The following is a 137,582-nucleotide window of genomic DNA, read 5'->3' on the forward strand; positions in this document are numbered from 1 at the left end:
TTATGAGAGGACTCTGTGAATTAATTTATGTCTTTTTAGATATTAATTATGTGACATTATGTGTCAGAATTCAGAGGAATGTGAATTATGAAGATAAAGTTGGATTTTTTTAGAGAACAAAGTGGTTTTCTGGGAAGAAAGTGAGAAATTTTGGATGAAATTTTTCAAAATTCTGAGAATAATTTCATAATTTTGAGGTAAACTTTCAGAAAAGAGTCTCACTTATCAGGTCAAAGTCAGACTCCTGAGGATAAAGTCATAGTTTTGAGAGTAAAGTTTGCGGCATTGGAAAATCAGAGAATAAATCCACAAGAAAAGATCCAAAATTTAGTTATCAAAGTCAGAATTTGACATTAAAGATGTTGAAATTACATTTCTGAGAGCAGAGTCAGAGTGTAGGGTTAAACAGCTCGCTCCCTCCCTCTCCATACATCCAGTAATAACAGCTTTTACTCTGAAAGTCAGAATGAAATTTCCCTCGGTGCCAGACATTTTTAAGCAACCAAATCCTCCCCCCACCCCCACTGCACTGACATGGCATTTGATTTATGAATCTAAAGTAAACCAGCACGGGCATGTTTTCACATTTCCCTGAACACACACACACACACGCATCGTGCACACTGCAACACAGGACGTGATTGGTGACTTGTGAGTGGATGCAGCTTGTGTGCGCACTGATGCGTGAATGTACACCAACAGCAGCGCCTCGCCTCTTCCAGACAACTTCTAATACACTGTTATCTCTCTCTGTGTGTTTTTTTATTCCACCTCCGCAAGTTATCGAGTGAAGCCCGGAGCCATACGACCAAAGAAGAGGAGGAGGAGGAGGAGGAGGAGGAGGAGGGAGATGCCGATTGATAATTAACTGAGGTACCTGAATCGGTGACGTGGGTGGAGGATGGAGGGGTGAGGGTAGGGGGGTGACCAGAGAGAGAGAGAGAGAGGTGGAGGGAGGCGGGCCGGAGAGGAGAGAGAGAGAGAGAGAGGGAGAGGTCTTGCCTCTTGTGTTGCTGAGACTCTTTGATTCAGTAGCAGTGGCTGAGACAGCCCCCGTTACCGGCCACCGTTAACCCGGTAAGTCTTCATCACCTTCTCTTTCTTTTTCATCTCCATCTTCTTTTTTTAAAAATCTCTCACTATAAATAACAGAAGTTAATTCTTTGGTTCCACTCAGGAAAGTTTATGCGTAAAATGAGGCGACAAACAGCTGCGTTTTTTAATCCGTGTTTAATTCATGAACGCGGATAGAGTCTGTTTTGTGGTTTAATAACCTTTATTTGATGTTTTAAGTGTGAATATGTCAGAATAACACGGAGCTTATTCACTTTTCTGACGCTGAAACGCTCCTCGAGCCAAATGGAAACTTGGGCGCTGTCCGTGGTGCTGAAACTGTTCGCTGCTTCAATTATGACCAATTATAGACCCAGGTTCCTCTTTCTATCAAGTCTGCCTGTGTAGAAAGTTTCTCATGAACACTTAAGTCAGATTTACCCTCTAAAACCCGCTCTGTACACGCCTCTCTTCTCACAGTGCAACTACGAGACTCGATCATAGTCGAGGATCAACTGCTCATGGTAAAGAAAAGGCAGATTTCCCCGGAGGACATCGGCTCTTTATCGCGACTCTGCAGCCGAAATCAAAAGAAGACGTCCGAGAATCAGAGAAGAGGTTTTATACTGGCTGAGAACAAAGTCTGAAGATGCACCGCGCGTCCGATGAGCGCAGAAGCTGCCAGTCAGAGTCCGTCAGTCAGAGCTTGACACCTAAAGGAGTACCTACGATGAAGAAACCCGCAAGAAGCTCCACTCGGTAAAGAAGTGGCAGAGTGATACTCAGAGAGAGAGAGAGAGCAGACAGAAGAGAGTGGAGGCCAAAGAACAAACACCAGCGCGTCCTCAAATGATGGGGATAAAGCACCTTCTGCTGCTTTTGATTTACTTAGACCCGCTGAATGTGCTGTGCGCCGCCACCACCAACAAAAAGAGCAAAATCCCGCAGAGGAGGATCCCAAAGGTGAAGGAGGTCAACACCACTGCGGTCCCGGTGGCCGTGGCCGTCCCGGGGAGGATCACCCAGGTCCAGGCTCCCTCGGTCGGCGTCGTCCAGCACGACACCTGCCTGGGCTACTACGACGTGAGCGGGCAGTACGACAAAGAGTTCTCGTGCAACAACACCGACCACCGCTTCTGCTGCGGCAGCTGCTTCCTGCGCTTCTGCTGCGCGGACCGGGGGAAGCGGCTGGAGCAGAAGAGCTGCACCAACTACAACACGCCGGACTGGATCAAAACCCAGCCCCCCTCACCGGCGCCAACAGGTGACACGTATGACCCGGAGCTGGACCAGACCAACACCACGGTGTACATCACCTGCGGGGTCATAGCGCTCATCATTGCCATTGGGATTTCTGCTAAAGTTGCCTATGATAAAGCCACCAAGCCTCCTCAGGAAATGAACGTGCACAGGTAAGATTTTACACCTGATCATTCTGGGTGATTATCAGTGAAAAAGCGGGAAAATAATATTTTCTTTGTTTGAATTTAAACTATAAAGGCTGATCTCAGTCTTAACTCAGGGTTTTGGGAGTATATCCATCCACATGCCCCTAAAGCTGCTTCTCAAGTGTGTTCATTGCAATACTGGCTTATTATAATAAGAAAATGGCATCTATAGTTTGCCTGTATTAAACTGGAGGGAAAAGACTTTAACATAACACTGCACCTATCCACAGTCTGGCACAATCTTCAGCCCATAATGAGACTTTTTCTAGCTGTCAATTCAATCTTTCAAGCTTTCAAGTGGAAATCTATGTACATCCAGCTGCTGTCCCGGCGACTCAGCTGATTTATAGACGTCTACATAACTTACAGCGTCAATATCACATGTTCAGTCCAGCTCATGACCTTTAACACATGCCATTACTCTCCTCCCCAGAGCTTCCCTGTCAAAAAATGTCAAGATTGTATACCTTTCCATGGTACATGTCCCTTTCTGTGTCAGGGGAGGGGGTGGGGTGGTGGTATTTTATGTCCGTTAAACCCCGGGGGAATAAAGCAAATGCCACTGAAAACCATTATGAGCGATCACGTTCATCCCGATGGAAGTGGTCTCTGCTACAACGACAATATTTTAAAATCCTCAAGGCTCCAGTGGTGGTCACTGAATTGCTCAATGAGCATTAAAGTAACATAAAAACACATCCTGTGGCCAATTCAGCCACCAGCTGAACAAACTGCTGCATGGTGATGTCGGGAACAGACCTGAGGTGATGTTTTCCACACCATCATCAGAACACCAAATGACTTCTTAATGTTGCCAGTTACATTTATGTTGTTTTATTCCATCTAAAGAGCTGCTGTTTTCTGCCCCTGTGTCCCGAAACAAACACATTTAGATTCTGATCTGACTGTGTCTCGATAGATTTACACTCCCGTCGCCTTTGTTGCCCAAAACCCATCACAAATGACCAAATTATGGGAGCATTTGAAAGGCTGTCGTCTCTTGAGAAGCTCATTAGTATAGAGTTTGTTATATGCTTTAAATAGTGCAGGACTGACGTGAGCTGAGTGGTTTTATTCAAGTGAATACAGACAGCTCTCGAACACTACAGTCAAAGATTGAGTTTTTCAGTGTTGGACTATTAATAAATGATAACTGATTCTTTATGACTATGCAAACAGACCCAAAAGATGGGAATTAAAATGTTGCTAAATTCTGATTGGTGTACAAAAATGCATGATGTCACCTTTTTCCAACAGAGCCCCGCCCACTTCAAACCAGTGAGAAAAACGCAAATAAAGTGCAGAGATCTCTCCTTAAATCATCTGTAACTGTTTGAACTTTGGAAAATGATTTCGTGTTCACATTGTTCACCTTTGGCTCACAGAAAGACGCTGATTGAGAAAAGATGTTATCAGAGACTTAAAGGGAGATGAATCCTGTAGCTAGAGCTGGAATTATTGTGGACTTATTGGCAGATGAATCAGTGATGACGCAAACTGAATCCACAACTATCTTGATAATCGATTTTTTTTTTTTTTTTGTCATTTTTCAACCAAAAAAAACAATAATTTGATGGTTCCACTCCTCAAATATGAGATTTTTGTGCTCTTCTTTGTCTTTCATTATATATATATTCAGGATTCATTGTTTTCTGTCATTTTCCAGACAAAAAATAATCAGCCAGTTAATCTGTAATAAAAACTGCGTATGTGTAACAGTAGCTAAAAGCTACAAACCATATTTTTAAAGGATGACATGAGTATTGTGGAGCTTTATAGCGACTTTCAGCTTGTTGTTTTGGTTTTCAGGCCCTTGCAGTTTTACTGTTTCAGATAATTCTCACGTTTTCAGCCACACCAGGCGGCCCAACACCAATCAGCAGACAGATGCAGGTACAACCGAGCTAAAGATGTAGTAGCTAAAGAGACAGATATTTCCCTAAGGAGTCAGTCGAGACCAAAAGCAAAAATATGTTAGTGTTGTGTTCACAACTTGTTTCTGCTGCCCCCAAGTGGCCAAAAATCAGTTATCGCAGGTTAGAGTATTGTATGAAAATGACTAATTTTGTATTTAATGGTTATGACATTTGGGTGTTTTTTTTTTTTTTTTTTTTTGTGGGGAATCATTTGATTTTTGATGAAGCCTTTAAAATCACCTGTCCAGGCTGCCTTTTGTCCGATGCATGCTGGGATATTCTCAGTACCTGCTTCAATGGGGATGGAAAGTGTAGAACGGGATAAATGGATGCGTAATTGGGGTTAGGTCTGACTAAAATGACATGTTTTCCACCCACTGTTAAAGAAAAAATCACAGCCACTTAGTCACTGCTCTTATACAAGAGTCACTTGAGTCACCTGCTATTATCCAGAGTTCATTTTGGACAGAGCAGAGTAGGACGTCTTGCTTCTCAGCCAGAGCCTGGACAGTTGATTTAATGATATGAAGATAATTGAGCATTGTTATGCCTCAGCCATGAAACTTCGGTGCCTGCTGCTTTGAAAATGTCAGGGGAGATTACTCAGCTTTCTTGCTCAGAGAAACACAGCGACAAGTTCCTGATAAAAAACGTCCAAATTCAAATCCTGACAACAACACAAAGGAGCTCTTTCAGTCGATCAGTTATATATTAGATTTAAGCTCCAGTGATCACTGTAAGTGTCTTTTGAAAAGTTGGCATAGTCAGCTTTTAATATCCATATGGACTCGTGAGACTTTATAATAAAGCATTATATTTGAAACAACAGACACAAAAAGAACAACAAATCTCATGATGCAGCACTTTTATTTTCCATCTATGCTCTGAAAAATGAAGAGACAGTGAAGTTTATGTCTTCTTACTGCTCCTCTATCCTAGCCATGGGGCGTACTTTCAAGTGGATCTGCTTAATGCTATCACTTCAATATGAGCTGTGGCCATGAGAGTTTAGAGAGAGAGGACGATTAAATGAAGGAGGCATGGCTTCCTGGGTGCTCAGTAGTGTCATTTTGTCTTTTTATGATTTGTTTATTCTCACCAACCATTTGGCGCATTGAGCAGTCATAATGATGTCTGCCAGAATAGACCTCAGAGGCTGGCAGCAGACATTCATGCTGACAGCCGTGACCAAAAAGAAGTAGTGGAACATGGGATTAGCTTTATATTTGGCAAGGGTCTGCTCCTTAAAAGTGGGAGCTGCTTTGTTAATTTCCGGTGCTTCTCTAAAGTGATTTAGACTCCTACCTCTGCGACTGAGGGGGAGCACTGTGAACAGAATACTGAGCTGTTGGCAGACCTTTGCTGTTTGGTCTGTGACCTTCACCGAAACACAAGAAATGCCGAGCGAGAGCTAAAGCCAATGGTTTGAACAGGCTTTATTGATCACCTTCTGCAGAGCAAACCGAGATGCAATTTATGCCAGCTAGGTGGTGAGAATAATGCTCTGGTCTCTGATTGTGAGACTTTGAGTTAAAAGGCAAAATGAGTCTGAATAGCTGAAAATTCAATGTGAAGGGGACAAAAGGGACAAAAGTTTGTGTAAGAAGTTTGCTTTTACAATTTAGAGTCAATAATATTAGCTGATTTTAGCTTATCACAAATATATAACAAAACATGAGACTTCCGTTCAGAAATGTTTTTGAAGATACCATCGTCATTACATAGCTTGTCCACTAGAGAGCGATGACAGTCATCAGTGTTCAGGAGTCAGTTGTGCATTTTCAACCAAAAAATCCAAAATAAATTTGGTCCAGAAGTAAGTTTTTCCAGCACCAGGACAGTGTTTGAGGGGTTGAGTAAAATGAGTGAATTTAATAGTGGCGTTCCCCATGGATCTACTCTTGGCCCACTGTTGTTTTCCATTGTCACACGTCCTCTCTCTCAGTTTTTAGAGAACCCGGTCAGGTTATATATTGATTTTCTTTTTGAATTCTTGTTTCTGACACTCAAGGCATTAGATGGCCTTTCTGCAAGACGACATTAATGATGCATGTTTTGACTACTTGTGTCTTTACACTGGGGGATGGGGCTCGACTGATTATTCCTAGGAATCAGCTGGTGAAAGAGGTTGAGTAGGCATTTGCAGTTTAAAACACCAGACTGTAGAAACAGTCTGCATTTTGAGATCAGACAGGTTACATCTTTTCTACAGCTACTTAAAACATTCTTTTATTAAAAAGCCTTTATGAATATTAAATATTCTTGTTTTCCTCTGGTTTTACCACTCCAGTTTAGCCGTAAGTTAAGTACTTCTGTGGTTTAATTTTCTTTCCCACTGTTATTAAAACATCTATCAAAAAATCTATAAAAGTCGGTTGTGCAAACTATAGCTCCTGCTGCACACGACGTAGCAGCCAACTAGGACAATGCAAAATCAGGTCGCCTCTGTCTGTGAAAAAGAAACGGCTAAAGTGTGCTCATCCTGGAAGGGAAATGCTATTAATATACTGTATATCTCCCAAAGTCACAGAGTTATAGGAAAGTGGACTGTGTGGTTGCTTTAGGTTGACATTGACACAGTTAAATTGCCCTTTCATTTCCTTTAAGAAAATGCAGCGCCTGGACTCCATCCCACAGACTGACACTGTGCCTCCAAAAGTTGGAAGTGGTGTTGGTGAAATATCGCTTTTATTTTGTGGCTTCAAAGAGGAGACACTAAGTTAACTCTTAATAAATGGGCCTTGAGCTTCTGTCCGGCACGAATAATAGAATGTGTCTGTACCTTGTGTACCTCGCTATTGAAAATCTAACTCCCTGGTGACTGTGGGTGTAATTAGGATTTCCTCTCTGCCTTGCTCCAAACCTCTATGATTCAAATTGGAACTGTAGCTAAATAAATTAGGAAGACCTTTAGGGGGATGGCGAGGAAGAGAAAAAAAGAGAATGCTGGTAATTGGAAAAGAGAAACAGTTCAGTTTAAACATTTTTTTTCATTGGTGTGATTTTCTTTCAGAGCCCTGGCAGACATTCTGAGGCAACAAGGACCAGTTCCAATATCTCAGTATGAACATGAAAACATTGCAGCCATTGATGGGTCACCCAAAGACGAGACGCCGGTCAGAACCTCGAAGAATCATTACACGCCTGTTCACAGCAAGGCATCAAACCACGGTAGGTGACAATGCTCTGCAATAGCTCAGACTGTGAAATAGAGTATGTATGAAGGCCAAATAACTTGCCTTATCACAGCATGTCCATTTATAAAATCCAACTTTATATTATTCCGATGGTGTAAGGAGAGGCCCCCTTTGCTCTCTTTAATCTGCCACAACATTCTTTGATTGACGTCCTCTGAAATAGATGGACGGGCTGTGAATCTTAAGCTTTCCCCTCAATCTTTCTTAAGAGGAAACATATAAGAAAAATATATAGCGAATTAAATGTAAGGCCCTGGATGAGTTCTCCTCTCCCTCACACTGTGGTCCCATAAGCCTACTCAGCACTGGCTCAAAATTGAGATGTAAATTATCATCTTCTGCAGGAGACGCAAGCTTTTTGTCCAGAGATAATTCTGTCGTGCAACGCTGTTACTCCTACTTTTATCCGGTTGGTCCCCAGATCCCTGCTCCAGGGATCAGCTCGTTTGCTAAGCGCCCTAGTATGGTGTCCCAGATTCAACAGTGTTACGTTTCACTCTCGTGTCACCCTGCCTCCATCCTGCTCTCCACCACCACCCAACGTGGAGGGAATGTGTCAGAGGAGAGTTGTTTAGACTGAACTGCAGGATGTGAGCTGCTTTTCTCAGTTTTCTGCAGCAGAATGACTTCATTTTACTGATTGAAATTGAACTGTCCAGCCACTAGGAGAAGCCACTTATGCCTAAATTCTACCAAAGAAAAGGAGATTACTACACGCTTATTGATCACCAGTCCTGATAGTTTATCTTCTCTGCATATCACCATTTACAAATAAATTATCTGTCCTTTTCTAGTCTTTATTAAGTCCACTCTCAAATTTTGAGCGTTTGGGGCACAGTTGGATAATATAACCAAATCACAGAGTGTATCTTAAAAGTCACAATTCACAATAGATCCATACAAGTTAAGGTCAATAGTAATTTGGCCTACAGATACACAGTGTTTATGGTATTCAAGACGGTTCAGAAAGTCCATGAATGCAGAAAATCTATTATAAACAAAGGTTTGTTTGCAATAAGCAAAAGCAGAAGCTGGAGAATTAAAAGCCACCAAGGCTGAACAAACAGAGACAAAAGTGCCACTAAGACTGAATTATCAACCAGGCAAAATGGAGGCGACTGCCCCAGGGCTCCAAACCCTGTGGCTATAAGTTGGTGGTAATTAAATTTACTGCAAATTTGTTTGATAATCCTGCATGTGCCACTAAAGCACATTATCAACTAAAATGATAATGAGGGACTTTATGATCAGCACCATCTGCATTATTACTTGTTGTTAAGGCCCTATCTTGCAGACTAGACGGGCCATGAATAAAAAGACTTTATTTTGCATATATTGTGCTTAATTTGTGTGTTTTACTGAATACATTGTGTTATCAAGTTGACACAAACTAATTAGTAATTTTTAAGTGGAGAAATGTGTGCTCGATGTCCAAAAATCTACTAGTGTGTTAATCTGGCCCTGAGCCCCACCTAAAGGAACTTAAACTTCATCCAGTGTCACCACACTAGCCAAACTGATCAACACATCATCTCGTGGAAAACCTGCACAGGAGCATCAAAGCAGTGAATGAATAAAATGCAGAGAGTTTTAAATTCCACCCCTTCAAACCATCCACATAAAACCTTTATTGGCACCAATTTACCTCGACCAAGAAGTTATGTGCATAAAAACATTATGGAAGATTCCCATCTGACAAATACTTTATTTTATTTCTGTAAGAGCAGGAATGTGTCAGCATGACTTGTGCTGTCTTTTTTATTGTACTAGCTCATCTTTGTGCAGCATTGGTATCAGCAGCAGAGTCTGAATCTTGAACATATGTCTGGGAAGGTATGAGATGCAAAAAATACAAAGAAGGTGTGTTATTAAAATGTATTACATCACCTTTAAGATATTCAAAACTTGATGTAGTGCATGTTGTAGGCTACAGTACCGTTGTTTGTAAGTGCAAACATGGAATAAGAATTAATCCTTTGTGTGATTCACAAAGCCACATAGACAGTGCTGTTTTGCTCATAATGTGCAAACACCCACAGAAAAGATGTCTTAATTGTCCAACCTGTGTTTGCTGCATGAACAGCCGCAGGACGTCACATTGCAAGGGTGAATGCTTTTGAATGGAGAAGTCATCCAGAGAGGAGGGTGTAGAGTGTCCAAGGGGGGATGGAGGCGCTCCAGGGAAGATGTGATTCAGAGTTGATGTGAATTTTAAAAAAGAGGACGTTTTGGTTCATTTTAAGCATAGAATGGACAAAGGTTATTACATTTATAATGCAAATTCTGAATGTTGTTGGGCTTCTCTCACTAGCTAACTCTTTGCATTGGACCATACTATTATTACTATGACCAGTACCATGTGTGAATATGTGATTGCATGTGTGTCCTTATGGTTCTGCTTCCACATGCATCTGTAATCAAGTACATGTCAGTGGAGTGTTTTTATGAAGACAAATTTGAGTTTTACCCCAAAAAAGTGAGGATATTTTTGGACAGTTTGTCTGGTCTTTGCTGTTTAAGGGTTAAAACTAGGTTTATAGGGTTAAACTTCTAGTTGGATTTTGATTAAGGTAAGAGTTTGTAATAAAGAAAAAGAAAAAACACTAAGATTCTTTAGCAACATTTTACATACTCAGACCTAAAGTTTTATAGATTTATTTGAGAAAGTTACAATATGCCGACGACCTCTCTGTTTTTCTGAAAGTTCAGTTGGCTAGATAAACAGGTCAAAAGGTCAAAGTTGTACGCTGTTTATATTTGTGCAGGGTCATATTTATATATTTAAAGGCCTTCTCTTTGTACTTTATTGGAGTGTAACTTATTTTTATAATAGAAATGACTTTTTCTATTCAAGAGGTTAATTCAAAGTTTGCCCTTGAAGTCTTCAGTGCTTCCAACTGATACCGCATGTTTTGCGTACATGACAACAATTGTTGTCTTTTTCCCTACAAACTCTTCTTTCCACCTTTGTTTGACCTCTTTATGTTTCCCATCAAGGTCAACGATGAGTGAATGGGAAAAGAAAATCGATTTTTAAAATGCCTTGACTATATAGATCCACTTGAGGTTTATAAGGTGGCTCTTATAAGGGCAGTTGACAGCTACAGCACTCCTGCTTTGAAACCATCTCCTAAGTCACAGCAACCGATCAGAGTTAATGAGTGAATAAGACAGAGATAGATTTGAATAGATTTTTGTCAGGCACTGAGCATAAAACAATATAAAATATAGTGGTGCTATAAATAGTGGTGGTGCTAAAAATGCCCTTCAAATAATAATTACAATCAAGAGAGCAGTTTTGTAGCTTTTCTAGCAAAAGCAAAGTATTAGCACAAGGGAAAAAACAATAAAAAGAGGCTGATGATGTGCTGCAATGGTTGATTTCTGGATTTGAACTCAGAACATCAGCAGTGTGTGATGTGCTCTCATCCCATTTTCTGTTTCAGAGGAGATATTATACCTGGGTGTAACGCTGATAGTGATAGTGTGTCCTCTGGTGTGGATAGTACTCCCCTAGAGCTGTCCTGACCGAGCATTATCACTTCAATTTCCCAGGGTTCCGTTCTGTTCTCTCATTTTGTGCTCTAAAGTTTCTATGATGCTGTGAAAATAGGCGACAAATGCTTTCCACACTTTGCAGACAGAGAATGGAATCATCTCTGTGGGACACTCACGGCAACCGGGTTCATTTTGAGTTTTAAAACTGTTCAGAAGTTGACTCTGACATGATAAGAGACCAAGTTTGGGATGAAATTTTCAAAGGATGAAAATGTTAGAGGGATGATGAATCTGAAAGTCTCTGTGTGCCTGTAGAGTAACAATTAGAGACCATTTGTGTCTGCACTGAAAGCAATTATAATGTGTTAACAACAAGTTTTTCGAGACAATAAAACCCTTAGCATTATCTCTGCTTAACCGAGCTAAGTTAATTGATAACTGGCTGTAGTTTAATATTTACCATACAGACATTCAGAGAGTGAATTAGCATTTGGTTTCCCAAAATGCCAAACTATTCGTTTAGAACTTCCTCTTATTGGATCTAATGAGCCCCAGCCATATGAAAACAGCCCCAGATAAATGTAAATGTATGTGTATACTTTTATACAACCATTAAGACCATGTGATGTGGTTGAAAAGCTCTTGAAAAAGTGTAGTTGGTAGACCTTGAGTTACAGCAACAGCAGCAACAGCCACTTAAAATAAACCATGTGTGTTTAATACATGGCCCCTTTTGACATTAACTCCCACCATATGTGACTGGAGTGCAGAAATGTGTAGATTTGAGTCACTAATTTGATGACTGTTTACTTTTCCCTAAGGGCCAATTCAAACATTACTTTGCAAATTTCACTTCTATCAGGATATTTGAACATTTACCTCTGAAATAAAACACCTCGCCCTTCATTCATGAACGTGAGTTGAAAAGTGTGGCTGTTCTCTAAAAGGAAGGTTAGATTTTTTTCATTATGCAGTGTAGATAAGGCAATTTTGAGGAACATTTCCAGAGATAATAAGGGGCTATAGGTTTGTACAGGCACATGGGAGCAATTTATATCACAGTCAGCATCTCCGGCTACCTGATTTCAGCTCCACGGTGCTGTCCTTGGAGCTTGCGGAGGTTATGAATCATCAGCATTTCACCCTGGGACACATCACACAGATACTCTACTGTATCATCTACATAGATACAGCGGATACGGGAGAATATATTTAATCTTTTCTTTGGATATTTACCAATTTCTTCAAAGGTCCCAAATTAACAGCGATGGTCTGGGTGTGTGAGTAATCAGTTTATAGTCATCCTCTGGGTTTGATGAAAAGAAACAAACAAGCTGTGGTGCTGAGGCTTCACTGCCAAACCTTGGTGTGATGAAGACCAGGCCTAATGGTCCCAGGTGTTTCTCCTCATTATGATAATTTGAAATGCTGTTCGATCTTGGCTTCCTGAGGCCCAAAGGTCTGAGTGATGTTATTGACTTTGAAGTGGTTCCTTGGAGGAAGAGGCATTTAACTGTTTGCCAGTTAATGTAGAGAGGGACTGAGAGAGAAAAGGGAGAGGAAGGAGGAGAGCCAATTTGATAAACCAACTCTACAGATTTGGGATTTTTTTTGCACTTTCCTTCTCAATTTGTCGACACTACGTTCTCTTTTTTCCTTTTAAGACTTGTCTGTGATTGGCAGGACAATTGAGTGTTGTCAGGGTACTAGCGGACACCTTGTCTTGCTCCTTGTGTTCATGCTGCACTCTCAATTACAGCAGTGGTTCGGAGGAGAGTTAACAATGATCTGGTACAAATTGCATTACAGACCGATCTTTTAACACCAGGGAAATTCAAAAGGGTGTATACCTGAGGTGTACTGTCTTGCATCCTTACATGTAACCCTCCCAAATCTTCAACAGGGGTTAAATCGATTCTTAAATCAAGTGTGTCAAACCCCAATCATCTTTCCCCTCAGGAGTCAAAAGCACTGTAATTTCACTGTCCAATTAAATTTAATATTTCGCTTACTGTGAAGAAAGAGAAGGAATGTTTGATAAATGGGCCCTGAAACCTGCAGACTGCATCTCTGGCATCCTTAAGCAATACATATTGACGAGCTGATGATCCCACCTGAGAGCCAGTTTCGTCAGTTATGCCATTTTAGCCCTGTTTAGTATTCTTCTCATCTGTGGCTGCTCTTTTATAAAATGGCAGAAATGACTGGGGAATTGAGTACAGATACTTCTCAGTGTTAAAGCCCAGTCACACCAGCATTTAAAATGGATGAATTCTGCAGCAAAATCTGTTCATTTCAATGGAATTTCGACTATCAATTAATTGGCTAATTGGGGGCAAGTCAATCATCTTCATACTGTTCAGCTTTTGTGAATCCTTACTAGCAAATTTGTGTCATTGACCACTAACAAACAGTGCACACCTTGGAGTGAGCATATAGCTAGAAATGGCAAGTGTTTGTCCCCGTTCTATGTTGTCATTTCAGTTTTTTTTTCTAAAGAATATCCTCAATGTTACCTCACAAATAATAACTGGACTCTCCCAACAACCCTATATGTTTATGTTATGTTAAACCTCGGACACTGTTGCTATGGAGAAGAGGCTAGTCAGAGGCTAATCTTTAGCTTTCAACTGCTGTTAGCGGTGCATGCTAATTGGATGTTTCTTACTCAAACACACCTTAGTAGACATAGCTAACTTCTCCTTAAGTTTTTATGTACACAGTGATCCACCATCTAGCTCTATGTGTAGTCTATGGCACTAAGTCCCTAGCCTCTTTTTGAAGGCACAAAAAGGTGAGGAAAAAATAACACCAAGCCATTTTAGTTCTGCAATATTTTCCTGAAATTTTCCACCACTTTTTTGTCTTACTAGGGCACTATGGGAAAGAAAACCTGCGCAGTGGAGGCCAAGACATGCACAACTTCATCTCCTCTGGGTTTGTGACACTTGGACGTGGCCACTTGAAAGGTAAAGTCCATCCTCATTATCTGTTCTTTACCTCACCGTGCCATGAAAACCAAGTTCAGAATAATAATAAAGGTTTCTCACAAAGCCACTGTGTCAGGCTGTCATCCTGTTTCTGCCAAATGAGTGTGTGCAGGACTGTGCAGGAAAAAAAAATCAAATAATGTGACTTTTGTTTCAGCTCAGTGGAAGTTGGACATTACAATACATAATGGCTTGAAGTGACATCTTGCAAAGTCCACACACACATTTATTATCTGTGGTTAAATCCACACTTCCAATGACAAAGTAACACTTCCGCACTTGATGGGCAGCCGGTGTGAATACAGCATGACACAGTAGAAGATTTCCATGCTATTGTCTTCCTTTGGAGATCTAATCAGAAGCAGTGTTGGAGTGAGAATGAGCTGTAAACAAGAAACTTGTTGTTGTGTTTTTACAGCGCAGCACTCCATAGACGAATCAGGGCAGATGTCCTGGCAGGGCGATCTGGACATCCCCATCTCCTACGGTACGTTCTCCAAATGCTCTGCTGCCGTAGAGAGAAAGCCACACAACCTGCTTTCTGCTCGCACCTGATAAGAAAAGTCGCTCACACTTCACAGACACACACACAGACCAGTTGAGTGCCCTTGGCCGATAATCACAGCGCAGTCATTGGGTGCTGAGTGCCAGAGTCGTAATATTTTATTTATTTCCTACAGTAGGTGGCTTTGTGAGCCAAAATATTCCCACTGGTGGGTGTGTGACAGCAGGTTTGAATGAATGTAATAGTCTGCAGTTAAGGTTTATTCAGATGACTTCTAAGGATGTGAGGGTGTCAGATATCAACTGGGCTGTGGTCATGATTAACAGTATGAGTATAGCCAGCTGATAAACACTCCTTAGGTGTCTGCAAGGTAAGTAAAAGTTTGATTCAGATGCTCAACTTTAGAGCATTTGCTCTGATTGAGAGCTGCAATCTGTTAGAATCTTATTTATTTATTCATTTATGCTGGTTTTGCTCTGAAGTTTGCAGAGATGATGGTTGAGTTCAGCGACTGGCGGGCTTCTCATGCTGACTACCCAGTTAACGTGATTGCGTTGAGGACATTTCAGGTGTCACGGTTATGCATTTTCAGCTTTTTGGCTGACCCAGTTCTTCTGTTTGTTGTAGAGGTCTACAGCACGGCTGAGGTTTAAAAGTACTTTATCACATCTGAATCCAGTTTTTAATCCACTCATTGAATCCAAATTATTTTAAATCCTTTATCATATCCGTAGATACAACCTGAAAATGAGCTGAGCAGCAGGAGATATCAGATGTTAATTTAATATGTATCTGCATTTCACAAGCTACTCAATCCAAATACTGGAGGTCCTGATCCAGAACTGTTATTGACACAATATGGATGAATGTGTAATCAGAAGATTATAACAACTGAAGCAGACGCAATGCAATAATCTGATTACTTAGAGAATATTAATTTCGCTGTAGGCGTTGCTGAACTACAAAAACACACCATCTACTTGAGAGTCAAGAGAAAAAGTCACACAATATTTCAGTTCTGAATGCCCCCAGGTCCCTTTTGACAGTGTATTTATACGTATCAGTCTCTGTGGGGTTTCCTTGGGTCTGTTTTGGATAAAGTCCATGACAACCACAAGCTAAAGAAAGTGTACAGAGTTTCAAACTGCTGTGCCAAAAGGTATTTCTCTTTGTTATGGCAGGAGTTGGATTTTATTGAGCCGATGATTGTAACCTGACAGTTTTATTTTAGAGTCTTAGTGATTTAGAGCTTGGATTGTTGTGAGCAGAAGCTTTGCAGTGGGAATGGGTTTTCTATATCACAAAATATGTGGTGTTACTGGAGAGGAAAAGCCTCCATGTTCTTGTAGTCTCCTCATGGTATCTCCGAAGTCTTATTGTTTGAAGGTGAAAACACATTTAGGCCTCTCAAAATCTGGTTAAACTTGTTCAATATTACAGATACTTTTAATGGATGCACTTGCATACAAGGAGGGTATAAGTGAATTTATATATTCTATATTTTTTCATATCATCTCAAGAATTAAATCTGAGGAAACTCTGAGGACACTTGAATCACCTTGAGACACCCGCTAGTAAAGAAGTGACAGACATTTATTGTTTGTGACAAGTGAAAAAAAAACACACACACAACCTTTAAGCTAAGTTAGTAGTATACACTGAAGGAAGTAATGATATGAAATTGTGTTAATACTCTTCCCCCTGCACACCTGTACACCACATTTTGACACAACACCTGGAGGCAAATACTGAACAGCAGGTTTGAAAACAGCGAATGTCATCCTTCATGAACTGGCTGAACTGCAGGATAAATCCCTTCAAACAAAGACTAATATTTTAAATGTTGTGCGAGGCAGCGACTCTCTCCTGACTGTACCTGTCACCCTCTTACCGCACCTATTAGGGTGACACGCTTTAGCGGCCTGATGGCGGTAGCTGTCACTTCAAAGTGGAGGTCCTGTCAGCCTCCATCGTACATGTCTTAGTTTAACAGCTGGCTGTCTGCAGCCCCCCCCCCCCTCCTGTCAGGAGGTAGCAGACTGACAGATGTGCACTGTGTCACTGCTGACTGCATCCTGCCCCCGCTCCAACACTGCTGTACAAACATGGCTAACGTTATTTCTGTGGATAGGAGATAATATCTACAGCTCACGTATCTGCACAGGTCATCTGATTTCACCCCACCGGGTTCATACGTCTGGTTTTATGTGGTTTTGTGTGGTTTTATTAGCTCAGATGCTGCACTGGAGTAAAACACAGGTTTGAGGTACTTGTACTTTATTAGTACTTTGATTTTTAAGGAACTACTGTAATTTTTACTTCATTACAATCCCCAAACTCATATAATATAATCTTATTTCCCTCACATTTTTTTCTCTTCTGTCCTCACTCTTTATTTCTTCCCTTTGTCCTTTCTGATTCCCTTGTTCCCTAATAACTCTCAGTTTATGCCTTTCCTTCTTTCTTGCCTCCTTTCTTCTGTCCTTCCTGGTTTCCTTACTCTCTTTCTTCTTTCCTTTCATTTTTAATCCCCAAATCTGAAGATACAAGGTTTTGACACCAGGTTTTCACTGTATTCTCCTTCAGAATGGGCATGTTTGGTTATTGTCAAATACATCAGTATTTTTCTCTTATTGTACGTTAAAGGCTTTGAGTATTTCTCACCGCTGCAGCCTGCTGCCTTACAACTGAGGGCACTTTAGACAAACGCCATTTTCCTTTTAAATCCACTGCTTTCAAAGACAAACCACGTCTGAGTATGAGCAGCTATGACCTCAAACTCAACTGTGTGTGTGTAACATTTCATTGTGTGTATGAGTGGGAGCATTGTAGTGAAAGGAACAGTACAAACAGTACAGATTCGAACGCACGTCAGGGCTAACAAGCTGCTAAACAAAGCTCAGAGTAATGTTGTCATTAATATTCATGTATCTGTGATATAACACGACACTCTGAGCTTCGTGTGAATCCACAGAGACAATCACTACTGTTCTACCTGCTCGAGTGTTCGGCTCCTGTGGTGAAGTGACTAGTGCGAGGCTGCCGCCAAGGCTACGAGGGATGGATTTATGTCTGATATCAGTGAGTGCTGGGGGAGAATGGTGTGTTCACTGGCCCTGTCTGTCCATCTCTATTCCCTGTGATGGATTGTCTGTGGTGAAGCAGCCATTTAACAGCTCTGGACCTCAGCAGGTTTATTTTGATGGAAGGCAAGCAGCTGTCATGGTAGATGTTTGAACAGAATGAGATTCCTAAACCTGAATGAGAAACTGTGCACTGATCAATAGTGGCTGAAATACTTTGTGTTGCTGTGAGCTTCATATCTGCCTCCTGATTTGGTAAGAAAGAAATGATTTTTTCTCCACAAACACCTGCATGTTGGACAGAGTTTTGTCTTCTAGAGGAGGTGTTACCAACTCCTTCTGAGGGCTTAAATATTTTAAAACAGCTCATAAATATCTATAATTTAAAAAAAGGTTCAGCAATTTCCTACAACAAGTGGGAGCTATAGTTTTTATTTCAAACTTTAGCTTTTACGACTCTAAAATCATACATGTGGGATTGACCCAAAATAAACAAGTGTCCATGTTCATTTATTATTGACTATCAGGCAAATATTACTCTCAGTACTCAGTCTTAACTTTAATTTCTGAATCTACATCCAAACCGCCTTGGAAAAACTTTTTCTCATCAGACCTATCAGTCACCAGCAGTTTTTTCTGTCTATAAAATAGAAAAAATGTGTCACTTACTGGAAATTTTCCACTAAGCTGATTTTGTGCCAAGACTTTAATGAGACTGTCGTCTGCCAGAAACAAACTGTGACGTGATCACAGTCTGATAGCCCACAGGTGACTAACATTTCCATCTACGCATCAGACCAACAGTCCAAAAGCCACAGGTTTTCAACAGCAAACCATCACTCAGTCTTTGCTTAAAAATGACTCAGCTAGTGAATCAATTGCGTAAACAGTTGTTGATTCACTATAACCAACAGAATATAGGCTAACTGTTTCAGCATTCCTGATTTCAAAAACAAACATATCTCCAAAAATGTCCGAGGTTAAACAATCCCTTTGAGTGCAGTTAGTGATCAAGCATCTCCCAGATATCTTGTGTACAAACATTCCCCCTCGTCCTCGGGGCTTATTCATCTCTCTCCTTGCCTTCTCCGCCTGTGGCATCCACTGATGTGCATCCTGCTTAATTACTTTTTCATGAGTTGCTCCCTCTTTTCGTCCTAAGGGAATTGCTCCCCCCCCTTCATCCCAATCCACTTAAGGTGACCTTGTCTTATTGGGACGCACTGCTGCAGTAGCCCCACCTCCCTGCGCTGTAATCCCTCCAGACCTACAGTGTGTCTGCGCATGGGCATGTGTATGGCTGTGTAGCTGAGTGTGAGTGCAAATGGAGGGGAGTTCAAGTGTGCCAAGTAGGTATCACTTGCCCAGTTTGCCTCCATTACCGAGTCCTTATATGTCTCTGACTTTAAAGCTGTTAGCTGTTAGTGGCTCTGAACTTGAGCAGACGGTAACAGAAAACTTTGAACTTGAGAGTCATCGATCAATAAATCATGTAACGTGACATCATCAGCACACTGCACACTCATGTTTACCAACCTGACTATGATGCTTTATATTGATTCAAAGAGATCGAACAGCGGTGAGTCAAGCTCTTCCTGGATCAAGTGCTTGGTGCTTGAAATCCACTCTCGAGTTTGTCACTCTGTGTGGAAAGACAAGCCTCTGCATCAGCGACCAATATTTCATTTGCCACAAACTGAGTGTCAGTTTGTAATTCAAGCTGATGAAGTGCCATCATCTTAATATCTGAGTTCACACAGCTTCTTACTGATTTGAATGCCTTCATAGTTCAAACTTTAATGGGTTGGTGCTGTGGTCCTTGTGCTACTTGTGTAATGTCTCCTGAAAGAATTCATAAAAAAGATGAATATTTTAGATGGACTTTTTAAAAAGGAATTACTGGAAATTGTAGGCAAACTAGACAGAAATTTTGACTTGTGAAGCAAAATGAGTTAAATGGTTGTGAAATCGTGGAGGCAATGGATGAAACTGATGTGCACAGTTACCTGTAGTTGGGTGGATATGCATATGTATTGATATGTACTTTATAATCGCACCTCTTCTGTCTTGTCTGAGTGAAATTCTGAACTGGGCTTTAACTGTATAGTAAATAGACTAGCTAATGAGGTTGTGGTCCGTTTGATAGCCTAGCATCCCCAGGAAGCATGTCCATATCGGATGATTTTGCTCCTTATAATTTAAGTTCAGGAGGTGGTGTGCAAGGGCATTGAGTTCAGGGTGGTGTATAGATGTGTAGCGTCACTGGCCTGTAAGTAACGTTCACTTTTTAATCAAACATAACCATTATCTTTCCCTAACCCTTGACATGTCTTACCCACAGCTTATGGACTTTAATTACAGTCTTTTCATAATGTTAACCATACCGTAGATGCCGTGAGCATGACTAGTGCAGTGTTATGTAGTATGTGTGGTCTGTTGGTCTTGTTTGTTCCTGCTGGAGTTGGTTGCTCCGCTCCGATAGTATCTGAGTGACTGCATAGAAAGCACTGTCGCTGTTGAGTTCCACCTCTCTTAAAACTCTGGCATGTGCATGCTGTAAATTGTCAGGGTGCTGCACTGCTCTCATGTAGTTCCGCCTTTTTGTTCATGTCGAGTAACGGGTAGAAAAGTGATGAGAACCGCTCATCCAAAGAACATCACATTCGTCATTGCACTTCCCTTGGTCCTCAGTAATACACCAGCCAAGTTTGAAGTCGATCGGATGAGTGGTTGTTGAAAAAAACGAAGGACAGACAGATTCTTCCATTTATGGTTAGAAAGCTGACAGTAGAGAGATGACAGGAAATGAGAGGAGATAGAAATGGGGAATGAGACATTATAAGTTTCCCACTTGGTCAAGAACTGTGGTCATTGTGATTCATAGTCAAAACCTTAACCTCTAGGTCACGAAGCTGCTCTTATATCAAGGTTCTCATCTGGCGATAGAGCTACTTTCAGTTGGAGCCACTTCTTTCCCATCCTTGTTCCAGCCTCCCATGGCTCACTGGTGGGCAATCACTTTAGGTTATTGAGGACCACGGTTAAATCACTCTTGTCGCCTGTATTTGGAGATCTTTCAACCTGTTAGGATGTGTTCAGTCTTGAAATGCAGAATTAAGCCCTGAAATGTTCCACAGACCAGGAATAGTCTAAGTTAATGAACTTACAGAACTACAGGATTCCTATTAGAAATGCAACAAAGTCTTTAGTCGTCCTGCTGTGTCCTGCCCACTTGGACCAGTTCCCATCCCAACACTTATCTAAATGAACAGCACTGGACAATCCCGCTGTCTCCACAGGTGGTGAAAAACAGAGGACAGCAAACACAGACGATCTGCTGTAGAAAAAAAAAAGAAATAAAATGAGTCAGATGTTATTTTGTTTTTGATCAGGTCTCGTCTTTTACATATTGCTGCACTCAGGAGCCAGAGTTCATCTCCCAGCTGGCTTCAATACCAAATACCAAATAAAATGGCAGATGGGGAGCGAGGGATCGAGACACGGAGTCAAACCCGCCGCTTTAAGTCTTGAGACGATCAAAGTGTTCGGAGGGCTGAGACTCAAAGACAAGGCATCAGATAGAGTGAAACAGCTCTGAAAGCTTTACCCCTGCAGCTTCCTGTCACAGAGCTGTGAACTTTTCATCCTGGTGATTCATGCGACGGTGGATACTGCTGGGTCAGATATGAACCCAGACACACACAAATCTTGTAACATCGAGCATTTTGACCAAACGACACAACTCTGTAACTAGATGTAACTAGAAGGTCTCTCCCTCTGAAACAGGGAGAAGAGACTGATATATTCATCAAGTCGTCAGGGTCGTACAGGACAGGAGGCATTTGTGCAGCTATTTGAGATTAGAGAAGCAGGTGATAACAAGGTTAAATGAGCCACTTTCTGCATTTTGTGCTTCTACAGAAAAATGAATGTATATTTATTCCAAACGGTAATTGGTGTATTTGCATAAAGTTTTTAAAGAAGACCCCATTAAAAACATTTGTCTCTAAGCAACATCTGCTCCCGACTTAGTAACATTACCCTCACACCGCCAATATTTTGCCAGAAACAGCTTTACATCATGAATTATGTTTAAAAACAAAACACAGCACTTAATGAATAAATGCATTTATTTGCTGCATTTATGTGTTGGAAGTAGAGGAATGGAATAAGGGCCAGTAATCGAATCTGGAACATGAATAATGGAAAATCAGAAGGTCATGTTGATGTAGGGTTTAGTGATACTGCTAAAAGCAAAATCACAATATTTATAAGAATATTTTTACAATGCTAATATCACAGTATGGCAGAGGTATGCAAAATTACATTAGAAAGTTTAATTGATCGACTGTGTACCACTGTAACTGGCCATGCACACCTGCACAGGTGTTTTCAGTCACTGAGGCTGATTCGTCCTCTGCATGTGGAGCGATGCTGGATTTACATGCAGTCACCCAAGGCTATAAACAAATAAGAATGATGAATGTGCATGCTGTGCAGCCCTGACAGCTGCAAGAAAACAAGAGAGTGAGAAGTCAAATGGTTTGTACTCGGCCATATAGTCATGAGGATACAGTCATACTAGGCTTCTGTTCGACGACGTTGGTCCCAGCAAGGGACGTGAGATCGTGGTTATGATCCTGGGGAATAAACAATGTTGTGCAGGTGGATTTTTAACTGTAAATGGTGTATAATAACAATGCTGCAGCTTGTAGAGTAGCAGTGTATTATTGTAGTTAACAGGGTGATACCACCTCACTGAATTTCCACCCACAATGCAGCAGTGTTACTGTTGGCTGATCATGCATATCTGCACAGTCAAAGCTACACGAACGTGAACTCTGGCATCGCAGTCTGCTGAAGCTGGCTAAAAGAAACAGGCTTGAATATGTGGGATTCTTGTGTGAACGTTTTAAGTGATTGGAAGATGGACGGAAATATCTGCAGGACAGAAGTGTGATGTGATCGTACCTTGAGAGGAGAACATTACCCTGTGGCATCTTTGTTAATTTTTAAATACTACTAACTGCAAATCACCGATTTGGACGACATCATTTTGTACAATGAGACTGAGATATGAGCATTTCACCCTACACTTCTGTCGAAAGTTGATATTTTCCTCTATCTTGTGTCTCCATCTTCCCCTCTGTGGTTTCTACACTAAGAGAGAAAGGAAATGTTTGGAGAGGAGGGACATGAGATCTAGAAATCTGTAATAGATATGGACAAAGTCTTTGTCCCTGAACCTTGTGCAGAATCATTTTGATATTAAAAAGCTTCAGATATGACTTGAGATTCATCCTCCAAACACCAGTTTCATGATATGTGACCTTTTTGATTGGCAAAAATCTGCTTAAAAAAACCTTCATTCTGTCGCTGGGCAGTTTTTAGGCAGCATCAAGACCGTGATTGGTCTTTATCAGGTCATTTTAAGTCAGCGCAGTGTTCACTGAAAGTGGTAATTTCCGCTTCTTTCTCAATGAGGGTGATTCAGAGCAGCAGGGAGACCCGTCCTCTCACAGTGCACAGATCTGCGACAGCCAAATGCACAATATGAATTGATTCCTCTCCTTATCTCGCCTGTCCGTTAAATAGGAGGCTAATGAACCTGATTAGGTTGGTTAGATGAAACTCACACTCTGAGAATCCCACAAGCCTTCGCACCACATGGCCGAGAGTGAATACTGCGATTCATACTTACATACACACACACACACACACACAGAGATAGCCTCTTAACACCTCCTCTGATCCAGCCTCTCCTCATGCATTATGTAGTGCATGTTTGTACACTGAAATCACATCTGAAGAGCTGACTGGAACTGGAAGGTCAACCAGCGCTCCCAAGTATTCTTTATCTCAAATTGGAAATATATAAACGTCCCTTTTTCCATTTTCATATCAGGACACACATCATATTCACTCTGTATATATTCATGTCAGTCGTTTTAGAATATCTCCAAATATAAAGTTTAGTGGTCAAATCTGACTGTTGGAAATTTGTAGGTTAAAAAATATCCTGGTGATATGGAAATATGTTTGCTGAGTACAGGCATCAATCTACACGATGTTCGCTGAGAAAACACACAGCTATAGCATCCTAATGTGGAAATTTGGGGGCTGTAATTTTGTTGATGTTGCATTAAGTCGTATTAAATCACATTTTATCAATTAAAACCTAGTGTAGAGTAGGGGTGTAATGATCCATCGACACATTGATTCAGTGATAAATGATGCCATAGCATCGATCCAAAATGAAAACATCAATCAGACCTCATACATATTGAAACCAAGCAAGTGCAAAATCCCCAAACAGTCTGTCACAATAGAATCATTTGTAAGACGTGCTTTTATTTTGAAAGTCCCCTAGCTCGTCTTTCTCCACCTGAGCGCGCACACCTCCAAACTAAATGTGAGAGGTGATCTGATGAGGAAAAATGTTGCCTTTACCCGAAGGTGTAGTGTGTAACTATGATACAGGAAGACTGTACTACTATTATTATCACAAAAATATTTAGTTTGAGACTTGAAATAGGATTAAGGTTCACACAATATCCTACTTTAGTGTTACAAATAGGAATTTAATGTTCTTTCAGTTTTCTTTTTATAGATTGTGACAAATTTGAAGCTCAATATATCAGAACGTGACTCTTTATACAGAACAGGAGGTTGATTTTTATTAAAAGAGAAGATTGTTTTTCATTTAAATGTCTGGTTGAGCTCAGGAATAAAAACGTCAAATGATATTTTAGTTGCTTTTTGTGATTTGATATGAATGGAAGTGTTTGGGTTAAATCAGCAGATGATATCGTCTCATAGCGATCATCTGGCTCCTGAATCGAATTGAATCGAAATTGTATCGTAGCAGAGTTTGTGAAATCGGCAAACGCTGAATCGTTGTTAACTGAATCGATATAATATTGTATCATGATTTACAGCCCTGCTATAGAGTTGAATCAAAATCATTCTGACAGAGATAAAACACTAAAACAAAACAGACTGAGCAAGGCACATTTAAAGTGCTTTACCGACATTTAAAGTTTAAAATTCAATAGTAGGAATTGGATCAGTAAAACCAGCTATCAGTCTCATATACAGTTAGAAAAGGCAACCAAGGCCAAACAGGAAACAGGAGAGTAGAAAGCTAAAGGAACAGGGAGCAGGTGTGCAGGTGGTGGTGAAAGTCAGGTGAGTTCCACTGGAGAGGGAGGGAACGTCAGGTTTTGAAATGGCAGGAGATATTAGTAGCTGGCAGACGGAGCAAAAGAGGTGTCTGAGCTCTGAAATCCATAAATTCAGGGTACTCACCAGAGACTGACAGTCAGAATTGATGCATCAGAGGCCAGATATATCCCAATAGAGTCTTTTTGCTGCCTGGTGTCTTTGACTGTCTGTGCCTCCAGTTTGATCTGATTATCTTAGATCTTTAAAAGCTCCTGTGTTTTCCTTATGACTGGTAAATGGCTCTTTATGTGTAAAATCTGTGGAGTGCCTGTTTAAGACCAAATAACATTTTCAGCTTCCATTTTCAATGAATAAATCTATTACAGCTGCATTTTAATGATATTTATTTCTCAGATTTCATGTGAATAGGACAATGGGCTGTACGCTGGATCCAATATGCATTAGTTCACCTGCTCAGACAGTAAACCTGTGAACGAGTCAGGCTCCACTTTCACATCCTTCCCCCTGAAGGCCGTGGGCTGTGCCACCGTGAAATGCTATTAGCGGCATAACAAAGTTGTGAATTGAAAGCGCCAGCGATGAGAAAGCGCTATATGACATGTGAAATCCTGTTAGGATGCAGATTAGCGTTATCTGCACTGCACCTGTCAATATCCATTATGAGTGGAGGGCAAGGACAGGGCAGAGCTGGACATGGAAATGCTTCTGTCAGCACAGTGGCCACAACCCAGTGCCAACACTTTAAAGAGGATAGCTTGTATTGGTATGCAAAGAATTAGTTGTGATACAGTAGGCAGGCCCAGCCTGAGGCGGCGTTGTTTTTGTCATGTGAGATGTATTCTTCCTTTACAGTGAGGAGAAAGCTGCCAGTATAGAATGATCACTAAAGAAATGTAATAATTAAATAAAAACAGCTGACGACCAAGGACAGAAAGAAGGAGATTTAGTGGTGAAAAACTGCCGTGTTGTGAAGGACGACATCCTCATTTGGAAAATAAATAAGACTCATTTTCAGATACTTGCACTCCCTTGAATGCACAACCAGAAGCCTCTTTCACACACACACTGACATTTTACTGATAGATTTTAGTCTAAAAATCAAAACCAAGCAAAGGTCACAACCCAAGGAACCAACATGTTCGAGCTGTTTTCAGACACATTAATGTTTATAGCCGCTGGTAAAGGCTCACGTCTTTCTTACACCGGCTAAAACAGTAACACTGACTTCAGCCTCTGGGCTGGAAAATTGGAAAAAAAAGGAAAATTCTGCTGCATGAAGTGATGGTATTTGTAGCCTGAGCTGTGGCTCAGGAGGTAGAGCAGGTTGTCCACTAATCGGAGGGTTGGTGGTTTGATTCCTGACTCCTCCAGGCTGCATGTTGAAGTGTCCTTGTACTCACTGATGTACTGTTGCTGTGTGATGGAGGTTTCAGTGTTGTGGCTGAATGTGTGTGTGAATGTGACTTGTAGTGTAAAGCACTTTGAGTGGACCATTTCTACTTGCTCATAAAAGTGGAATTAGCATTGAGTTGTAAATTATCGTTGCCCAATAAGAACCACGTATCTCCAAATTTGGTAAATTAGCATTTTTCAGATAAACTGATTTTATGGGTAAAAGACTAAATAAACTATTTTAAATCCCACTGGTTTAAATAATGCATCGTCTCAAAGCTGAAAGCTGCTGTTTTTCTTTTTGTGTGAAAAACTGACGGAGTGTTTTTTACAGGACAGCAACCAAATGTCACTTTTGTTGACTGTAGCGTGTATACACAGGCACAATGATCTAATCTGGAGTGCTCACTCATCTACAATCAGAATACACTCGCACACATATCACACAATGAGCTCATCAGAGAGACAGAAAACTGCCGTACAAACAAATCAGCGCCCAGTTGGGTGATTTTTGTTCCACATCAAACCTCCCACTCTTCTCCACACCACTGCTACTGCTGCTGCTGCTCGACTGCCAAATTACAAGCGGCGGCGAGCTCTCACTCCGGGCACAAATGGCTGGTAATTGTATGTAAAATGGCATCAGAAATTACAATTGCAACTCATCTGCAGGTTTACGACACCGTCGGAGTCTTCTCCTCTAAATGCTTCATTAGTCAGAGCCTCGGAGCATTTTGTGGGAATGGGAGAAGCCGAGCCGCCCACCGGTTTCCTGTGACCCTTCAGGGCAGACCTGCAATCGCTCAAGCAACCTACACACACCAGGCTTCATTCATAAATCTAGCTGTTTCAAAACACAGACGTGACGCAGCCTAAAACATTTTAAATGTAGCTTCCATGCAGCACCATGCTGTGACCGTACGATCAGGGACTGTGGAGTAAATCATCGGCGTTAAGAGCTGAGAGAGGGTAGGAGCGACCGGCCTGTGATTAGCACCGTCCCTGGTGTGTTGTCCTAGGAAAAGCAGGAGGCACGCACTGCCCTGCATGACAGAGTAGCAAGGGGTGAAAACCGAGGTGGTGCAGTTTTAATTCTGAGGTTTAGATGTTGTAACGAGTGCCTTTTCACACCTAATGTGAAACATCTATCAGGGATGTTTCAACAAGCTGTGTGGCCCCTTTTCTTCAGCGCTCATTAAGAGTCGACACCAGTCGGGTGCCTGCAGGAATGCATGATGGTTCATTATAATATTTACCCATTTCGCCTTCATTCATCACTGAATGTAATGTGTTTTTCAGAGCACCATCAGTATTATTATAAGTGCAGACCTGTTAGCCTGGTGTGCAGCCCACAGCAGCTCTGTCCTGGTCCAGGCCAGCTGGGTCCCTTCTGGGTTTCCTCCTCCAGGTGATCCAGTTCCTCCCTCGCACATTGAGGTTAGCATTTATAGACTCAGGTTCATCTAAGATAGGCTACAGCCCCACTTCAGTGACACCGGATAGTATAGAAAATAGGTGGATGAATAACAGAGCAGAAGTTCCGAGGCCAGATCCAGAAAGTGTGTGGTTTTTTTTCTTTTTTTTTTACGATTAGAGAAGTGGAACCAGGTCACCCTTGAAACAAAGTCATTCTCAAGTTGAAGGCTTCCAGCAAGAAGGTCACAAGACTGAACATTTAGAATATGCAAATGTCTTGTCATGAATTATTCCTACAGTATCTGTACGACTATCAAACTCAATCAAAGACAATCTGGAGACGGCCAGAAGAAGCCAGAGGTGTGTGGATGCGTGTAGGTCAATGACAGTGATTGTTGATTGTGGAGCTTCGATTGTGTTTAAGTGCCTATATAGTTGAATTTTGCACAGATAAATCAAGACAAGATGTTGTGTTATAGCAGTGTTTGCTCTGTTGTGTGGTTGTTGTAAGTCAGTATCTCCATTACACACCAGGGGATGATTGCTTAATCAGGAGGGTGATGCCACCGTCTGATGGAGTCTGTTTTTTGCAGAAATATGTCAGCCTATAAAAATAAAACCGGAAACTGAAGCCAGAGTATTGAGCTGCTGTATTAAGGAAATTATATCACTAGTCAGTGTTGGACTCCATCTCAGGGTTTTGTCGAGCCAGTGTCCATTTTACAAATTCTGCTCATTCATGACATGAGTTCAGGTCGTGTCTTAGAGGCTCACTGTTTTATTTATTTGGATTTGAGGCAACATTCAGCTGCTAAAATCGATCCAAAGTCTGTCAATTAGCTGAAATTCTTTAATGAGGTGCATTTTTCTGATAAATGTGAAATATCTGCTGTTGAATGAGATGGAAAAGAGATGTCTTTATGGAGCAGTAATGATGCATGCGGCCGTCTCATCTCCGCTTATCGTCGTGATGTGAGCTTTAATATGCTGCAGAGCCGTGGCCCTATCAGATCAGATGTGGCTCCGGGCGAGTGGAGCCTTCATGGGTGGAAGGGATGGAGGCGAGGAGGAGGAGGAGGAGGAGGGGCTGAGCTGAGCGGCTGTGGCTCGGGATGCATCATATTCTTCCCATTTCTCTCCAGTTCCAGACAACAGGCCCTGGTGAAATGACTGTGGGTGCCGCCAACTGTGAAATTAATTGAACTTGTGATCCGAGGGGTAGAGACCAGCATCCGGCCCGAGGAGGCGAGTGTGCATCCGCGCTTACATTAGCCCATGACAAAGGAACAGCCAAGCCCAGAGGCGGTGACTGGATCCGCGGTCAGTTTCCTCGACAAGATGTCTCCGGACGTGGCTGAGATTCACTTGACTTGTGTGACATTGCAGCAGAGTGTGTGAGACGTGTTGTCATGCTGTTGGCTCTTGTTAGAGGCGTTATTTTGGAGAGGAAGCGGATTTGTTCAGAGATCCATCATGTCAAGCTGGTGATTAGTCTGTAGGTCATGATTCGGTGCTCAGGACACGTTTCCTGGCCACAGATTTAAGTCTAGTTAGCCAAAATCCAAAGTGGGTTTTAAAGGATAAAAGAGTTATCTATCTGTAATGATACAATTGTACTTAAGAAATCAATGAACCTCAAGGCTGGCTGAACTTCTCTGAAGATTAATGGTAAAATTATGACCCACACGTCTTACAGACAGAGTTCTTACTTAAATTACCAGCATTTTCCAATCAATAATCTTTCCAGCCAACATTTCTGAAGTGCTTGCTTTAATTTTTACCTCCAAAATGGTGTTTCAGATCATCTAGATAAACTGTCAGCTTTTTTAAAAACAACAAAAATAAGAGGTGATTTATCCCTAAACTTTCAAATCGGCTTACTCATACTTGGTTCGGTGTAGTCTGTAGACCATAGTACACCCCAAAACAAAGTGCTTGTTGGGGAAAAAAAAAAACATTTTCGACCGGCTTTGGGGCGACTCCAGAGTTAAAAACTTTGTAACTTTCCAAAACAGACAATCTGTCACTCACGACCATTGCGAGCGGCCAGGTGTGCTGAGGTGTGAAAGTAGGTAGTGTTTGAACCTCTCTCTCAAGCTCTCTCTTGTAATTCTTCACACAGCTACTTCTGTCACTCTTTATGGGTACAATCAAGTGCAACACCATGAATGTCTTTGGGGAGAGACTTGTCTGAAAGCGTGAACCATTACCCCCACTTGTACGATTCAATGCGTGTCGCCCTCCCATCAATGCCAGAACAGTCAGTGTACCTTATCTGAAGCACTGAAAAGCTGATATTTGTCCTTAGTCTTAACTTAAACTTTTCCTAAATCAACATCATTACTCCAGGGTCAAACCAGAGCTTAAATTAAATCCTCCAAGGACGCAGGTTTAACTTCAGATTGGTGGAGTCAACATGGATTATTTAGACTATTTTAATGAAGACCACAAAAAAAAACAAAAACAAAACACTACCAGTGAGGTGTGTTTACTGACTGAAGCATTGTGCCAGATAAAGTCAAACAGATCATTTTTTGCTGGAGCTGAGACTTGCATTGTTGTTTACTCCTTCCTCCTTGTGTTAATTATATTAAGCTTCTTGAAAGTGTTTTTTTTCTGTTATTCCTCTTCTAGTTCCACCAAATGGCAAACTCTTTGTGATTAGTTTCAGCCTGAGGCCACTGCTGTTAGAGTAATCTCTCAGTAATGAGGACCAACGCAGGTGCTGGGAATTAATCTTGTTTAACTTAGTTCAGGACTCCCGAGTCAAAAAGAAACAAATGCAAATTCATGACGTTTCTCTGAGAGCCAAGTTTGCTTTTTTTACTTTAAGATTAACAGTAAGAGACACTTTTAAGTCTGGATTAACTATTAAAGCTTGATTTAATTTGCTCCCAATAGTGATTGTCGCTGGAGGGGGAAAATAAATCAACGGGAACATGAAAGACATGCAGACTAAGGGTAACATCTGCTTTCGTGTTCCAAACTGTTGTCGTCTATGGGTCTGATGAAATTTAATCAGTAGGGAGTAAATGAATCAATTATATTTCTCTAATTTTCATTCTGGCCTCCGACCAGAGGCAGAGCTGAACAGACTGGAGGCTCTAGGAGTGAGGAGAGTAGGCCATCTCTATCAGCGTTCTGCTTTAAGCAGTTTGTGTCCCTGAAGTTTCCCGGCTCTGCGGTCCCCAGCCCCGTGGATACAATGCAATCTGCGCTGCCCCACATTAGCTAAGTATCCTCCCGCTCTCATCCAGGTCACACTGCACCGCAGAGTGCAGCAAGGCTTCCAAGACTCTGCTGCTGCTGCTGCTCAGGTGGACGAAACACTGCGTACGTGACAAAGAGCCTGTTGGTCAAAACGTTTCAGGTCAGCTCTAAATAGACCTGAATCCTTTTGTTTATCCAAAAGTCGTCTTATTTGCAATAAAATGTTGCTTTTTCTTGTCTTAAGCAAAGCTGAAAACCATCTTTTCCATCCTGTCGATCATAAGAATTGGGGACATGCTGAGGCTGTAATATTCCAGAATCAATATCTTGTGAATGAAATTAATCATATTTCACCATGATGGATAACAGCACACTATATAAGTATTAGTGCATCACATCCAGTGAAATCTTATATCACATCCAGCCACATTTAAGTGTAGTCTCAAGTTCTTAAAAGTGAGTCTTATCAAGTCTTAAGTCCTTAAGGGTAAATCCAGATGGAGTCATGTCCAATTGAGATTAAGCCAGGTCTGAGTCAGGTCTTAACGTTTGTCCAGGTCAAGACTTAAGACCTACTCAATCAAGTCCAAGCCAAGTCCCATCCAACTAGGTCGTAGATCAAGCACAACCACGTCTAAATATAGCCTCAAGTTCTATAAACCAAGTCAAGGTTCAAATTCTTGAGTCTAAGTCCAAGACAAGCCACATCCAAAATGAGAGTCCTTAAAAGGAAAATCTCAAGTCCTAGTTAACCAAATCCAGTTCAAGTCTAGGTGTCCTTGATGGCAGGTCTCAAGTTGCTGAGGGTCAGTCTAAAGTCATGTCCAAGTTAAATGTAAAGTACCTGAGGGAAAGGAAAGTCACAAGGCTCCATAGCAAAAGTCATTTGCAAGTCTTACAGGCCTTGCAACCAAGTCCTTTCAATGCATAGATTTAACATATAAATATACAAGCTGTGAGGCTCTGATTACCTATTTGTTTTTGTCTTTTTTTAAAACTTGATTTCATGAATCTGATTGATTTTTGAATCATGATTTAACCAGGTCAATATTTGGACACTTGCTTGGTTTTTGTTTTCAACTCTCAAGATTTTGGAAAGTCAAGACTTGATTAACCAAACGAAGGATAACATTTTTAGTTTTCACAGCTCTGAAACAAAATACTTCTGGCATAAAGAATAAGGAACTTAATGCTTCTTACAAATGTTTGGCGATTATGTGAAAACCCACAGTGTCGTCCACAGAATATTTATGAAAAGCTGACTGGAAATCCAAATATAGCTGCTGTGCTGATCAAACGCTAACTGTCCAGAAAGTATCTTGACTATTTTACAGAAAGTTGTGAAGAATTGATCCTGTCATTTTTTCCCCCCAGCTGTGATAGAATGACGTGTAGCTGTTTGCTTTTCAAGACCAAACCTCAGCATGACATTCATTTATTTATAGAAGTCAAAGTATAGTGATATTTAATTAGAAGTCTTTGAATATGTTGTTCAAATATCACGACCTTCAAGAAAACAGTCGTCTTTGTTACGAAGCGCCACGGCTGCCTGCTTGCCTTAATCAATTAAACGTGTAAGCTTTTAAGCTCATTCCTCTTGATATCTGTGATATGCATAATAATGACCTCATTACTGGAGGCGTCGGCATTGTGTTTGGGAGATTGGATGCAAAACACACTTTTATCATTTGTAATTCATCCTTTAGAGGGCCAGAGGAGAAAAAGATACAAATGGTGAGAGGAGACTGTGAGGCTGGGATGGAGAAACCAGACACTGTGCGAAATTGAAACCAGTCTGAGTCATTCCAGGCATGAACACACATCCAACCATATGTGGCATCTGTACTATCGGCTCATGGTCGACTGCAGGGTGTTTAAAAAAAGTCACTTTTTCAAAGACTTGTCCTCCCTCCACATATAAAACATGTCAGTCACTACCTTTTGACAAAGCCAGCTGCCAAAGGGAAAAAGATAAAATGACCTTTTTTCAAGAGAGAGCAAGCCTTGGACAGTTTCCGTAGATTCAGTTTTCAGGGTCTGTGTCTGCTGTCAAGGTTTCAGTGTGAGGCTTATCTGTTAAAGGACAATCTTTCTGTTTTTATTTGATAATTGGATGGCTCTCTGGCCTGAGCAGAGCCTTGAACACAGTGCGGCTCTGAGTCCTTCACTTTTCAAATGTATTTTTTTCCCAGAAGCATCTATTCAGATTTCAGCACAACAAATAAGTCGAAAATATAAATAATTTATTTTGTGATGACGTTGAAGTAATTCTAGATTATGGAATTCATTGAAGATGCAGTGCATTTTGCAGAAAAGTAATTAATGGTTTTGGTAAGTGTTCTCATGCCAACAGACTGTCCTAATGTCAAGGGTGTGAAAAGCTCTGAGAACATAGTGGATAAAGAAACGCTCAGCTCCTTATTCAATCCAGTCTTATGTCCTAAGAATGTTAAATTCTCTGATTCCCTGAGGGAAGATCAGAGTTACTCCGAGACTAAGGAGCAGGTTTGAATTCAGATGAACACTGCCTGTCCCTCCCAGTCTTACAGCAGTTCATGAAATAGGCACAAAATTGAATCTAGAAATTAGTGTACATGGACTTTTTCGTACAACTTTTAATGATCTTTCACAAACCTCAACCAAAGTGCTTCTGTTACCAAAATCTAACCAGGACATGGTTGTACGCTCTGTACCTGCCATCCACCCTAACCACCTCCTCTCTGCCATTAATGAAAGTAGTGCTTCATTTATTCAAACAATTTGCTTCCAATGGAAATACAGTGGCTTGAAAGCCGTGTTGAGTGTCCCTAAAAAAAAAAAAAAAGAAAACTTGGATCCATGCACACGAATTTCGTGACTATTCCACAAACTGCTGTGAGACTGCTGTGGGCTGGTCTATCAGTGAGGACATTTGGCTTCTTTAGAGAGTTTAATTTAAGAGTAACATCCATTAGAAATGTGACGGTGCAGACTGCTTTCACATGTGTATTTTACCAGAATTGCAAAATGTTTATACTGAATAGATTTGAAAAGAATTCATAGCATTCAAACAGTTTTCACTCACTGAAGGAAGTGATGGCAGCTGATTAGGTTTGGGGGAGAATTGTGGTCCTGTTTAAAATGTATAAATGTCAGCAACACTTTTTCCTTGATTACACATCTTTTCAACATTACAGTCTTGACTTTAGTGGCAGTGCTGCTGGCAGTGAATGTAATGTGCTATTGCAAATTAGCTGCACATGATTTGTAGGAGAGGGGTTTGCTGTTCACTTGATTCTTTTTTGTTGACTTGTCCTTTTTCTGTTTTATTAAACCAACTGGTAGACCTAATGTGATCCCTTACAGTTTTTCCGAGCAGCAGCAGCAGGACAGAGCAGTGTGCAGCCACTCTCACTAACGAGGACCAACACAGGTGTTTGAGATTAATCTCGTCTAAGTTAGCTCAGAGCTCCTCTGTCAGGGCAAGTTTATTTATACAACCCAAAGCCACGCTTCAGTCCCAGAGGGGTGAACCATCTGCGTGACGCACGACACCCTGCTGTCCTTTGACTCTTGAGTCAAACTTCTCACAATTGTTATCAAGGGGAAAAAAGAAAAAAAAAGAGAGAGAAATCAGAGTTAAGGCAACAAAAGAGAGCTCCCTCCCCCAACACATGTAGAGTAAAAAGAAGCAGATGCAGCAAAACAAATACGCAACAAGAATTTCTGGGTGCTAAGAAAATGTAACTTTATGGATCCAAACACAGCTGAAGCAGGTGACCTGCCGCATGACACGGAGTGTGTTGTAATCATACTCAGTGGTCTCTGGTCACAGAGGAGCAGCAGCACAGCACTGACAATGTTAAGTTGCTTTTAAAGCTCATCAGGTTTTCCCACTGAGATCATTAGTGAGCTGCCACTCCACACAGCAGCAGTAACTCTGAGGTTCTTCACCTCCGCACAGCCCTTTAGTCAACCAGAGATTGAGTTCGTTCCAAATTCTGATGGGACGTTTAGCACCAGAATCATCTTTGTACACTGAGTCGACAACTCTATTAAACGGTCGTACTTGGACTTGAGCAGGGTTCATGAGGGTGTTTTGGTGGTTTTTAAAGGCATGCTCTTTAGCCCTTTAATTCCAGCTTCAATCAACCTTTTCAGTTGAACCAAATTTGATCTTTGTGCTTCAAGAAGCAGCATTGAACTGTTCAGATTTTTTTCTTAACTTTTTTTTTTTGTATTTTCCAACAATCAAAAGTTGACTGAATTTTGATCAAATTTTGGCCAGTGATGCCTCTCATTGCTCCTTTCTGACATTTCACGCCTAAAGGAGTCTTTAGATTTTATTCCAGAACATAAACTGCATGTGTCAATATGCAAACTGTGAATTTGAACCTATTTGATGCTTTCATAGTTGGAAGAGGAAAAAGTTTTTTTTTTTTTTTTTTTTTTTAAATAGAATGAAAATAATGTCAAAGCTCCAGTAGAAAGCTGCTGTGAGAACCTTTGGAGACTCTAACCTCCTGTTTAACAACGAGAGAGCATCAGATTCAAAACAAGAGCAAAATATTGTAGACATACCACTTTAAGTAAAACTGCTAAGTCATCTGAAAACTGTAGAAAAGTTCTGAAACTTTACTCCACTAGAGTGTTTTCCACAGTCTCAGATTCTTCCTCCATCGTTCCATCAGTTGTTGCTGTGATTAAAGAGTCTAAATGTAATCCTGATCTGACGATGTCTCCGAACGCTGCAGCAGTTCTGACTGGCTCGACTGCTGTGCACAGATGGTGTTTCCTCTCTGTGACACCATCAGCGATCCTTGTTGGCTTGAAAAACGGGTTTGTTTGTGTGATGGTAGAGAATATAAGTTCCATCTGCTCTTTCTGCTACAGCCTGACTGGCTGAATGCAGATGAACACTGTGGCTCCTTTTTAACCTCGACTGTTAAATTCTCTTCCGTCATGAAGGGGAGAATACTGGACTGATGAGGGGCAGCACTTTGGTTAATGAGAAGCTTTTAGACATTTATGACTTTTACCAACTTCTGTTGGTGACTAGTCAGAACTGTGGTGGAAAGATAGAATTCAAATCACTTGTTTTCTTGGTTGTTGCATGTTTGCAACACAAAAGTCACCGTTGTTAAACAATGAAGCTGAAAACAAAAGTTTTATACTGCAAATACAAGTAGTCTCAGCTTTTATTAAATCTCACTCTGTCCTTTTGAGAAAAATAATGATCAGGTTGGACGACTCGTTGATTGAAAGACAAAAATCAACCAATGTGGTTTGATAATTCTACATAATCTTTGTGCAATTTCCCCTTTTGTCAGGTTTTCTCTGAAAGTCAGCGTCACTATTTTGAGTCTTGATGTGGCAGTTTTGTGCTAGAATCATGAAAATTACACTTGATTATGGAAAACTGCAGAACTATTTGATTTTAAACGTAAATGTAATTGTGTTTAAAAACCATCATTTGTTTAGGTAGAGTTTGTTTTTTGCAGTTTTGTCTGGAACAAGCTGAAAGTTTGGGTCAGGACATTTTAAAATGTCGGTGGTTTTCAGCATTGTAATGCATTAAGGCTTTGATCCTCACAGTGTCAGTGTAATTATTTTCTGCCAAGTATATTACAGAGAGCTCCCTGCAGGGTGTGATGGAGGTTTTGTGTACTCAGCAGCCATGTGTGCACACATTACTTATTACTACACTCAATCATCAGACGTGTTATTTGTGAATTTATGCATTTGTGATTATTACAGTGGGAATGGAGCAACCCTGTTTTCTCTCTCAGTAGCTGAATCGTCCAACTAAAGTACCTCAATACTGTTCTTAAGTGCAGTACTGGAGTAAATGTGCTTGTCATCCGATGTTTTTCTCACTACCCCTAATTTTATTCACATTTCTACAAACTTTGAGCCACTAACAAAGTGAAATTAATGCTTTGAACAAAGAAACTGAGCAGCGTGTCCTCCATCATATTGTAAACCCATCCACAGAGACAGCTCCATAAATAGACTCTAACAAAGATCATTAATTCTTTACCAAGATGGAGCATTAGTGATGAGCAAAGTGTTCATGAACATTTAATTAAATTGTATGGTGCTCACTTCATTTACAGTGAGAGCAGTTTTATCATCCTAGATGTCTTAGAATGAGTCTAACCAAGTTATAATGAAATGTAAAGAAAAAAAAATCAGGATTAGTCAGATTTATTTCACCTCTATACATGTCACTCCAGAAGATTTACAGAAATCTTTTTGTAAGAGATGTTTATTTTTTTCATGGAGGGAAATGCAATTAGCCGAGCAGCAGTCAACAGGGATCTCAAATGAAAAGTCACATTTTTGATGAGTTCATTAGATTTCAGGGGAATGTGGTGCGACGGCAGAGGAACCCTTGGGCAAACAAGTGGTGTACATGTAGCTTAACAAAACAAAACTGGCACAGAGTGATTAAAATGTATTTGAAGAGGGATTACAGAAGGTTAACAGATGCTCTGCGGGGTTTTACAGGATCAGTCAAACACTTCATTTTGCATTCAAGACTCATGTGTGCGGTTGTCAGAAAGAAAATGTGTAGCTTTTAATTTGCTTCTTTATTTCCCGTCTTTGCCATTTGAGGATCAAACCTTGCTGCTGTAGTAATGTCACCATTCATTCATATTTTGTTTACACATGATTTTGCTCTTGTGTCATGATTAAAATGAATTGCACAGGTCTGCTGATGTTGCACTGGCAGTATTTTTACTCAGCAGCTATTGTGGCAATTAAAATGTCACAGGGAGAGAAAAAGGGTTTAAGAACAGAGACGGGCAGTGCGACGCAGATCAGAGAGAGAAAGCAAGAGGAAATGAAATTCACTCTGAGAGGTGGCATATTTAACACTTGACCCCATTATGGAGAGTGTGCAGAGAGGTGTGTCTGCTTTATTGGCCTTTGCGCTGACGATGTTCATTTCAGAAAATTACATGATCGTTGGTTGGTATTCATGGCCTACTTTCTGCTGTGATATCCACACTGTCAAGATCTGACACTGAATTAATAACTTCCATACTTATTATTATATCGCCACTCTCCGACTCGCTGCATTCCCTGATATTAAATCTTTATTTTTCCAGTATTATATTATTTTCTAAGATTATTTCCAAATGGAGCCACTACTCCAGGAAATTATTCTTTTAAAAAATTGATTAGATGAAAACCACAATTAGAATCAATTTTTGAAACTTTGAGCTGAAAAGATAAGTTAATTGCTTCATATTTGCAGTGTGAAGTTATAAAATCTTTGCTTCAAAGTTTCTGAATACGCCTTTTTGATGTCTGAGGGGGTCTTGGGTCTTGTGTTGAACGCCCATCATAACACCCCATCAACCACTAGCTACCAACCAGTATTCCTGGAGTAATTCTATCTGTTCCCATGATCCTCCATGTCGATTAACTTGACTAAACACAACACAAACTATAAAAATGGCCACAGCATTAGCTCATAATGCTGGAACTGTGTTTCCTCAACAGACTCTCAGGTGATAAAACTGAAAACCCAGTGGTGACTGAGGCCTGGAGGTGGTTACCTGCTTTGCCCAGTTGGTTATTGAGCCTCTGGCTTATTAGGTTCAGCACTTAACTTAATTATCTGCTCTTGCAGTTTTGCATGTTGGGAGTGGGTTAATCAAAGTTAAGGCATCTTGCATATGTGTGTGTGTGTGTGTGTGTGTATAATATATATATATATATAAAATGTGTGCATTTGTGTGCACCCCTGATATTGAGATATCTGCACATCTAGCCAAAAAATAAATCTGTATATTAACTTGAAGTTGAACTTTTAAGTTTTTATTTCATCTTAGGAGCAGAACAAACTGTAAACACATCTGACATTTAAAGTTGACAAAGGTCAAACGTGTTAGCAAACATTTACACAACCAACAGGCACATAGCAGTATTCACAATTTATTTTAAGCCTCTTATTTTAGTTCTGTTTTTGTCCTCACTAAAGGCTCCATTATGTTCAATAGCTAGTCACCAACTTTCTGTATGCTCCCTTTTTATTGCTTGGCAGGTGCACAGTTGGTTATTCAGAACTTTTTCACAGAAAATGGCTGCCTACAACTGGAAAAAGAATTATTGAGTGGCGAAAGTGAACCAAAACAGCAAAACAAAAACAAAATATGCTCCATGGACCTGAGGGAAACTGCAGTCGGGTGGTAGCTCTCAGTGGAGTAGCTACTACGAGCGATCCATTACACATTACACACAGGCATTTGAACTGTTGTTGAAGAACAGATCGTACTCGTTAGTAGAACTTCAAAATATCAACCAAATGTGTGCACACGTGCATGACAACATGCAGCATCACAATTTACAATTCATGTGAGATGTTGGCATGCCGGTCTGTATGTAGTAACCATGGCAACACGCATTTCTGCCCGTAGTGTGTAGGACTGGAGGGGAGGTTAGATATGATGCACCCACATGGTGTGATGTGGACATAAGCCTCGTACTCGGTGTGCATGCTAATGTCTGGCCTCGGCTGCAGACGCTGAGCAGCCCTGCGGCGCTCTCCCTCAGTCCACTGACAGGCTTTCTGTCAGGAGTGCCTCTGGTTCTTATGAAGCTGAAGGATTCAAGAGTTTAAAAAAAAAAGAGGTGGAGAGGTGAGGACACTTTCATTAACACTGCTGGGGAAAATAAAAACTTTACGGTCTGATAGTTGTAGGTTGTTTGTGGCTGGATTTACCTGGTTAGATGGGAAAAAAACATCAAAGTGTACAGTGTGAGTTGCTGAGCAAGCTGTCCTCTGAGGAGAGTCTGGCTGCCTGAAAGGGTTTAGTTTGTGAAAAACATTCTCATTACCTCTGGGTTAAGGGGACATAAAATGATCTTGACTTTTAAGACCTCAAATACATTTGATCCAATACAACCTTAAATCTGGCGCTTGCTTGTCAGACTTATGATAAATGACCAAAATGTCAAGCTGCTGCTAATTGGAGCTGCTTTTCAGCCTAAGTCGGGACCTCCACTTGGCTAAATGTGGGATATTTAACACAAAGCCAGCTCAGATGTGGTCCTGCCAACTGCTGGAACCTTAGGCAATCTTGAATTTTGAAGAAGAGTGCGTAACCGCAAAGATGACAGTTGTGCGCTCTGATGGGTTGAGCGGACAGTGTCGTATCACGGTGCTCTTGTGTAGTAGGAGTATGTGGAAATAAAAGTGTTTTAAAAAGCATTGGTGATTCTGTACATTGAGTTTTTATCTCCTTGCGACCATTGAAAGTGAAAGTCATTTAGATCGGAGCCTGGTCTTAACCTGAAATAACTGCCCAAGGGTGTTCCCAAGATGGCACCACTGTAATTGGGCCAACTTGACTGACTACCTGAAATTTTTTGACCCATCTCATTTGACATGTCCATTATCTGGGAGTGGTGCATTGTCAACAAAACAAATTACAGACAGTAGGGACCATTTCGAAGAGCAGGAATTCCAATACTGGCCAAGATAATAAACAACTGCCAGAAAGTTGAACTTACTGAACTTTTAGAACTCTACTGGACCCTTTGGTCGTTTTTCAAACTCACAGAACTTTCTATAAAATTCAACTGGAGATCCCAGTGTTTCCAAAGATACCAAATATGTCAGACTGAGTATCGGGGAAATGGCTTTCAAAGTGATGCACAAGACATCTGGAATACTTCCATCTGATGGAATGGTACAGGCTTAAAGAACATGGTGTGTTGGGTTTGAAAATTTCCCTGAGTGTAAATGTCATCGTCCAGCTTTAGTGAATGAGCTGATACTGTGATACTGTCAGACAGTGTGGAGAAATGTTCTTTATCACAGAGGTTTTTCAAAGTCAGTAACTGAAGGTGCATTCTAAGACAAACCAAGCCAACTGTGCTTTCTTAACACCCATCAAATTATCACCATTTTAGAGTACACCGAATTACCTATTAGCAGTTCCTGTTTGTGTTGTATCCATGGGTATACAGACAACTATTACTGAATTACTCGAATATTGAAGAAAACTTTAAGTCTTTAGGATTCTTACTCAAGTTCTGAATGTATGAGGTGTGCCTGTTTTCTTCTTCGACAAGCAACTTTCTGGACATTTATTCACATGATATCCTCAGAAAGTGTAGGTCACAGTGGACATAAAAGTGTTTCATGTCAGCAAATTGCAGCAATCAGGCGCTAAGGGTTTTAAAATACGTCCAATCACCTCCATGAACCATGCATCATCAGACCAAATTAGTCGGCAGAAGTACAACAACTTAACTTCCTGTTGTTTTTAGAACACAGGCATTCACCTGAACCTGAACCACACCAAAGTTTTACCAAGACAGGAAACACATGCTTGAGTTCCTTTATGCAGAAGCCAATACTTGTACCAGTTCCTATAGAGTCAGACTTCATCTTTAAGGCATATCAGTTTTCCTGGCCTCGCCCTTGGATTGGACTATGTGTGAGTGGTCTAAAAGCTGGAGGGATGGTCTTCACTCAGAGAACTGAGGTCACAGTGTAACTGGACGTTTCCCCCTCAGATTTAAAGACAATTAACAAGAAAATTTAAAGTAGAAAATCTAGAGTTGAGGAAGCTAATTGAAGACGGAGCTAATAGACAGAACACTATCATTTGTTTTCCACTGGCTGAACAAGGCTGCAGTTTTGGCAACTGTTCAGTTACTGGGTGAGAACAATTCCATTTAAAGTCTCCCAATTAGTTGAATTGATTCCACGTTAAGCTCGGTCACCAGAGACAACCAGCACAAATAGAAAAGGAGGTGATTTGTCTCTGATATTTGGGTCAGTCCTGCCTCAACTCCAAAATAAAACCTGTTCCATTTCAGCATTAGTTCATTCAAACTCACTTTGAACATAAAAGCATCTTATTGCCTTTATCCTCATACTTTCATTCTTCTCAAACTAATATTGTTTTTTCAGGGTGATACATACATTGGAATATCAAGCTGAAGTGATAGGGAATAGCTGGTGTTGCATTGTATAATGCAGACCATTACCTGGGCTACAGGAGCCACAGAGACTATCATGACTCACATTAGATTAGACCAGGCTTCTTTCATTGTTCCCCAGGGCCACATTCATCTTGTGGCAGTCACCAAATATTGACTGTAATGGTGACAAATGTGGCCTGCATTGTACAACACTTTGCAGCTTATATTGTGCTCTCCTGTATAAGGCCAGTTCATTACTGGAATTCATTATATGTGCAGGACAGACTGGGTAATGCTGGGAGAATTGAAAGGCACCAATTTACTTTTAACAATATGCAAGGCTCCCCTAATCCCTCGCTATAGACCTCATCAGTGAAACGGATGGCTGTGAATATAGAGCCCATGAATCTTTTACCACCGCCGCTCCATTCGGTTGTTTTAAAACACCCCAGTTGTAGAAGTTGCTTTGCTGGCGCTTCAAAAATTCAAAGTAGGAGCTCCTGAGTTAATCCTTGGCTCTGTTCTGTACCTGCTCAGTCATCTGGGTCGCCGTGCAGCAGGTGAGATGATGACGTTTCAGTCCTGATAACGTGTCGCGCCTTTTTATTTTTTATTTTTTTAATCCGAACCTGCGGCTAGCTGGATCCTGCAGTGTCTCGTGTTGGTTTATGTAAGTTGTGTCCTGCCTGCGTGGACAGGTTTGCCGTGCAGCGTGCTACACCCCGAGCCGCGTGTGCTGCCCTAGTTAAAGGGGTATTTTAAGACTTCCCACACGGGTTCATCTGCCCTCGTCTCCTTCTCAAGTTCAGCTTTTTTCCTTCTGAAGCATCCTTTAGTGTCAGACCAGAGGAAGGAGCCCAAGACAATTGTTACACCATTGTCTTGTTACAGTTATTAAAGCTCTGGATGTGTACTCTGACCCAACAAGTCGTCAAAATGACAAATGGGTCTTTTTATGGGTCATTGTAAGAGATCCAGTATTTTATTTCTTTTTTTTTTATCAGTAGGATGAGTTCGGGCAACTGAAACTACGTTAAGGTTTGAAAAATAAAAAACTTGGTTAAGGTTGGTGAATACAAAGTTCAAAAGATTTGAACTTAGATGCATGAAACAGAGGAGTGACTGTAAGGACTGGAGGACTAAGAAATAAATATTTAAACCCTTTTGCCTCCTCTGACTGCTGCACCGTTCTGTTATTGCCAAGAGCAACAAAGTGTAATTTCACCAAATCACATTGGTGAGGTTCTCCAATAGCACCACTGTAGCCAAGTGTATGCACTGCTGTTATGTATGGCTATTTACAGTATAGGACAATAACTCTGATTCATTCACATTTACCTGAAAACTATCAGCTTTATCTCAGTTATTGTCATCAAACGTCTAGAAAATCAGTTTCATTTATGGCACTCGTAGTAAAAAAAAGACTCCTCAAGGTGCTTCACAATAAAAGAAAATCTAAAGGACATAAACGCTGGGAACTTATGAAACAAAGGAAAAGGCCAGAAGATAAAAGTATAATAAAATTGAGCACATAATAACCAAGGCCTATGTGATGGACTGGTGATCTGTACAGGAAGTAGCCTGCCTCTCGCCCAATGTCAGCTGGGACTAGGACTCCAACCCCCCCCATGACCCTTACGGACCCTTATGGACAGCTAACACTGGCTCTGGCTGGAAGTTCACCTGGTGCAACCCAGGGCAGGAAAGCAGTGTACCTTTTACACATCATACGTCCTGTCCTGGTCAATGTAGGTTTGACCTTTAACATCAAATATGTCATGGATCGTGGTTCACCTTTTAAACCATGCACAGTGTAAGAATTGATAGATTCAGTCAAACATTGATTTAATGATGTGACCCAGCAGCAGCTCAGTTAAATTTTTTTTTTACTTATCACCATTTTAATCTTTTGATGTGCTTCAGATGAATTCAATTTCAATAATGCTCCACTCAAACAGCACTGAAGTCATTTTAATGGCCTTTGGGGAAATTTAATTAGCAGGATATTATTTGAAATCATCTTTCCTGCTGCGGTGTGTTATTTGTGCGTCTCTCTACGACCTGATGTAACGACTCGTGCTCCCTCCTCACACCGGCTTCTTTTCAAAACGACGCTCTCCGGTCTGCTTCCACTCATCAAACACTGCAGCTGGAAATGAATTATGAATCTGAAATGTTTGTGCTCTATTGTTTTAATCTGCCAAGGTGATAATAGGTTTCTGGCCGTGTCAGCAGTAAAGGAGGTGCCTGCCACTTCATAATGGAGGCTCATTACTTCACATAGTCCTGATCAGCATTCCTGGAAGTTGATGACGACCTTTTGTGATTAAATTTAAATCTCCTGCTCCTTCAAATGTTTGAAGAGCTTCGATCTTGATGATTTGTCGTCTGCATCGCTGTAAAGTTAATCTCTGACCTTTATTGACCTCAAAGGCGGAAGATGCAGACCAGTGTAGAATTGATTAACTCTTTCTTCTAATGAAGGAAAGTGAAGAAAACAATCATTCAAAATACTTCAGCCTGTATTTTTTAGACTGACACTGAATAAAGTTCTTCCATGTTAAAAAATCAGTTTCTGGCGCTCTTCAGTGGACACACGACGTCAGTAAGCTGAGCTGCTGCTAATGTTAGCATAGCTTGTGTTTGTTGTTGGATTCCTTCAGTGTTTATTGTTCAGAAGGATGAATCATCCACAACGGTCTCCTCTCCAACAGACAGATCAAGTAATTAAAATCTGTTTAAAAAACACTGAATAGAGCGACACTGTTGGGTGGACAGGATGTTAAGAGCTGCTTTTTGCTCAGCTTGTTCCTCTGATTACTTAAGAACCAGATGTCTGATGACAAAAATCCTTCATCCAGTCTCAGATTAGAAGAAGAATATTGTAACAGTAAGAAAGTAGCAGGTCATCTGGCCTACAGTCTACAGGAAACCCTGGCTGTGTCTGAGTTTTACACAAAAACATGCCGACGATTTCAACTGAAACTGAAACTGACTTCCAAAAAACGACTTACTGTTTCAGTGGAAGTCAAACTTCTAAATGAGAATTCATCACTGTGTGTCTAATGGCTGTTCCAGTGTCCTTTGGTCATATACCGGTTTCTGCAGTAACCTGGTTTTCATAAGGGGGATAGGGTGAGTGTGTGAGTGTGTAACAAAGACTTCAGTTGGCGAAAAGAAAAGCAAATTACATCCATGAGTGATTGTTGGGTGTGTAATTCAAAAACCACGGGCATTAATCCGCTGCTGTTTGGAACCATTCTGCAGAGATTTGCTCCCATTCAGCCACAGGAGCATTAGTGAGGACCAGCACTGATGTTTGGTGATGTGTCAGGGTTCCAGTTCATCCCAGAGGATTGATATCAGGACTCTGAATGCCAGTCAAGCTCCACACTGAAGTGGAAAAAGAGTTATGGACTTTGCTTTGTCATGTTGAAACAGGGCCTCAGACCAAAAGAAAACACAAGTATGTTGACAGTTTACGTGTTTATATACTCGTTGCTCTGTAGCTGCTCTTGAAAATTAGCAGGGATTCATTAGTACCAACCAATTAACCCCATCAAGCCCCAGCAGATGCTCTGATGATCTCTATATTTTGTGGTGCAGTCTGTTGGTACCTCTTGTCCAATTTGAAAACACCACCCTAGCTACTCTCTGCTATCCTTGAGAGCTCCTGTTTTGACATCATGTTTCTTTGTCAGGAGCAACAGCCTGACACAGACAGGAGTCTGAATCACTACATGGATTCCAGTCATGCAATGCCCACTAGGATTTCATCTCCAAGCAGTCACAACCCCTGCGAACCTGCAGACAGATGTGTCTGGCACCCGAAATGAACAGAAACAGCGAGAGGTGGAAAAACGAGCCACTCCGAGGGCTTGTTAGTGCATCGCTCTGTCTTGTGCGAAGTGCCTGGATGTTGTTTGTTCCTGTAGTCGCAGAGGTGTGTTTTTTAACTCCCTTGCACCCTTATTCCTCCAGCCTTTTCATCTCTCACTTTTAGCTAGGTTCAGTTTTTATTTAGTTTTCATCTATCAGGTCCTCGAAGTGCAATTTCCTGTTTTTCTTTTTTTTCCATATAAAGTGCTGTCTGTGTGATAGTCGCAGTGTATTAGCCGTAGGCCCATATTTGCAGTAAACAGAGAATTCTTGCCTCAGTTAATACAATCTCCATTCACATTGAACAATGTATTTTAGGTTCAAGTTTAAAAAAAAAAAAAAAGACGCCATGCACATGAAAAGTGAAGCAGCCAGCTTCCTGGATCTAATTAAAAAAGCCAGATATGTTTGGTTAGATTGGGAGAAAGGAGCAAGAGACTTGAAAGCAAAGATCAAAATGTGAGTGGTGGAGGCTCACTCACAGTAGGAGTCTTCAGATGGAAGACGAGAGGTGGCAGGAGCTTCATTTACTCCACCATGTGAGACACTTGAAGGCACAATGCAGCTCCAAACAAATCAATCTCACAAATTGTTGTTTGTTTTCTCCTCTTCATCGCTAACTGTAAATGAACGCCCTGAGGTCTCCCAGTGTACATCCTCTACATACAGAGGAATGAAAATTTCACTGAGCTGGGGTTTTTTTCTTCTCTTTTTTTTGTGCAGCCTTCATTAAAATTTAAGGATTTAGTAGGACTACATGATACCTGCAGGATGTCTGATCCTGTGCAGCAGTAGCAGGGGATATTGAGTGTTCTTAGGACTGTGTAAGTTTACCATCGATTCTACACTTCATGTATTTAAATTGAAGAAAGGAAGTAGTTGTAGAGGGGAGTGGAGGGAGCATGACTTGTTACAAATGTCATTACAGCAGGAGGTGTTAATGTTTTCTATTCACCACTGCTCAGGGAAACAAGTCCTCACAGAGGGATTTGGTGTTTTGATCGATTGCACAATGATACAGCAACTAAAAATGGAAATGGTATTGAGAGGGGTCAAAAGGAGCCAGAGTTTTATTTTCATTTTTTGTGTTTGTTGATTAGGAAAGCAAATACAAAGAAGTCAGCATGAAGTAAAGCCTCCATCCGAGGTTAAGATTTGAGATAAATAGTTGGACTTTCCAGGCAGTCATGTAAAAAAACCAAAAAGTATTTCGTCATTTATATAGCAAAAATGCAAATACACAACAAATACACACTGCTTCTCAAATGTGAGAATTTTCTGCTTTTTATTTTAATTTGCTATGTCTTGCAGTAACTTAAGGCCTAACTATGCAGGCATTTTCTTCCATTCACCAGCTCCTGCTGAGTTTTGTTTGTGGGCTGCTCAAGACAAATAGACCAGAGACATTACACCTGCACTAAAATATGCAGAATAAATGAGTTATAAGTGTGGGTAGCCAGCAGGAAAATATTGGATATACATAATATAACACACCACCTAATGGTTTTAAAGCCACCATATGTAGGAATTTAAAGTTTCTTTGGTGTTTCCTCGGTAGTGCTGTCTGAAGACACAGTTACAGACACATGGAAAGCTGTCACAGCTCCCAGAAAACAGAAACAAGAGCAGAACTCAGGAGGCAGATGTAAAAGAGTCTTTACTTGGGGAAACAAGAACAAGGATGCAAATATGCAAGAAGGCAAACAGAGTACAAAGGGTCAGGCTGAGGCGAAAAACTCCAAACACTAATCAGGATCAACACTGGAAAGCAAAGAACACAGCACTGGGAGGTGAAAGCACATGGAAGAAAGACAACAAGTGGACTAAGAGCAGTGTACAGTATAGGGAGGAGTGTAACAACTGCACTGCATGAATGATAGGACGACAGAGAGCACCAAAAGTCCACTGGGATTGTCTTGGAAAAATACTAAAATGTCATAAAAATCCTACATGCAGCTGCTTGCAGAGTTCCTGCTGTGCCAGTGTCAACATGTAGCTTCATTCAGGAAATGAGACATGGCTTTAAAGAACATCTTAAAGTCAGTGGATCCACCAAGACCTAATCTCACAGGAGAGGCTGGTTTCACTCTTTGATGTTGCCTAGGTCAGAAAATGTCTCCTGTCCCTCGGAGAGTTGCATCAATCCTCCACTCTTACCTGTGTTTCTCATTCTCTTTGTTTGGCGGAGTTGGATTTCTTCACCTGTGCGTGCGACAGACCACCCATTCTGCCCTTATCTGTTCACCGACCTCTCCTTTTGTACGAACCAGACGGTTCTTCAAAAGCTCCGATACAAAGCCCCCGACAATCACTTCACTGTTTCATACACATTCATTCTCTTTCATCTGCAGCCTCTCACCTGCTCCTTATCTCCCACCCCCTCTTGTTTCCTTTACCTCCTATCTGATCTCCACCTTTCGGATTCAGATTTTGGAAGGAAAAGTGTTCTTGATTTCTTCATGCAGTCCCCCCAAAAACATTTTCTCACCTTTTTATCCATTAAAATAAATCCCTTTTCCTGTTGTGCTTATCTGATCTCACCTTGCGTCTTTCCTCGCAGGCTACATGAAATAACGCTGCATCAGATCAGGCTTTATTTCTCTCATACCTCCAACACCAACCTGCCTTAAAGTCAATATCATGTTTCAAGATGAGGATCATCCACGAAAAAAAAAGCAACAGAAAGAAATGTTTTTTTGTTTTATTTGTTGTTTTTTTTACAAGTAAATTCTCCAAGTTGTACAGCAAGTAAGTTACCTTTTCACAGCATGCTTCCCTGCTGTTGTATAATTAGTAGTCACTCCTGCAGTCAGGACCGTGGGGGGCGCTTTGAGCAGCGGGTCGACAACCAACAACTGTGGACACACAGCGAGTACAAAAAGACCTCCCTGAGAAGCAAGTCAATTAACTTGCTTCCTAAAAGGACTGCAGTGGAGTTTCCTGTCACTGTGACTGTGTGGTTGTTATTACTTTTATACGCGTGTTTGCTTTTAGTTGTGGGGAAATTACAGCGCGGTGCTGCTTTTTCTGCAAACACTGAGCACAATGAGAAAAGGACCAGGTTTAATCTGTTTACCTGCTTTTCTTTTCCACCCTACTGAGGCATTACATTTTAATTATTTGAACTTTTTAGGTTTGGCTGCATGATTAGAGTAGTTAAGAGGAGAAGATCATTTTCAAAACAATAATTATAAAGGTGCTGCAGGAAATTGGTCCTTGCATCATCAGGCATGACACGCAGACCAAAGAGATGGTGAAGTTATGTATCTGGATCTTCTAATCAAGGAAGCAAATACCATAAATTGGTCTTATTATAGATGTCTATGTATGATAGTGGTATATTCTGAGGAGCTGAGCTGTGTATGACAAACAGTAGAAAACTGGCTGCTGTTTTCTGAAGGGTGGAGTAAATGACATGTATTCAAGTAAAAGTACTGTTACTTTATAATATAATAACTCAAGTAGAAGTAAAAGCACTGAAAAATAATGACTTGAGTATTTTGCAAAAAAACTAGTAGTGAGTAACTTCAGATGCAATATATTACATCAATGTATATTCACAAGGCACAGTAACTGTCTATGTCTTTACATTTAGTTTATATTAAGTGTGTGTATGTAATGGGGCAAATTATATTTTTGAGAGTTTAAATATTCATGATTTTGTAGTGTTGGCTGAGGCACAGTTTCCTAACTTGCTGCCGCTAATGCTAATGTTAGCTACCATGTAGCAGTTAGCAGTGCGAACACTGTTGGACCGGATTCTCAGCTCTGTTGGACCAGATTCTCAGGTCCAGTAGTAGACATTACATCCTTTATTTCAGGGAGCACTGGAAGTCCCAGGAGCCCATTCATTCAAATTACCTTTTTTCCCCTTGGTAAACACGTAACATGTTACTACCCACCACTGGCTTAACTCACAACAGTTTGGACTTGAGATGTGACTTGAGAGTTGAGACTTGGCCTTAACTGAAAAGCAAATGTTAAAGTCACTGAAGCATAAAATCTTAATAACACAGTGTCAGAGCCTTTGCATATTTAATAGTTAATTATTTGGTCTTTGAAGGGACATGGTCTCCACAATGTAAAAACACTACACACAGTCAAGAGCTTTGAAGAAAAAACTGACTTTACCCTAAAAGACAGAAGCTGCTTTCAAAAATCAAAAGAAATCAAAAGAACCTAAGGATATCCTCTAGATTGGCTGACCACCTGGAGGCACCAGTGAATCTTATTTATCATTTTCAAACATTTTAGCCTGACAGGCACTTTTCTATTTCATCACAACTGACACAGATACGACAGATGGACACAGTGTGGCTGAAATCTAAGGAGCTGGATTGAGCGACTGTTTATTTTGAGTGTCACCTAGCGCAGCACTGAAACCAAACCCTGTTGTGGAAAATAATAAAGTGACTGCAGGAAGGAATAAACAAAAGAAAACAGCATGGGGGTGAAGGACTGACCCCTCGGGGGACAGCAGGTGTCCACGTCCTGTTAGAGCAGTGCTACAGGAACCGCGGCGGGGTGACGTCCAACCCAGATCATCAGCAGTGGGGGAGAAGGTCATTACTAACTTTAACGAGGACAGATTCTGTGTGGTGCTCCTGTTTTCAGATGTTTAGTCCCGATAAACATTGTGCTGACTGCAGTACAGCAAATTATTGCGGTCCTGTCTCGGTAGCAAAGGCAGAAGTAGTGAGATGGGGTGAACAAGCATATGGGGGTGTGCTTCACAGCTCCTGTTCTTAATAATCTAATGCACAGTTGTACCCAGCAAGGCCTCCTCTGCTGCCTGAACACTCACAATCCGTGAATTATATTTTTATATATGTTTTTTTATTGTACTAAATTGTTCCCAATCGTCTATTCTCTTCATCTCATCTCAATTCCTCTTGGTTACGCTGCTTCTAATATAGTCTGTTTATGTTAGAGCTTTTTATCCAATCAGATTTCAGCCCTGTGTTGCCATGGTAACAGAAATCTGCCACGGGGCCTTCGCAATCAACCTGTAATTTAAAACTGTTGCCTCGTGGATCCTTTAACCAATCAGATTTAGCAAGTTAGCCACGTAGCAGACCTATGATAACGTCTGACATTTTCATGCCATTTGATCGGATGCTCAGAGATTGTACTGGTCAGTGATGGGAAACTGCGGCTATGGCTACTAGCACAAGCTAAAACATGCTAATATAGATTTAACTAGCTGTTTTAACAACCCACAATGGCTGAAGAGGAAGACTTCAGTGGCTCTGTTGTAGAGGTTATCTGTCTCAGTTCCAACAATAAGTCCTTTTCTATCGCTATTGAGGCTGATTCGCTTTAGTGCTGAGAATGTCCGCTTGACAGAAGCAGTTTTTTTTATTTGTCTACCAATAATCAGTAGTTTCAGTGAGTAAAATGCATTTCTGTATTTTACTGTTTACGTTTTTGTCACTTTATCAGTTAATATTGATGCTTCTGTTTGTGGAGCAGCTGTGGATGCAGTGTTTGGAGACCTGTTGAATTTGGTGTTTATAGCATTGCTTCAGTAATGGTATTTATTCTGGCTACATGACATGCCTGTCTGTGATGCAAAGTTCTGTTAGATTGTGTTTGTGTATATTGTTGGTGGTTGGACAGCAGTAAAGGTATAACTACTAAATATATAATGTCGCTGATATGACATCTGGTAAATCTTCAAAGGTTGTGGTGTAGCATGAGTGAAAGGTCCCAAGTGTGTCAGGATTATTACAGTATGCCAAAGGAAATGGAGGATTATTCTGAACCCGGGGGTCAAACCTCCAACTGGACACCTTCGGCTAACACCTTGCACCTGCAGCCCGTTGGCAAGCTGCAGGCACGTTACCAGCTCAGAAAAACCCGCAGGTTCTTTGGGCTCGAAGCCAAAGTTTTTAATAAGCAAGTCTGACTGTGTACCTGTTGAGGCGCAACCTGACTAGAGGGCATGTTTGACATGTTAAAGGTGAGAAAATGTTCTGAACACCTTCATCCAGAGGCTTCAGGCAGAGCTGATTTAAAAACAAAAAAGAAAAGGCACAGCAGGGGAGAAGGAACACAAACTTGATTAGATCGTAAATTTATGAACACACAATCAAGACCCTGTATCTAGTTGTTATGGAAATGGGATTTGTGGCATCTATTTAAAAGGTCCTCCTGTTTCAAAACCGTTTGGGTTAAACTTGACATTTCCAAAAGTCCCACTGAGCTCAAATTTTAACGAGCACTGGCATTATCACTCAAGTGTTCATTTGAGATTCTTATGAGGGTGGTCGATATTGTGGATGACAGCACCTAATCAATTAGACCCGCGGCCTCTCTGGCAGTGTGCAGAGCCACAGTCGCTCCATCTCTGCTGCTTGGAAAAACAGATCTTACTCCGTCTCTTTATGAAGCCGCATTAATCACAAGCCTCCTAATAAACACCGTCAGACGAACGCGATGGTGGCGTCTTCTCAACACGTACCACCTCGCAGTGCTCAGCCATCGTTAATTAGCATCATCATCCCCAATTGTTTACTTGTCGCGAATGATCATTTAATTAGGTAACTTCAGATGGAGGATCCAAATATTATGGATAGATTATAACAAGATCATTGGCAAACGGCTCCTGCAGCGGCTTAAGGAAGCTTAACTCCGTAGGACAAGTATCAATCACATTTATATGTAAATAGATGTAATTATCTGTTCTAATCATCACACATTACTCTTGAGGCAGGGAAGAGAAAGGGGCGCTTGTTGCTTTAATTCTGTGAAAGTGACAGAGGTGTGAAGGAGACAAAGCCACTCAAAGACATTCAGCACAGAGCCAAGAAATGCTCCACTGACGGAAATGGCTGTAAAATAACACCGGCTTACTGAGCCCCCTGATAAAAGGTTGATGCTGTTTCTTTTTTTTTGTTTTCCTCCAGGAAAACGCCAGGCTTAGGTTAGCCTGTTTTGGAAAGAAATGAGAGCTAACACATCTGCAGAGGGAAAAAAAAAAAAAAGTCTCCTGCTAGGCGTTCATGTTCGTCACAGACCCAGTTAGCAGCTTCTCGTACTGCTTTACTTCACAGTTACTGACTCTGGTCTCCAGTATTTTCTCTCTCTCTTTCTCTTTTTCTGTAATTCTTTTTCTTAAATCAAGTGAACAGCAGCATCAGCACTTGTTTTTAAATTAACTCCCACGTTGAAATAAAAGGTATTTCTCTGCCTGATACAGCATTTACTGTGGAGCATCACATACAGGAGGGAGATACAAATCTACTGAAATTAAAACAGGACAGTTAAAGCTGCGCTAATCAGTTAAATCGCTATGTGTAATTTGAAAGGTGTTGCTTGGAGAGATGAACCCATAGCTTTACTGTTTTTTAGTTCACTCTCACTGCTCTCATCAACCTTGTTTCCAGCAGCAGCCAATAAACCCACTGTTCAAAAACAAAGCTACAAAGACAGTGAACGTTGCGTATACTGTACATGGACACAAACACAACTCGACATGACTATTCATGTTTTTCCATTCTCAGCGTGTAAATGGGAAACTCTTTTCTCGGATAAAAGGGATTTAGCATTTCTCTATGTGAAAAACCATTTTGATTTTCATAAAGAGAGGAAACTAAAAGGTGGCTGAAGATTCTCAGTCATCCAGGTTATCCAAGAAAAGATGAATCGAGGGGCCACTGGACCTGGTTGTGGATAGTTGACGTTTCACTTCTCATCCAAGAGGATTCTTCAGTCAAATAACGTCTTAGTGTTGTGGGCTTTGGATATTTTGTTATCTAAAATCCTGGCTGAAGCTAAGAATATTTGAACTCTTGGTTTAAGATACTTGTGCTTCTTTAATGAGAAATCTTGGAATAAGCCGATTTTGGACAGAGACTAAAAAAATTTTTTTTTTTTTCTATGGACTCCGAGTTTTCTTTTTTTTTCTTAATAAACTTAAGTAAATAAAATCATGTGAATGTGTTTCAAAGCTTTCTCCGAGCTGCCAGGAATACAAAGCTGGGGGAGAGATGCTGAAACCTTTTATTTGCTTATTATTTTGTCGTCCTAAAACAAGTCACATTTAATTATTGAGCCAAAAAACAACAGTGGAATCAGCTCAGAAAATTTTTAATTAGAGAGCCGAAACTCCCCCAGGTTACTAAAACCCACAAATTAGAAAAGTAGAGGACGTGACCTCAGTGTCCTCAGTGGTGACTACAGCTCTGGATAAGATGGAGATTTTACACAGTGTGCATTTCAAAAGCACATCTTTGTTTTCTGTCCTCGCCCCTCCAGGATCATTTATCACTGTTTCTTTGGCCTGCAGGCTCTGGAGAGCTCAAGAGTTTGTCTGTGGGTATTTCTTATTTCTATTCAGAAGTCACAAGGTCAGGCCGAGGAGGGAGAGCTGGCTGTGCCTTCTCTTGACTGGAAAAAGCATGTCGGGAGTGCATGATGCGCCCGGGAGCTGTGACACACAATCCCTAATCGATACAGGAGAAACAAAGATCCTCGGCTTCAGGGGCCCCCAGTGGGAAGTCGTCATGTGTAATGCCGAGCCGGTCGCCTCAGTTCTCCCATCTCTGTTCTTTTTGGAGTGGAGGGAGGAGAGGGTCTGAGCCACACAGACACACACAGATCTGTCAGAAATATACAAATACACAATTAAAAACACTATGGGATCAGCTGGACTGGACACAACCTCCTCTCTCCTCCATTTCCGAGGTGTTGAAGTGCACAACAGACGCCAGAAAAAACAGCGCTCCTGAGTCGTCTGTTCAGGGTGAATTTCTAGCTCACTATGAATTTTACATGACTGCACAGTCGTGTCTGATCAAAGTGTGAACTCGCGTGAACTCAAATTAGCCGAGGTCTCAACTGAGACTCTCCCCAAATTGAAATGAAAGATGTACACATTTAGATTTAGCATTCTGTACGCTCTCCGTTAAATGCCAACAAGCAGCCAGGCTCGGCTCATAATTGCGAAGTCATTAAAAGATCTCGGTTGTAATTTTCCAGTTTGTGGTGTCTTCACAAAGCCTGCCTTTTCTCCTTCATTTAATCGTTTCATCAGCCTGCTTATCAACAGTTGCTTTGTGCCAAACTACCAACGTAATTACAGGAAAACATGGAGGGTAATTATGGAAAATAACTTACTGGATAATTCATTTTTGGAATACTCTGCTGCCTTCCCTTTACACCAAACATGATAAGAGAGTCTTAAAATGCTTTAGTGTTTTCACTTAATTACTTCTGCCACATATTGTCTTCTGTTTGTGCCATGAATCTTATTAAATTCTACTTTTTGGCTTCAAACCATCAAAGTTTGATCATTAAACTATTTCCAGCAGGAGCTCTATTCTATAGATGCTCTCTGAGAATAACAAAGGGAAATAGAGGCTCCAAAAAATTCTGTCTGTGGCTGCCATATAAGTTCAGCAGAAGGAAAAGTTTTCTTTAATTAGTGCAAGAGGCAATGACATAATAAAACACAATATTGGTACAATATATGTCCAACAGTATGTGGGCACCCATATGAGATTGTTGGAGAGCGTTCGTGAAGTCCAACGCTGATGTTTGCTGCATTCACACAACAACAGGCCTGACTTAGTAGTGTTCATTCTTTATTAGTCATTGTTGTCATTTAGTCTCCATCTGCTTGTTATTGCCTTTTTACTGCCTGACTTATTACTTTGATTGCTTGCTCTGTTTGTGTTGCCTTCACTGAACAAGCTACTGAATTCCTAAATTTCCTCTGGGATTAATAAACTATCCATTTAGTCATCCATCCCAGAGTAGTTAGTCCTGGTGCTAGCATGATAAACAGCCTAGATTTGGTACTTACTGTACATCATTTCCAAGTGAAACGAATCAAACTGCCTGTATTAGTGTTACCATTGGATGTTACTGCCAGCAGCGTTTTTTGACACGTCAGAAATCCACAATATTTCTGAGTGAAATTACAAGTCGAAGGATTACGTGGATGTGTTTTCACGCTTGGCTGCTCGTTATGACGTGATTGCAGCATTAGACAGACGTTGCATTTCAATAAGAACACTGCACTGATGAAGCAGGTGTGTCGGTGCAAAAGCTCTGGCAGGAAAAGCTCGGATCATCCAGTGAAGAAGTTGAATCAAGTCAAAGTGAGTCCACCGCTACGCTCGGATGATGACGAACGTAAACAGTCAGTGATCTGTTCTGTTTTTTGTCCATATCTGCTGCTACACATGAAATCCCTACCTTCACACGATGCTGCTGGTGGTATAGCATTTCACAAGCCCCACCTTTTTCCCAGCATCCACCTGTAGGCTCCCCTGGGGGGGATGTTATTATCGCCGCTCCCTGCTGTCACAAGTCGGTGTTTACTCTTGATGAGTGACAAGGTCAGAATCACTGTTCCTTGCCTCATTCAGCTGTTTACATTGAGATCTGAGAGAGGCAGAATGAAACTGTTTCTAGGGTTTTGGCATCTGACACATCTTCACTGGTACCTGAAAAAGCACACCAGTGTTTTTCTAATGCTGTGCTATTTCAGACTTGGCATTCCAGTTCATCCCAAAGGTTTTGTTCGGGGTTGAGGTCAGGACTCTTACTGGGAAAACCATTTTTATAAACCTGGCTTTGTGCATTGGGACATTGTTGAAATGGGAAAAGGGACCAACACGAATGCAAACTGTTGCCACAAAGGTGGAGGCCCTGTACATTGTAGAATTAGGTTGAAGGCAACTGGATGGGGTTAAATCACCTGGGTAAGCATCTCAGGACTGTGTTATAGGCGGCGGATAGTTCCAAATGGACGTAGACTGTTTCTTTTACGTCTTTCTATCCAAAATGTGGACATTATTGTCCTTGAAGCAGCGTCCCCTCTCCCCTTAGGCTTCATATAACAACAGGGTGGGTTAACCACTCTCAGGAATGAAGGTGAAACGTCTTCAAGGAACCTAAAAGAGTCCAGTTGCCTACAACCTTAGCACACAAGACTACCATGACCTGGATGACTGAGAACCTACACAGATGCACTGTGATTTCCCTTCATGTAGGGTGATATATTCTGGCTGAGCAGTATATAAGCTGAGCTTTTAGTCAGTCTGTGTTATGTTCTCAAACCAGATTCTTGTCATAGAGGTGGTTTTCCTCTCAGGACCCAGACCTCATTCCAGCCTCAGCTGTTAACTCGGATCCTTCATCAGTGCCAGAACGTCAGTGTCAGTGTTAGACTTGTGGCTGAATGGGAGAAAATCCCTGCAGCCTGGTTCAACATCTGGTGGAGCGCCTGAAACCAGACGAGCTGAGGCTGTTAAAGCAGCAGATTAATGCCCGTGAATGACGTGTTGAAATTTCACATATGGGAGAAGCGTTCGTAGGGGGTCCTTATACGTTTATGCATTTAGTATTTTATGTTCCTGCGTTTTCTTCATCTCAACAGCAGGTGAAATAGCAGGTGCAAATGGAGAGACACTCAATCCATCTGACAACAGTTTGGTTTTAGCAGGTTCTTGTCACAGTGCAGGTTTTTCTCTCAAGACCCAGACATCGCTCCAACCTCAGGCTGTTAACCCCTCTCTGTTCTCGGCCTCCTGGTTCACGGAGTCCCTATATTCCACGGCAAGGATAACGGCAGCTTTGTGTGATGTTACTTCTGACATATCGAAGAAGACATCAGATAAATCTGTGCTTATCCTTGTTAGTAATTCACAGACTCCGAGAAGCCGTGCTCCCCTGAGACGCCGTCGGTCAAGCTCATGACTCTGCATGGGTAAGGCTGAGAGACTCTGTGTTTGTGTGGACCGCAACGCTCCCTGAAAATGTGCTAATGCAAGAAAATTCTTCCTCCAGCGCTGAAATAAGCAGGATAGAGTGAGACTGTTTGTTTTACAGCTGCAGTTTGTGAAATAGAAAATTAGCTGGTTTGTTGTCAGCGAAGAATACGACTGGGATACTGTTTTTTTTGTTGTTGTTGTTTTGTTTTTTTTAAAGATCCAGTCTTTACAAGATGTGATGATTTCAGGCGGACGTGATTCACTTGTAAACAGAATTAAGATTCATTCATGTGCAGAGAGAAATACCATAATTGAGTTGAGTGCACAAAGTGGAAAATGCTACTGGGAAAGTGCTTCTTCTTCTTTTTTAATTGCCAGTGTACCTGAGATGTGCCATTAAGAGGCTCTGGGGTGTTTCATTGAAGAAAAGATGGCAGAGAATGCAGATCTGGTGTCAACAAGATGCCAAGAAGCCATTAAAATGAACACCAGCCAATATTCATTAAAGCACTGGCTGCATGTTTCATTTCTCTTTATTTCGCTGCAGCAGTGTTGCTCTTTGCCTCTTCACTTCCAAAACAAAACCAAAGCCAGAAAAAGACACCAAGATTTTGTGATTCACTGTGACTTGTATGAAATAAATGGACTGGGTTTTGTTTCATGCAAGCTGTGGTAGCCGTTAGCAAAACGTTTGTCACGTCCGTCAAAGAAATATGTAAATGTAACAACAACTTTTACAGTAACGTCCATCTCAGTCATGCATCTTTTTCTGGCTCTGGTGGAAGAACATGATGTCCCCAGTCTTCATCCCATCTACTAACGGTGGAGTAATAGTTGATAACCGTTTCTTTTCTTCCTGGCAATCTTCGATTTAAAGGATTCTTACAGTGCCAGAAAATTCCTGGATTTGACAGATGTGTACTTCACTGCAGAGGCCAAAAACAGACGTTCTGGTTTGATAATTTTATCTATAAACAGGTTATCAACTGAATTATTAGAAAATATAATCCAAAAAAAGAGAGAAAATAAATAATATATAATTCATCATCTTTTCAACATCCAAGTACAAAACAATGAGTGTTTTTACCTCGTGCGATAAACTTCTTAAACCAAACTGTGCTCTTTAATCATCAGTTCAGATCAGTCTAATTTGTCTGTGCAGTGAGTTCAAACACAGATGCATCAAAGAATCTTCAATTTCCTGAGTAGATGATTTTTTAAGTCCCTGTGTTTAAACATCTCAGGGACTATTTGTTCAAAAAGCTTTATTAGATACTAAAAAGATTTTGGGTGAAGCGTCACTTTAAAGTAATGATGATAAATTGTAGCTGTTGCCAGCTGCACTGAATTTGTACAGATAATGATGTAATTTCTACAGATAATCAGTTTGGAAATTGCTCTGACTCGACTGTAACAACTTCAGATTTTAGTTGTAAGTTTTAAAATCCTGAGTGGTTCGAAGGTGACAGCACGCTGCCGTCTTTCCTTCTCCTCCTCTTCTCCTCTGTGTCGCTCTCCATCACACATTCATATGGACAAGGGCAAAATGAGGTGATCTGTCCCACCAGGTCCACATGGTACTTCACACTCTGCCAGCATAATGACATAGCACGGGCTCTCTCCGAAGCCAGCGTCTGTCCATCAGCTTCCCCAGAGCGAGGCGTTTAAAATGGATCTGGGTCACAGTGGGATCCCCTCTGTCCACCCGCTGGAACCTGGAAGCATTCGATTCATTTGTGACAGAGCCGCCTGTGTTACTGCGGCCAATCCATGTGACATTACGCTTCACTGTCGGTGAGAGCTGCTGCATTATGTATTAACGCTTAGCAGGTATGTTCTCCTCCACATACTTCACATAGTGCTCGCTCTGTGTTGGACGGATTCAGGATGTCAACGCCTCGAATGATAAAACTGATATCTGTTAGAAGAGGAGGAAGAAATCCCCTGATATTTGCTCCACTTTCTCGGTCAGCTCTGATCCGACTGCAGCAGCAAGCAGTTTAAACATTTAGCATCAGCCACTGTAAAGCATGTGTCCTGTATACGTTCAATGTCCATATTTAGTTTAGTGTGGCAATCACAGGTCATTTAGGAAGAACAAAAACCTGCCTCCACCTTTTTCTGTTTTACACACATCATCTAAAACTCATTCATGGCTTGGTCACTGTAAATCTGACTGCAGAGGAGTCACAGCATTCATTTGTAGGTTTTTCATTTGAACATCATGAGTTTTTAGTTGTATTATTTGATAATGAATTTATGTACACAGTGTTTTACTGCTAGTGTCAGGGTGGATGTTCAAGTCAATTCAATTCATATAACTTTTAGATAAGATAATCCTTTGTTAGTGTTGCAGCAGCAAGAATAGAGACTTGGAGAATCAATGCTAAGGCGGATTGAAGCTGCTCTGGTGACTCTGGGCCGTCCAGCACCTTGCTAAGTCACTTTCTTTCATTTGTCACCCGTCTGTGTGTCTGTGTACTTTGAGAAACTCTAATGCTTCAACACACAACAGTGTTTTAGACGATTGTTTTTCCTCCATGCCTTGTGGCAGCAGTGTTCCATCCCTTCCTCCCTCATCGTGTCAGTCTCCCATAAAGGTCCATAAAGAAGTTCCTGGTTTGTTGTGGCGAATCTTGACCTCAAACCCTCCAAACCTTTGGGATGAACTGGATCATCAGACCTCACTGCAGCCTGGTTCAACATCTGCTGGAAAGCCTGAAAGCTGAAGAATGGAGGCTGTTAGTGTTCAGGTGTCCTCATGCATTTATGTATGTGCTACACGATCTTTCTACATTTTCTTCATGTTATGGATTTTTAAGTATCTGAACAGCAGGTGCAAAAAGAGAGAGACAAAGACTCTGTATCCATCCAGGGTTGTTGCAAAAGATTGTGGTGTATTGCAACAGCAGTGAACCAAATTGCATTTACGACAGGAGGTTTGGTGACCTGTCTTCCTGCTCTGGTGGTAAAGATGTCAAAAAATCTGATTCTGTGCCTCTGTCCTTCGGTGTAGTTTTCCTCTCTTGGCATATAAGAGCAGAGCAGATGACGACAGAGCCGAGTGTGTGCGTCAGATTGTTTTTTCTGATTGCCTGTTGCTCTGACCGTGTCATGGGGCCCTTCAGTTGTTCAGATCGCTGCAGTTTACTCGAGGACAGAGTCACATTTTCAGGCGTCTCTCTGCAGCTCTCGGGTTCCTCTCGAGCTCAGGTGACATCGTTATCCACTGACCAAACAAAACTAAAGGATTAAACACTCCAGCCTCAGAAATAACTGTGTTTGGTGAGAACGTGTTCCCTCTGACTGCTCTGTGTTTGTGTGATTGCTCACTGTTCCGGGGCTGAATCATGCCTGACTACATCTATGACTTTGCTTTGAAATGCACTCTCCTCTGTAATAAGTTTTTCTTTTTTTTATAGTCAGTGTGCTCAGTTTAGAGTCTGGATTGCTGCACAATACTAGCAGTAACATTCAGATATCTCACATAAAGAGGATAATTGGATCACACACATATAAGCCCTGAACTGCAGATTACCTCGAAGGAAAACCGTCCTCGCAGGATGATAAACTTTTGAACCTTGTGCTGTATTTTAATGTGTGAAATTTATGTGGCAGCCTGTGGGGAGGGGGGAAACACAGCAAAAACAGCAATTACACAGTAAAAGGTTGTTATTTATTTGGTGCAAAACCACTTTCATTTCAAGTTCTTAGCAGAGTAATTTAGCAAAAGTCAAATAACATTTATCAGAAATGTCACATCCACCCGCTGAGAAAACAGCAGTGCTGAAACACAGACGCTGATCTTTTAACAAAAGCAGAACACAACCCCACCTGCTGTCACTTCAGAGCTAGCTAAAGAGCTCATATATGTTGTTTTAAGCTATCAGAGCTCTGTTTTTATTGTCTGTAGCACTCTTATAGCATGATAGATGAACATATTTAAATGCAAATAAGGCTCCACCATCATATATCCATGTTTGTGTGCTCTGCTGTTCAAAAAAACAGGTGTAATTGAGTAAAGGCAATATTTCCACTCTGATATTATTTGAACTCCCGTTGCAGCTCAGTGATGGAGGTCTCAGATGATGTTTCTTTGTTCTTTAACCGCTCAAACAACACGTAACGACGTTAGTGCAACATCAAGTGAATCACTTACAGCCAAGATGGATCGCCACGAGCTGCAGCCATGTTCCATGTTCCTCTCATAAAGAGGCCTGTAATCAATCATTTTGGCTGAAGCAGTGTTACGCTGTGGATTCTGTCAAATGGAAGAAACACTCCACAGTCCCATAACTGAGCTCTGACAGTTTACTGCTCACTGGAGACACACTGAACAAATCAAAGCTCTCGTATCTGGTGATGTAGCAAACACAGACTGGAGTGGATGGAAAAGCCACGGGATAATCTGTTGAACACGATGATGATGTTTGTCGCAGTGTTACAGCAGAGCAAAAGGACGGACTGTGGTCACAGAATCTACACAATCCACAAGGAGAGAGGGCTATTAAGGAAGACATATTTATATAACACATTACCTGCAAATGGACATTGGAAATGCATGACACAAGACGAACAGTGTTTTCATATTAGGTGCGATTACTTCGTATCCACCCCCTCTGGACTCCCACACCAGTCAGCTTACACTTGTGTATCCACACACTCCGAAAGTGGGTGGTGGGAGGCACCTGTTTGGTTTTCAGTCAGCCAATAAAGACAAAGAAGAAGAGGAGTACACAACATTACTCTGTGTAACAATACCAAAATCTAACAATACGATAATACCTTTGTAACAAGTCCACAATACGATATTTATTGCGATATTTAAAGAAAAAGGCAAATGAAGAATCTGCTTCTGGAACAATGAAGGGATTAAGTTGAAGTGCAGAAAAAAGTCATATTCTTTGACGTGTCTGCATATAGTTTTTTGTTTATCGGTCTCCTTCTCCTCTCTCTCATTTCCTGACACGGGGAAACTGAAACGCTTCCACACGTCAGATATAAAAGACGCTGCAGCATCCACAGTTTCAGAGGCTTCGTCTCTCTCCCGACTCCAACATCGACATCCACCATCTTGGCGTAAAGGATGATGGTCTCATTTCCCTTCGTGTCTGCTCCACCGTGGCTGTAACAAAACTACAGTTTTACCCAGAGAACCTGTTGTTTGTTACTGTCCAGGTCCACGACGGCATCCAGACACATTTGTTCTCGCAATATTGTGAAATTGTCAATACCATTACATCCCTACTGCACTGGTGCAGTTGTTTTTACACCTGATGCAAAACATTTACCTCCACCTACCTGCAGAAGAAATCTCTTGGAAAATACATCTAAAACTCAAGAGGAAAAGTCTGTTAAATCTTATGATTTGAGTGAACTGATCCTTTAAGAGACCGTGCAAAAGTACATGTACAGTTATGCCTGAAATTCAGTGTTAACTCTTTCTGTTCTTCTCACAATAGGAAACCACCACCATGACTATCAGCACAGCCACCTGGATCTGACTGCGCTCACACCTAAACTGGGTAAGAAAACACTGTAACGTAGCTCTTATCCTTTAACTGGGGATGTGACGTTACATAAATACACTGTGTAAACCTGTAATGAAAGTATAAATGTGTAATGCATCAAGCTGTATCTTTTCAGTGTTAGAATAAAGTTCTGTGAAGTTTAGAGAGGATTTGATGGTGGTGATTGACCTGACTTCACTCTCCACAGTGATACGCATTATCCTCTTTCTCTAAATGAAAGGAAGCCAAACAATTTGTGTGGTGGACTATTTCCAATTTCAAGGACAAAAGTATATCTTTCACAGGGAAATTAAAATCTGAGAAACTGATAAAGAAGTCTTGAGAGAAAATGAAAAGCAAAAAGTGTATGATAATCAAAGGATCATCTGTGCAGTTTGCAGAAGTTATTGAAAACCCAATTACTGTTATTGCATCCCATCTATTTCTCTAAATGTGATTTTCTGTGAAGGGGGAGCAGCTTTCAGTGTGGAATTACTGAATGGTCCTGCGACTAGACGGCAATGAAATGAAACACCGTGTAATTAAAGAGGGAATCAGGCCTTATTTGTCACAAAAATTCCCTCTATGATATTCTAAAAACTGCAGAGGCAGATGTTTTGTGTCGGCGTTTTCAGGTTAAAGCTAAGAGATCGTCACTGAGTCATTACACAAAGTTTTCCACCATTAACGCAGCGCTGTCGGTCCACATCCTGCCCGTGCTCGTCTGCCTCTTAAACAGGACGGCCTTCTCGCTGGGAAAATGGGTTTCAAAAGTACTTTCAGCACCAAATAAAACTCTTCAAACAGTTCTTCTGGAGTCTATTTAGCTTCGTAGCTGCAGTGCATAATTCAAGAGCTGCTGGTTTGGACTTTGTGTTAACCCTTGGCAGCTGTCTTGTAATACTGGCTCTGAACAGGGGCTGCCTCTCGTATGGGAGGTTTGGTTGAAACATACTGTGCACATTGACTGTCATTGATCCTTTTTTTCTCACTTGGATTTGTTAGCCCACAGACAAATGAGATACGGTAAGTAATACACATACACATGGTGTCTATGTGTATTTTTTCTTCACCTCTTCTTCCACATAAATCATGTAGAGATTTAAATTCTGTTACCTGCACACTGGGGGTCATTTTTATTCTCCTTTTTCTTTTGATTTGTTTTCTTTTTTTAAAGTGCTTGTGTATCTTTTGCAGTCACAAAACTTCACGCCGCTGCATTATAATCCATGACCTTTAGTCCAATCTCAAAATCTTTTCTTTGCACATTATTTCTCCCTCCTCCTCTCCTCTCTAACCGGCTCTATCTTCCCCACAAACACACAGACACTTCTTCCAACTCCGTGAACATCTCCCCTCTACACCATATGTTCCTTGGTGTTGTGTGTCCCTGTCCTCCTTGCTGCAGTAGTCACCCAGTCCTATTTTTAAATCCAGAGTCCCTGCCCGTATCCCGGCCGTCCCCACCCGCTGTGCCTCCTGACCCATGACTGGGCGTCCCAAATACTGAAGCCACAGGAGCTCCACACGTTGCAGGGAGCCTTAACGGTGCCACATATCACTGATATCTCAAAACGAACTGTTCAAAGCAGTTTACCAAAAAAAAAAAAAAAAAAGTCACTTGAGCTGCTTAGACACAGTTAACAGATGCAGTTTCCAGCTGGCTCAGAGGCAAAGAAGCACAGATTAGCAGATTTTATTGGTGTTACAACTCATCAACATTCAGTAAATAATAACATCAGAAAGCTTGTTCCCTTATTCAGAAAAATACTACACAGTTTTTAATGCTGTCTATAACCAATCAGTATGTTTTAGTCGATGGTCAAATGTGGCAGTCGCATCCCCTCAAACTGTCCCATAAACATCCTAAAAAGTATGTCCGCAACCGGCCACGGTCGAGCTTCAGCTTTTGTATATTCACTGCCAAGTGTCTCGCATTTTTGCGTTCTATATTCGTGTTGCGCTTCATGTGAAAAGGCCTGAAGACTGGGATCCCAGTTCTGTTAATATTGCTACGTGTTCTTCGCAGAAGCCTCACTGATGCCTCCTGTTGGCTGTTGCACACAACTGCAGTCCAATAAAAAAACGTGTTCAGACCAATGCCATATTTTACTTCTGCGTACATAAACATGCTGTATTTGTAGATCTGTGATGAAAAAGGTTTGGCATCAAACAAGTTGGCTGGTTTCTCCAACTTCCTTTTGGCAGGTCTGAAGTAGAGCTGTCTGTCTGGACATGGACATTTTTAACTAGAGCAAAATTATTTAGGAGGATAGGAATTAATGGTCATACAGACTGAGATGGTAAAATATTGTCTGGAAGAAAATTTTAGTTTTAAATCAGTCCAAACAGTACAAAGTCTCTGAGCTTGTAACCCAATGAATGCTGCTAGCGAGCTACAGCTTATGTCTGCTGACAAAAAAACTCTTCAGATTTAGTCTGAACGCTCCTGTAGAAGTTAACAGATGATATAAAGTGGCTCCCTGCATGCAGTTTTAATACCCCAACACGTATTATTTATGTGGGAACAAATGGTCCAAAGAACACCTGTAGCTGCACCACCATGCCATACATCCAGAAATGCAACCAGACCTTCTCCTTCAGATTCCCAAAAAGCTGACCCTCCAGTTTATCCATCAGAGTGTAAGGTCACCTAAAAGCTGCCATTCAGCCCCACTCCTCTGCCTGACTGTTTACTGACTGCACTGCACCACTTCCTCCTCTGTCCCCTATAGAAAGACCCCAGCGGATGAACAACATCCTGACCTCAGCCACAGAGCCCTACGACCTGTCCCTGTCCAGATCCTTCCAGAACCTCAGCCATCTGCCGCCCTCCTACGAGCTGGCCCTCAAGTCTGACTTAAGTAAATACTCCTCCTCTCTCCACAGATTAAGTAGGTGGTCCTTTATTTGTCCTCCATCGCCGTGTTTTTTGCCTGATGCACTCAAAAAAAAAAAAAAGACAGGGAATGACGTCACCCTCGTGCCCTGTGCATTAAAGGGTTGCCACATTCACCGCGTCTGGCCTGATGAAACGTCTGAATGTCCATTACAGACACATGCATCATGATAAGTATCTCCAGATGTTTGGTGCCTCATCATGCAGATCGTTCTCTCATTTCGTCACCTTTTTAGGGAAATAAACTTCTTAAAATGCATGACAACGCGCTAAAGCCTCCATACTCATTCCCATCGACTCATCTATCGGCTCATCCACTGACGTCTAATTGGCGTGTAATTTGGCTCCATCTGCGGCCCATGTCATGTTGCTAATGTCTCTTAATGACATATTAAGAGCCGTTTCTTTCAGCTGAATGGCTTCTATACGGCAACAGGATGGCGCTTTAATGTCTCGGCAATGCTACAATTCATTCTCTTCACTGTGACATTTTCAGCTCGATGATGACGTGGGTGCTGCCGCTTCGACCTCATGACCAGGCATGCCCAGTATTCTTTAGATTAGATGCACGTTTTGTTTTGTCTTAGTCCAGAGTTATTTTCTTCATGAAACATGTTTTTAATGTAGTATTTTAAAGCCTGATATGATGTTTTAAAAGTTTATCATGGAAATTATTCCAGGCCCAGTTTGTACCAAGTTCAAAACAGACTCTGGGAAGATTTTCCATTTAAATAATTAGAATTTAGCATGAATTTTAGCTTGAATTCGAAAGATAAATATTACTATTAGAAATATTTTCTGATTGTTTATGAAGAATTATAGAAGGTTATACATTTTTATTGATTCAAGATTAGCCATAATTGGAAAAATGATAACTGTCTCTTGTTTGGAGATGGTTAATAGAAGCAGAGGCTTGATGCAGCTTATTGGAAAGAAAACATGTGGAGGACAGTGTAGGTAGATACATGACACTGTGATTTCTTAGATCTGAATATTGTTTAGATAATATCACGGTATATAAAAAGTAGAATTGTTCATCTCTAGAGGATTTTGCAAGGTGGCTCAACAGAACTTTAACATTATTCTGTAAAATCTCACATTTTTAGTTGACTACTCACACTTCAGATCCTCCACTTGAGACTGTCTATCTATTTCTCAGTTTTCAGATGAGCTGAAAACTTTTGAATTACTGCCAAGCGATGAAATCACCAGAGGGACGTTCTGACTCCTCTCACCTGAGCATGAAAATTCCTTTAAATCAGCACATTTTTCTCCCACAGCTTTTATCTTCAGACTTTCTGCTTTCAGATTTTCCTTTAATACACTGAAGTAAACAGACTCTGAAGGTGCTGCTACATGTGCCATCATGTTGTGATTTAAGCACTACAGTGGAAGCATGACTGTATTATGTTGCGAGTTATCACGTTTAACAGATTTGTTGACAGTAAATCTTCTCTAAAAACATTTCCTTCAGCCTCAGGAAGCTGTTCTGGGTTTAACACTGCAGAGCTCTTCATCATCAGTATTTGTGCTTTTTCGACAAAGCAGAACACCAAATTAGCAGGAATGAATTCAATGCGTAACAGATTTTCAAACACATGTGAATGCACCGTTCGCTGTCCTTGAATCTTAAGAGAAGTTTCACACTGGGAGAAGACAGTTTAAAAGTGCCATTGGTCCCTTTTCCGTGGCACAGTTGTGTGATAGGAAAACATGCATCGGTGCAATCTCCTTTCAGCGCATTCAACATTCTTACATTCTTCTTTTTATACGTTTGCCTTTTCTCTCCCTTATCAACTCGAGGCTTTGCTCTTATCTCGCCGGAGCCTTGTAGACACACAGAGAAAATCACAGAGATGAATCACACTGAAACTACAAAGAGGCTTTTCGAATTTGAGACAGGAGCCCTGCAGAATTTGTCAAACGAACAAGCAAAGTCATCCCTTCGAGAAAGCCCTTGCACTTGAAAAAAATAAAATTAGATAGTAGGTTCAAGCATGAGTGAGGTCTTTGGAAACAAGCCTAAAAGTAATATAATTACTTGCTGTTTTAATTAAACCATCTGGAGCTGGAGATGATGACTAAATTGAATTAGTATGGTTTACTTGCAGTTTTAAATGACGGTGTATCTGTGTGTGACTCCTCACCCGTCCTTCAGCGATGTCAAAGCTCCTCCAAGGAGGCAGCAAAAAGGACGGAGAAACAAATCTTACTTCACTCTGTTGTCTTTCACCTTAATCACCCTAAAAGGGATTAAAACACCTTTCAGAACAGACGAGCCACTTTTTAATCCTCCCCAAAAAAAACAAAAGAAAACATAATGATATTGCAGCTTTCCTGCTTTAAATTTCACCACTCTTGCTTCGAACCTCTCTAAAGATCACTTTATAATTGATGTTCCACCACTTTCACGAACGTTAGTGCATTATATGATTACAGTGTTCTGCGATCAATAGCTGACACATAAATATACTGGCTATATTGAATCTAATCTAGCAGAGTGGGAGCTGGGGTTTAATTAGCCGCTGTTAGCAATTTCCTGTGTTTGTAGCTCCACTCCACGCTTGGGACCCTTTAGCCTCTCGCAATTATGTTAATTGTAAAGTGCTACATTTTATCAGCACAGCAGAGATGAGATCGAGCAATACGCGTCGGCCCTCTTAAATCATTTCAGTCAGTTAAAGTGTAAACAGTGTAACATGTGTACACTCGTAAAAAGCAGGACTTAAATCAAGAGGCAGTTGTAGAGGAAGACAAAGTGCTTTTGTGGTTGTTGGCCATTTTGAGGAAGCTGAGAAACTCTGAATTCATATTAATATTACTCTGAATTCTCAGATAGTGGCTGGAGTCTTTATATTCCTCAATGAAAGAGAGGACCAGGCATAATTTCCTCTGCACCATGTTTACATGTTGTCATGATAAATCCAGGATATTATATCTCCACAGCACTAACTCTATCAGTCCAGCAACAGAGTCATGTCACACTCAGAGCTTCTCTTTGTAACAGAAATATCATTTTCATTCAGTAATTATTGCTTCTACTTTATGGCCCTGTTCATGTCTGGCATTAAGGTATACAGGCATGAATATACCCAAGATCCATTGAGATCTAGTCGGTCAGATCACGTTCAGGAGGTGGTCTGGGTCACATATGACCTCATTCTTTTAGCAGTGTGTACGCAAATGTGTCCTTGCCACCTACTCCACTGGTGTCCTCTGAGTAAGCAGAAGTACGTACTCATTCATACTCAGTTCTCAAAGTAAGCCGGCTTCATCCACATCTGAAAGTTTTGAAGAGCCCATAGAGATATGTTATGAGTGCGTAAAACATTGTGGGCAATTTGGTTTGCCTGGAATACGCCAAGGACTAGACCCAGTCTGCATTGATTTGATTTCTTCTTCTCCCTTTAATCCCTGTAGTCTAGGAGGGGGAAGTGCATTGCTGCCCCCTGCTGGTCAAAAACAACCACGCGTAAAAAACAACACCTTTGGTCTTTACAAACTGGAGTAATGTATGGGTTTCTTTGCATTAAGAGCAGGGAAATTAGAGTTTCATTGATGGTAACTTCAACACATTTTGGAAAACTGGAGAAAAAAGAGCAAAAAGCAGCAGAGTGAGTATGACGTGGTTCCCCACATAATTCCAACCACCCTATTGTTTTCTACTAGGTCTTTGTTTGTCTGTGTCAGCCACACATCTGGTTATTATCTTGCCTTTTATTTAAGAATTCGTGGCGTGTTTTTTCTTGTCATAGCAGGACATAATGAATTCCTGCCACATTAACATTTGAGTGAACAATCACTACAGATCTCTCTCAGTGACTGAATACTTGAGTTTGACCTATTAATGGAGCTATGGGCCATGGCTTGTCGATTGTCTGTATACTTGTAGCCTCTGGTTGAGTTTGGTTGACATTTTCTGCCATAATGTCATATCTAAACCAATCCTTCAGGGAAAAATACTGGAGCACATTGCCACAGGCCAGAGTCGGCCCTCCTTCATTAGGAATGCACAGAGCAGTGGACATAAAACCCCTCATGGAGGGACAATAAGGTGACCTTCTGTATCTAAGCGTGACATCTCTCCCTGAGCATCCACACAAACAATTCTCATCGTCACTTTTCTCCACGACTCGGTGAAGCATGGTATGGTCCTAAAACACCCATTCGACCTCTGTGTTCTGCCATAATTAACTACCGCAGAGGTAACGACCCCTCAGTCTCAACAGTTAATCAGAGAGCTTCAGTGGTAGCGTCCCCCTGTGTGCTAGAGCTGCCAGAAAAACAGGTAGATAGGACTCTGCTGAGAGGTGATTCTTGCCTTTGGTAAGTGCAGAAGTAATGACTTTACCATTAGAAGTGTGTTCGCACAGCGGAGAGACCGACCTGCTTTCTGGCAGAAGTAGTAAACAACTGATTGCCAGTTCAGGCACCACCAGCGCATGAACCGTTGAGTATTGTGGCATCGTGATGGGGCCTGTCCATGCAGAAGGTCAATGACGCTGATGAGAGTCTGAGCTGTCCTGTTTTTCATGAAGAAAAAGGACAAAACTATTCAAAACAATTTGAAAAGGACTTGCCAACTTGCTCCCAGTAAGTCACCAATTGACCATCTAGTGAAATGAACTATGTAATGAGAATTTCCACTGAGTGAGTCCACACAGCCACACTTAAAACCAGGAGAAACGTGTGATTGTCCCAAGTAAGGAGCTCCTTATTGGGGCCAATCACAAGGATGGGCATCAGTCATGGCCAGAGATCTCTCCTGGAGGCTTTTGGGAATATACGGACAAAAGTTGGAAGGAAGTTTCATCGTCTTTACTGTCCTCTGTGGTTGAAAATAACTGCGCAAAACGTTTTTTTTAAAATGGACCTCTGGGACCTGAAACTCTGGGCCTGTTTCACCAGAGTGATTTATGAGCACCACCTACATTCAGATTCCAAATAGAGGCAGCATCATTTTTCACATATGATTGGTGCTTGAATATTGCAGATAAACTTGCAATATTAAAGTCCTTGCATGCTTGTGCATGGGTTGCAAGATTTAAGTTTGTTTTGATCGGTGAAATGTGTCAAGAAGAAATTTTCTCATGCTGCAAAGTGCAACTTGCATGTTGCAAATCTATTGAAATGGGCCCCTGGAATCCCTACCAGTTAGAGTTACTGAATGACATTCTAAAAAACACAGGAATCACTAACTAGAGTAAGCAAGTATTTAATATTGTACAAGCATCCAAGGCTGCATTCATTCAAATCAAACCCACTAGTCTGGATACTGTCTCTCATCACAGTTGTTTTCTTCTTTCTCAGGTGATAAGGATGTAGATGAGTACTATACAAGGAAGCATCATCATCCCGACTTTGGCGGCCGGGGACCGACCCACATGGTGAAGCTGAACGCAGACCCCCAGCAGCACCAGCAGCACCAGCAGCGGCAGCGTCCCCGCCGAGTCCAGAGGGCCATGTCCCAGGACCACGTCCTGTCTCCTCCCAGGACGCCGCGTCGCGGAGACTACGGTTTATCTTCATATGGCGTCATGGCAGCCGCCGCGTACGGGAGCAGCCGCCACCTCTCAGAGGAGCAGCTACTGTCAGCGGACCGCCTCCACTCCCAGGATCCCTTGCTGTCCCCGGCGATGAGGCGTGACAAGTTCCGGGAGAAGGCGATGGCGCGGGCAATGTCTCACGCTGACATGCTCATGCCAACCACACCTGTCATGGACCGCCACAAGATGACCAAGATGCACTCTCAACCCAGTGCCTCTAACGACTCCTACAACACGCTGACGGTCAACCACCAAGCGACCACATCTAAGAGGCAGGCGTTTGCCTCCCGACGAACACACACGGTGGACCACCTACAGTACATTCCCGGCCACCACCACACATACCGCACTGCCAGTAAGAACGAAGTAACTGTTTAACCGCAGAGTAGAAGGATTCCTAACACACACCACGGACAGTCTTCTTGTTAAAACAACCTCCTGCATTAAAAAACTCTTCCTGCTTTTTAGCACAAGCTTCCTGTGTCATCCAGATTTTGGGTAACTAGAATCAACCCCGGCAAAGACATTTCTCTCTTAGAGCATCATAAGGGCTTTGCGCGTTGACACAAAGAGGGATCCTTCATGTCAGACACTTGACAGCATGAAGAAAATATTTTTTAAACTGGACATGGGACTGGAAGGGAATTGTATCAACTTTATAAATATATAAATATACTATATTTACTATTTGTATTTTCAGTCCTTGTTATAGCTTTAGAGATTCTCATTGACTGATGTAAGCACTTCAAGTGGTGCCTCTTAAAATTGTCCCATTTCAGTGATGAAGTGGATTTGTGGGTTAAAAAGCACAATTAATGAATTCCCTTTTTCTTTTTTTGGTTAATTTCACTTTTCTTCTTTGGTAAACGGCCAGAACATATCAGCTTATTAGTGAAAACAGAGGCTATTTCTGTTGCATACAATAGATGATTGTAAATAGGCTATATTAGCAGCATTAAAACAAGAGAAGCTGGCCCTTTGGCTTTATTGTTTTATGTTTTTCTTCTCCCACCTGGAATCTATCATGGATTCGCAATTAATAATTTCAATTTTAGATAAGGCAAAGATCCCAAATTAATATTATTTCCACAGATGTCTGCGAAATATGTGGATCTAATATGTATGAGGGGAATTTTTTTTTCTTTTTTAACTGTGCTTGTAGCATAGAATGATTGTGTATGAAACAACCTTTTACCACTGTCGATTGGCAGCTTGAGTCTGCAGACGTAAATCCACAGGTGAAAATGGAGCCTGATGGTCGTTTGCATTCGCTTAATTTCCTTTCACACATTTCCTTGCTTTGTCGTCCATGTGATGACCCTTCCCCCGCCCTGCTTGGTTTGTGATTGGCCAGCTGCTTCCATCTCTACATATCAGGTACTCTGTGACGGAGCTAAGGAGCGTGTAGGTCCAGTTGTAGTGTTGTGTCAATATTATGACTCAAACAATCAGTACTAAAGAGGACGTCATAATCACTAGTCAATCAAGCATTAATTAAAACTGTGAACTGTTTGTCCAGATGTTTTCATTAAAGCAATGCCTTATTGTATGGAATCCCATATGCTCTTAATTGCAACAATCACGCTTTTGTCTCCTTGTCTTAGCTTTTTGTGCAATATTGTTGATTATAATTTACCAGCAGAACCAGCAGTAAAAAACTTGTACAGTGATAGATGATACAGTACATATACCTCAAAAGACTAAATTCAATTGAAGAAGTCTCAAACTTTAAAAGGAAAACCATCAATGGGTACATTATATTCTTATTGGAAATTTGTTCAACTATTCGTGTTACCTGAATTAGCTTTGTTTAAGGTCGACGGGCTCATACTTTAAGTATGTATACAGTGATTTTGTTTTCAGCTGGTCAGATGAACTGGAGAGTAGAAGTCTTCACAGGTTCACTTGGTTCCTTGTAATCAAGACCCAATCCCCAGGTCAAACCGTAACAACTAACAAATCCCTAATCAAGACTATAAAGCCTCAATTATGAAAGTTAAGTCCAAAGCCAGTTAAGACAAAGAGGACATGAATTTGTCTGTTTTGGGTAGATTTTCCATGGGTCCGTTTCCAATCGTGTCCAAAACTTTGGACCCATGAAGACCTCTACTCAAGAGTCCAGAGGCCTTGACAAAATGTGTTTATTGTCAAATTGTTTGAGGGCGAAAAAAAACTGTCTTTGGTATGAAAACCTTGTATTTCTGTAGACCTCCAAAATGCCAAGAAATATGAACATTTTATGGTTATCGTTTAGCGAAAACACTCATCAGATTCAGGTCATTGTACAAGTACAAACATCAGGAACATTGCTGTTTCTTCAGACATTCGAGTTGTAGGCTACTGTATATAAAAACTTGAATACAGTGTTATTTGTGAAAGCAATGCCTCATTACACATAAATCTATGATTTTTGTTGAAATATGCTCATGTATGTTGCATGGTTTACTTCAGCTGACTCTTATTTATTTATTTGTTTTTTCAGTTATGATTTATTGACAGTGTAGGGATGTAGAAAGTTGACCAAATGTATCATGAGTTCAACAAATTTATTTCTTAAACTTGATGTGCTACTTTCTTTTTTATGCTACATTAAATGATGTCAATTAATTTTCTTTTCCTTTAAACTATTGTCTTTGTACATATTATATGATTTCGTTTTCATTTTCTTGGAGAGTGCTTGCTGGTAATGAAGTACATTTGATAGCTATGGGTGAAGGAGGGGTGTTAATTGTTCAGTAGACTGCTTCAGACAAGTATCTGTACCCATCCACCCCGCTCAACTAATCACAAACTTCTGCTCCCTCTTTTCACTTAATTAATAATGATGTCATCCCAAGAGCCTTTTTCTCTATGTGCAATATTTCCTATTCATGCAGTATAACTCTATAGCCACTTACTCTTCTTAAAATGTTGTGAGGTTCATTTGCTGCCATAAAGGCTTTGTTGTCCTTTTCATTTAGGACTGTATTGTCCTTCATAGTCAAAGAGGAGTTTTTTTTAAATACAGCTAAATGTGGTATGAATGAAAAAGGTGTCTGTGTAATTGCACAAATAACTGGAGACTAATTTAAAGGCTTCAAAACAACAAAATATGACTGTTCTTGTGCATTTTCTGTTTGTTTACAAACTATTAAAGCACATCATGTGTGTTGTATACATCAATTTAATCACTTATGCTTTTTCGTATCTATGAAATAAGTAGTGATCAGTATGAATTTTAAACATGTTATGAAGGTGCTGATGAAAGCTAAGCTAAGCTAAGGGTTTGAGCTACCTTTACAAGTCGCTATTAGCTTGGGTAAGATATGCTATGGTGCTACTTGTTTGTAAGCAAGCTTAAGAGGGATAAACACATTCAAGAGCTGTCAAAAAATAATGTTGCTAGCAACATTGTTCTGAAAACACAGAGACAGTGTAGTGACCCAGAAGAGGTCCTGGATATTTTCTGAAAAACGAGCTGACTAGACCTAGTTTCATGAGGTATGACCTAATTTTCTCAGTCGCTATGTGCTGATTATCTTTGTTCCATTTAATTATAATGTGTTGAAATGACAATATGCTGCACAGTAGGAAAAATATAAAGGTTAAGTGGCTTGGCAATGCTTGCTCCAAAAATATTTTTCCTGGCGCCAGGGCTCGTTAGCATTAGCACTAGCTCGCTAGCTATAAGCATGACTCCTCAGGTCAGACAGAGGAACACATTACTCAGTGACTTTCCCTTGTAATTTGCCACATAATGCAGCAGTAAAAATGATATGGTCCAGTTTTGAGTCATAAATCCTAAGTTACACTGTGGGCTCTCCACTGAAATGATTTACATTTCAAATAGGGAGTTTGGCTAAAAGCTTAAAGTTGGATCTGTGGCAAATGTTTGACATTTTATCAGTTGGATGAAACAGGATAAAAGCATTAGCGCTCAGTGTTCAAGTACTTATAAAATGATACTCGACTATGGACTTGCCGGTTTAAAATGTGTTAGAGGTGGTTTTGAATTCCTCTAGCTTGTGGAGGCTAATCCAACAAGGGAACACTTGAGTTCCCTCTGGTCTCAGTCTTTTCAGGTTTCTTTTTGAGTTCCCTTGAAGAGCGTGTAGCTGTTTGCTGTACGATTTTTCAACAGTTCCACCCATCTGCCTTTTTAAGTAGCTTTCAATTAACTTTGTGCCACAAGTCAATTCTTTACAATTTAGAGAGAAAATCACACCCAGGGGAATAGAACAAACAGAAAGCAACAGACAGAAAGTTGTTTTTTCTTAAGCGTTAGTTTTATGAAAGCAGTAAACAGTGTAATCGAATGTGGTCCTTGGGAAGAGGCGCCTTTCAGTTCTCATACTATCAAAAGACCGACAGAGTTAAAGCAATCCCAGAGTGTGATTGAACAAACACTTACTTAAAAGCAGTCTTTGAAGGATTTTCCCTTTAATCCTGTTTATCTTCTCGTGGGTTAAAAGATGCCGGTCAGAAGGCGACTTCTATTTTCATTCACTATTTGTTGTGTACTTCCCTACACGCGGCTCGATCTGTGATTATTATGTCCAGTAATGTAAGTCAATACCTGTGACCTTGTGGATGAAGTTCTTTTCCAAGTTTCCTTGGAGAGAAAGCTGTTTGGAGAGAACAGTTTTCTTACTCTTTGAGACAGGCTGTGAGCTCAGCATTGTGCAGAATCAATAAAGACGCAGCTCTCAGATGGTCAGTCTACCATGGCACTGCTCGAACAGGACCTGTTATATGTAAACTGATTCATCTGTCAGTTTTCTTTGCATTCTTTTGTCTGGAAATTGGATTTTTTTTTTTTTTTTTTTTTAATGCAACACAATTTGCATTAAAAACTTTTTTGACACAGGGGAGCAGAGGATCAGAGAGGATTTGGCAGGTCCCAAATGTTAACTGTAAACTTAAAGGAAAAAACCACAAGAATTGTAAATCCGTCTACAGGGTGAGGGGAGGCATTTTCTTTAAAACATTAAATTAAATCCCAAAATAGAGTTAACTTATGTTTGTTTTATTTGTTTCTTTTTCCATTACAGTTACAGTTTTCACTGATTTTATCATCAGGTCCTGAACTTAAACTGGATTTAGAGTTGTGTGTGGACACATGTAGCCAACACTGCTAAACAATACATTAGCTAGTTCATTAAGCTTTATAAAATAAGGAAGTATTAATCAGGTTCGTGTTATCTTGCATGCACCTCCTAGCTAGCTAATTAGCTAATGTTCGCTACTGCAATCAAATGTTAGCTAGCTAGTTAGCTACAGGGTGCTATTCCGGTGGGTCAGCGGTAGCTAGCTAGCTAACGGTGCTAAAGTTGTCGCGACAGGGTGTTTGCAGTTTCTGTGGTGAATGAATCCCGATGATTTGTGATGCAACCAGTATTTTGTTTTCCTTTGGGTTTGTGTGTGATGAAAATAATCATATTGATGTAGATGAATAATCACAGGGAGGCAGACTATGTTGTAGTTATTTTATTTACTTTTTTTTTTTTTAGAAAATTATGAAGATAAGCTTTTAAAACTGGAAAATTTTCAACTATTTGTCCTAAAAGTCGGTTTGTAGTTTGTAGGTTACACTGTGATTCACATGCATCAAACATTCATCAGAATGCAGGAAATTACATGTATGAGACTTACATATTCCTGGGAAAAATAGTCACTCTCTATAAATTGAAAATTATAAACACAGTTAATTTGGAGAACATAATCAAAGCATTATCACCTGATCACATACACTTGTTTGCAATCTGACGCTAAACATTAAGTAAGCTATAAATCCAGCTTTAGAAAAAAGCTCTTGTGTTGTCTCACAAGGAGGAAAAGACATTTTATCCATTCAGGAGAGACAACATAAACTATTTGATCCATGGAAAAGTAAAAATGATATTTGACTTCATTCCTGTGTTCGGTGCCAGCTCTGGAAAAATCCCAGTTTTCTACCAACTCATGCATTAGAAATACAAATCAATACATTTTTCTGGGGTTTTAAGACCCCAGCCTGCTTTTGCCACGCAAGCTAAAACTTTGTGTTTCTGGTCACTGACACCATCAACAAAAAGCATAGAGACTCCTATTACTTTTATGACACATATATTAATACCCACTGTTGCCATCACGTCCCGGGCCATCGGAAACCCTCTTGAAATTCATAGAAGAGTGAGCAGGCAATGCATTTCTCACAATACCTGAACAAAACCTTATGGTTACAACAGTGCACACACAAATGGGAAGATAGCAAATGGCAGTGGTTTCCACTTCCTTCAACACCCATCCATTTGCATTTAGATGGAAAAAAGGAACAAGGTTATTTGGACAACTGTGGCCCAAATGGAGGAGCAATGGTCAAATGTTTGGCCATTAAGCAATTTAATTCTGTGCTCCCAGCGTCCTTATCAGGTGAATTAATTCAGTGCGCTGCTTGAATGATCTTGATCATCAGAAATAGGCATCAATTTACCATCCATAAAGGTGATGTTGTGTATATTGTAGCCATCACTCTTATTATCAGTGATCAGAGGGTCTTCAGGGGAAAAAACGTGCCTGTATTCAAACCAAATGCCATTGCCAACAATGTAAAATATTCACCATAAATCTTCCCATTCAGTCTGGGAAGGTCTGTTTTTGACGAGGTGACCTTTCTATTGTGTATGGGGGAAAAAACCATGCAGACCTCTGGGAAGAAGCCTGAACTTTCTGCCTTTATTTCACTTTATTTTATTATTCTTGAGATTTTCAGCGGAGTTGACTGACAGAGTGAAGGTTTTTCAAAAGGCTGCAGTTGACCTTATGTATCACTGCCAAACTGATCCAATCAGAAGCCGCAGCACGGCACAGTGAGGGACAAGTTCTATTCTGATTTACTGATGTCTCAAACAAAGAGCAGGAGGACGAGAGGAAGCCAGGCGGAAAAAAAGCTGAAAACACAAACACGGTCTGACCAACAGCGGTGGCAGAGGTATGAAACTGTTAAAAGCTGTACTAATCAATATATCTGTGTTGTGTTGAATGTGTAATGTGAAATATGGAATTATTTCAGTTCATGGTTTTGGTTTTACAGACAATACCTTTGTAGTTTTGGTTTCTATCCCACTTCCCTAATAGCTAACAGAAAAAAACTTTACAAACCTCTCTGTCCGGTACCAAAACGGTAGAGAGACGAAGTTAGCATTTAGCTACAGAGCACAGTGGTTTTTTTCAGCTAAAGAGAGAATTGGTGGAGGCCAAAAACAGACACACTTGCTAAGATGCATATTCTGAAGCTTTACTGAATATTCATCTTTTAATGTGTTAGTTACTATTCTCAGATTTCTTTCAGTATTTTCACATTTTCATTCAGTATTCTCAAACATTCATTCAATATTAAGTTTTGTTTAGTACTTTCAGACTTTTCCCTCATAGATCTTCCAAGTGGTTTATTTCCTTAACACCATGCCTGCTTGGAAGTTATTTCAATAATAGCTTTAAGAATGCATCATATTTTCCAAGCTAGTCAACCATGTGTTGTATGTAAAATCAGATAAAAGAAGCAGACTGAGAAGTAGAAGACTTCCCTCTGAAATTTAGTATGAAAAGGAAATACTCAGTTATTCTACACTGCTGACCAACCACCCCGGCAGAAATAGGAGCCATTATCTGAACTGCAATTATACCAACAACATCCAACCTGAGCAGAAATTGGACAATTCTTGTTATTTATGGTTCACAGCTACAGCTCCTCACCTCGAGGGAAAAACGAATGGATGTGGGCATCATGTAAATGCAGGGAGTTAATAGAGCAGGGTGCTTAAGGAGCCGGAGTGTGTAAACACCATGGCATTCACCAGTGACCATACCACCATGGGATTCTGATGATGAATGTGACTAATAGGCTGAGGCATTTCTCATCGCACTGCACACACACACTCGCCCACCCATACACACATTCGTAGCTCTCATAGGCGACTGGTATCGATTCCTCCGACATACTGCTTCACCACTGCTTAAATGAGAGCAGTCAATAGCAGAGCCACCTCTGAGACGGCCCTGAGTGTTTCTGCAGGGCAACGGATAGTTGCAGAATGAGAAAGGAAGAGAAAATGAGGAAGATGGAAAATGGTGTAACTACAGCCTAAAGAGGAAAATCCACAAAAATTGACTGCTGTGTCTATTCTGCAAACACAGACGATCTGAATGTCTGTTAGCCTTTTTTTTCCCTCCTGGTTTTACGAGCTGCTCAAGCTTTTATGAGTTTTATGAGAATTCTAGAGAGAAATAAAAGACAGTGACCTTCAAACATTATTCATCTGAATATTTTCCTACGATAGAGATTGAGTGAGGTAGCAGATTCCTTAATCACAGTAGAAGAAACAGTTTCCTCTGCATAAATCGGATGTTTCAGTTGGAGTGATATTGTTCACTTGACCTGGGATAGGCCGAGCTTTCTTGCTTTTATCCATCATGTTCAGACTTAACCTGTGTAACAAACCCCATCTATTAATATTTGTACGTTTTTTCTGTGTTTAAATGTGGTTTCTTGGTGGGAGCAGGTCATTACGTTTATAGTTCAAGAGGTTTAATAAACCCTCTGAGCAGCGCTATTTCTTCAGGGTAGTCTAAGAAGCTAAAGTGACTCACTATCGGAAAGTGATGAGACAGGCTGGCCAGGCCGAGGCTAGCTGGTTAGCATGCTAACTTCAGTAGAAAACATTGCTGTTGCTCTCCACCCCCCGGAGACAGCTCTCGGCGAGTCAAGGAACAAAGTCTGATGCTGAACTTGCAACATTTCTTCTAGACTAAGTAAGCAGCTGTTAATGCTAACGTCGGTGTTGTAGCAATAGCAAAAACTCACAAATAGCTCCTTTAATAACACATCTTTAATAAAATATTTGACAGGGATACAGGTGGAAGCTGCCAAAGCTTGTATTGACAAGTAGAAGTAGCTCAGCAGCAAGTTATTTGTAATAGTTATTAGATTAGAATGTTTCTGTGGTTTTCACAGTCTTTTAATGATTATAATGTTCTGGATATTAAGGCTAAGATGACAGCGATGGTCTCAGTCATCAGTCTGAGGAGCGTCACTGTGAAAAGCTGCTGATTAGATCAGTGATGTTGATTCAGACGATGATGCTTTATTGATTTTACCTGGTTGGTGGTGATTTGGTTTGGAAAAATATAAACTTGGTGACCACGGCTACAGGAAAATTGCCCATTTTAGCAAAATGTCCTCAAGGCCAACCAAGTATTGTTGAACAAAGTTAAATTTAATGACATTTTGATGACTCCCCTTTTCCCCCTCAAATATCATTGGTGATAAGAGACTATTGCAGTCTGTCTTTATTTGTTTTCTTGTCGTCTGTCTCGCTGTTCTTTATTTTTTCCAAAGGGAAATATTGAACTCATTACTTCTTTTGTGCCAGAGGCATTTTTACCAGAAGTTCCTCCATAAGTGTCCGGGTGTTTAGGACAGCAATCTGTGATAGGGAGAAGAAAACTTCTTTTATTTACTCATGGTGTAGTCTTTTAAAATGGCTCATTGCTTAGGCCAGGTCCTCTCATTAGCAGCCAGCTTTACCCCGTTTTTATCAGCCAGCACCTTTACAAATTCAAAAATGAATGATTATGAAGTGGCTACCTGTAGCTAATTATCCATAACTTGGATACAATTAGAGTAATTTCTTAATGAGGCTTAGCAAATCACCGCCGGACCACAGACAATCGGTAATACACCCAATGTGCTCAGGCTTCATCACCTCGGTCAGGTCCATACGCAGAGTGAGTTACGGGCCAGCTGAAGTCTCAGGGACGAGGACTTTGTCCAGGAAATGATGATGAGGACTATCATAACTGTAATTACAACAATTATGGGAGTTATTATAAAATCCCTCCTCAGATATCGTGGAAGTCTCCTCAGCAGGGAGCTGATGTAGTAACTTCTTCTGGTAGAACAAAAGGAAATAGCAGAGTTCAGTCGAGAGCAGAAAGAAAGAACATTCAGTCTAAGAAACGTCAGCGTCGAGAATAAGATGAATTATGAAAAAAAGAGGTAGTTGTGTTGGAAAAAAATCAATATATACAAGTTATTATGCTACAGAGTGAAGTGTATTTACATGTCAGTGACAGCTGATGTACTCCATGAAGAGATGAAGATGATGTGAAGTGACAGACGCTGTAATTTGGACAGTGAGCGGAGGCTTCTCCATCAGATGTAGCTCACCATGTCACTGTGTGACATTGAACATAACTCCCAGCGATATTCCCAGCTCCAGAAAGAGTCCTATTTCTATGTGCTCCACATTCAGAGAGAACATCCTTCAATTATAGTCAGAGCCTCCTGCCAGACTGACGAATTAAAATCCCACCTGCATTGTCTTATTGACAAGCACCTTCATTAATCACAAAACATTCACATGATTCAGTCTCCATCTGCCACCAGGATAACAATGGTCTGTTAAAGTCTCCACACACACATACACTCACTCCTCTTCCTTCCTCTCTTCACCTTGGGTTTATTTTTCATCTTCTGGTCAAAGTCACTTTGAGCTGTTCCCTCCCTCTCTCTCTCTCTCTCTCTCTCTCTCTCTCCTGGTCTGGACTTTAGTGATGAAGCCGAGCACAGACCTGAGATTCAGACGGTTCAGGTCACAGAGCCGGATCACCAGAGATCAGGCTTTCTCCAGAGTCTGAGACTGGCTCATGTGTCCATGTGATCAAATGCCAACAGATAAATATATATAAAAATCTGAGAGAACACCTGAAAAAAATGAAAGAGCTCAGGCGGGTCATCAAACTGCTCCAGTTTATTTGTTGTCAAAACATGAGGTGTGTGGTGGTTAAAGGTTGAACCTGCCTCTCAGGTTGGTTCACTTCAGAGCAGTATTAAAATAACACATCACAAACATTTCTGGTTAAAGGTTTTGTTTTAATGCAGTGTAGGCAAGAACACACCTTTAGTAGAACAGAGTAATCAGTTTTTTTAATTATCAAGTTAACCATCGAACCAAAATCCAGTTTAAACACTACTAACGTGCAACAGTAAATACAGACTGAAAGAAAAGTTGCGATACTAATATTATGAGGAAATGTTTTTAAACAGATCTAAATGTACCTGCACTCAGATTAAAGTATTTTCACTCAGTAAAGTTGAAAATAAAAACACCACTGAGCGCAGTCCTGCAGCTGCTTTGCTCCGAGTCTCAATTTGCTGATCAAAAAGACCTTAACAGAGCATGATGGGAAGTCTGGTTTCTGGTGGCGACACAGGAACCTGATTTGGGACCCTCCTGTTTCCTCTGTGTGAGGAGGGGGGAGGGAGGGGAGGGGCTGAGGTGAGGTGTGAGGCTTCCTACTGTTTGAACATGATGAAACGAGGATGTTCACAAGCTGTCAACAAGAAGCTGCTGATCTGACTGTGTCCTGCTGAGAACTATCTGACAGCGTGCACCACCAGCAGAGACGAGGCGCTCGCACGTGTGTTCGCCTCTCCGCTCATTTGTCTGTAAAAGTGTGTCAGGGATATTTCAACCGCTATTTCCTGTTTTCAAATCCTGGATGTGAGACTGTTGGAGTCAGAGGTTTGAAAACATAGAAACTGAAATGTGCAGCGAGGGAAACTCACTCCTCCTGCCAGCTCAAACCGACCACTTCCAGGCAGAGATTTTTAATCTGGGCAACTGGGCTGAAGTCTCTCAGAGGAGTTTACGGAGGGGGGCGCAAAGTAAGCACAAAAAAAGAAAAGAAAATACTCACCATGGTCCATAAATTTCTCTGCAGTAAACAGCTCTGAGAGGCCTCCAGCAGATTGGCTGTTTCAGGAGTCCACATCACAAACTCATCAATCAACAGCGGTGATGCTGCAGAGGGCCCAGCAGGAGGTCCAGGATCCTTCAGCGGATCACTGAGTCCTGTGAGTGCACACACACACACACACGTGAATTTACATGAGGATTTCATAAAGTCAACTTGTTTTAGTGGGGTACTTATTCAGCTACACAGTAAACCTGTCCAACTGTGCAGTGACAACCTGAGGTTGTGTAAACGTCCGTGGAGTGCCACCCTGGTAATACGAGGTAGATGAACAGCTTGTCTCGTGAGGCGAACTGTCCTAGATTTAAAAGACACTGTGTGACCTTGATTTCTACAGGAGAGAAACCTACAGAGCTCTGATTTATCTCCTTAAGCCTAAAGGAAAAGCTGCAGCGTGTGCTGGAGCAGCGTGATCTGGCACAGCCTACTTTAGTTTGGATGGTGAGGACGGAGCGGAGAACCAATCACAGTGACAGGACACTGGAAGAATTTTCTACACCTAAAATCTAACAACGAAACAAACTGTAGCCTGGATTCAAATAACTATCACCACACTTTGAGGACGCTTCACGTCTACACATTGAGCTTTTTCACTTGTCATTTCAGGCGTGTGAAAAAAAATGTGTAGTGCTAACACATGAACTGACTTAAGAAAACTGGCATGTTGTCATCTGAATTTTTGGGACTGAAAATCGGGGTCACAGGCCATAAAAAATTCAGAGACTGTTCAGTCACAACCAGACTCCATGAATTGCTGAACGAAAAGTGCTGCATTCGATTCCTGGGATGTGGAAACCAGGCTAACTGCTACCCTAATTAACTTGGCTTCCCTCCTGTGATTTGCCAAATCAGAGCGCTAATTTCACCCAGCGCTGCACAAGCTACCTAAAGCCTGAAAAAAAAAAAAAAACTGTGTCTTCGCTTGTTGTCAAATAACCGCTGTGAGTTTATGTACATGCTCCACTGATGCTTTTGGCTGAAAAGAAGCAAGATGGAGATGGAGAGTCCGTCTCAAGGGCGTCAACTTTCCATTTTTAATCCAAAGAAAATCCGTTTCACACTCATTCATTTAACAGTTCAGAGATTCCTTATGGTTCTGATTCAGGACAAACGACCAGCATCTCATCATCAGTGTGTTTCCAACAGTGTGGAGACGGCTCTGTCCTCTTCCTGCGCACAAACCGCCTCCATAAACCAACAGTTTTCCCAGTTCACTGTGGCCCTGACCTCGACCCCCATCCAGCACCACTGGGATGAACTTTACTGTCGAAAAATTCCTGCAGCCAGGCTCCAAAATAAATATATGCCTATACAGCTATACAGGATTTAAAAATGATCCCTGATGGGATGATACAGATACAGGCGCTGTATTTTGGCCAGAATAGTTTTAGTGATGCAGAGGAAGACTCAGAGGTGAGGGTGAAACCTCTGGAAAAGAAAAAATAATCCAGGCAGACCTTTTACAACCTTAGCCTAATTAAATTTCTAATTTATTGATTTCAACCTTTTACACTGCAAACATTTTGATGGGTTGTGCTGAAACAATAATCCTGGTAATTACATCAACTTAAAATAGTGTGCAAATTCAATTCAAATTCCTGAATTAATTTATTTGAAAGTTCATTTTAAGTTGCAGGAACTTAATTTTTCTCCACCTTCCTGAGCTCAGGGTGAAAATCAGCACAGGGCATTTACTGATGGTATTTATTATTGGAAGTTAAAACCGTCTGATTTTTTGGCTTTGAGAGAATCGTTCAGTCACATTTATTGATACGAGTGTACGAGAAATTCTTAAATGCGTGCCTCTTGGGACCAGCTCTCTCTGAGCCTGGTAAAAGCCTGTTGACCTTAACTGGTGCGTTACTGCACAGAAAAAGAAACAGTGAGAAACTGAGCCGTCTCTTCTTTGTGAATTCACTTTATCTGGCCTGTCAACTGTCCTGCAGACCACAGCCGGTAATGTGCTCGAGAAAAAATAAAGAAACGTGTAAAGCTTTGATCTCAAATGGCAAAAAGATTTCCCTCCGTTAAGGTCAAAGCTCTTTGTGTTTCCTCTGAGTGTGGAGAGGCTGCAGAATAATTAAAATGCAGCATGACAGTTTGGAGCAAACAAAAACAGTTTTGGGAGAAAAAGAGTACACTCATGAATAATTCACAGTGTTAGTCTTTCAGCGAACGGCACTTTATAATGAGCTATGAGTGTAAGAAAGCAAAGCTGCCAAGAACGTGTTGCTACTGGCAATGTAGTGGAGTCAAGTAGAAAACAAGGAGGTGACAGATACAATCAGGTGTACAGTGTGAGATGTTCGCGACCGCTTCAGAGGAAAAAAACACTTCTGTTTTGAATCTTCACACCAATGAGCTGCTGTAATTATATTCCTGTTCCTCTTTTGAAATGAAGCAAGTAGAAAAATATATCAATGGCTGTCTCGACAGAGATGAAAATGAAGGGGGAGAAAAATCCATTTTATCGACATGATCTGAGGGAGTAAGCGTCCCTCTGCTTGTTTGTCCGAGAAGCGCTGAATGAAATCTTTATACCTGAATGAATTTTTCAAAGCTCAGACAGCAGAAAGGAAGTGAGACTTCAATCATCAAAGATTCATTTTAGTAATAAATTACGTCATCCAGACGTCTGACGGAGGAGCTCGCTGATAAAATGTTCAGAGTGGGAACAAAACAATGTGACAGCGACGTCAGTAACTCATGCTCCGGTTGGTTAAGCTGATCTGTCTACACACACTGGACTGTTTCCTCTCAACGTTTAAAAACCACACTGACAGTCGCCTGCTGTTTGAGGAAGTCTTTTCATATGTTGGTGAGAGAACCACAGAGTTCAGCCTCAGAACACAGTGAGTTCACCTGTGACTCACTGCAACAAACGTGATCACACCTGCGATTCCCAATTAAGGCTAATTGCTTGAGCAGGTTTATAAAGTGAACACTGGAGCTTGCTCAGGTTTGGCCTGGGCTGTGTCTCCATGTGCCAAGAAAAACCACTGCTCACGAAACAGCAGAAAACTGTGAGGTTAGGCTTCGCCAAAGACGATGAAAAGCAGCCGGATGAATGTTGAATGTTGGCAGCTCCGTCTTTGGTCAGATGAAACCAAAATAAAATGAGTTTGGATCAGGTGGGATCCAGCATGTTTGGCCTCAGTGGCTGTAGAGTGCTGACTCTGAAACACAGAGGTGGGGGTGGGAGCTGATGTGAGGCTGCAGGAGAGCACGAGGCGGAGGAGGAGATGGCATTTATAGACGGTGCTATGAATGCAAGATTGAACAAACACTGAATGAAAAGATGACTCCCAGGCAACATGACAATGATCCCAAACGCACCTGCCAATGTCTGTCCGCTGACTGGAATCCAATAGAAAACCTTTGGAGTGTTTTAAAGAGGAAAGCCGAGCAACAAACCCCCAAAGCAAAGAATCATCTGAACAGCAGAATCCTCCATGAGCAGGATCTAATCTGTCATCAAAAATGAAGGCACACATACTGAATATAAAAAAATATTCAATCTAATGAAGAGTGCACTGACTTCTGGTGCAGTTTATTTATAAATACAGACCTCTCCATCATTAATTTGTCGTGTTATTGATATTTTTTAAATCTGCAACAAATTGTTTTTCATATTAAAATGTTGCTTTTTGTTATGTAGGTTGCAAATAACCAAACTAGTCAGAACGTTGAACAAAATGATTAACCAATTATTAGATTGAAAAGTTGTTTGAATGAAAATATACAGAACAAACTTAAACTTCCAGAAGAAATGAAGAAAGATTTTTGGTGTTTCATGATAAATATTATTAGAATCAAACACTGATGTTCAACTGATGTGAAAAATAGAGGATTATTAGTTTATAGTGATGTTTTTTTTTCTGGTTCATAACCTTCCCAGAAGAGAGAGGGTTAAATTCAGAGACATCAGCGCTCGTCGTTATGATCACGTGGCACAAAGTGACTCATTGCCTCTGTAACATGAACTCCTCTTTGCTTTGTCCAAATATTCCCCTGAATAAGAAGCAAAACAAAGATAACAACCAAATCAGCAAAACTGCATTCAGGCGATTCGTACGTAGCTCAGAGTGACACATAAATGGAGCGAGCTGAACAGGCGGTCTAACTTCATCTAACACTGTGCCATCTCCACACTGAGGCACAGATTAATGAAATCACCTCGCAGAGGCACAAGAGGCCGAAACTGCCCGTCACGCTGATCGTTTGTGAGAGCCGGGTCCCTGTGGTCGCAGCTCAGGGTCACACCAGCTAATGGCGATTTTTACGTCATGGTTTAAAATCATGGATAATGTGATCCCCGACACAAGAGATGAATGTTTTCCCAGAAAAGCCAGAAAAATGAACACACCCATGTGAATAATAAAAGCAGGAATCCTCGTTTCTCTCTTCATTTTGGAGACTAACTGCTTTAAAAATATTAAGTTAAAGAACATGTAGTCCAAGCTTACAGCCTTCATGTGTGAGGTTACAGTTTGAATAGCTGTTGTGTTCATTTAAAGCAACATTACGTAACTTTTGCTGAGCAACAGCGGCCTCTACAGCCACGAGTTGTAACTACAGGAGTGTGGCGCTGTAACAAACGCACCAAACTCTGTTTATAATTCTTTATCTTCAAAGTTTCCTGGCTGGATATCAGAGATTAATGCTGTTTTACATTTTCAATGACTTCTAAGTCTTTTGAACTGATCAACAGTTCAGCTTTACTCTGGAACTTGCTGGATCTGTCACTCCGTTAAACAGGATACACTAAAATTCAGCAAAGGCCCGATTATCTGATGGTTGTAAAGATTCTCCTGTGGTGTGAGGTGTGTTCAGAGAGATTTTACCTTCCCTGATCTGCTCTGAAGATGATCGATGTTCAATATTTACAATCAGAAATCCTTACTCCTTTACTCTAAAGTATGATTGCGCAAGATTTGGCGTTTTGAGAGTCCAGACTGTGAAATCTGACATTATTTGTTGTCGTGTGTGGTCTCTCTCTCATTTTCTACATCAGTCAAGACTTTAAAAATCTTTTCTGAAGCTGATATTTCTGGTAAAAATCGCTGAAACTTTTAGCTGAACTTGCAGAATGTAAGAGCAGAGCAGGGGGAAACTTGCTAATTGCTGCTTGTTGTCTGCTCCTCACTGTTTCCTCCTGAGTAATCTAAAGTCTGCGAGGCCTCCACAGGGAGTTTCTCCAGGTAAACTCAGTCGGACCACCATATTGACTTTTCAGCATGCAACAAAAGGCTCCCATTTATCTTGATTAGGTCTGAACATCTGTACGGTCTTGGCCATCAAAGCGTCGTCAGACATTAGCATCTGTGGGTCGGCTCAGCACACACACAAAATATGGAGGTCTGCAATGGGGAAAAGGGGGGATGTAAAATACTTATCTATATGACCGCAGGATCTTCTCCTTACTGCTGATGGGCAGGTGGATCAATGTCATCGATCGATCCCTTCTGCTCTGAGGGGGTATTAGCATTTCAAAAGGAACTGTGATATTACATCTACTGGAGGGTTTCTCCATCAAAGGTGAGACACGTCAAAGCCTTGACCTGACAGACTGTACCCAACACTGTGCAGCTTCTCAGCCCAGGTCGCTGTGGAAATATATATGGGGAGGGATAGCCGTCCGGCCACAGCACCTTTATCCCTTTGACCCCGGCTAGATTGCTCTTATTTCCCATGGTTCAGGAAGCCAGGCCCTCTTGATATCTGAAATTAGATGTCGGAAGTCTCTCTTGTGAAGCAGAGTCATAACTTGCTGTATATTGCTTCACTCAGTTTGTAACCTCGACCAAAAGCTCTCCGCTAGGTTTCAGGGCTGACATCATTAGAGTTTTATTGCTTCTAAGAGGATCAGTAGAGACCTGGAGACGGCACGCTGGAAGTTTTTTAGGCAGCAAACGGTGGTTAATCACCTCAAAGTTTCTGAGAGTTTTTCTTTTTCCTCCCTGTTTGTGTTTGTCTGTGCATCTAATCACTAAATCCTGCGTAAAACACCTGAACTTCAAGTGATGAGCGACGGTCATTACCTGCTGCATTTCTTTTTGAGTCACACCTCTCAGTTAAGAAAAGGGGCTTTAACACTCTGAAAACCTGACGTGATCTCAGATGACATCTTGAAAATGTGATCTTCGCAGCACAGGTTCACCTGTCTGCTGCCGTTCCCTTTTTAATTTCCAACACACAACACAACAAGCCAGGCAGCATCCAGTTCCCTCTATAAACACTGGGAAATCTTCATCAAACTTTAAAGAGGCAGTCAGTGAATTCCTCTCTGTGTCTGTGCTGCTGTGGTACTTTTACACTCCAGTTCACTAAGGTCATCTCCTGATCAATTCCCGTCCAGACCTGTGACATCAGGGTCCTCTGGTTTTTGTTTTTTTCTCCTGACGGCGTTTGACTTGATGTGACACTTGTTCCTTTTGTTGTCTTGGTCCGTCATCAGGTCATAGCTGCTCCTGATCCTGATCACTGCAACCTGCCTCATTCTAAACTTCAAAAAACACGACAGAATATTCCCAACTGTACCTCAACAGACACAAAAAGCCCTCTGGTGAAAGAGGCCTAGCTTTTTTCGACCTTTATTTGCTGACTGCTATTTTACCCCAGTGCCCTGTTTGAGAGGAGACAGACGTTTTAACACAGAACATAATAACAGACAATAAACAGGATACAGCCTCAGTTAAACTTGCTATAACTGATTTTGGGAGCAGCAGTAAACAAACAGGTGGCGAACGCAACGCGGACGTCACGTTTTAAGTTGATATGGGAAACTATTGTGACGTCCCCTCTGCTCCGTTCACTCTGCTGTTGCTGTGGGTTTCGGTCTCCAGGGCTGCAGATCAAGTTAGGAGACTAATCAGTGGCATGGGACACACCTGGGCCCAGTGTGTCTCATGCATATAAGCCAGAGCAGCAGTCACACAACTCTGCTTTGTGGAGGTTTATTTTTATCTCCTTTTGTTTTTACAGCACAACATAGACACAGTCTGACTTTAGCAGACTCCTCCCACCTGTTTCTGTACTTCTGTTATAATAAATTATTTAGTATAGCAACATTATCATCCATCTGGAGTTATATCTGTGTCAGCCTGATGTATTTAAGTCCAGTATTCACTCTTTTTGCTCTGGTTTTGTGCTCCACCAACTCCTGAGAAAATATCTGTTTATTTGAAACTGTGTGGAACACTTTAGCGAGGGAAAATCTTCAAAACATCAAATGTAAAAGCTTTCTAGCTTTGGTTTGGATCACTGTTGTGTCGCATCAGTCAGTGACAAAACTACAAAACAGAGCTTTTATATATAAGTGTCACTTTAATGCTGCTAATACGAAGATCAAGTGTGATTCTTGCATACTTTGAAGTATGCATGCTTCACGCTCACTTTCAGAGCAACAGCCGAGTTTTCTACCATACTTGTACCATCTTGTGTGTTCAGACTGTATATATTAACAGAAGGGCCACAGAAACTCTTTCATGTAGTCGTTATTAAAAGGTTATTCACCTCAAGTGCATCATACAGTCTTTTTATATATTTCTGTCGGGAGCTGTAAGTGTACATAACAAGACTTTACAGCTTTGGTGCCAATATGTAAGTGCTCGTCTTCTATACATAAAACATCTCTGATGCTCTTTGATGAAAGTTGTATGGAGTTCAGTTTGAAAGCCTGAATTGAAATGTAGTCGCTGTTATTTTTAGAAATGGTTGTATCATCCAGTGCTCCGTTGGCTATACAGACGGCCAAATATGTTGGAATCAATCCGGCCAACATCAAACAAAGAATACAAAAAGGTGTGTTTGGTTCCCATTCAACATCTTAAACTACACGTCTTGAAAAAAGGTTTCTCTCTGTTGTGTTTTTGTCCAAAGGCTGACGAGCCTCTCTTTCAAAATGGGACAAACACATGACTCATTCTTAGATAACATTTTAGAAAAATCATCAAATTATTCATTTCGAGTGTGAAAATCGCCCTTTGAGCTGTATTCTTCCGGCCAGCGTGGTTCACCCACTGAGACTTGCAGTAATATGCAGAGACAGGCTCTGTCATCAAAGACAGCGTCCTGTTAATTCTGGCTGATTTCTCACCTAAAAGCATCGTGTTCGTGCAGCGACAGTCGTGGAAGTGAGCTGACACCTCAGGGTCACATACCCCGCTGTTACCCTTTTTTGGTTTGTTTGAAATGTCTGTTATTTCTCAAACACATTCTTTTGGCTGAATTCAAAAACTGTCTTTTGAAGCTTCTTTTTCATGGTTCACATTATGATTCAGGTCTCGCCGCATTCAGCCAGGATTTTACAAAAGACTGCACTGTCAAGTGGGTAAGAAGAGGAAAATGTGGATGCACTTTGTTTGGAGTTGTGAAAACCAGAGTCATCGGTGAAGTGGACACTCCTTTGGCTTAGATTTACTCTTCTTGGCGGCAAGTGGTGATAGAGGATCCAGAATCCAGATATATCAGGGCATGAAGCGATACCCTGCTCATGTTTTCTAAATAAACCTAAATTTGACAAATTATTTCACGTGCTTGTGATTGAATCTGACTAAAAATATCCTTTGATGGCTGACCGTCATTATTACAACCATAGTACTAAGATGAGGAGACGAACCAAATGAAAGAGGAAAGACAAGGAACAGAGGAGTAGGTAGCCTGGAGAGCCCAGAGACCGTGAACCATCAGATCAACAGGAGTGTGGCACACTTTGTTCTCTGCCCAATTATCGGACTGGGAAAACAAATCTGTCAGAAATGAGATGTGGCTGAGCTATTGATCTGTTTATACACACTCCACATCTTCTCCTTTCCCACAGCATCTATTAGCACTGCCTGCCTTTCTCCATCTTTGACATGCCACAGCAGGGGAGGAACAGCGAAGGCCATTGACGTCACGAAAGCCCAAGGATCATCAGGGGCGTCATCAGCGGGACCATGGCTACCTTAGACAGCCTGCACTATCTGCTTCATTTTCATTCCAATGCACTGAATCGACTAGGATGGATAGAAGATGTATGTATTAATGCATATGGATGTTGTGATCATCAAAGCGAGGAATGCATGGAGTGAAAACATGCCTTCACTCTCCTCTCTGAAAATAGGCAGCAGATGGAAAAAAATCCACCTAAAACACACATTTGATTTATTTGGAGGAGAAAAATCTTTCACTCTGACAAATCAATGACCTAGATAACACATTCTGTTTCTATAGGCACATTATTTCATTTCGCAGCTGCCCACTTCTCTTTTTAAGTCACATTTACACTGAGCTATGTTCATTTAAATCTATTAGCAAAGGGATAAATGATGAAATTGTCTCCCTGTCTCACACCTCACATTTAATGCTTTGGAGTTCATCTATTATCTGTTAGACAGCAGGATAATATTTGTGCAGAGGCTCTGCAGAAACAAACTCATTCTCAAACTTCCCACACAGAGCCCTGTCAGTTATATTAATCCTGGATGAGAGACAAAACTGAAACAGTTCAGTCTAATTTTGCTTGTGAACACAGACGCTAAAACACTAGTGGCAGTTCCTCATTAGTCCCCGGTGGTTGCTGTCTACAACAGTAATAATCCAATCACCAGCCTGATATGAGACAAGGTTTTCCTTTATTTTCACTGCTGTTTATGATTGTTCTCAGAGAGATGTTCCAGGCTGTCTGGAATATGTTGTGCTGGTGTCAGGTTTGACTGAGGCCTTTAGTTTTCATGTGTAAGTGTGACATAATTTGGGACGTCCTGGTGAACTGGTAGAGGAAACCACTACATGCACAAAGCAGGAATCAGATGGAGGCATACTGAGCAGAGTGAAAGTATCAGTGGCTGGAGTTTTTCCTTTAAGGGACACTTTGTGAATATCACAGATCTCTCTGCAGTTTCCATGGGTGACAGAACCTTTATGCTACAGTTGTTTGCTTGCCCTCCCCCCCTGGGATTATTCAACAAAAAGCTGTAAATATGCAAAGCAGATTAATTAGTTTTCCAAGGTCATCTGTACAGAACAGGGCTGCATGTGTTAATAAATCAGCCGTGTGTTACCTGGAATGTGACTTGTCTTCAGACGAGTGAATATCAGCAGACGAGTCGCCGCGCAGGGTTTTTATTGATATTTGCTCAGGAGTTAACGAGGCTCTGTGCGAGGCTTCATTTGGCCAAAAAGTATTCCTGTTTAATCCATAGCCTTGAAAAACCGCAAGGGTTGGAGTTGTTAGAGCATCTTAGTTCTGGTGGCTTTAACCGGAGGATGCGCGCTGTACCTCAAAGTCCACAGTTCATTTGAATCCAGTCCTAAAACCCCTGGCAAACCAACAAACTCAGCGTGCTGACTCAAGATGAGGCTTATTAGCTCTAATCCCTGGCAACCCTCTGTTTGTATTATCAAACAGGATTAGACTGATACCTGTAGGAAGAGTTTACCAATATACAGGCTCAACTTTGAACTTTGAAACACTGACAAGTCACATAATCCACCTGTGATATGATACAGGATCGGAAAGTCTGGGAACATGCAACATTTTGAACCCTTGTCACTGAGGCCTGATGTGTTTCAGACTCTTCTGAGTGTTTAGTGGGTGATAATAGATGATGACCACTGATTAAATGAGGTGAGTCACCCTGCTTTACAAACTGCCAGCCAGTTAAATGAATTTCATTATTCTGTGTCTCAGTGGAGAGTTGTTGTGTCTGTGTCGGTCACATTTAGAGAATCAGCATGAAATATCAACACTGAGTATTAGTATTAGCCGTGCAATAACTTTCCCATCATCTGCAGATTCTTGTTTAGGATTCATTAGAGTTTTCTTTTGGTTGAAAAGTGGCAGTCACTGTTTCATTATGTTGTTTAACAGTCTGAAGCCAAAAAATATTCCATTTATTATCAGAAAAGTAGCAAATCCTCACAATTTCTGTCCAGTTTATTGTCCGATTGTTCCAGTTCTACTTCAATCAGTATCAGTCGAACCACACCTCACACTTACGGTCCAAAATCACACCCTGCATGTTACTAAAACACTTACATTGCTTTATATTATCTTACACTCGAAGTGCAAACCAAATATGTCTGATCTTGATCAAACACGTGGATAAATGAAGGGTCTGCAGCTGCTCATCATCTTTTAACAAGTTTACTCAGCAGTGTAAAATACTCTCAGATGAATATGATCAACAACCCACTTAAATGGACCATTAAAGAGAATTAGGCACATCATAATCGCAAGATACTGTAACACATTACATGGAATGGATAATTAATTTCTCACATGTGGCTGCAAAATAAAAGACTTTGATCCATAAGGAACGTCAGAGTGAACTGGAAATTAACCGATTAATTAACTAATCCTGCTATGAAATATTTCACTAAAACTTAATGATACAGCTAAACTGAACTCTTTCGTTTGCCCCAACACAGAGCTACATACCAGTACTGCCCTCTGCTGGACTGTGAGGCTCATTGCATGTATTGACTGGTTTCATCATATCAGTGTTCGGCCACAGGATGGTACAGTGGTGCATTCAAAACAGACGACAGCAGTAATCTAATGACATCAGGCTGGAGGTTTAGTGTTTACTCAGGAGCAGTGCTCAAGAGCCATTTTCCTGAGCTCTGGAGAGTGTAATCGTGTTAAAGAGCGAGATCGTGTTCAGATCAATGGGCCTCATACTGACACTTGTGTCTTTCCAAAAGAGCACAAAGACACAAATGTAATACCAGGGCTGTTTAGTGGAAGCAGGAGTGTCACGTTGCAGCAACGTCCCCTCCACCCCCTGCTCCTCTGAGGCCGAATGACGAGACGACAAATAAATCCTAAGTTTGACCAGAATCCTGTTTGACTTCCTGTATTTTCTGAGGGTTAATTATGCTACACAGATTTCATCGATCTCATGTTCAGCGAACAAAACTACAACTTGCAGATAATTGCTGCGGGGTACTTTGGGATCAATACTGTGCCAACATATCAGGCTGTATTGGAAAGTCTCTGTATGGGTGATTGCTTGCTACATCAATCCGGCTATAACAGAGAGCCATTTCCGAGCCGCTGCCCTGCCCTGCTCCTCTTTGTGTGGAAAGAGTACCACACAATTGAGGCAGATATTTTCCTCTCATTGTCCAGTCCTGGAACATTTTAGACATTTTAAAACTAAACGGGCAACTTTAGCTGTTTGAAGATCATTTTACAGCCCTGATGGAGGCATCATCCTGAGTTGGTTTGAGGGAGGGGGTCTATGGATATCCTCTGGGGACCATCAGGCAAGCTCCTCGCCCTGGATGCAACACCAGGACTGACTGCCTGCGATGGTAGATGATGGTAAGAAGGGGCTGGTGGTCACAGGATCCTCCTGAGGAGGTGGAGAGAGCAGAGGAGGGTGGGTAGGTGGTTGTTCACTGGGAATCTGTAGCAGTTGCATTTTTACTGGTTTCTCTGGTCGGACGGTGGGCGGCATTTTCTCTCTGGACGTTTTCTGATGGTTCAGAGATTTAAACACAAACGAAGCTGATCCAGATTTTAAAGGTAGGTCTTTGTCTGTTTGTTTACGTCAGTTTGCCTGGTGTGAACTGCCTCCCATCGGCAAACGAGTGGAAATGGCAGCAGTTTATGTTCGAGTTAGGTGATTCAAACAAGCAGCCATGACATTATTAGGCAGAAAAAATGCTATTCCATAATTCTAAGTTGGGAAAAGTCAACATTTTTAATGATAAATGATAATTTTTGTCATTTTCTGAGCATCTGTATAATCTAATTGCTCAACAAAGGCTTCCTGATAACAGTTTCCTCTAGTTTTACCTCTGCAAAAGAGCTTATGTTTTCACCTGCGTCTGTTTGTTTTTTGCTTATGTATCGGCAGGATTATGTAAAAAGTACTGAACCTGATTTGTGCCAAACATTGTGGAGGGATGGGGCATGAAGGGAGGAATCCATTTCATTTTAATGCAGATATGACAAATAAATCATCAGGCTTCTGCCTGTTTCCTTTTATTCTTCTTTTAGAAACTAGACAGACGTGTGTAGGGCTGTTTGGTCTTGATTAATATCTCGTTATTTGGAGAAAGTTAGAATTTGACTTTATTTACAGATGTGTCAGAGAAGTGTGACGTCCTCAGAGTGATTCTTATTCTGCGCTGCTGCTACAGATTCACCCAGGAGGCCATGCCAGGCAGCCCAGAGAACATCCCCCTGGGAGAGTGCACCCTCTCCCAGTCCAGGGACCAGCTGACGCCCCCGAGCCGCACGGAAAGCACCGTGTTCAGCCTCTCTCACAGCGAGTCCCTCTGGACCACCAAGGCCTCCCGCAGCAAATGTGAAGTCTTCTGGTTCCCCATCCACCTCATGTCCACCGGGGGCAGCTTCCTGGCGTGCGGCATCATCATCAGCGGCCTGTACTTCGCCGGCCACTGCAGGAAGGTCACCAACATCCTGGGACCGGCACTGCTGTCCATCGGGCTGATGGTTTTCGTGGTGGGCGTGGTCCTGATCCCCATCACTAAGGAGAACAGGAAGCAGTCGACCATGAAGAGACCCCTCAGCTACTACAGGCCTCCTGTGTTCAACCTGTGATGACACTGGACGTCGCAAAAAAAAAAAAAAAAAAAAAAAAAAAAAAACACTTCCTGTCTGGAAGAAATTCTGAATGAAACACTTGAAATGTACCTTTTCCAGCATGGAAGCCTCTGTGGAAACAAATTATGACATTTATATTTACTGCTCTGATTTACAAGGACTGACAAAACTAAGCTCTTATCTCAGTCTCAAGCGTGCATGACAACATTTGCATTAATAACCACAGCTGTCGGAAAAGAAGGTGAGAGCGCGAAGGACAACAATGTGCTGTGTAAAACGCAATTATTCACACACAATTTAGCGATGAGGATATTAGAGAACAAACTGTCCTGATGAATATTTATGAGAGAAAAGTGGACAAGAGGGATTTCCTAATGCTGTGTGGTACAGTATATGCCAATTCATGAATAATTAAAGGCTGTGAGAGCTTATAATCGTCAGTTCCCAGTTTACTGTGTCGAGTTGCATCCACTGAAGTCCTTGACGTGGGACAGAATCACTTTGAATCTGAATGCTCAAATCTATGTAAAAGAGAATTTGACTGCTGTGACCTGAAAGTAGATTTTCATGGGATTTAAATGAGGCTGCAGATTGTAGTAACCCCCTCAGACTCGGCTTCTGTCGTAATGGACATTAAATATTTATTGTTGAAAATACATTGTTATAAAATCAGACTTTACCCTGTCAGACTGGATTGTATTTAAAGCAGCTATAATCAACATATAATCAATATTTTTATCGTAACAATGGCTCACCACCTGTATGAGGAAGGAAAAGCTGGAAGTGATGAACCTACAGGGAATTATCGCCTGACTCTGCAGTTCCTCTCCGCTCTCTGCAGCATTTTAGCCTCTTTCAGCTTTGTTGTTTTCATATTTGGTCGCAGCGAGCAGCACTTTTCAAAAACTGTAAAAACCAACTGCACGTTACCTGCTGCGTTACACACTCGCTGGTGAAAATCTAGCAACTAAAAAGCCAGATAACTTCAAATTACTGCGTCTGTTGCATCATATATTCTTTATGTAGGCGACTGTTATTAACTTAAAGTGATAATATGTCACTGTTTCTGTTTCCACTTATTCCTGCTGACCAAAGAAATGAGTTATTGCTTTTTTAATCAATAGATGTAAACTTCTGCCATATAAGTCACACCACAAAGAAAAAGAGAGGTATGGGTGTAATATCAGCACAGATAATCCAACATATCAAAAGCCAGAGTTTTTCTACATACACTTTCTTTTTACAATAAATGCTTCTGTTTTATAATATCAATATAAAGTTAACAGCCTGTTACTGTGATTATTGTTTACTGTCATAGATCATTTACAGCCATCTGAGATTCCAGATGAATCCACATGACATTTCTGTTCTGTCCAGGTTTGACCTGATGACCCTAAAAACACACTGTGTGTACGTCTGCATAGGAAACATGAGACAATTCATCTTCAATCAGTTCATCTCTCAGGTGTTTTTTTATTAAGTAAAAATGACAAAACTTCTGGTTCCAGCTTCCTAAGATCTTAAACTTTGGGCTGTTGAATAAACACAACACACAGCTGAGGAGTTCTGCAGCAGCTTTGTCATTTTAATAAAATGAATTTAAGTCAAAACAATACATTAGTCCTCCTCAACACATACAATCAACAAACATTTTACACAGTCTCAGTCTAAACGTCTCATTTCTACATGAGAGAAGAGGAAGAATCAGCAGGAAAAATGTCTTCAGTGTAAAAAAAGAGGCGAAGCTGCAGTATGTGGTTGAAACAGAGTGGGAAAATAGTTCATATGATAGTTTTCTGTTTACATATAAGCAAAGATCGTGCATACTGAGGGGAAAAGCTGAGTCATGCAGAACTCGTCTGGGTGAAAATGTGTTTGACTACCAAATGAAAAACCCTGCATCATTTGCATCATGGAGCCGGACTCTGATGCGGAGATCTTCGGTGAAGTTTGTGATGAATGACAGCACGGAGAGCAAACAGTGGTCGGAGCGTGTGTGTGTGTGTGTGTGTGTGTGTGTGTTTAAGTGTACAGAGGGGAATGCCTTGTTTACCTTCGCTGTGAGGTGGGGCGGTTCTCCACAGGTGCGCTGCCTCAGCTCAGGTACACAGGATGAAGCATCCTCCCGTTACACACGCTCAGACAGGCGGTGATGTCTCCACGATGAACCCGCTGAGGTGTGTGGGAACCTGCGTGCCTTTATTCCTGCTCGCCCTCGTTTTTGACGTCGTCGGTTTGATTCTGCTCTTCATCGGGATATTCGCCAACCTGCGCCTCGACGGCCGCTTTTATGGCGACTTCTTCATCTACACCGGCTCCCTGATCGTCTTCTTCAGCCTGGGCTGCTGGCTCATGTGGTACGTGGGGAACGTCCCGGTGTCCGAGGACGACGGCTCCAGGAAGAGGAGCAGCGTGGTCGTGCGTCTGGCGAGGAAACTGTCCGAGAGGCTGAGCCAGAAACTGAAGGGGGAAGACCGGTTGAAGTGCGTGGAGGATGAGGACGGCAGCCAGGTGGACTCACCTGCGCCCAAAGCCAGCAGGGTGACATGGGGCAAATCCACTGCCTACCACAATGAGGGGTACGATGACTCTCTGGACTCCCCCACTGTGAAGGACATAGTGGATACTGACAAAGAGGAGAAGCTGGAGCTCTGACCTTCATGTAAAAACACTTTCTTCTTCATGTGTCTGATGAAGGATGATAATACAAAGCATCTTATTTCAATCTGTGACTTTATGAGTTTCATTGGAGCAAGTTCAGTTTCTTTTTCTGCTAAAAACACTGAGACGAAGGTCTCTAAACATTTCAAACTGTAATTTCCTAATAATTCCCAGGGAAGGACTTGGTAACCTCTTTTTTTTTACAGAGTTTCAGGGTCTTTATTTCATTTTACATTGTGTGCATTTTTCTAAATTAAAGCAACATTATGTAGCTTTAAATCTCACCGTCTGAATCATGTGGATGGTTCACTGACGTGCAACAGGGAGAACACCTGTTGTTTCTCTGTGTTACTTTAGTTTCTCAGGTTCGATCTCCCTCTGACCGAGTGACAGTCCGCAGCTTAAACTGCAGATCAGTTAAAAAGACTTGGAAGCGTTCGTCTCTGATATCCAGCCATGAAACTGACAGAAATATCAAGACGTAGACACAGAGTTTGGTTTGTTTGTTACAGCGACAGCACTTCCTGGATCCTGAAGCTGGGGTTCGTGGGTAATATACACTGTGGGACAGTTACATTTTGTTGCTTTAAATCCAGTTTAATTTACTTAAATTGATTTCTAAATGCTAACTAATGCAGGGGAGGGTCCACGTTAGATTAACTCAAAATCAAAAATCCTTGAACCTCCTAAAAACTCCATTAACACAGAACACTTGATTTCCTGAGACGCCGGCTCTGAGCCGTCCTGCCTTCTGAACACTCCTCCACTGTTTCATCTTTATTAAGTGTGTCCAACATGTTTCTCATCAGCTGTAGCTGCTGTCAGACACAGTAAAGTCAGGCTGTGTTTGTTATTTGATTTGCTGTCAAACTGTGACTGGTCAGACTGGTTTGTGTCTGCGGTGTGGTGTTGGTTAAACAAACCTGAACAGAGGATCGTGTGTGTCCTGGAAACCTCATGTCTGCTATGTATCTAATATATATATATCTATATTTACCACATCTTTATGGAACAGTAGCTGCAGAGTTTGATCCTCAGATTTGAATCACCCTGATGGCACACTGTCCGCTCTGTCTCTGCTAACGGAGAGTTAGCACCACCGACAGCATAGCTCACTGTCAAACTCATGACAGTGTTACAGTAAATAAAACACAGTTCACCTGTGCTGTGTACACCTGGAGGCAGGACAGTGAGTCAAAGCCGCAGAGCAGAGACAAATGGTGGCAGCTTGACAGGTCAAACAAGGTGCACACACACACACACACACACACACACAGAAGTTTCCATTACGTGCATTTCCTCTTTCAGTCACTTCACAAAAGGCGTCATTATTGCAGTGATGCATGGACTGTGGATTATTAAATATTTAGGGAAGGCTTGAATACAGTGTATCCACCCTGTGGAGCTGCTCCCAAGCTAAATATAAAGGGTAAATATTCTTCCTGGGGTAAATGTCTGAACTCAGCAGGAGTGAAGTCAAGAGGAGAAGATGAAACAGCTCCTGCATCAGTTAGGTTTCATTAGCTGGACAAAAAGATCTGTAGGGGCACAGCTGATTATAGCAGGTTTATCAGTGTGTACACAGCAGCTCAACAGCACCTGATAATGAAATATGTGTTCAACTGTCAGGCAGGTTACACACAATGGGCTGATGTGTCATATTAGTGACATGAAAGGTGCAAAACAAGTTGGCCCTGCAGAGGAATGAAGGACTGTGAGGTTGTGAGCTGCTGTTAATGAGCAGCTCAACCCGTTGTAGTGGTTGGATACCAGTCCTGCCACTAAGTCTTGTGCTATGAGAGAAATGTAAGGTGTGCTGCCTGTGAAAAGACAATGATCCAGAAGACAGGAAAGCACCTTTGTGGAGAGACTCGCTCTCACTCCCGTCAGACCTTCAGACGACATCCACCTGTCCGCCTTCACCCGGCCTGGCCATGGAGCAGGGGAGGTTCACCATCCTCTTCGTGTCGCTGGCCGTGATCCTGGACGTCGTCGGCCTCGTCCTCTTCTTCGTGGGGATCTTTGCGCCTTTGAGCTTCTGGGACTTTTTCGTGCTGTCCGGACCTCTGCTGATCTTCCTCAGCCTGGTCTTCTGGATATTCTGGTACCTGGGGAACCTCACTGTGTCTGAGGAGGAGCTCAGCCTGCACAAACCAGACATACTGTGATCGCAGTATGAAGCTGGACTCAGGCAGGTGGGACTGTGATCCTCTGCCTCTGAACCCCTTGAGGTTTCGCCTCAGTGAAGGATATGTGATAAATTCAAATCCAGGCACAACCTGGAATACATTTGAATAATACTGGAAGATAAAAACTCTATTCCACCCTTTGACTTGAGGGTAAAAACAACCTGCCATGTTGTGTATGGACAGCAGTGATTTCCTGGACTTTGTCGGAGCGGAAAATGTCGTTGTCAGCACTTTGAATAGGAGGAGGAAGCTTTTAAAAACTGCACCATGAAGATGCTGTATGCCTTATTTATGTCATTATCGTCTGTGGATGTTGTGAGTTGATATTTATGTGTCAACATGTCTCTGCGTGTTTGTATAAGATGGATAAACATGTGAAATTAGTGACTAAACATGCTTTAAAATGACTGTTGTTGTGTTCTCTGTGAGGCTGCTCTTCATTAAAAACTAACCAAACAGGCAGTGTGTGTTTTAGCCCGGGGTTGTTTCAGTAAGACCCACCCAGCGCAGAGAGAATAAACATCAACCAAGTATGAGGAAAGCAGAAAACATGTCCCCTCACGAAGCGATGAATTTCCAGCACCTAATTACATGAACCCAAGGGTTGTTGTTTTTTTTTTTTTTGCCAATTAGCAGTTTTTCCCTCAGAAACATCCTGGATGTGAGCTTCAGTTTGTTCACCACAGCTGCCAGAGGAGAGAGTGAAACTAATACTCCTCCTCCACGCCCAATTCTTCCCAACCTTAATCAGCACTCAAGGCACCATTAGCTCCCTCAGACATGGAGAGTGTTATTAATGTGTCCATTTGCTTCCTGCCCCTGAGAGAGGAAATGGGGGAGAGGCGTAATGGGCCTCTCTCTCTCTCTCTCTCTCTCTCTTTGCAGAGAGATGGAAACCCTACTGCTCAGACCCTCCTCCCCCCTGGGACCCCACCCTCTCTGCTGGACTGATATTTCCAAATTGTCTTGATGGTTCATGTCATTATCATCTTAATCACAACTGTGCTCATCAATGCACGATAGCACCTCCCATGAGAGAGCATTATAAAGATAATACTCTTCCTGCAGGTGTTAGGGCAAACACACAGAAAGAATAAGATTCAGAGTATTTAATGTTTACAATGTGGATTTTAAAGAGGCTTTATTAAATCATCTTGATGTTTTCTATTAGCTGAGACTCACAGAATCAAAACTACTGTCAATTTAGTTGCTTAAAACAATCAATCTAATGTGTCTGACTGCTGTTAGATAGAGATCAGGCTCGTGTTCATATAACTGCTCTCTACAAATGCAGTTATTAATAATGTCTGCATGTAAATCTGTCTGATGCTCCGTCTGTGTGAGCGCCACCCCGGCCCCTAAGAGCTTAAAATGGCCGTGGAGTTCATGATGTCATCTTTGCAGGATTGTGAAGGTGCATGTCTCCCTCCAGTGGCTGCAATTCAGGTGGTTCTCACAGAGGAAACCTTCAACTCTCACCCCCGACAGGAAGGTGGAAAAAAATCATATAAAACTCTAACATCCTGCTTCACACGGTGAATCAGAGACAGGAGAGTTTTCATTTAAATGTTTGATTCCTCTGCTGATTTGACTGGTTCTTATATGAAATGTGAGAATGTAAGAACAACAGCCACCACAGTTTCCTCCTCACACTGATTTGTTCAAGCAGCAGGAACTAAAAATAATCATGTGTAACATTTTTTACAGTGTTTGCTTGATATATTGAAATTGTTGCTTGTTAACTTTCTGTGGACTCGTAGAATAACAGCTGCTTATTTCAGCTTTATAAAGATTTTATAACCTCAGAGCCAACTTTATTATGATTATCTCCACAAACAGGAGCAGATATACTGAATACAGGAGGAACAAAACGATGTAATATTTGACTCTCTCTCTCTTTAGCTGCAGGCTGCGGTTAAAACACGCCGTTAACACCCGATCATCACCTCACACCTTGTCAGAGGTGTTCGCACCTGACTGATTGAGGCCTTGAATGGTTGCACGCGCGCTCACGCACCCCCCCTCCTTCCACAAATAGTGTTTACAAACAAGTGGCCTACAGATGGCGGGGTCACTCACCCTGAGGATGACAACACGGCCCGCAGACACACAGACCTGCAGGCTGAACGTGAAGCAGCTGTCTGTCTGTCTGTCTGTCTGTCTGTCAGGGCGACAACAAGTGTTTGCACTGATTAAAAGACCTGCGATCATTTAAGAGACCGCTAACCTCATCATTACAAACTAACGAGATGCTGCAAAGGGGGCGACGGGCAAAGCCCGGCGTGGATTGTGTAGTGGACCGGGGGGACCACCGTGCCCTGTGGCTCTGCGCTGCTGCGACGTGGAGACTGAGAGGAGCCGGATCCTGAAAACCGCCTCAATACGCGCGGTCGATTCTTGATTTGGAGACTCGATTAGTCGATAATTCCGATGCAAGATTATAGATTATCGATAATCTCTCGCTGGAGTGATTATTGTGAGTGAATGCACGTGTAAGATGGTTGATCCACTCCCTTTCCTGTGCGGTTGAGAGTAATCCGCGCCGCTTCTTCGGTCTCTCCGAGCAGCATATGCGCGTACTGCTACACAGCAACCGACCTTGAATCTGTCCTCGGATTAATTCTGACGCGTGATTGGTCGCCGTGACGTAGCTGTATTCGCTTCCTGCGACCTCATTGGCTGACGGCGCTGTCAGTAGAGACATATCCGCCCCCTGCTCTGTTCGGTTGGATCTCTCTGCTACCCTTTCTCTCGGCGGTGGGTCGGAGCCGCTGTCCCTGGCCTCGCATGTTCCCCTCTAAATTTCTGTTTTGAATTTGATGCCCCTCTTGTAGATTTGCTCCATTTACACGCCTCTGAAGGGCCGCAGTCGGGCGTCCGTACAGCTGTATTTTATTTACCCCAGTATTCGGCGTTTAGAGACTTAAACCCGAGCATGGCTGTGGTGAGCGGATCGTCTGGGCCGGTTGCCCGGCTCGAGGGCCGTGAATTCGAATACATGATGAAAAAGCGCTCGGTGACCATCGGCCGGAACTCGTCTCAGGGCTCCGTGGACGTGAGCATGGGCCACTCCAGCTTCATCTCGCGGCGGCATCTGGAGATATTCACCGCCAGCGACGACGGCACCGGCAGCGGCGATTTCTACCTGAGGTGTCTCGGTAAAAACGGGGTGTTTGTAGACGGAGTGTTCCTCAGACGGGGCGCCCCTCCTCTGCAGCTACCACGAATGTAAGTTTCCCCCCTTCGGTGAACATGTGGATGCGGCGCTAGCAGCCAGGCAGCTAAAAGTTAACACTTAACAACATTGAGTTTGTGTTGGCTAGCAGGGTCGAGAGGACCACGTGTTTTAGCATGTTAGCAAGAACTCCGCATCCTGTTCCCAAAGCCATTTTCTTTGTTGACATTCTTGTTAGCAACAGTGTTAATTAGCCGCCTGCCTTCATTCCACATCCCCCCCTGTGGTTAACTTAGCTTTAGCCGCATTCCACAGTGTCTGTATTGGAGCTAGTTAGCCCAAATAACTAAGCTAGCTCACAACTATGGCGACACTGTTGTTGATATTGATTTTTTTCTCTTCTAATCACGTGGAAACTCTTAAGTCAGATATGTTTATGTGGTGTTACTGTAAACATTCACCCCTGTGGCCATGAAAACATGTTAGCTATGAGTTAGCTGTAGCATTCCTGTAGTTGTGAATGGAGCTCCTCTCGACCCCTAAACGTAAACAAACCAGCCCGTCCCCGCCCTGCCTGCTCACAACAGTAGAGCCTGCGGGAACTTTGGCCTCTATTCAAATCAGCCGAAGTCATGCTAGCCAGTGTATTTCATCAATTATTTCCCGACATTAAACATTAAACAAGAGTTTTAGCTTGGTGGTTCGTTTTAAAGTTAAATTTAACTTATTTACGAGGGAGTTTGGTTGCGCTGTTTAGAAAGAACTTCCTGGGCCACGTTGTGCAGGTTGCAGCCTGCACCGTTAAACTGTTAAACTTGTAGGCTTGTTGATAATGTGCTATTGTGAAATTTTCTGCTTTCTAAACAAACATTTATCACACAGATCTATCTGATCTGATCAGTGCGTAGTTCACTTCACTAATCGGCTGTAAACGTTGGCATTTGTTTTCCAGTATGTATTTGGATGTAGGCCAGGTTTGAGTGACTGATACAGATAAAGTTACAGATAAAAATAAGTGGTGGAGCAATAAGAAGATGGGTTCTTCCAGGTATATAGTTCTTCAACTTCAACAGTGTGATAATGTAACTTTGTAAACTGAAAGTCTTTGGATTCTTTTGGTCCGTGTGGCAAAACAAGCAATTTCAAGACTCCACCATGAACTCCAGGAAACACCGAAGAACCTTAATAATCAGCAGTTTAAACAGCAAGGAAAATAACTGTTTGTTGCACTCCTAAAATGACCAGTGCCGCTTTTTAAACATCTTTTTATCCAGAAAAACAAGCAGTTTGAAGACATTGCAGTAGGCTTTGTGAAATTGTGTAAAAGCTCTGACATTTTACTAAATAAATGAGTGACTTTACACGTAAAAAGAGAACATTAGATTACCAAATTCTTGTAATTTCAACCATGTAAGAGAGGAGGGCAAAAACAGTCTAAAAAGAGAATTGAAACTACGAACCAGAGTGGGAGGATTGTATGTGACAAAAAAGAAATAAACCAAACTGACTTGTTTACATTTTGCTCAGACAGGTTTATTTGGGATTTTGGCACAAAAAGTGGTTCCAGTTTATTCACTAAAGTGGCCTGTAATGTGGTCAGACCAACCAGTCCCTGCCAACACTGGCCATACTTCCCACCCTGCTCTCAGCTATTGTGCAACCCCTGAATGTGAAACCACTTTTAAACTTTTGTACTGCACAAAGAAAGGGCTTGTTTCGACTTGATGCAATTTCCAAATTGGCTTTTTGCACATAAATATAAACTGTGCAGCTGCATGTTTTTTTTTCTTCTCACTGAGGTTGAAAGTTGAATCAGTGTCTGCATACATCAGTGCTTTTTATTATATAGGCCCCACCAGGAACAAGGAAGGAGCAACAGTGGTTTCAGGTTCTCCTATTGATCAGGCCGACTGCCGATAAAGAGCTTTTAATCAGCAGCGGCCTTCGTTACACGCGCTGCCATGTTTAAGAGCGTGGGCTCACATGCTTTACTGTAATCCCTGAGCTAAAGGAGATGCTGTAAACGACCCTCGGCGTGCGTGATGAGACGGGCACAGCTAAAGAAGCAGATTGACAGCATGAGAGAACTCGCAGAGCTGTGGCCCAGGGGACAGGTCGGTTGTATTCCAGGGATTCCTCTTTGGTGATGTAAACAGACCGAAGAGAAAGAAACATCTCTCCCTTCCCCTCCCTCCCTCCCTCCCTCCTTCCCTGTTCTCTCTCCCACACCCACAAATTCTCTCCCAAGTTGGTGCTCTTCCTGTCTTGCTGTCTTTCTTTTGTTTACACCCCCCCACCCCTCTTTTCTTTGCAGTGTGGGTGGGGGAGAAAATCAAGTGAAAGTTTTCAGTTGAACAAGCTTTGTTTGTTGCTGTTCCAGCAGCTTAGCAGCGTAGCAACTGTGCGTTTGTGTTTTGGAGTTTAGGCCTCATTATTCATACAAGAGACAACGAGGGTTGATAAAGAGGTTTCTGTGAGAGCATGCATGAAGGGAGGTGTTCGACAACATAAACACAAGCAGCGAGCCTCGGGCGGACAATTAAGAAGTGACTATTAGGATTTAAAAGTGTTGCTGTAGTGTGGAGATGTTCGGGTGATGGTAGAGCAGGGCAGACAGAAACAGTACTCAGTGAAAACTGAGGGGAAAGTTTGCAAAGCACTGAGTGGTTGTTCAGTTTCAGATTGTCAGGCATTTTGATGAGATATTTCCTCACATAAATGGGAAACTCTCCCACCAAACAGTCGTATAACACAGATGTATCATCAACAGCTACTTTATTATCAAAAGAGTTGCTGATTCATCTCCTCTGTTCATCAAAATCAGCTTCAGTTAACACAAATTATTCATTTTCTATTATTGTTATTATGAAAAGTGTCGTTCTGATATCCGACCTGAAACAATATTCCCTATCTAAGATCTTCAGTTAATTTTTGTTGCTTCTTGTTTCTCAAATTCGAATATTTGATGCGTTTCCGTGTTGTTTTATTGTAATTTGTAGAGCTGCAGCTCAGTGTTGTGTTCATTCCTAGAGCCCAAAGCAACGTCTTCAAGTAACCGGTTTTGTTTAAACAGTCAGAAACAACACAACACTCACTGTGCTAACAGACGTCTAAGAAAACCAGCAAATGTTTACACGTGTTTACAAAGTTGTGGACGATTATAACTGTAATAATATATAAGCAGAACCACTGACAAGGTCAAACGATGCCATATGTCTGTCTAATAAAGAGACAAAGGAAGTAATTAATTGATTAATTGATAATAAATAATCTTTAGCTGAGAACCAGTTGCATTGTGGTAGATTTGGGACTTGGGCTGAAAATGTCTTGTAATGGTTTTCAGGGAATATTTGGGGATTAATTAGGCCTCGGTCTAAACCCACACACCCGCACCCTGAAGCTAAAGGAATCCTCAGCCAACATCAACATATGCTGTCCATGCAATGCACTCTCAAATCTCTAAAGCTTATTGTTCCCATATCAGAGTTGTTGTAATGTTTAACAGGCTGAGTGTTTATATTTGAACATACAGCGGTGCTGACAGCAGGAAAGAACATAAAGGAGCAGCACTGTGTTTGATATTTTATTATTTATTGGTATATTTAGATTTCATTGTCCTCACTCTGTCAGTTATACACAGTCAGTGGATATTGAGGAACGCTGTGATGTTATTTAAGGATCCTCTATAAACTTCTCTGCCCTTCCTGAAAGGGTGTTTGGAGGGCACATGCATAATGAAAGTGTCTCCCCTCACCAGCCTGGCTCCAGGAAGTGTTTCAGTCTCCTCCTGTGAGCGGCAAAGCTAATTTGAGATGTAAGTGTCGTGGATACAGTTCTCTCAGCAGATGCCAGCTCTGTGAGGGCCTGGCAACCAAAACTGCTGTGCCTGGCACCCTTTAACTAAACGAAAACCAATGTGTGGCTGCTCCGTCTCCGGGGTGTCAGGCAGCCTGATCCTAACACTGATTTTAAAAGAGTCCCCTCTATTCACTGACATCTGATGGTTGGAGGTTTTCTTTACGTAAACTGCAACAGTAAACCAAAGACGAGCCTGTTTTTATCAAATCCAAAATATTTTAATCACAAGAATTTCACCCTTAAACTTGCTCAGGACGTTGCCAATAGAAACAGAGTCTGTTTTATTGGTTTTTCAATTATACATTTTTTATGTCTCTAAGAATCCAACAATAAAACATCAGTGGTTCAGACCTGATGCATTTAATTATACAGGTGATCCCACCTGTATGAATGAGAACATTCAACAAATAAATTTAATTGTAATTGATCAAATACAGGAAGTTGAGGCAGGCTCATCATCCATTAAACAGAAGAAGAAGAAAAGCTGCAGGACAAAACAGAAAAAACCCCACACATAAAAAGAGAAGCGTGTAAGTTATTTCGCAAGAGGATGAGTTGACAGCACGCTGTGTAAACCAATCAATGAAAAGTAAAGTGCCATGTAGCACATGTAGGTGATGAAGACAGGGCGCAGATGCACCAAGAAAAGATCTTCAGTTCACTTACGAAGCTGTGAAACCAAAACTAACCAGATCAGACGTAGGCAGAGTGACAGAGGTGTCGCTTCAGACCTCGGTTCAAACTTTTCAGGTGTGAAAACACCTGAAGTTTCAGGCCCAAGCTGCGGTAACTAATGACTGTAACGTTTTTATTCAGCTGTTTTCATAGGCTGAGTAGGCATCGGCAGAACTGGTGGCGTGCCCCTTTAATTCACCAGGTGTGATCATGAGTGACTGACTCCATCGCCTTTACCCATGGTGCTTTCATCTTCGGCGTCGAATCCAAACAGCGTGAGCTCACCGCTCAGGTGGCTCCGTGTCTCTGCTTTGTGTCAGATGATATTCTAGTTTACCGAGGGCCACGTGCAGGACGTACAGTAGATGTATCCTGGAGGCAGAGACACTGAAGTTCTGCAGAAGGAAGCCTCAATGGGCCATAATTCAACGCAGCATTTAGAGGAAAATGGAGCAAGTCCTCACCCTATTTACTGCAGAGTGCTGAAAGTCACGGTGGCAGGAAAAAGTTCAGTAAAGTGGATGTAACAGAGTGAAATAATGGTTCGACTATTGATTGTTTTTCTTGTTAATTAAACACCTAATAGTTTTTTAAGGGTCGTGTTGTGTGTGTGTGTGTGTGTGTGTAATGGCTGCCTGTTTCCCAGGCCTCATGGTCACTTGTTCAATTTGCTTGTTTTCCTTCTTGAACTTTAAAGTTGCAAGATATTAAACATAAAAGCTGGAAGTGAGGAGTGTTTACTATTTGTTCTTCATTCATAGCTAATTGTGCGTTTATGTTGAGGACAGGTAAACCAGTCAGCACTAATAACTCCAGAGAAGAATCACACGTTTCCACCTGAAGCGTGTTTTATTGCTGACATGGTGCTGAGGGGACGTGTCTTATATTTAACACTGTCTAATTTAGGCCTGTCCTCCTCTGAGGCAGCCACTCCCTCTGAAAACAAGCACACATCAGAGGCAGCTCTGGTCTAAACTCCAGTCCTCTGCAGTGGAGTAATGCGTCATCAAGCCATTGCATTAGTATTCAAATTTAATTAACTTACACATTGTCTCTATCAGCTAATTAAAGTCAGGCAGAGAAACGGCAAACAGCCGAGCGTCGTGTGGTGTTATCGAGTCCTCGCTGATTTGATTTGCCTTTGAAAAGCTGTTTTCATCAGCACTAGTTCAAAAAGAAAAAAAAAAGCTTCAGGGTTTTATTAAAATCCTGTGTCTGTTTCCTTTCGCAGGTGCACTTTCAGGTTCCCCAGCACAAACATCAAGATCACGTTCACAGCCCTGTCCAGTGGGAAGAAGGCGAAGCGTGAAGCTCCAGAGTCCCCAGTGAAACCAGTTCAGCCCCAGATCTCCCCCCTGACCATCAACATTCCAGACAACATCGCTCACCTAATGAGCCCCCTGCCATCGCCTACTGGCACCATCAGGTACTCGCTGCTGGAAATGATGCATTCACTGACCTACAGCAGGCAGGAGTCAACTCGTCATAGCACAACCACAATTCACTGGCTGCTGCTGTTCTTATCAAATTCATGGAAACTTCATTAACCGCTCTGGTTTTGAAGATTAATCCATAACTTTTAACAAATTAAACTTTAAGTTCAGTAACTATTTGTTGCAGTTGTCGGTTTAATCCTGATTTAAACTGTAATTAAAACAGATTTTTAAAAAGTCTGAGTGACATTGATGGATGTAAGTTCAGTTTAAAGCTTGATAATGTTGTATTTTATGAATCAGGAACATTTAACTTGACCTTTCACAGGGGAAATGAACATAAAAACTTAATGTCTTGCTTCAGCTTCTCAGTTTAGCCCGCTCCATGTTCAGCACTTCTCTCCATCAGTGTCATAAACCCACAGTTTTCCTGTCCCAGTTCAGTGCACACTGGTAAGAGAAGTCACTCCCACACTTACTCCAAATGACCTTGAGGTGTTAACTGACCTCAACATGGCTCGTGGTCGGTGATCAGCTTAGGCTTAGGTCACTGACTGCAGGGCTCAGAGGAGGAGGAGGCTTCATCTCAGACTCTTAGATCCTCTCAAACCCTGATCTCAGCCAGATGGCTAAAAACCAACCGTGTTTCTTCTGTTCCTGTGCGTCTCCTTTTTGTAGGTTAAATGATAAAATGTGTGTGTTTACAGTTCACAAACACACACACACACTCAGAGTAATGAAAGAGGCAGCAGGTGTTGTACATGTGAGAATCCTGAGCTGTTGCCTCTCGGTGTTTGTTTGCTTTGCCAGCATCTCCAGAGTCCCCTGAGAACCAAAACAGATATTAAATATGGAAATCGTGCTTTACATTAAGTCTCTTCGTCCCCCTGCTCCTTCAACCTATTTACTGGATAATCGCTCTTGATTAAAGTTTGAATGCGTTGTTGCTGTAGGCCTGATTGTGGCTCCTGGAGTGACTGCAGTGTTTGCAGACGATCTGGGAGGCAGGGCGATTTGCATAGATGTCGGCCACTGCAGCACAGACTGCGGAGGAGCCGAGCCGGGGAGTGTCGCCGTGCCCCTTCTGGGAAACACCAGGCTCATTATGGTTTAGGTTTAAGCGCTTAATCCAGACCTGTTGTTGGTTGATAGAGTGTCGATGATATTTACAGTGACGTGTCTCTGCAGCTGACCGTGTTTGTCCTTTCCCCTGCAGTGCTGCTAACTCGTGCCCCTCCAGCCCGCGGGGCGCAGGCTCCTCAGGCTACAGGATGGGCGGTCGCATGGTCAGCTCTGCAGAGCTGCAGCTTATAAACGACAACTCCCAGCCTGAGAATGACAAAGAGGCCTCTGGAGGGGACAGTCCCAAGGTGAGACCAGCACCAAAGTCCACTCACCTGATCCCCCAGTCCACCACACTCCCACAGAGCAGGATGGACCTGTTGAAAAAGAAACCGCACTCTGGCTCTGCTGTTTAACTTGTCTTCCTCCAGGGCTGATCACACCACAGTAATTGTTTAACACATGGTTATTTTCTGGAAGCCGTGCAGTTCTCACTTTAAACAAAATATTCTGACACCAACGTACAGGAGTGAAGAAAATGAGCACACGCTGTCAACATATACTGTCCATTTAATTAGCATGTGCTGTGTTTTGGTCAGGTGACATTTGTCAGATGTTTTTCCAATTTAAAAAGTTGCCTGAGGTTTGTTTTTGAATGAAACATAACATTTTATATCTCGGTACAAAAACGCTCTTTCATGTTATTGAATAGCAGAGCTTGATATTACCTTACTGCAACACAAGACAAATATGTTTGGTTTTCCAGCACTGCAAGTTAGGAATCAGGAATTCTTATGCATACACAAAACGAAATGTTGTCCTCTGCTCCGCAGGATGACTCCAAACCTCCGTACTCCTATGCACAGCTGATAGTCCAGGCCATAACGCTGGCTCCGGACAAGCAGCTCACACTAAACGGAATCTACAATCACATCACAAAGAACTACCCTTACTACAGGACTGCAGACAAGGGCTGGCAGGTGAGTTTGAGCCTCGTGTTCACCTGTCAGAGCAGCACTCTGACTGACCGAAACAATCACAAAACCGACCTTTAACAACAAACCGTTTCCTCACCACTCGTGTCTTTTCTCTGTTGCAGAACTCGATCCGTCACAATCTGTCTTTGAACCGTTATTTCATCAAAGTGGCGCGGTCGCAGGAGGAGCCGGGCAAAGGTTCGTTCTGGAGGATAGACCCGTCCTCGGAGGGCAAGCTCATCGAGCAGGCTTTCAGGAAACGAAGGCCCCGGGGCGTCCCCTGCTTCAGGACCCCGCACGGACCCCTCTCCTCCAGGTCTGTGAAGGACTTACTCAGTCACAGTGTGAAATGATTGTGCTCGGTGCCGGCTGTGAAAGCTCTGCAGTGTGGTGTCAGAAAACCTCGAAAATAAATCTGATGAGCCTGGACACTGACTGGATTTCAGTATCCTCCCTGTAAAAGTGTCGCTCCACATGAGTCATTCACACAGTCTGTTTACATTTTACAGCAAGACTCACAGTCACGCCCACAACTTTATGTGTCGATGTGTCTCTTTGTGATTGTTTATGATGCTTCTAATCATCCCATAAAGTCTAATGGGCTTCATGAAAGAGCCATGCCATAGTGCTGGATGACAGATTACTCTAACACTACTTCTACGTCTGTTTAATCAACATCTGTCTGACCCCCGTCTTTTCTCAGGAGTGCACCGGCGTCTCCCAATCACTCTGGGGTGCTCTCCGCTCACTCCAGCGGCGTCCAAACCCCCGACAGCCTCTCACGAGAGGGCTCCCCGGTTCCCCTGGAGCTGGAGACCTCCTCCGCTCCCACCCCGGTGTCCACCGCAGCAGTCCAGCCCAAACTGGCAGTCATCCAGGAAGCACGCTTTGCACAAAACACACCAGGTAGACGACCGCCGCTCACAGCGTGTTAGTCGTCTTTGGAGCTGCTTCGGCTTTGCATTATGTCGTTTTATCTCGTCGTCAAGTCAGGCCAAGTCAGGGTGAAGGTGTGCAGTCACTCCCGTTATCTTCGGTAACTCAGAGGATAAACATTTGATTGTAGCCGTCAAAGCCTCCTCCAGTTATCTGTCCTGAACAGACACAGTATCCTGAGGGCTGGAAAACAAATTGTATCAGTAGATTTCACTGTAAAACTATAAAAAGGTTGTTAAATTTTATTGCCACTCCCATTACTTTATTGTCTCCAGTTAAAACAGTTACAGGTCTTAACTGTGTCTGATTCTAACTTCTGACTTTGAAAACGGCCTCAAACATTACCAAAGGCATATTTAAATCATATTCATGACTCTGTTCTTACGTCTAAACACCCCCATGTGCCGCTCTCCTCCAGGCTCGCCTGTTAACAACCAGCCGGTACTCATAGCAGTCCAGCGTCAGTTACCTCAAACCATCAAGCCAGTGACCTACACCATGGCCTCTCCAGTGAGCACCAGCACCTCCCAGCCTGCTGTCCAGACTGTCCACGTCCTGCAGCAGATCCCGGCGGGGTCCCTCAACCCCGCCGCCGTCATCACCCAGCCAGCCACCATCATCAACAAGAGCGAGCCGCAGGAGAACGGGGAGCACACGGAGGTGAAAGGTGAGCCAGGGGAAACTCTTTGCCTTTGGCGTCATCACCTGCTGCATCGTTAGCGGTTTGATTTTGAAAGCTGTGGTGCTGGAAAATAATTAATTATTGTTGGGAGTTGGCACCAAAACAATGGCACCCTGAACACTGAACTGTAGCTCAGTTAAAAAGTCATTAAAACCAGCGTTCACCTCTGATATCCAGGAAACTGATGCAAATATCAAGAAGTAGAAACAGAGTTTGGTGTTTGTTACAGCGACAGCACTTCCTGCTCCAGAAGCTGAGGATCATGGGTAATTTACACCATTCTGGTGTGTTTCAGTTCAGTTTCTGTACATGAGAAGTTCCCTGTCGTATGTTTTAACCAGATCATTTCATCCAGCTATTAAATGTCTAATTATTCCACTGTTTTCCGTCCTCTCTCAGTCAAAGTGGAGACGGTTCCCACCATCACCTCTATAGGCGGCTCCAGTCGCATCATCCAGAGCTCCCAGTCAGCCACGCCCCTGCAGACTGTTACCATAGTGCAGCAGGGCCCCTTGGGTCAGCACCAGCTGCCCATTAAGGCCATCACACAGAACGGCACCCACAGCATCACCACTGCCATCCAGGGACCCGCCAGCTCAGGTGAGACACAGCAACAGAATGAGAGGCAGGTGTGGGAGATCCGTTAGTTTATTCCACTCTGATTTCTAAATACTGAAGAAATACTCTCCTAGTCTTTAACAAGAATCAGAAAGTCCATTAATGAATTTTATTCTAAAACGTCAGAAAATGCTGACGACAGTTTCACAGAATCCGAGTCCGAAGAATCCGAAGTTGTTTTTGTCCGAGCAGCAGAGACACTCAGTTTCCAGTCGAACAGGATGAATAAAAACAGGCTTGTTTTTGGCATTTTAGCTTGGAAATGTATTTAAATGATTATTAAATTTGCAGATTAATTTTAGTGGAACAACTAATTGATGAATGAGCTTCGCCTTTCCAGCCCTAGGTTCATGTGGTCACTAATAAATCGTATCATTATTGGCGCTAACTAACCACACAAACTCAAGTGCACCACAAGATCTGACAGTTATGTTTATGTTACAGTAAACACTCGCTCTGCCTCCACTGAATTAAAAAAAGTCTTTATTATCCCATACTGGCGGCAGCTGAGCCAAACCACACGGCCCACAGGCCTGCTGCTTCCAGATGTTGGTTAACCACAGGCTGAGCAGCTCTGACAGTGAAATATTTCCTCTGCTAACCCGCCTCTTCCTTCGCTCGGCTCCAGCTGTGGCGAGCCCCCTCCACCTGCTGGCGGCCCACGCCTCCGCCTCGGCCTCCCTCCCCACCAAACGGCAGAACGGGGACCAGCTGGGCGGAGAACAGCCGGACGCCAAGCGCATCAAATCGGAGGACGAGGCGGCCCCGGCCTCTTCAGCCCCGGCCGTCGCAGCAGCAGACTCGGACTCGTCGGCAGCTAACGACCAAGGCAGCCACCCCAACTAGTCTGTACAACCACACACACACCACACAACCCCACCCCCATCCCCCACCACCACCACCACCACTTTCTCCTCCCTCTCTCGTCCCCCGTCGTTTGTTTTGTTACTCGTCCTTCTACCACTGACTCCAGAGGTGCCAAATGGAGAGGATTCTTTTCATTTTCAGTTTGGGTTATCTGTTCTAGAGCATCGAAAGAAAAAATAATGTCCACCCCTTTAAAGACTGGAATGTGGGTTGAGAACAAAATAAAGAAACGGGACAAAGATGAACTCAAAGGTGTCCCCTGTGAGCCACTGAAACAGGAGAGTGACTAAACCTAGACCACAGGAAGCCTTAACAACAATTAACCCTTAAGAGCTGACCTTTGACCTCACGTGGTCCAGCGGGGAGACTCAGCTCGGGCTGGACGCCACCTTTCTGTTGCATCTACCTCAGAGCAGATAGGAGACTCCGGCAGCCAGCAGACAACATCCTCCCCTGGTCCGTGACCAACCGAGCGGCGAGAATGACGAGCGTTCAACGGTTAGAAATCAAAACGACGGTCAGCGCATTCAGAAAGGGATCAACTCGGAGCCAATATTCCTGAAACTCTGGCAGCTAGCCTCTCACAATACTGACCTTCCTTTATCGCAGCTGTACGTAGATATGCAGTATTTTGTTGTTCAAAATGTGGAGCATAGGATTTTTTTATGTATTTTCACTTATCTAGATAAGTAATAATTTAATTAAAGGAAGAGTACAAAATGGTGAGGTCGGTGACATTTCGGTAACTAAGTTAGAAATCTCACTTTTTTATGTGGACTTCCTTTTCTGTTCGGTGAAACAGTGTAATAGTTTTCCTAATGTTTGTTTCTTTTCCCCTCGTTCTGACATATCCATATGAAATTGCTTCGTTATACCTACATATTTTAATACTTGCACAGATAACCGATATAAGCATATGAAATCTCCATGTGTAGTTCCAGATGTTGACCTTGCATGTATCCGACAGAGAAGTTGTTAACTGTAAATTGAACAGAGGAAAAAAAAAGACCTGCTTTGTCCAAACCAGACCTGCACTTGATTAAATGTTTGTGTTTTTCATTTCCCTTCTCCTCCTCCTTCCTCTTCTTCTTCTTTGTTTTCCTCCCACCCTCCTCCTCCTCCTCTTCCTCGTCCCTCCCGGCTGTGTTGACGTTGTGGTGTTGGCAGACCTCCTCTCCTCCCGACCTCCCCTTATGCTTGATTATTTTACTCTGCTCTGGCGACCCGGCGAGTCTGTTTTCTGATTGTACACGTTCCAAACAATAGTAAAAGAAAAAAATTGATGTTTGTTCTGCTTCAGTGGAGAAATGCTTTTTTTTTTAATAAATTAATTTAAAGCCCTTTTCTGTATCTGCATCGTTTTCTTCAGTATCATTATCACGGTCTAAAACTTTTCAACGCTGGTGGAGATTCCACTTTTCTCCACTGAGGGGCAGCAAAGGGACGTTTTTAAGCTGCAAGACGGTTTGAAAAAACAGCAGATTAATTTACACACTAACACAAGATGGCTGCATCGTAACACAAGTACACAAGCACGAGTACAGCAGTAACTTTTTTCATCCGTCTTTTCTGTTACATTTTCCTACATTCCCAGTGTCTGGAGAAAAACCTGTATCTAATTTAGGTGTTAAACATTTGGTTTTGTTTTCTCAAGATCTAAAATCAGATTGAAAGTTCATTCTTAACCTCGGAGACTGCTGAGGTGAAGAGTGAAGTCTCAAAAAGTACTTTTCAACATGACAACTGTGCAGACTCCATCTGCTGAGGAGGATGGTGCAATATGATCAAAAGCTCCAGAACATCTCCTCAGATTATACAGCATCAGACACATAAAAGCTCTGCTGTTGTTCTGATGTGTTTTCGGATAAACACGCCTAGTGACAGCGAAACAATTATCCAGTTTGCACCCCTGCAGAGTTCCTGCATTCCTCCTTTGTGTTGGAGGAGCTAAATAAAGCTGCTGTATCGAAGGTGTTTCCTCACCTCAGCTGACACACAGACCTCTGAGAGTTCAAGTTAACAAAGCTGTGAGCAGATGTATGAACACAGCGACAGACCTTTAGAGTAAGACGCTCATTATATCCAGGATTTGGTTTGAGGAAAGAAAATGAAGTATCTGTGTCTCAAACCACCATCAGACCTCGTACACCCCTTCTTTCCAGCTGTATATCCTGAAGGCAGTGGCGTCTTTCAGCAGGATAATACTCCTCACCACACTCTAAAACTGTTGAGGAACATCCTCAGAGGACTTGTGGAGTCCGTGCTTCAGTGGGTCAGAGTTGTTCTGGCGGTTGTGGTTGATTAGTGTGTATATGTCTCAGTAATTTGAGCTGTTGCAGCACAAAAGAGAAAAACGTTTGAGCAGAAACACAGACAATATCTCACATAGAATAATAATGAGAGTCAGCTGGGAATAATGCAATATATAAATAAACATAAAGCATCTTTTGCTGACAGAGTAACAGGTTGGAAGTTCATTAACAGTGAGCGCTGTGAGCTGAATATATCCTCAGGTATGCAGATGGAAGACGTGTGGGACAGATGTGTGCTGTTCATCATTTATGATCTGGAAAAAGAAGATTTGATAAGAAAGTCTTGATTGTCAGGGCGAGTGGAAACTAACTGATTCTGAGGTCGAGTGTTTCACAGTGTTCAGTGTTAGACAACAGACAGAACGCTCTGTAAACTGGACATCATTATTTTGGTTAATTGCAGTCCACCTGCTCTCAGTTCTGCCTCCATTGCTCCTGTCATAATTACGATGGCCACTAGAGGTCATCTAACAACAGTGAAACTATCAGTCGTACTGAGCTGCCGGACAAACAACAACCTTGTTTGTTTGTGTTTTTAAACAGAAATGAAGCGGTTTTTGTGTCTGAACCGAACCATGACCGTCCCATGACCGTCCCATGACCTTAATCACATGTTGATCATTAATGCAATGACGAGACTTGTATGAGCTCATAGTGCATTTTTAATTTCTTAACTTGTTTGTGTGAAGAAGAAATATGTTTCCTCCTCCAGCAGACGCTTCCCATTAATTCTTAAACTTTTCAAAATGAGACAAGTTATATAACAACTTAAAGACGGGTGAGTTTGGCTGGCTGCTGATGATGAGTCTCCGACCTCTCGCTCCAGACCGCAGAGCTCCTCTGTATGTAAACACAAACACTGTACAATACTGTACACTGCTGCTGGTCTGCTCTTGAACATATGCAGCGAACTGAGAGACACCAGGGGAAGGTGACTAACAGCGGGAAGAGGCAGCAGCAGCGTTTAAAGCGCTGGGGGGTGGGGGGAAATTGGCATTATGAACACATTTGTGTTGCCTCCACTGCTGGCTGTGTAGGTGGACTCTCCATAGAAACCAGGAGCTTGTTGCGACTGCCTGTATTGAATGTTGATAATCTGGAAACCGGGGGAGCTTAGAGAGATGATGACTGCGCTTTCTGCCTAAAAATCTGCTCTGTATGATATGTGTTCATTAAAATTGTTCCCAGAATTATTAAGAGAGAGGTTTTCCTCTCAAACGAAGGCGTAATCATTAACAGAGATCTAAAACCAGAGCCTGATGTCTTTTATTAGCTGGTCTGTCAGGTCATGAGGTTGCTCGCTGTTGGTATTCCCAGGAGAAAACTATTCCAGGACTCTAATCCTCTGATAATATCTAGTCTCTGCATGTTGGACTGCAGCTTCTTAAAGCTGCTGTTTGCACAAGGAGCTTCTTAGAGTCACCACTGTGTGGATCAGAGGGTGACGTGACAGCAGACGTGGCTCTTTTCGACATGTCAGCGGGGGAAAAAGACGTTGAGTGAAAAGATCTTGCACCATGTTGAGCTCTGAAGTACAATCCTGGTTACACAAAATCTGCCTTTCCACGTGGATTTCCTCTTGTGATCCTGCTATTTTAAGAGACCAAATCCGTCTCTAATTATTTGGTAATTATTGCAGCCCCCGTTTTGACATAAGACGGCAAAAACAACAAGCCTTTCAGTCCGTCACAGAAAAAGAAACAAGTTTATATCCAGTCAGGAGCTTTAGCTGCAACAAACGGAGCATAAACTTTTCTGCTTACTGACGTTATTTAATCTCATGTCTCAGTGAGCTTTTCTACTTAAATAGGTTTCTTCAGGCGTTCTGTCTCCTGTTTGGAGGATCATCTGTTTTGTATTTTGTCCTTTTATCATCCTGAGGATTTTCCATTTGAAGGGATTTCCCAATTATTTCTTTTTGGTATTTTACAATTTCATCTTCTTTGAACCACCTCTAATCCCAAACCACCATATTGCCTGGACCATTCTGTGCATGAACCACGTTTTATATGAGCCACTGTTTTGCTTCAACCACTTATTATATAATTGTTGTCATTTAGATTTACCATGTAGGGGACTAAGCTAGAAGGATCTTTTTCCACATTTTGTATGAACCACCTCACTGTTTGGACTTTGAATGTTGTAGTTGTGGTTTCTGTCTCTAACCACTGAAAGGGATAACCCTCAAGGTTCCTACTGTGCCTGACTTTGGTGGACAGCAGTCATTGCTGTGTTACTTGGGATGATTGCTGCAGGGGAAACACCTCATTTCTCAGTCTGGGTGATTTCTTAGAATAAAGATCTTCTCATCTGTAAACAGCGAATAGAGCAATTGTCCACAGAATACATGAGTTTTGTGTTACAGTGCCTGACAATCACGACAAAGGTCTTGCACTCCAGGTCCATCAGATCATCCCACTCACTTTATTAATGTCAGACAGCTCTGATTGGTGCTTTCTTCCAGATTCGAAGAGAAAAACTGGGCTTTTATTCATGTGAAAAAGACCGATTGAAAATCCGCTTCAGTGCTGCAGTGCTCCTACTGACCACATGATGGCAGTGCAGAGCAAAACATGGCAACTTGCACATTCGCACACATTTACACACATTTACAACAGTGTCACAAGTGCTGCACCGGATACCAGAGTGTTCACAACACAGCCCAGTAGAAGTGCCACCTATGTTGAATCTAATTTTCTCTTTTTCCACTCTCTAAGCCCCTCATCGGCGCTGACATCCGATGGTGGCCGAGCAGCAGCCATTTCCATAAGTAGCAGAGAGGGGAATGAGGACAGAGGGATGAGAGCGTGATAGAGACAGAGTGGGAGAGGGAGAGAAAAAAATCAGTGAAAGCGAGACAGGGAGAGAGGGATGTGGGTGGTTTTGAGCAGAGAGGAAAGATGCTCTACTCTGGGAGGCTGTGTGGGCGTTTGTTGCCGGTTAGGAGCGCAGGGATGAGCTGTGACCCCTCTGTGGAGACTGTAACCTAGGGTAACAGCTGCTCCACAACTGGCCCGGACCAGATCGCAGAGTCCCCGAACACACAGGACTCCCACAAATCTCAGCACTTTGAAAACCTCTCTGGTAGCAGCAGCAAATGGATGCTGAGAGCACTCAGAGGCATTTCAGTGAGATGTTTACATGTTAATGGGATGCTAAAAACCCTTGAAATGCCAAGTATGAGGTGCTTCTGCTTTGTGTCAGCTCGGTGAAGAGTATTCTGTTTCTTCACTCTGACCTCTTCTCTCTATCTCATGTTTTATCTCGCCGTCTCTTGTGGATGGGTTTGGACATGTGGCTGGCTGCTGTTCGCTCTAGGTGTTGGAGGGCCCGGGATTCAAGCAGTGCCTCCGGGTCATCGAGTGGTCTGAAAACATCACATGAGATCCTCTTGGACCGACATCAGAGGGGCCTCAGAGGGAGTACAGCGGGTTTGTCCGTCCCGCAACGCATTTTTAGAGCTTCACAAACACGTCTGGCAGCAGACTGTGAGGGCGCATTTTACTCTGCAGAGCCACTGTGGAAAATAAAGTTGGTCACAGCTGAATAAAAACAAAGGACGAGGCTACCTCCCTGTCATGTTGCCTCATAAACAACTCAAACTTTAGTCGCCCTCTATACATTTACTTGTACGAGTGTGCAATCAAAGGAGACTCCAAAACGAAACCACACAAACCTCCACCACGGCTGCACAAAGTTCCTCAAAAGTCCCATCATTTTAAGCTCCTGCATGGAAAATTTTATTTGATTGTATCATCTTTCAGATTACTAATTAGTAGATTAAAGTTTTGACTCTACCCCGGGGAAAACTGCTTTGGGCTGCGTGGTACTTTCCATCCTCCATTTTCACTTTCTCTGCGTCAGACCCGGAGGGGAGCGTAGTGTTGTCCACTGCTGTCTAACACCACCACTGAGGTATGCTAAAGAAAAAGAGCCAAAAGACCCAAACCTCATCGCCCATTTACACGATGAGGTTTGAGCCTGACACACTAAAAGATTTTTAAAATCTTAACTGATTTAGAAAATGTGAAAGACCACACACTTATTTTTTACACACTAACAGATTCACCACCGACAACCAGAGTCTGGACTCTCAAAAATCCAAATCTTGCGCGGTGACTTTAGAGTAAACAAACATGGTGGACGACGACGTCTCTTGTTTGTTCTCTTCTATCGTCAGTCAGCTCGCTTCTGATTGGCTATCGCTCCGTTCGACGTGACGATCCACAGAGTGCATGCTCGGCTCTCCTCGGTGTTCCCCCCACACACAACAGGATTTCTGATCGTAAATATTGAAGTGGTTAATATTTATTGGGACGGCTCCGATCGTCTGAGGAGCAGATCAGGGAGGGAAAAATCACTCTGAACACACCTCACACTACAGGAGAATCTGGTAAGATAATCAAGTCTTTGCTGACTTTGACGTTAGCTGCTGAATGCTCCTCTCTCTTCTCCAGCTACAGTTAATTTATCAGAGTATTTTAGCTGAAATCAGCTGCTTCTATCATAATACAGTCAGACCTGATGACCTTTTGTATCAGTTTATATTGAAAAGGAGGTTTTTCACCTGTTTTCTTCTGTTTGTTGTCAGAGGCCTGAGTTTCTTTAACGACTGAAGTTTTCAGAAAATGTGACGATGGAAGTTTTAAACGACTTTGAATGTGTGAAGTTTGCAGCTGTTGGCTTTAACTGTCACTGATGATAAAAGTGTTAATCACAAGTCAGACTCTGAGGAGAACTTGTGCTGATTAAAAGAGGCAGATGTTTATTTCATAACATTCAAGTGGGCAGAACCAAAGATCTCATGTCTACTTGGCACGTTTACAAGAATCCATAAAACCACGCACCGGTATCTCTGTACCATCAAGTATTCACAGGAGTGAGCGAAGCTTCGTGTGATAGTGAGAAGATTTTCACTCTTGTGACTGAAACAGTCATGAAGTAGAGACACAGCCTGAGTCTGTGTGAGTCCAGCTTGTTTATCAGGTGTCCAAACACTGGTATTCAATCAATAACTCAAACTGCAGCTGAACTAGATGGAGCAAAGGTTCTGAAAGCTTCAGATGCAGCAAAAGCTTCTGAATTTTTTTGTCACAGAGAAAAATGTGTCAGCTCGGCGTGTATGTAAGGAATTAACACTGGTATTCAATCATTAACTGAAGAGATTTTACTCAAGAGGTATTCAAATCTAAAGAACAGGCTGCCTTGAAATTTACTGAGCACATTCATGTTCAGCACCAATGTGTTTTCTTCTAGCATCATCCTCACATCTAAGACATTCATACCTTGCATCCTCAAGGCCACTAACAAGGTGTTGGCCTTTTTTCTTATATTTTCTTTCAGTGGAGTGAAAAGACAATTCCTCACTTCATTGAAATGGGTGAGAGGAAGCGACACCTGTGTACAGAAACCTGTAAAATATAGATGTTTGGTGTTTATACTGAGCACAGCTACATGAGAGAACTGAGCTTTTCAAAATGTATTAACATGAACAGAATCAGACTTGATCATCTTAATGTGCGAGTCCCTTTTACCCAAATACTTGATGAAAGCTGCAATTAGAATAACAGATTTTGAGTGCAACTCCATTAATGCTGTAAGAAAAAAAACCCAAAACATGCTCCTACAAGATTAACATTTTAGGAGAAATTCAAAGAAATGTAATGAAGAAGTTGGGTGCACTTCAAATAATGCGAAGCAGAATGCTTTAATAATTCCCGGAGCTTTTGCCTTCCTGCTTTTTAATTGCCATTCTGCGCTGAGGTGACTGAAAAGGCTCTTGAAGATAATTTACCAAGGCCGCATAAGAGGCTCAGCACCGCCGGCCCTCTCACCTCTTAATTGGTCAGTGTCACTCTCTCCCAGCACTCAGCTCAGAGATGGAAAGCCTCCTCTCAGTTCCCAAGGAAACGACGAGACCGCTTTCACTCTGCAGCGTTTTTTGTTTTTTTTTTCAGCTCCTGCTAGTGATGCATTCATGGGCGTCCATACAGCCAACACAAAGACGGACAGACAGAGCGTTTCATTCAGGCTTTGTGGAAACCATCATCGTCCGATACATGGCGTTTCCTGTTAATGCAGAGGTCACTTCACACCCCACGTTTCCATTGTGAAATGCTTACTTCACATCATATAATGGCTCTGTTCAATTTGTTGCATCATGTCTCCAGGACGACTGATTCTCTGATGGCGGAGCTTCTCATAACACGTGACTCTGCACATGTTGTCAAGAGGAAAACACACCTGTTCACCTGTGTGTGTCTATATCTATCTATATCTGTATCTATAGCTCTGAGACATGAATGAACACACTGCTGTAAGTAAAATATAGAAGCACCACCCTCAGTCTTAAATTGATCATACTTGTTGCTGGAAGTCCCCTCACACAGTTTGTTTGTTTGTTATGTTACAGTGGTTACCCTCGACTTCAAGTTTCATATTTAGAACAAGATCAACAGTAACGGCGAGGCACAGAGCAAACGCACACAGTGTGACACTGAGTCTGACAAAGCACAAAAATCTGTTAATCTAGATCATCAGGAAGTTGGATTATGTTTATTTCCTCAAAACTGATTCTGGACAGAGGCGGCAACTCCAGTGAGATAAGGAAGTTTAACCCAAAAAAAGCACATGAATGAATGAATGGAAGAGAAATAAAATAAAGCCCATTTTGACAGTTTTGTTGTACTGCTGCTTCACTGTTTAAAAGGACTGGACATCAGAAGATGACCTGCTGATGCACCCATGCAGAATAAAGCTGAAGGTGACTTACACAACCACCTTGGAGGCCACATGTGCCATCAATGTGCCTGAGACCGCCAGGGCTGAGAGAGCCCCATGGTGACCACTCGTAACGCTGAGAGGACTCCTCAGATCCGCTCTGATCAACACACACTTCAGTCTCTGTTATATGACTGATTAGAAAGCACGGAGCGTTTCCTTCTGTCGGTGAGTTCACCTGACTGTCGCAGCTGATCCACAGTCACAGGAGGAAACATGATGAAATGTCCACAGAAAACTTTTCAAACCACTCAAACTGCAACATAATGAAATTATTCTGAGATGTGTGTGATATTATTATTGTGCAAAAACTGAATTAAATCCAGAGTTTCATTGTCAAACAGCTTTTTAAAATCATTCTGAGGTTCATTTGCTAAAATATTCACAGAACTTTAATATGAAAACAGATCCACAAAATTACCCAAATATAACACGAACCACACCTGAATCATCACTGGAGCAGCCAACTGGTTTTTTGTTTTTTTTCCCCGAAGTCATGTAATTAGTCAGATGGAGATCACCTGTGTGTGGTCGAGGGTTCAGTTGATTGCAGTATAAATACACCTGTGTGTAGGAGGACCAGGTTTTGTCAGTGTGGAGGAAACACCTCCACCATAAAGACCAGGTGCTGCTCACAAACAGATGCTTGGTCAACTTTTTAACACTGTGGCAGCACCGTTAATCCCACGTGTTCTCTGCTGAGGTGAAAGTTGATGCTTCAGTTCCCAAACTTTAATCTTAAAGTGCCGAAACAAAACTGAAACCAGAATCTCTTCCTGACCTTAACCAAAGCACCTAACCACAGACAGGACTCTGGATGCAAATCCTGGTCTCTGGTGCGACAGTTGTATGTTTTGCATTCCTGCCAGACAACTCCTCTGCCTTTAATAAACCCAGTTCACTTATTAAAACTAGAAGAATCAGTGGACAGCCAAATGTTTGTAGCTGGCTGATGCTTTAGAATAATTATTCAGAGAGTATGTGTTGTGTATAATGAGTCTGAGTGGCTCAGATTTAAAAGAGCAACAAGTCAAAATGCCTGAAAACTGCAACATAACGCACTTCTCTGAGCCTCTTTCTTTACAAAGAAACTAAAAGGTTTAATGTGACAGACATTTAATATCAAAGTAGATCTCTACAATATGATCGAAATATAACATAAAACACATCATCACTGGAGCAGCCAACTGGTTTTTCCAAAGTCATGTAATTAGTCAGATGGAGATCACCTGTGTGTGGTCGGGGGTTCAGTTGATTGCAGTATAAATACACCTGTGTGGAGGAGGGTCAGGCTTTGTCAGAAATATTGTGAATGTGACTAAGCTCAGGTCAGGAGGGTTTTCATCTCTGCTCTGTGGGTTTAAGTTATCTCTTCACTTATTAACGGGAGGGTTCAGTGGACATCCAGGTCTCTGCAGCTGATTATATGTAACATCTGCTCTGTTAATGCTGCAGAATAATTAGTTGGTGTGAGTGTGAGTGGACGGCTGTGTGAGGCTAACCAGCGTCTTTAGCTGTGACTGAGGTCAGAGGTCAAGCCTCGTCGATAATCCCTCATTCGTTTCAGGGTAACAGGAGTAGTGTTTCAGATAATCCATGAGGCGAGAACTCGGAACATTGAATAAATTACAGCTGCCACATTTCTCTCTCCATTATGTTTCAGGTTACACGTTTCCAAGAAAGCTCACATTTTCAGCATTATTTATCCAGTAAGGAAGGATTCTGTCGAGTTTCTTCACCACCTCCAACATCAAGCTGTTTCTTCTCACTGCCAGTAGGAGCATAAGACTGATTCTACGCTCGTGTTATCACCAGGGCGACTCTGCAGAGTCTGGTCTGGTGAGGAGTCAGTGGTTTCTTGAAAATCTCAGGTTTTTTAAAAAATCTATCATCAGAGATTGACATTTAGCAGGTTTCCAGGGTGCTGCACGGACAGATGCAGTGTCACTGATGGCCACTAAGAAATAAAGACGGGACTATGGTTAATTTTTATTCATCAGTTAACCTCATGTGAAGTGCAGACACCTGTACTCAGGTAGTTCGTCTGCCGTAAATCTGGGAAATGTTGAGGCCTGGTCGCACCAGAGAGCGACGTAGACGTGCAGAAGTGGCGCCTGTTCTTGCAGAGCTTTGTTTTTTTGTTTTGGACCAGTTTATTTTCCAGCATCCATTATCTATCCGTTAAGGGCCACTCCCAGCTGACATATAGACACAAACAACCTTTCAGTCACGGATTTACCTGCACGTCTTTGCTCTATGGGGAGAAGCTGGAGTACCCAGAGGAAACCCTGCAGGCACAGAACCTTCTCACTGAGAGGCCAAACCAGTCTGTGTTTTATTTTCACACTGTGCACTACAACAGCACTCCATCCATGTTTATCTACAGACTGTTTCATGTTTGTTGCTCCACAGGAAAAAGAGAGTTTGGCAATAATGAACTTTAGTACTCAGGGAAAATAACGTGACCTCAGTAAACTGCAGAGTTCAGTGTCTGTTGGCACAGATCATTACAAACAGATGAGAACTCCATTTTTAGTAAACAATTTATCAATTAAAATAGTTTTGTCGTCCTACATGTGGTGGAGTATAACCTACAACACATTGGAATCTGTTTCTCACTGCATTTATCACATTTAATTCCTGCCTGCTGTGTGTTTAAAACAAACCACTACTTAGAGTGAGGTGAGGTTCTCAGTTTAATAGAAAGCACTGGATGATTAAAAGTCATTAGACGTCAGGTTACTCATTAATCACACTCCTAAATCTCCTTTTTTAATGTCGCTCCAGCAATAAATTAAAGTAATTTGAAGTTTGGACAAAGGAGCAGAATCTCCTCTTTGTATATGGTTTGATTTGTGTGTGTATGTGTGTGTGTATTTGTTTTGTTTCCACTGTGTCAGTTTTCCATTTCGAAAACGCCCATAGCAACAAGTGCAACATTGCGTCGTACCTGCAGCCCCGGGTGAGATAAACGCGACATAAACAAAAGGTAGAAAATAGCAGGAATGCAGCAGGGTGGGTACAGGGTTAGAAAGTGTACATTGCCCAGATTGATGGTGTGACACATGTGTGAGGCCCTGTTTCTGTGAACTGCATTCCTTGTGCAGGGAGGCCTCCAGGATAGGGGCTCTGCAGTATTCTTGTGCCTGCCTGTTTAATCACATTTACAGGAGGCTGCAAGCCACGGCAGCGGACCAGCCAGACTGACTGGAGCGGACTCAGGAGCTCACATGGCAGACCATGCTTGTTGCTCAGGTCCCGGCCGCCTCTTTCCTCTTAAATCGCAGCACAAACCAATACCCACAGTCCTCCGTCAGCGCTCCGCCCTGCCTCCGCTCCTCCCTCAGTCCGCCTCCCAGCCGGATTCCACTCCAGGTCTTGACTGTAGCTTGTTCCCTACTTCGAAAGTAGGTCACTGTTTGCTTTGTATTATTCAGCAACTGGAATGATTGTGCAGTGAGGGTTCTTGACTGTGATCTGGGTGACATACAGCCAGCCAGTGGTGTGCAGAGCAAAGGAGAGCGGGAGGAACCCGCCAGGCAACAACAGTAACAACAACAACACCCCGATCGGTTGGTTTTAAAGTCATGTTTGGCCCTGCAAACCACAGTGAAACTTCTCCATCAGTTTTGCACTCTCACGCTCCAACAGCAACATCCCAGTGAGTGACCTCTCTGCCCACATGGGCCTGTAGAGGAAACGGACGGATCCTCTTAATGAGCAGTCATGAGGAGGCTGATGAATAAACAGTAACACAAGCAGGGAGGTCACAGCGACAAGGGATCATGAAATGTTTTAACATTCAGGAGACGAAATGAAACGAGGCTTCTGCAGACTCACAACCATCGAGACGAGATGAACTCGCAGTGAGTTCATCTCCTCCTCGCTCCTACACAGCCTCCAGTACATTGATAAAATCTGGCAGGAGTTTGGTCTGTGTGCGTGCAGGTATATGCAGCATATTTGTGCCCACTTGGTATGAAATATCTTCTATTTTTTCTGCTAAATGAATCTGTATTTGGTCCACAGGGGCTTTAGCCCAGGCTGGGATCCCACCTGGAATGCAGGGCTGTTACATAACTCTAAGGACTTTGGATGATCGGTGATTGATGCACTTTGTGGCATGTTATTTTGGACCAGCTCCATCTGAGAATACAGCAGTGGCACTCACGCACCAACAAAAGTAAACTCTATAAAATCATCACTAGCAGCCTCAAGCTATGTGGTTAAAATAAAATCTGTAGGCTCATAAATTACCATCTGTTGAGTCACACGTTTGTTCTGAGCATTTATCAACTGTCATCCTCAGACACTGTTCAAGATTATTAGTGTGTAGGTGCAAGTTTCGGCTTTTTGTTGAGCGATCCAGGACATTGTTTTGATTCCCTCTCACGGTGACGTTTAAAGAGCGCTGGTTGAGACCAAAACAGGAGCTAAAAGAAAGTGAACGTTGGTTTTTACACACAGCAGGTGGACATAAACACGACTCCAAATGACGCGGAAATAAACATTAAAATATGATGCGATATGTTGATGTAATGTTGTTTCTGCTTTATCACATCTGGACAAAAACATCTGTTATTGCAGGTTTAAGTTTAAATTACTACACAAGTACAAATTTAACGCTGTTGGTTTATTGGAAGTGGAGAGGGAGTTGAGGTCCATTAAGGTACACCAGTAACTGAAGTGAATAAATAACCAACGTAATAACTGCAGATGATGCAGAACGCTGATTAAAAATCAGGCAGGAGTTTGGTGTGTGTGTGTGTGTGTGTGCGCAGAGCATACAGTGTGAAATATTTTCTATTTTAGTTTTTAAATGAATCTGTGTTCAGTCCACATCACTGCATTAATGCTGCTGATAAAAAATGTTTCCTGACACAAAGCCTGCAGGTTTCAAATTGATATGTCGGCCAGAATAAAGACGGCGTCAGAGCAGGAGTAAATCATCTCTTGGTTTCCTGCTGCGGTTCTGATAACCTTTTCCTGTTCTCATTAACAGATTATAGATGTTCCCCTTTTTTGAAATCTGTCATGGTTTCATCTCAGTGTGATTAAAAGCCCATCAAAGACTGATGGACCTGCGTCGCTGTTTGTAGCTCCCACATTCATCTTTGTAACTGATCTTAAGTCATTAAGTTTGGTAAATATTAAAGTCCTTTGAGGTTCTGATCTCCTGGACAATAAGTGTAGCTGCTATTTAAAAAAAAATACTTAGAAATCACCTGTTAATTTTCTCACTTCATGTCTGGTTTACAAGACATATCTCACCTAAAAGGTATGAAGGTGTGGATGAGAATAGCATGTAAACACGTCAGGTGTGTTACTATAAAAACTGAAGCTGACAATCTTCAATTAGCCTCTACATAACAACGTGTCAGGGAAAATTATAGTCCATCATTCAAGTCTCAGTGACGTGTCTTGTGATACTAGTTCTAGGAAAGGTGTGAAGAATAAAATCCCTGCGCTGAAAGAGGAAACGCAGGATGAAAACTTCCTGCTCTCAGCTTTATTTAGTGACTGTCATCAGCAGAAAACTGACAGAAGTGGTCATTGTTGAAATGCTAAAGATAAATGTGAAAACCCAGTGTAACAGGAGCACACTCAGTTTAACATTAATCACCGTGAGCCTCTAATCAGACAAAGGATTTTTACAGATGTAAAAAAACAAACAAGCTGGTAGGGATTTTGGCGAGCGACAATCATGGCCAAACTTTACAGTTGTCATTTCCAGTTTGTGCACAACAGCTGTGTTCAATTTGAGACGACGACGTCAAAAAGGTTTTGTTTTAAGCAGCCAGCGTGTCCACGTCGTGTTTTACGTGTGTCATATAAAGAATAATACTTAGATCTCCTACTGTCTGTTACTCACTCAGGTATTTCATCTCTAGCTCTAATGCTGGTGGGAAAAGGTTGAATAATGCATGATTTCATTCACTAAACGGAATAAAACACTCCTGTTTCTGTTGGAGGAACCTGCTGTGAGGTTGCTTCAGTTTGTGTCCACATCCTCCAGAATCCTGAGTGTATTTAAACACTGAAACCTTTCCGGTCGGCAGCACAGAGAGTGTTAGCGTCTTAGCATGGTTTCAGTGGGAACATGCAGCCCACACAGCTGCCTGCTCGCCTCACTGTGTCTCTGCTGCCTGCTGCTGTTGTCTGCCTCGTCCTCCACAGAGAACAGAGAATCATTCAACACGTCCCGCAGAGCCGGAGATGAAGGACGCCGCTTCAGATGAGCACAGGTGGAAATGGACCGCGATGTTCTTCTCCAGCAGGAGTAAAAGAAGGGCTGCAGCAGCTGATAAAAGTTTCACCATCAGCTGGCTAGATTTTCTAACAACATCTTGAAAAAACCTCAGCTACTTTCCCTAGAAGAGAGGCAGTAGCATAGAAGTAAGACGAGGCTAAAGCAGCCAGCCGCAGGCCTACAGTATCATGATGAACAGCTTGTCTGAACTCTACCTGCTGCCATAATGGGTGTAACCTGCATGAGAAGGTAGAAATGATAGTAATAATAATAGAAATTCAAAATATCTGATCTGAAATCTGCAGTGTTTAGATGAACTGTAGGTGCAGGTCAGTAACGGTCTGCCGGCGCTGCTGTTCTCCCAGCGTTGCCTTATCTTTTCTGATGACACTCTGCTGACACAGACGAGTCATCGGGTCAAAGCGCGGCTGAACCTGCAGCCGCCATCTGCTGAGTCCCGAGCTCCGCCCTTAGAGGGACACACAAACCAGGACAGAGTCTTACCCCGTACAACCTCCCGCCTCTGGGAGTCAGGGGGGATAAAGAGTTCAGTTTGTACCCACTGCACCGCATCAGCACAAATTCACAGAATTGCATCAGACCTCCTGTTTCGTATTTTCATGCAGAGCGGCTGTGTCACATCTCATCCTTAACGATAATAAAGATTCATCACATATAAAGCAGTTGAAAGAGTTTGACCAGGATCTGACAGACAGAGGAGGCAGCTTTAGTTTCTCAACATCCTCGAGCGCCGAGCTTCTCTTTTGTTAATTTGAGATGAAATATTTGATAAGTGCTCTTTATTGTCAAGGCTGGATGGAAAGCATGTGACTGTGTGGGCCTGTTTTGTCAGACTGAAGGCTGATGTGATTGTACCTCTACTCACCACCTGTTTCTATTTCTCAAGTACAATTTTGTACTTTAATTACTGCAACCAAATTATATCAGACCTTTGCTTGTAATTATCTGTTTCAGTAGCACAGTATTAATGCGCCTCTTATTTTTAATTTGTTGCACAGAGGAGACGAACAGATTCAGTGATCTGGTTTTGGTGCATGCATCTGTTTGTGCTTCTCTTTGCTGCTGTCGAGTCACACGTCTTAGTCTTATCATACATTTTTGTGGTTGCCTCATCAGTCCCACCTCTCACATTTCCTTTGTCTGATCAGCTGTCGTGGGTGGCTTTTGCAAATTAGTCTGATTCCTCTCTTCATTTCAGCAACATCTTCTGGAGGTTTTCCCTCAACAGACCTTGCAGACACAAGTTTTTTTGGTTTTTACGTTCTCTGTGTTCGGTTTCGTCACCTACAGGCTACTACAGCAGCAAAACATAGCTCTCGACGTTCTCTGATCTGAGACGGCTTTTAGCACATCACAGAGCTGTTTATGTGAGGCTTGTTTTCAGACTGATACTCTTCCATTCGCTGTTGAAGAACATCCTCCCACTCTGCGCTGTGATTATTGTGTTGGTCAGACATCAGAAGATGGTACAGAAATAGCATTTATTATTAAAGGTGGAGGTGGAGGATCGGTGAGGGTTAAGCTGACTGCTCAGAGCTGCTGGTTACAATTTCATCCTGGTGAGCAGAGGATGCAAAAGAAAATGGTCAGAGAAGGTTTAAGTGAGCACGTAAGTCAGCCGTCATCTGATTAGAGGCTGATTGGCTCAGAGGCGAGCGGTGTAAATATATATATATAGTGTGAAACTAGGTCGCCTTAACCAGAATACGTAAGAGTGACAGCATGAACTCTTCTCTCCTTTGAACTCGCCACAGTCAGTGGAGACGATGTTGCCTAGAAACAGAGAAACTGCTTATTCCTCAGTTGTCCACGGTTTCACAATTTTGTTGTGAATGACAATCATCACAAGTGATCAGTGTGTGTGAAGACACTAACACACATTCAGGGGAAACAAAGACACACAACAGTGGTGTTACTTAGTGCAGTTCTTTACGTTATGTCACTCAACCAGTTACTACTTCCTCTCACATGTTTCTGCCATGATCTTAATGAGATGACATAAGTCTGGGTTATGAGAACAAAGACGAATCCTTTATTCTTGATTCAGTACACCTGTCGTCGTAACCTGTGATGATCTAAAGTGCCCTCCGACACATTTAGGTGGCTTGTTAAGATTTCCAGGACACGGAGGGATTTACGTCGTAATCCTCGCATCAGCTGGTCAAAGCCAGTCGCCTATTTTTGCCCTCCTGATACTACACTACTATTCCTGTAGTGTTTTTAATTGTGGCTGATCACTTCTGCAGGAATACAACCTGCACAGTGTCTGCTTATCATGGGAAACATTAAAACTACATGTGTGCATTCATCTGGTAGTTTAAGTACAGGGTGAGTGTTGCAGTAGCTGCATCAAAACCAGGTGCAAAAATACACACAAATTAATAAATACACACAATCTGAAGGTGTCACTTTGGGATGTTGGAATTATAATTGACACTTTCCTCTTTACTCAAAGTTATCTCCTGATTCAGTTGATACTGACGTCACTTTAGAAGCCAAACCTCCAGCTTTTTGTCCTCTGAAAAAGGTCCCAAAAATACAAAAAGATCGAATAAAAAAAAAATGGAAGTTGCTCATATTTCAGAGGGACAGGCCTAAACCGTCTGTAATCTTCAGTGCTGCAGGGGAGAGATTATAAAAAGACTGAAGGCAACAAACAGAGATACTGTGCCAAATATGTTCATATACGTTCACATTTTATCAACCTTCCTGTAAATGCATTCGCTGTTTATCCATTCAAACCACATAAAGTGAATGGATATCTTAGTTTTGTATCTGGTTCATAAAACCCAGTTGATCCGCATTCTTAAAGACTTCCTGTTACACACTCTGTGTATCTCAGAGCAGAGACGGCTCCATGGCAACTAAATGCTCGTTAGTTGTTAGCGCTGTGACATTAGCGCCTGTGTGAATCACTTGGCCTGAAGGCTGCCTGGCGAGCCTCCACAGGGCTTCCGTGACAACACCAGACAGCCGGAGGACAACCCCCCCCCCCCCCACACACACAGTCACACACACACACACACACACTCTCTCTCACACTCACACTCACACAGCTCAGCGTGCAGCTCCTTCATCCCTCCTCTTCTCCAAAGCCTCGGTTGGCTCTGCAGACGCCGGCCTGGCTCGGCTCTGGGTGCCTGAAGGCAGGAGGACGGTACCGCTAGGGCAGCAGCTGCTGTTGCCGTACCAACACTGGTACACCGGAAATAACAGACGGGCCTGAAGAGCCTGCAGGACACTGTGTGCTCCGTCCATTCAAACGGACCGTCAAACACTGCATCACTCACCACATTTACCTCGGAGAGAATTCACTTCTTAACCCATTTAACTAAACAGACCCGTTCTAAGTAGACCTGTGTAAATATTATCCAATTATGAAGAATCCAGTTAAGACACTTGGCTGTGTCCCACATTAAACCAGTTCCTGCGGCACGGAAACTTCTCTCACCTTTGGTTCAGTCCAAGCAGGGCTTACACTGGAGTTCAGCCAACAGATGGATTACTAAGTGCATGAAAACACGGTGAGCCTTCGCTGCTCATTCACACTTTTCACGGCATCTTTTCAGTCTACATGTGAGCAGTCGACAGGCCTGCAGACTGCTGCGTGTCAACCTGAGATAATCAATCCACCCAAAACCACAACAGGCAAATGAAGCAGCAGAGGTTCAGATGAATTACCATCAAATGCAAAAAGTCGTCACTGGCAGCATTCAGTGCCACTGCGGGAAGTAAAATGCAAACAATGTGGTGGTTAAGGTGGTTGGGTGTTTCCAAACTGGCATCCTTGTTTAACAGACTGATCACAGGAGCATGACTTCGATCCTGTCCTCACCTGCACTGTGAGATTTCAATCATCATCACCACAAAGTGGTTTCTTTTAAACAGAGCTTCACCACACAGTGTTGATAGTGAACATTTTGCACATGTTTTTTAAAGTATATTTTATTTATGCCAAATGGTTGCTTTTGAGTACCTGAGCTGGTATGAGTCAGTCGCTCTTTGTGAGTGGGAGCATGAATAACTAAAGGTTCCTACGCTTCCCTTTTCCAGTCTGTAGTTATTACTTTGCCCTCAGACTTCTAGATACAAAATACTGACACCTGAACGTTGCAACCAGATGAGATTATTGAACATTTCACCGTGGACATTTATCTGTTATAACAAAGTCTGCTCCTCTGGGTTCAGGCTGGCAGCAGGGATTGGTTCCCATTGATCAAATAAGAGCATTCGTGAGATCTGATAGTGATGTTGGTGATAAGGTCGGAGTTTCAGTTTTTCAGAAAGGTGCTGGGTGGGGTTGAGGTCAGGGTTCTGTATTTCAACCAGAAATAAATTGGTTCAGAACCTGAATCGTCAGTTTCCAGCTGGAGCAGGTTGGAAAAACTGGCGACAAAGGAGAAGACGTGTGAGGAAATCATAGGACGAAAAGAGCGTGCAGTCATCTGCAAAACAAACATCAATAATGTGATTTAATCAATGCGATCCATCATCGTGCTGCTACTACAGCGGTTCTGCTCAAAACCGGTGGAAGTGTGGGCTGGTCCGCTGGATAGCTCAAGGGTTCCAAGAATCCTGAATGGAACCGGTTCAAGCAGCTTTAAGGGGAAAAAGGAAACTGCGAGGATCAAACGGTGAACACACTGTTTCATGTAGCCTGTTCTTCTACACTGGTGCACGGATGTAACAAGATGTAAGACAAAGTCATTGTTTTACAAGTCACAAGGAAGCGTCAGGTCTTGGCAGGTCAAAGGACGAGACAAACAAGTCCAAATCAAGAGCCGGGACCAAGACCTAAACAAGTCATTATGTGCCTTTTAAATGCAACAGGTATTTAGTAAATTTAACGAATTAATGAAAAGTAAAGTTGCAGGTTCACAGCTCTGTTGATAACTGCTGCTCTCATGATGTCCATCAACAAATCAATCAAAGCCACCTGAAGTTAACTGTGGTGGATAATCACATGCTCTCTAATTACAGATTCATTCCCTCACTGAGGGATGCCTCGGCTCAACACCAGTGACTTCAATCAGCTGCACAGTGGAATGGGAGCAGACAGCAGTGGTTTAATGAGGCGCTCTGCTGGGTCCAGATTGTTTACGCTCTGTGTCATGGAAAAATGAGAGGGGCTAAATTGAAATGGTCTGCTGTGGCGTGCGGACGTCCACTGCCTGTTTTCCTGCCTCTACTTTCTGACTCACTGTACACTGGCACACAGGCCTGCAACAGCCACACAACAGGTTTTTTTGTTTATGTGAGAGGAAGAGAGAATGTGGAGAGAGAGTAAAGAAGAACAGGGAGGGGAGAAGAGAGAGAGAGGGATGCAAAATAAGAGAGAGAAAGGAGATGAGATAGAGGCATGTGCTTGGAAACGTGTCTGTCCATGCTGACAGCATGTGACTCGGTACAAGTCAGTGTGTGTGCGTGGGTCTCCGTCTTTCTCTCTCTGCTTGTTGATCTTCACCAGAACCATGGTTTTTGACGGCTCATGCAGACTGTGAATGAACTCTCATCCCCCCCCCCCCCCTCCCCTTCCTCCTCACAGGTGTATTGTGTGCCACATGAAAAGCGGCGAGGTGAGTAGATGGAGATGATGATGAATATCGAATGACGAGCTCGGAGAGGGGGAGAAAACAGATTCAGATGTTTCTCTGAAAATCGAAATGTAGTAATTATATCTGCTTTAATCTAGTTATATACTTTATAACTGAAGCAAGGCAACTTTCACACTTGCAGACTAAAACATCAGATGGTTCAAGTTGGTTTTTATTTCTTTTTTTATGGGATTCATCCTCTGGGAACCAAATTTCATGACAATCCACTCACTAGTTGTTAAGAAGAACAACTTCTGCCAGCGAGGCCACGACACAGCATATGATTCATATCATTTTCATCAAACCATTTAGTGAGCCCTTGTGCCATGAATGGAGGCATTCAGATTCATGATGTTTCCTCACTCACTTATCCAGGTTTTTCCTTGAATTGTCTTAATTTGATATAATACTGATGAGACAAGTAAATTTCCCACAAGTGGGATAAATAAAGTCTAAAAGTCTTAAGACGTCCACTTTTCTTAACTGAAAAGATCTGCTGCAGAGAGTTGACTGTAAGATTAGAGGTTAATGGAAACAAACAAACTGTCGCTCAGCTCTCAGCTTTAATTAGCAAAAAGGCAAAAATTAGGCAAAGTCCCATTTCCACAGTACTTTATGAAATTGAATTTCAAAACCACTGTTAATTACTTGCTCTCGTCAGAGCTGCCAAATCATTAATTCGAGTGTGACTCTGCTGTAACAAAAATGACTGCGCTCTCGCAGAGAGAATAATCGCTTTAATGGATGAAAATTCTCTTCACATCATTTTGTCCAGTG

The 137,582-nt window shown here is 42.1% G+C and overlaps 4 protein-coding genes across 7 annotated transcripts; all 4 read left to right on the plus strand.

Annotated features, from left to right (window-relative positions):
• The first annotated feature begins 504 nt into the window (after positions 1–504).
• On the plus strand, positions 505–74,532 carry LOC108874515 (protein shisa-6). 4 transcript variants are annotated; one of them, XM_018663025.2, is made up of 9 exons: positions 505–873; positions 1,534–2,465; positions 7,431–7,588; positions 13,986–14,081; positions 14,521–14,589; positions 62,884–62,946; positions 63,937–63,957; positions 65,667–65,795; positions 71,141–74,532. In XM_018663025.2, exons 2-9 carry the CDS (start codon positions 1,903–1,905, stop codon positions 71,752–71,754), a joined length of 1,713 nt encoding a protein of 570 aa, XP_018518541.1. In that variant the 5' UTR covers positions 505–873; positions 1,534–1,902; the 3' UTR covers positions 71,755–74,532. The 4 variants fall into 4 exon arrangements, with proteins under 4 accessions (XP_018518541.1, XP_018518533.1, XP_050930017.1 ...); XM_018663017.2 differs by lacking the exon at positions 505–873 and adding an exon at positions 896–1,077; XM_051074060.1 differs by lacking the exons at positions 505–873; positions 63,937–63,957 and adding an exon at positions 896–1,077.
• A 20,859-nt stretch (positions 74,533–95,391) lies between these two features.
• LOC108874374 (phosphoinositide-interacting protein-like) lies at positions 95,392–97,136 on the plus strand. The gene is made up of 2 exons (XM_018662812.2): positions 95,392–95,668; positions 96,289–97,136. Exon 2 carries the CDS (start codon positions 96,305–96,307, stop codon positions 96,710–96,712), a length of 408 nt encoding a protein of 135 aa, XP_018518328.1. The 5' UTR covers positions 95,392–95,668; positions 96,289–96,304; the 3' UTR covers positions 96,713–97,136.
• Positions 97,137–98,589: 1,453 nt separating this feature from the next.
• LOC108874508 (transmembrane protein 238-like) lies at positions 98,590–102,027 on the plus strand. The gene has a single exon (XM_018663007.2). It carries the CDS (start codon positions 98,828–98,830, stop codon positions 99,368–99,370), a length of 543 nt encoding a protein of 180 aa, XP_018518523.1. The 5' UTR covers positions 98,590–98,827; the 3' UTR covers positions 99,371–102,027.
• Positions 102,028–104,297: 2,270 nt separating this feature from the next.
• Positions 104,298–117,189, plus strand: foxk2b (forkhead box K2b). Its single transcript, XM_018662995.2, has 9 exons — positions 104,298–104,793; positions 110,505–110,699; positions 111,923–112,076; positions 112,602–112,748; positions 112,868–113,061; positions 113,449–113,651; positions 114,100–114,348; positions 114,763–114,963; positions 115,610–117,189. Exons 1-9 carry the CDS (start codon positions 104,501–104,503, stop codon positions 115,825–115,827), a joined length of 1,854 nt encoding a protein of 617 aa, XP_018518511.1. The 5' UTR covers positions 104,298–104,500; the 3' UTR covers positions 115,828–117,189.
• The last annotated feature ends 20,393 nt before the right edge of the window (positions 117,190–137,582 follow it).

Source organism: Lates calcarifer, linkage group LG11 (genome assembly GCF_001640805.2).
Source record: "Lates calcarifer isolate ASB-BC8 linkage group LG11, TLL_Latcal_v3, whole genome shotgun sequence".
NCBI classification, from domain to species: domain Eukaryota; kingdom Metazoa; phylum Chordata; class Actinopteri; family Centropomidae; genus Lates; species Lates calcarifer.

Coding starts and splice junctions, on each gene's coding strand:
- LOC108874374 (XM_018662812.2), top strand. CDS start 96,305: ATGCCAGGCAGCCCAGAGAACATCCCCCTGGGAGAGTGCACCCTCTCC.
- LOC108874515 (XM_018663025.2), top strand. CDS start 1,903: ATGATGGGGATAAAGCACCTTCTGCTGCTTTTGATTTACTTAGACCCG. Junction 14,082..14,520: donor TGGACGTGGCCACTTGAAAG/GTAAAGTCCATC, acceptor GTGTTTTTACAG/CGCAGCACTCCATAGACGAA. Junction 65,796..71,140: donor GGCCCTCAAGTCTGACTTAA/GTAAATACTCCT, acceptor CTTCTTTCTCAG/GTGATAAGGATGTAGATGAG.
- foxk2b (XM_018662995.2), top strand. CDS start 104,501: ATGGCTGTGGTGAGCGGATCGTCTGGGCCGGTTGCCCGGCTCGAGGGC. Junction 104,794..110,504: donor CCTCTGCAGCTACCACGAAT/GTAAGTTTCCCC, acceptor TTCCTTTCGCAG/GTGCACTTTCAGGTTCCCCA. Junction 112,077..112,601: donor CTGGAGGGGACAGTCCCAAG/GTGAGACCAGCA, acceptor TCTGCTCCGCAG/GATGACTCCAAACCTCCGTA.
- LOC108874508 (XM_018663007.2), top strand. CDS start 98,828: ATGAAGCATCCTCCCGTTACACACGCTCAGACAGGCGGTGATGTCTCC.